The sequence below is a fragment of the Nicotiana tabacum genome, chromosome 7 (genome assembly GCF_000715075.1).
Source record: "Nicotiana tabacum cultivar K326 chromosome 7, ASM71507v2, whole genome shotgun sequence".
Classification (NCBI taxonomy): Eukaryota; Viridiplantae; Streptophyta; class Magnoliopsida; order Solanales; family Solanaceae; genus Nicotiana; species Nicotiana tabacum.
The window spans coordinates 58910889-59055067 of NC_134086.1; the positions used below are offsets into that span (position 1 = coordinate 58910889).

At 38.6% G+C, this 144179-nt stretch overlaps 3 protein-coding genes and 3 long non-coding RNA genes across 6 annotated transcripts; 4 read left to right on the forward strand and 2 right to left on the reverse strand.

The window, feature by feature from the left end:
* The first annotated feature begins 1459 nt into the window (after nt 1-1459).
* LOC107811437 (protein trichome birefringence-like 10) lies at nt 1460-5285 on the forward strand. The gene is made up of 4 exons (XM_016636363.2): nt 1460-2196; nt 3087-3476; nt 3668-3826; nt 4521-5285. The coding sequence occupies exons 1-4, from the start codon at nt 1748-1750 to the stop codon at nt 4891-4893; spliced, it is 1371 nt and encodes a 456-aa protein (XP_016491849.1). The 5' UTR covers nt 1460-1747; the 3' UTR covers nt 4894-5285.
* An 18355-nt stretch (nt 5286-23640) lies between these two features.
* Nucleotides 23641-31683, forward strand: LOC107811436 (NEDD8-activating enzyme E1 catalytic subunit). The gene is made up of 9 exons (XM_075257241.1): nt 23641-23852; nt 23958-24121; nt 25456-25658; nt 28057-28289; nt 28372-28434; nt 28539-28595; nt 28797-28918; nt 29483-29600; nt 31173-31683. The coding sequence occupies exons 1-9, from the start codon at nt 23754-23756 to the stop codon at nt 31458-31460; spliced, it is 1347 nt and encodes a 448-aa protein (XP_075113342.1). The 5' UTR covers nt 23641-23753; the 3' UTR covers nt 31461-31683.
* Nucleotides 31684-49121: 17438 nt separating this feature from the next.
* LOC142182695 (uncharacterized) lies at nt 49122-52131 on the forward strand. Its single transcript, XR_012711653.1, has 2 exons — nt 49122-50399; nt 51745-52131. It is a non-coding gene; the product is annotated as an uncharacterized LOC142182695 (long non-coding RNA).
* Nucleotides 52132-54905: 2774 nt separating this feature from the next.
* Nucleotides 54906-56754, reverse strand: LOC107771765 (uncharacterized). Its single transcript, XR_001644878.2, has 2 exons — nt 56338-56754; nt 54906-56173 (listed from the first exon to the last, which is right to left on the reverse strand). It is a non-coding gene; the product is annotated as an uncharacterized LOC107771765 (long non-coding RNA).
* Nucleotides 56755-96621: 39867 nt separating this feature from the next.
* Nucleotides 96622-99421, reverse strand: LOC107832604 (uncharacterized). The gene is made up of 2 exons (XR_001658609.2): nt 99008-99421; nt 96622-98843 (listed from the first exon to the last, which is right to left on the reverse strand). It is a non-coding gene; the product is annotated as an uncharacterized LOC107832604 (long non-coding RNA).
* A 42100-nt stretch (nt 99422-141521) lies between these two features.
* Nucleotides 141522-142696, forward strand: LOC142162105 (putative F-box/kelch-repeat protein At1g15680). Its single transcript, XM_075218416.1, has 2 exons — nt 141522-142130; nt 142223-142696. The coding sequence occupies exons 1-2, from the start codon at nt 141522-141524 to the stop codon at nt 142694-142696; spliced, it is 1083 nt and encodes a 360-aa protein (XP_075074517.1).
* Nucleotides 142697-144179: the final 1483 nt, after the last annotated feature.

The following is a 144179-nucleotide window of genomic DNA, read 5'->3' on the forward strand; positions in this document are numbered from 1 at the left end:
ATATTAATCGTAAAAACTCTAATTGTTGCAACAATATTTTCACTATTATTTTAAGAAATATTTATTTATGTATAAAGTATTTATTGTCCGAATTGTCAGCATTAATATAACCTCATTGTCAACATTAATATAACCTCATTATATATATATATTACTATTTAATTATTTTTCCTACCATAATTGAATTATACACAAAATTTAATTAAAGGTACCTATAGTAATGTATATTGTTCACAAATAAGGTCAGATACAAAGCTTGTACTAAATAAAAAATTATTATTTCAACTTAAAATTAATGTGTAAGATACAAAATAAAAATTTAATTAATTCTTTCTCAAAAAAGATACCTACCATAACTGAATTATACACAAAATTTTAATTAAAGATACATACAGTAATGTATATTGCACCTAAATAAGGTTAGACACAAAGTTTGTACTAAATAAAGAATTACTATTTCAACTTAAAATTAATGTGTAAGATACAAAACGAAAATTTAATTGATTCTTTCTCAAAAAAGGATACCTACCATAACTGAATTATGCATAAAATTTTAATTAAAGATACCTATAGTAATGTATATTGTACCAAAATGAGGTCAGTTACAAAACTTGATCAATTATTAAAATTCGTCCCTACCATAATTTATTTCATCCCTACCATAATTATACAAAAAAATATTAACTAAATTATACTACTAATAGCGATTTGTATTATAATTAAAAAATAATTCTTATTGAATTACTACTTCCATTAATTATGTTTTCATTTATAATTCAAATTTTTAATGTTGTCTTAAAATTGTCAAGTGACTTTTTTTTAGCTTGCCACTTGACTTAACCTCATGCTTCACTACTCTCCTATTAATATAATATATAGATTCTACCAAATATTCGAGATCACAAAGATTGTCTAAATCTAGATTTTATTCTTTCTAATAGAAAGGTAACTTTTATATATATTGAAGTCCCTCTTTGTGTAACAATACTTACTTTGCTAAACTCATGTCCTTTCCCTTGAAAACTAGTACTCCCAATTTTCAAAATAGAAAAAATATTTTACCAGAATTAAGGTAAAAAATTATTACATCAAATAATTTAACTTTAGTAGTAAAAAATTAGAGTAAAAAATAATAGTATTACTTATATGCATGAAAAATAATTTATTTTTTATTCATTGATTATGTGTAAACACAAGTAAACTTTTTTACCGGCTAAAATGTAGGAAATTTCTCCCTTTTCTCTTGCATTTATTTCTTCAAGAATGTGTTTGGACAGAATTTGCCAGTTTCTGAATTTTTTAAAACAGTTAACAGGTAAAATTTGAAATAAGTTAAAAAATTCCATACCATAAATGCAGTATTATTATTTTAAGATCCTTATTACTAGATTTGAAATTTAACCCTTCATTACTAGTGCCACCCCTTACAAATACAAACTACACTCATCACTTCCCCTTTCACCCAACTCTTTTCCCCTTTTCTCCATTTTCATTCTTCCATGTTTAATACCTTGCTTTCTCCACGCCCATCTCTTTTCTAACTAATCTTTACTAAAAAAACACCAAACTTAATAATTCTTGTGTTACTCTTTTAGCAAGTAAAGAACCAAGATAAAAGAACAATGATTCGAACAAACTTGTTATGATTATTTCCCCTTCATTCTTGCTTGAACCCCACAACTCTTCTTTGCTTTACTAATTTTTTTTTAATTATAAAGTTTGTATTTTTATCAAGAAATTCACAACAATGGCTGAAACCCCATCTCAGAAAGAGTATGAAAAAGTTACTTTCTTGATTGTTGTTAAGAAAATGAAGAGATTCAGGCTTTTTGAGCCCTCTTTGAGCATTCTTGGATTCTTCTTAGTTATATGCCTTGTTTTGTGCTTTGCCTTGTTGGATTACAGAAGTGTGGCTAAAGTCTTGAAATTTTCTGCAGAGTCTCAGAGGTTTTTATGGTTGAGGTTTAATAGGCCTAATAATAATATTGCTGAGAGTAAAAGAGTTGATTTTTTGAGTGAAAATGGTAGTGTTTGTAATGTGTTTGATGGTGATTGGGTTTGGGATGACAGTTATCCTTTGTATAATTCTAGAGATTGTAAATTCTTAGATGAAGGTTTCAGGTGCACTGAAAATGGAAGGCCTGATTTGTTCTATACAAAATGGAGATGGCAGCCTAAACATTGCAATTTGCCCAGGTTTTTTTATCCAAAGTTTGCATTTTTAATTTACATTTTACCCTAATTTTGTGAAAGTTAGCGTATCTTGAATTCTGTTTGTGAAATAGTGTTTGTATTTTGAGTTTATTTTTATTTGCTATATTTTGGAAAAAAACTAGCATTGGACATGTCAATTTGGGCTGCTTTCTGGTGACACATGTTTTTGATGAAATTTGTATTTGTAAAATTGTCCCTTCTTTTAGCTTTGTGTATGTGTATTATTTTTAGCATTTATAATGGCATAAATCCACACGACTTAACAATATAACATTATGTGAAAATGACATGATTGTGATTTCTAGACAGCATTTCTCAACTCTTGTAATTGCCCTAGAATGACTTTTCTTAATCAAAGGGGTAGTGTTAAACTTGTTCAACCAAAAAGTCACAGAAACAGAGATTATCACTTGGTCTTAAAAGTCACAATTCAACCAAAGAAATTAGAGATTTACTTTTTCAATCCATGTTTATGAACAACACTAAAAGATATTGGATTATATTATGAAGTTGTTAAGTTTTCAAGTGTTTTGGTCCAAGAAATTATTTCGTTAATATGATTTATTCAGATCTCTTCTAGTTTCAATTTGGATTACTGGAAATAAGAGAAAAGGATTTCGTTTGCTTAATTTGCAGGAAACTTTTGAATGCTGCATTTAACTTATGCTTTGATAAGTTTGAATGCTCTATTTAACTATTTTATTGTTTTCTTGGAGAAGTACATTTCTTGATTTATTTCTGGCACGTCTTTCTAGATGTGATCCTGATATTTCTTTTTTCTTATTTATTTATGCATAGATATTATCACTTGGTCTTAAAGTCACAATTCAATCAAGGAAATTAGAGATTTACCTTTTCAATCCTTGAAACAGATTTAATCCCAGGACCATGCTAGAGAAACTGCGGAATAAACGTATAGTGTTTGCTGGAGACTCAATTGGGAGAAACCAGTGGGAGTCTTTGCTTTGCATCCTTTCTTCAGCTATAGTCAACAAGGACACAATCTATGAAGTAAATGGCAGTCCTATCACAAAACACAAAGGGTTTTTGGTCTTCAAGTTTGCTGATTACAATTGCACTGTGGAATACTATAGGGCTCCGTTTCTTGTGCTGCAGAGCCGACCTCCTGCTGGATCCCCGGCCAATATAAGAACAACTCTAAAGTTAGATAAAATGGATTGGAACTCTTTAAAATGGAGGGATGCAGATATCATTGTTTTCAATACTGGGCACTGGTGGAACTATGAGAAGACCATAAGAGGGTACCTCTCTCCACTTAGAAGAACTCCTGTTTTCCCTTTCGATCGTCTTATGCTTCTCAATATGAACTGTTAATGTTGTTAGTATAGAGCCATTCTGAAACTAAGCAGTGTCTTTGATGTGGACATTGTCTTCATCGTTTGTGATATTGTGCTATCTTATGTGTTAAACTGCAATATGAAAATGTTTTCAGGGGTTGTTACTTCCAAGAGGGCTCAGAGGTGAAGATGGATATGAGAGTGGATACTGCCTATGAGAGGTCTTTGCAAACGGTGTTAGACTGGGTAAATCGTGAAGTAAACTCCAATAAAACCCAGGTCTACTTTAGAACGTATGCCCCGGTACATTTCAGGTTGGTTCCAAGCTTCTTTGTCCTTGCTAATTTGTTCTTTAGACCTATAATTGTTAAACACTTTGCACCTCTACTCACCTTGCAGTCATGACATTACCTGGTTAGTGATCTTAAGCTTTACTATACCCTCATGTTGACAAACCCGGAGTTTGTGCTACTTGAGGATCATAAGACACGAATATGCCCTCAATAGAATGGACTTATACATGTAACATCTATGGTCGAGTGACTTGGCACTGGAGTTGGCTATTGGTCAGAGCACTTTCTGACAGATTGTTCTATACTTCAAAGCATAAGCAGAAATACCAATTTTTTGTGCGCTCTAGAGCTTTCTTTAGTGCTCCAAAGGGCATGAACCCTGTTTCTGTTCATTAGTCGAATACGCTGACCTTTCAACAGATAGTCTTCTTTTTTACCCTATATTAATTTCTATATTAAAAAACACAGTCTTCTTTTATGTTGTTTCCTGAGTGGTTGTCTTTTTTTTTTTTTTTTTTTTTTTTTTTATAGTTCCTTTTTCCCCTTCATTTTTCTTATATGTGGGCACCTGTTTTTAGGCAGGGGGTTCTGTAGGAAGAAAAAAAAAAACTTCTGCTCCCTCACCTAGTTGTTAACCTTGATGATATGATCATTTCCGTTTGTTTTGGTGATAGCCTGTGGTTATTGACAAAGCTATATATTGCGTGATTTGCAGAGGTGGAGACTGGAGAACCGGGGGAAGCTGTCACCTGGAGGCACTTCCAGATTTAGGCTCTTCATTGGTGCCACCCCACACATGGGCTCGATACAGTATATTTCGTGATGTAATGTCAACTCGCTCAAACACATCAAATCTAGGAGCATTACATGTTCTAAACGTAACACATCTGACCTCCAGAAGAAAAGATGGACATTCATCTATGTACTATTTGGGTCCTGAGGTAGGCCCCGCGCCTATCAATAGGCAAGATTGCAGCCACTGGTGCCTGCCGGGAGTCCCAGATACATGGAATGAGCTACTCTATGCCCTATTTATGAAGCGCGAAGCAACTCAAACTTGGAATACCTCAACCATCCAGGTACAATGATCGGAGGTTGCTGCTAAGAGATGTAAATGTACTATATGTATACTCTCAACATAGGACTAAGATGTGTCAAATATAAGGATGCTTGTCCGATAAAATACAGTATCGAGGAGATACAAAAAATTAGCAGACACAGAGGAGGCAAGGCAAGAACCCGTCTCATGGCTGTTTCAAGACTTGCTTCTATGTAGAGTGTATTTGGGGCAAGTTGTAAACAGGGTCATAGAATAAAATAGATATAACCTCATAGATAGGAGTATTCCAAATGTAGTGATTATCATGCTTTTAGTGCATCAAATGTAGAGATATCAAGTTTTGGTTACAACTTGTAGCTGGACAAAGAAAAGAATATAAGTTGAAATAGTTCTGTCAATTAAACTATTCTGTCTGTCTTCTTTGATTGCATTGATACATAGATGATGCAACTAAACTTACCCTGCATATCCAGATTTCAAAAATGAAGCAATTCTACTCCTTCAATATCTAAGTACTAACTCTTTTGGTTTTGGGTCTATCCTTAATGTTAGAATTAGAATTGTCCATAAATTTTCCAATATTAACTTCAAAAACAGAAGGCAAAACTCTAGTTATTTCTTCTCATCTATCTATCTATGCTTTGGTGGAAAAAGTTACTTCGTAATTGTGTTGCGGAAAGACAGCAGGTACCTTGTGGAATTAGTCCTGCGGCAACCCAAAAACCACGTTTTTTAAGAATTTTTTTGACAAAAGGTAGTAATTTACTTCAAATTTTCAATAAACTGAATTTGGGTTTCTAAAAGGGAGAGCTAAAAGCACAAACAAAGCTCAAGCCATATTAATTCCCCTTTCCAATATATCAATTGTGATTGAATAGGAGTGCTTCAAGTTAACATGGGATGATGTACGTAGGTATTTTAAAGTTATAATCATTTATGTTTATACTTTTTTCTATCTTATGTATGAGAAATGAATTTTGGCATAATATTCGATGTTCCAATCAAACAACAAATCTATCTTCTTTTATAGTCTATGCACGCCGTCAAGCTATTAATTAGACAATGTTTTTAAGCCTATGATGCTCAACCATATTCTTGTGAAAGTAATAAATTTTCAATGATTACCATACATTTAATCTTTTGGCTTAATTTTATCTTACAAAATTTAGTATATTCCCCCCTTTTGATACACCAGTAAAACTTCGATTTGGACACCTTCAAACCTATTAATCCTAAAAGAAACTAACTATGAGGGCGTTTGGACATAAGAATGGTAAAATTCCAAAAAAAGGTGGAAAAAAAATTCAAGTGAAAATGGTATTTGAAATTTAGTGGGCGTTTGGACATAAGAATTGTAAAATTCCAAAACAGGGTGAAAAATATTTTTGTATACGGTAGAAATCGGGATTACCTGATTTCGTGGGCTCGAGGGTCACTTCAAGATCGAAATAGACCAGGAGCGAGCCCGATGGGAGGTTTCGAAGATCAAAGTGTCCGATGAACACCAAAGGCTAACTTTACTTCGAGCAAATCATCACTCGACTATAAAGCCTAAGGGCTATTTTTATTTCGAGTTCGAGCAAGTACTCGCTCGACTACTAAGCCCCAGGGCTACCCGAATTTGAGAAAATCCTCACCTGGGGACTATCTATAAAGCCTAAGGGCTATTTTCATTTCGAGTTCGAGCAAGTACTCACTCGACTACTAAGCCCAAGGGCTACCCGAGTTCGAGAAAATTCTCACTCGGGGACTATCTATGAAGCCTAAGGGCTAACTCTACTTCGAGTTCGAGCAAGTCCTCGCTCGATCATAAAAACCCAAGGGCTATCTTAACCCAAGTTCGAGCAAACCCTTACTCGGGGATTATCCATAAAACCCAAGGGCTAACTTTACTGGGAGTTCGAGCAAATCCTCACTCGACTATAAAGCCTAATGGCTGTTTTCATTTTAAGTTCGAGCAAGTACTCACTCAACTACTAAACCCAAAGGCTACCCGAGTTCGAGAAAATTCTCACTCGGGGACTATCTTTCGAACCTAAAGGCCACCTCATCTCAAGTTCGAGCATGTCCTCACTTGGCCGTAAGGTCTAAGGTCTATTTTCATTTCAAGATCGAGCGTGCACTTACTCAACTATCAAGCCCAAGGGCTACCTTACCTCATCAATTGTTAAACCTAAGAGCTACTCAAACTCAAGTTCGAATGGTCACTCGGGGACCATTGATCAGAAACGTTCGAGGGCAGAACTTATTGTCGGTCATCACCATCTCAAACTTTAGACATTCAAAAGGAATTTTATGATAAGGCGCTTTGACCCGCACAAAAGGGTAACAGATTCAGAAGCCATGGAAGGAAACAGGCTTTGTATAAACCTTTTTACAAGATATATAGGTCACGATCAAGAGTTCCTTGCAAGGGTCGATCAGCCTCAAAAGCAAAAAAATTACTAAGAGCACAAAACCTAAGCAACATGGTCCTTATCGGCAGAAGTGTCTTCGCCCTCAGAACTTTCCCTGCTGCCGGACTCGCTAAAATTTCTCGGAGTTTTCCTCGGGAAAGGTCAACTTCCAAGCTTTCGTTTCCTCAGTCGCTTACGTTACGATGATGATGTCGTGGCAAATCGGGGTAAATATCAAGGACTCAATTCGTTTCTTGTCGTTAATCTAAGAAATACGGGGACTATCTGTATACGATAGAAATCAGGGCTACCCGATTTTGTGGGCTCGAGGGTCACTTCAAGAACGAGATCGAAATAGACCAGGATCGAGACCGATGGGAGGCTTCAAAGATCAAAGTGTCCGATGAACATCGAGGCCGAACGTGACTGGCCTCGAGATAATGCCATTATGAGTTTGTTATAGAAGGACAAGATTCCTACCACGTACCCAAGATCGTGGCGTAAATTCCGGAATAGATTTGTACGAATTAGTACAATCCGTACTAGGCGGTTATACAGTTGTCCCAATAAGATTCCTTACTGTAAATAGAAATGTACCTTGTTTAGGGTTCCCCTATTATATAAAGGGGACCCCAATCATTTGCAAAGAATATACTATCCTACTTTTCTCGCTCATTGTTCATCAGAACTGTCCTTTAGCTCTATTGCTTACTTTACTGTTCTTGCTTTATTGTTCTTGCCTTATTGTCCTTATCCCATCTCGAGGTCACTGTGCTCGAGGTCGATATTACTTAAGTAACACTGGTTTGATTCACTTATTTCTCTCATTTATACTTTATACTTCTTGATTATTAATTGGTATTGAACTGAGTCACGTATCTTTAAAACCACAAATCAAATTTAATTGTTACTTGTTATAAAATAATAAAAGAATAAGAGTATTGCAGAGCAAAGTAGAGAGAGGAAATTCTTATTGATATGAGATGATTTACATCGGAATAGAACCCTCTATTTATAGGGAGAGAGTGACTTAGCCACCAAGTAATAAACCCTAGAATCTCTCTAAATATAGACATTCACCATAAATAGAATTCTATTTATAACACTCCTCCTTGAATGTCTATTCAACAGATAATGTGCCTCGTTAAAACTTTAACTAAAATAAAACCCAGTGGAAAAAAATTCTAGTAAAGGAAAAAGAGTACACATATCTAATAATACGCCTTTTGGTTGCCTCGTTAAAAACCTTGCAAGGAAAACTCAGTGGGACAAAACATTGTAAGGGAAAAAGAGTGTAACGCACATTAACTCCCCCTGATGAGAGCATCAATTCACATCTTTAAACATCTGCATTCCAATCTTGTGCACCATCATCAAAAGATCTTTGGTAGAAGCTAAGATGTATTGTCTTTATATGATCTTGTTAGAATCGTCAGTTCAATATCTTCACATAGAGGTGAAAACTCTTGCTATCATATTATCATGCTTAATTTTTTTAAGATAAGAAAGGAGACAATAAGCCCAATAGTTATAGCAAGATACATTTGTGCACAAATTGCACTGAGGAAGTGGTACCTCAAGATCAAGAATTGTTGATGTTTCAAACAACTTAAATCCTTCATGGATTGTCATATAAGTTAAGTCATATAAGCCATATAACAAACTTTAGATGCATATCAAGTTTTTATGTCATGCTAGACATATAAGATATCGAAAACTGATTGCACATACCATTGACTTTATACTTTCAAGTATTTGAACAACATAGACAAAATTATATGTCTTTCATATGAAACCAATTCTATTCGAATTGTGTCTCTTCCATTTGGCCAATATTTTTGTGTCTGTAGGCGACAGACTTAAGATCCTCATCTATATTTAGCGCTATCATAGATGTTGTCGACGAACATTTTATATCGATTCCAACATTTTTTCATAAAGACATAACATAGAGATCTCTTCATTCATATATTCAGGTACCTGAATCTCTCATGAGATTTTATGAAGTGTTATGTCGTGTGATCTTCTAGATCACTTGCCTCCTTATTATGATCACTTTGATCATTTGCTCATCTTATTTATCAAGAAGTTTTATTTGAAACCAATTAGTATATACGCTTTAAGCGTACCATAGACTTTGTCCTTCTAGGACTTAATAGGAGCATTTGTAATGAGAATATAGTTACTTTCTTTAGACCAGCAAATGCGTTTGGCATGCTTTGCAATATATTGCAAATGAATTATCCTTTTATGAACTTCAAGTTCATATTATTTTATTCGAGGATCTAGATATACACATGATAATTCATTCCACGTAACTTTTTCTCAACTGTTTATCACGTCTCCCCCTCATGTTAGAAAAACTAACTTGTTTCCTCAACTTTGAGAACCCATCTTTGTGCGTTATGGTGTTAATCAATATACACTACACATCAATAATAATAAGATGGAATTATTTGATTCCTGACCCTGAACCATTTGTGAGGGGAAAATGTAATATACTTTCGTATATAACCTATATCAAACTGATACATATAACTTTGTTCTCATAAGCAATAGTTTAGCTATTAAGTGGAGACACTCAATAAATTATTTTGTTAAACTGGTTGTGATGTAAACCAACTTATCAAGATGAACTTCTTGAATAGAAAATCTGGAAATTATGCTCGAAATTAAACTATTGAGCAAGTTACCTCGCAAAATACCATGTTGCGAGTTAATAATAATTGCACATGTAACCATCTCATAGATGCATCTTATGTGGTATACATGGAAGGTGAATGGACCCATATTCACTTTTGATATTTCCAGCATTCATGGGATTCAATCCCAATTTTAGTTGGTCTACTAATTAATAAGAACAAGCAATGTAAGAGAATTCGTAAAGAACTTTCTAGTTCTTTAATGTTTACCCATGTGAATTTTTTATTATTTTTGCACGCCATACTTAAATTGATATGGCTAACCCAAATGCCAACTGAATAAATTATCAATATTAATAAACTTCAAATTTACACCATGACGTGTGCAATTATTAATAAACACCAAGTTTATTATGATATGAGTTTTTATATCAATAAACTTCTACTTTATTATGGCATTCTTTTATTTGTATAGTACAAACTAGAGAATAAAGCGGGTAACTTTTCACATACATATTACCCCGCTACAAGTTGTAGTAGTAGAAGATATTAAACCTTTCCTTTATTTATAGTCTCAGTATGACCAACCGCTTTCGCGAATACTTTAGAAACTAAATAAGTTTCTTTGAGACTTACTACAACACAATATCTTATTGATAATCAATTTTATTTCTCCAAAATAGTGGTAATTGGCTCTTCCAGAGCTCTCAATTAATTTTGTACTACCATATATTTATCAACATCCATATGGTCATATATCTCTTTCAAGGAGAAAGTTATACCATTATGGTCATGTTCAAAATTATATGCAAGATATGTTTCTTGCATTATTGTTGCCCTTTAATAATCACATTGCAAAAATATTTTGGCATACAATAGGTACGTGACCAATGACCATTCATGCCATAATAATGATATTATTTTATTTTATCATCTCAAACCTCCTTCTAGAGGTGAGTGTGGTATATTCACTACCACTGACACGTTCATATTCTTTGAAGAATGAATATGTATTCATAAATCAGATGTTGTCACATTCACATCATGAATGGACCATAACCATCTATATGTGCTTTATAAAATCTCATGTCAAATCAATGACAAATATTTTGTGAAAGATTATTTTGAGAATCCTTATTATTCCCATTATCACAATGATGAAGATTATAATTTCGTCTATTGCCACGTCCACATCCATTGATACCTTCACGGTAATAATTTTGTCTTCTTTCAGACTTATCACATATTGCTATCACATTCTCTTAAGGGAATGAGAATGGAGCAAATTCAATGGGACGGATTTTTAATTCTTTGCTCACAATCATACATGAATTTGATCATGGCAAGGCATAGAAATTTTACCACTTTGGGTGGTTATAATTTCTTTCAAACTCCATTAGAGTTACAATCAAAATTTATCGTCTTTGTTTGTATTTAAAATCAATTGTAGAATGTCAAGAATTTGAAAGAGAAAAGTAAAATGCTTACCTTAAATCCAAAATTTAATCACGAAGAAAGTTCATGGAACAATTGACAATCATTATGCTCAATCCCAAAGCTTCTACTCAATTGGTTAGAGTCTCGTGCTGATAACGTGTTATAAAATAATAAAAGAAGAAGAGTATTGTAGAGCAAAGTAGAGAGAGGAAATTCTTATTGATATGGGATGATTTACATCGGAATAGAACTCTCTATTTATAGGGAGAGAGTGACTTAGCCACCAAGTAATAAACCCTAGAATCTCTCTAAATATAGACATTCACCATAAATAGAATTATATTTATAAAATTACTCGTATTTTTGAGGTAAACAATTTTCAAGTGAAAATGATATTTGAAATTAATTTTGGGTTATTTTTGAAGTTTGTGAGCGATTTGAGTGAAAATTTTGAAAAACAGCTTTTTGAAATTTTTCAAAATATATGTTCAAGTGAAAATTGAAAATTTTATGAACAAACGCTGATTTCAGAAAAAAGTAAAATTTTTTGGGAAAAAGGAAAATAATTTCTTATGTCCAAACGGGCTCAGACTTCTTTGTGATTATCAAACCACCAATTTATTTTATAACCATTATAATTATGATTGTCAACATTATTATTATTATAACTAATTTTAGAGTACGTGCTTTGTGCGTGTAACCTATCTCAATAAATTATATATTTTTTATAGTAAAAATTATATTTGAGTTACAAAAATAAAAGATTACCAAAAAAAAATTCTTGGAAATGATTATTATTGATTCTATTTAGCCAATTCCACACCATAGAAGTTTTCAATCATGCATCTCAATTACTGTATTCAACTTAATATTTCTCCCAATTTTATAATTTTATTACTTCAATTTCACAAGTTTTCATATTATTTTTGTTTCAACAATAACATATAACCTTTGGAGATTTAAGAGTTAACTAAAAATATTGAAAAGTTATATATTCTCAAGTTTATTCTAGAAGACACAAGTTAACTAACATAAGGGGTCCATTCAAAATATTTTTTTTTCTTAATCAATAAAAATATTGTAGAAATTATTCCGATAGATTTAAAAGAAATTACTATCGCAAAATAATATCTATTAATCTACTTTCTTTTGGGAGAGCTTCCTTTCTCCATCCATAACCATGCATCTAGATTCTATATCTGAATGCATCAAATGCTATCTTTTATATTTACCAAATTTTATGGACATCAAATGTTGCCATTTACCAGCTCCAGGTAGGGCTGCTCGGTGGGCCGGGCCTGAACCGGACCGGACCGGGCCCGCGGTCCTAACGGGCCTGGTGGGCCTGGTGGGCCGGTCCTGGGTGGGCCGGTCTTGGTGGGCCTCCTGAGCCCGTCACGGGCTGGTCTTCAAGGTTGAGCCCACGAGCCCGGGACCGTTTAGCCCGGGACCGGCAGGCGGGCCTGGGCCGGTCCTGGCGGGCCTGGCGGGCCCAACGGCTATTTTTTTTTTTAAAAAAAATTAAAATTAAAATTCTCCAACTACCATATTTAAAATCTAGCCGTTTGGGCTGAAAATATGACCGTTTTTAAGTTTAAAAAAGGCCATTTGGCCCCCAAACTTTATTTTAACCCCAAACTTTATATAATTACACTTTTCCCCATTTCTCAACTATAAATACCCCCTCATTCTTTCATTTTTATTCACCAATTCATCAATATCTCTCAATATCTCTCAATCTCTCTCAATCTCTCTACTACAATTACTTAATTTATTGTTGAAATTTCGTGAAAAATTGTGAAGTTGTTGAATTGAAGTTTTCAAGTGTTCAACGATTTTCAATTTTCAAGAAGTTGTTCGGCAATCCGGTAAACTCGTTTCAACTCTTACGTTTTTAGAATATATTTTTGTGTGGTTTAGTTTGCATAATTATAATTAATATGGCATTTACTTTGAAAAAAATGTTTGGTAAAGGAAAAGATAAAACCGGTGAAAGTAGTGGCCAACCAACTACCCTTCCCCCGGCTCCCCGACCTAGAAAAGATAAGCAAGTTGAAAGTAGTCGCCAACCTAGACGTCCTCCTCCTTCCGTAATTCTTGATAGTGATCACCCTTGTTTTCAATTTACCGATAGTGAATTTTATCATAATGTTGCACCAGGTGATAGATTAGATGATGAAATTATGAATGCTCTTTATCCTAATGAAACCATCTTAGAAAATAATGAGGAAAATGAGGATGATGATGAAACCCAAGCACCGGATTTAGATGATACACCTACTAGTCCTCTTAATAACCCAAGTGATGCACCGGTCGACCCACCTGTAGAAACTCCTACTTTTAATAGAGAACCTGCTAAACGCCTAGAAACATCATTAGTTTGGAATTTTTTTACTCAAGTAAGAGAAAAAAATAAGGCTAAGTGTAAAACTTGTGGGAAATTAATGTCGCATAGATATACTGGAGACCGTAGCGGCACAGGTAGTTTGACTAGGCACATAAAAACACACCCTAGAGATAAGGCTAGATTTTTTCAAATGAAAGCGCAGCTAGAGGGGACAAGTGTAGATTCTGCGGTTAACCCTAGTACAGGTTCAAATCTAGTTCAACCAGGAATTAACACTGTCACCGGAGGTATTTTATATTACGATCCAAATAGAGATCGTGAAGAATTAGCAAAGATGATTACTGTTATGTGCTTACCTTATACTTTTGCTTCTAATCCTAATTGGGTTCATTATATTAGAAGAGTGTTTAATCCTACTTATAAAGGTTGGCCTCGCGCAACAGTTAAGAGTGATATTTATAAATTCAAACATGAATATGAATAATATTTGCGGTATTTATTTACTCATATACCTAATCGGATTTCTATTACTACTGATATTGGTAGAAGTGGTAATGATTGTGATTACCTAACTGTTACAAGTCATTGGATAGATGAGGAATGGATAATGCAAAAACGCATAATTGCATATAGAATAATTAATTCGCGTCACACAGGTAAGTTTATAGCTAACACTGTTGCAGATATTTGTAGATATTTTTGCTTTAGCGATAAAATAATGGCAATTTCAATGGATAATGCTTCTAGTAACACCAGTGCTATAGGCATGCTTACAACAACACTAAATCCTGCATTTACTAATATTTTCCATGTTAGATATATTTGTCATATTTATCATTTAATTGTCGGTGATGGTATGCGAATATTAAACATAGAAATTGAAAAGGTTAGAATGGCTCTTAATTGGCTTTTTTATTCAAACCGTAGAAGTAAACTTAGAGAGTATTTTAAAAAATGTGATGAATATGGCCTTAGAGAAAGAAAGGTTCCTAAACCTTGCCCGACTAGATGGAATTGTATGTACGAAAGTTTAGTAGTAGCATATGAATATAGAAACCCAATTAATGCAACGTTTAATTCTCGGGTAGGTGGTGAGGATGATGATGAAATGCTTACCACTCAAGATTGGACTAATGTTAAAATTCTTTTAGATTTTTTAGAACATTTTCAAATTGCTACAAATGCATTTTCTGGGCAATATTATCCTACTATTTCAAACTGTTTAGTTTATATTGCAGCACTATCTGATTTGTTTGTTGAATTTAGTGAGGGTGGGGATATTTATGAACTTGCTATAAATGAAATGAAACAAAAGTTTAAAAAATATTTTTTTCCTATCCCTCCTATTTATGGTCTTGCTGCAATGCTAAATCCTACAATGAAATTGGGAGGTCCTCATTTTTGGTATTCAAATATTTATAAGGCTTTAGATCTTTCAAATGAGGAAATTGCGACACTTGCAGATGCAAAAGCTTCAATTAAGATTAACGCTCAAACAGTTTATAATGCTTATCAACTTGCCTTAGAGCATGCTAGGCCAACTATTCCAACCCCTACTTCGTCTAGCTCACAATCCTCTAAAAGAGTTGCGGGCTTAAAAGCTCTTAAATCTTGGACGGAGTTCAGGGGGTCTCAAGGTGAAAATTATGATGAAACTTCACATCTAAATGAGCTTCAAGTTTATTTGTCTCAGGAACTTGAAAAGGAGAATCCAGACGGCTCTTTTGATCTTTTGGAATGGTGGAAGGCAAGGGAAAAACATTTTCCTGTTCTTGCAAGGATGGCTCGGGATATTTTATCAATTCAAGCTTCAACTGTTGCATCAGAGAGCGCTTTCAGTCAAGCAAGACTGCAAATAGGTGATCATAGAGCGTCTATGAGGGATAGCTTGGAAAAATCAGTATTGTTTAGAGATTGGATCCGCTCGGAAAGAAGAAACTTTGGAATTGCAGAAGCAAAACCGGCGATAGATGAAGCTTATGAAGAAATGATAGCGGAACTTGCGGAGGATTCGGCTTCGCCCGGAAGTGGTGATGAACAAGCTTCTTTTCCACCACCACCAACGCAACCTCCTCCGAACCTTGAAGGATTTATGAGATTTGTTAGAGATAATACATAGAATAATATGTAACTTGTATTTTGGCACATCTTCCTTAGTTTTTTTTCCTTCTAATGGTGGTATTAGTACCTTGTTGTGCTCATTCCATTGGGGGAAGGATGACTAAGAAAGATATGCCATTTTTTGGTAATAAAATTTATTGCTTCTACCCATGAGCTTCTTTTCGCAATATTTCTTTGTCTATACTTAGAATTGTTTATAAGCTACAATATATACATAATATACAATATATATACTACAAGAAAATATATAAGAGAATATATATACATAAGATACAATATATATACTACAAGACAATATATTATGCTACAATATATACATAATATACAATATATATACTACAAGAAAATATATAAGAGAATATATATACATAAGATACAATATAATATACTACAAGAAAATATATTATGCGAAAATATATACATAATATAACAAGACAATATATTATGCTACAATATATACATAATATACAATATATATACTACAAGAAAATATATAAGAGAATATATATACATAAGATACAATATAATATACTACAAGAAAATATATAAGAGAATATATATACATAAGATACAATATATATACTACAAGACAATATATTATGCTACAATATATACATAATATACAATATATATACTACAAGAAAATATATAAGAGAATATATATACATAAGATACAATATAATATACTACAAGAAAATATATTATGCGAATATATATACATAAGATACAATATATATACTACAAGAAAATATATTATGCGAATATATATACATAAGATACAATATAATATACTACAAGAAAATATATTATGCGAATATATATACATAATATACAATATATATACTACAAGAAAATATATTATGCGAACATATATACATAAGATACAATATATATACTACAAGAAAATATATTATGCGAATATATATACATAAGATACAATACATATACTAAAAGAAAATATATAAGAGAATATATATACATAAGATACAATATAATATACTACAAGAAAATATATTATGCATGACAATTTAGTGTTTTACTATTGTTTTGTTATTTTCTTTTTCGTCAAGCACTTTAATAATTAGATATACATATATACTACATATATATTTTTAATATAGCCATGATACTACAAGAATTTGTCTTAAAAAAAAAAAAAAGCCCGCTAGGCCCGCGAAGCCCACGAGCCCGGCACGTTAAGCACAAGACCATGTGGGCTTAGGCCCGTCACGGGCCGGTTCCACCCATTGAGCCCACAAAGACCGGGACCGCCAGGCCCGGGACCGCCAGAGCCCAGGACCACGAAGCCCGGGACCGCGAGGCCCGGCCCATTAGGCCCACTAAGGCCCGGGCCCGGGACAAAATACAGCATTAGCTCCAGGTTGTCATCGCTTGATCACTTCCTTTTTTTTTTTTACTAAGTGAATGCTTAGGGACCTTAGTGCACGATCTTAGTTATTTTTCCTCGACTTTGATCTTAACACTTAAAGTCTGTCTGCACAAATAATCTAGGCTTGTATTCAGAGTTTTCCTAGGGTTGGTAAGGCGAAATGAGGCTACCCTATTGTCCATAGCCGTGCATTTGTCCTTCATGCCAGCTAGCATAATATAAAAAATAAATTTCTATGCATTTTCTAACAATCGCTTATAGCTTCTTACATATTAAACTAAAATAAATATAAAAATATACAGATCGACTCATGAAAGTAGAAGATAATAAAATTTATTGTATATGTTTATGCCCATATAACGAATAACAAAAATAAAGGAATACAATAAAATAATACTACATTCTTTATTTTAATTTTAGCTACATAGTAAATAGAATAGAAAATGATATATGGAGACTTTTTGTTCAAGTAACTCGATATGGGTGTACAATTTTTTTATGCACAACCAAATAACAAAGAGAGCCATAGACCTTAATCTAGAATTTAAATATATTATGAAAAAACTTTCATGCTCAACGTTATACTTTTAAAAGGAGTTGATGAAAAATATATAATATAAAATATAAGACTTTAATATTATGAATATGAAATTAAAGAGATGCAAGAATAATTTTTCCCAAAAGTAAAAAACATAAGATACTAACATTTTAAAATAAGAAAGAATTTTATATAAGGAATTTTTTTTATTGATTTTAAAGTCCTAAGCATTAGGACTTTTTACCTAGCTCAATAAGAAAATATAATTAAAATTTTAATTGATTTAAAATGCTAGATATTAGAAAAGTTAATTAAATTACAACTTTGTCTAATGTAAAACCTATTTTTAAAGGATAAAAAAGGCAAACGATATCGCTAAAGGCCTTCGTGATGAAAAATATATAATACAAAATATAAGACTTTAATATTATGAATATGAAATTAAAGAGATGCAAGAATAATTTTCCCTAAAAGTAAAAAACATAAGATATTAACACTTTAAATAAGAAAGAATTTATATAAGGAAAATAATTTATTGATTTTAAAGTCCTAAACATTAGGACTTTTTACCTAGCTCAAGAAGAAAACATTTAATAATCAAAATGTTAATTGATTTAAAATGCTAGAATTAGGAAAGTTAATTAAATTACAACTTTGTCTAATGTGAAACCTATTTTTAAAGAATAAAAAGGGCAAATAACATTTCGGTAATGACCTTCGTGCTTTTAATATAGTATAAATATTATATATTATTATTATTACTATTATTCCATTTCTATCTTTCTATATGACATATTATAAGGAGTCAACAATATTTTGTATGACATTTCAATTATTTTAACATATCTTAGTTTTTAAAAAAGGAACAAGTTAAAATAAGTTTTATAAATTTCTACTAATGAAAATATCTTTTTTTTAAGTATGTCCTTTGTTAGCGGAAACGTAAAAGAAAGAACACAAGATTTAACGTGGTTCGGATCAAAATAATCCTACGTCCACCAGAGAACAATTGCCCTTTTAATATTAACAAAGGAAGGGGAGATTTCCCAATTACACTTAAGAGAATTTCTCTCTTAACTCTCTACTCACTACAATGTATTGTATTATTTTGGGATGATTTCTACAAGTGAAGGAGTGCATCTATTTATAGAGGTAAAGACCTCCTCTTGATGTCATTGGTGACATCAAACTACCTCCTCTTGATGTCATGGGTGACATCAAAGGAGGAAGCTTCCTCCTAGCATCCACACCAACTCTTTCCACCAACTCTTCCAATTGGCATGCCATTGTTGACTAAACATAAACCAACATTTTCAGCATGCCATTGTTAACTAAACATAAACCAACATTTTCAATCTCCACCTTGGTTTGCGTTTTGAGCGTGTGAACAACTCTGGCCAAAACTTCTAAGTTTACTGGGCAACCCCGTTGTAAGAAACAAGAAGAATCAAACCATTGTTGAACATACCACCTCCACCTAGCAACTGTTCTCTTCGGAGTTGCATCAGTTGATGTACACCCCCGCCAAGTCCTTGCAGCGTGCAAACTTAGCGAGCGGGACTATCTTGGTCAACATGTCTGCAGCATTATCGTCTGTGATAACCTTCACGACCTTGATAGTTCCCTCATCAATAACATCTCGAATAAAATGAAATCTGACATCAATGTGTTTAGTGCGCTCATGAAATCTCTGATTTTTCATTAGATGAATAGCACTCTGACTATCACATCTAAGAGTTGATTCCAGCTGAACCAAACTCAATTCCGCTACTAAACTTTTCAACCAGATAGCTTCATTTACCGCCTCCGCTGCTGCCATGTATTCTGCTTCTGTCGTAGACAGAGCGACAATCGACTGCAAAGTCGACTTCCAACTGACGGCACTGCCAACGAGGGTAAAGATGTATCCAGTTGTGGACCTTCTTCTGTCAAGATCTCCTGCATAGTCAGAATCCACATAACCGAGAATTGAAATACCTGTACCACTTTTTCGAAAGGTAAGACCAATACCAGAAGCTCCTTTGAGATATCTCAATATCCACTTGACAGCTTTCCAATGCCTCTTTCCTGGGTTGGACATGTATCTACTTACCACACTTACAGATTGAGCAATATCTGGATATGTGCTAATGGTGTACTTACAGGCTTGCACGTTTGCATATTGAATCTCTCGAGAACCCTTTCAATATACCTCTTCTGAGAAAGATGTACAACATCGTCTTCTCTTGAAATCTCCATACCAAGGATTTTCTTTGCATCTCCTAAATCCTTCATGTCAAATTCCTTACTCAATAGTTTCTTCAAAGCATTTATCTCTGTAATGTTGTTAGCAGCAATAAGCATATCATTAACATACAACAGTAAATAAATCATTGAGTTACCAGACATCTTCTTGTGATACACACAACTATCAAATGCACTCCTTGAGAATTCATGTGTAGTCATGAATGCATCAAACCTCTTGTACCACTGTCTAGGGGATTGCTTCAAACCATACAAAGACTTCTTTAGTTGGCATACATGATCTTTTTTTCCCTCAGCTAGGAAACCTTCAGGTTGATCCATATAGATTGTCTCTTCTAGATCACCGTGTAAGAAAGCAGTTTTGACATCAAGCTGTTGAAGCTCCAAGTCAAATTGTGCAACCATTGCTAGTAGCACGCGAATTGAGCTATGCTTCACGACCGGAGAGAAAATCTCATTGTAGTCAATTCCCTCCTTTTGGCTGAAACCTTTTGCAACCAATCTCGCCTTGAACCTAGCATCTTCCACTTCAGGAATTCCCTCTTTCTTTCGGTAGACCCACTTGCATCCAACTGTCCTCTTCCCTTTTGTCTTTTCACTAAGACCCATGTCTGATTCTTGTGAAGAGACTCCATCTCTTCAGTCATGGCTAACCGCCATTGTGCGGCATCCTTGCAAGAAGTTGCTTCAATATACGAGGAGGGCTCCAGATCTTTAATCTCTTCTTGTGCAGCTACGAACGCATATGCAATCAAGTTTGCTTGATTTATAAGGCGTTCCGGTTCTCGTGTCTGCCTCTTCTCCCTCCCCTTCGCAATTGTGTATGGTTCATTGACAGCAAGTTCTTCAACGCCTACATCTTCTGACTCATCTTTAACCTGAGTCTCTTGATCCTTTTCCTTGGAAAGCTCCACCGGAAGCTCCACCTGCTCGTTGTTCTTGTTTCCTGAAAACTCCACGGAAACTTTACGGGATCAAGTATAGAGGATTCATCGAAGGTGACATCTCTACTAACTATAAATTTGAGTAAAGACAAACACCAAAGTTTGTACCCTTTTACTCCATCCACATACCCTACGAATATGGCCTTCTTAGCCCTTGGTTCAAGCTTTCCTTCATTAACGTGTTAATAAGCTGGACACCCAAATACTCGTAAGTATGAATAGTTAGAGGGTTCACCTGACCATACCTCATTCGGAGTCTTAAAGTCAATTGCCGATGCTGGAGATCGATTGACAATATGAGCAGCAGTGTGAACTGCTTCAGCCCAAAATACTTTGGACATTTTGGCTTGTAGGAGCATACAACGAGCCTTTTCAAGAAGAGTTCTGTTCATTCTCTCGGCAACTCCATTCTGCTGTGGGGTATGCCTGACAGTCCTATGTCTTGAGATCCCATGAACCTTGCAGAATTCATTAAACTCTTCATTGCAAAACTCCAAGCCATTGTCTGTGCGAAGATACTTGATTTTCCGCTCCATTTGATTTTCAACCAAAATCTTCCACTCTTTAAATGCTTCAAAAGCATCACTTTTTGCCTTCAAAAAATACACCCAAACCTTTCGTGAGAAATCATCAATAAAAATGAGAAGATACCTCTTTCCGCCCTTCGATGGAAGTTTAGAAGGACCCCATAAATCTGAATGGATGTAGTCTAGCACTCCTCTTGTCTTGTGTTTGCCAGTGCTGAAGCTGACCTTCTTCTGCTTCCCTAGAACGCAGTGCTCACAGAAGTCAAGCGTGCTGATCTTCTCGCCTTCCAAAAGTTTACGATTGCTCAACATCTCCAGTCCACGTGTGCTCATATGACCCAGTCTCATGTGTCATAGTCTTGCCTTGTCATCATTAGATAACTGCACTGTAGATGCATTTGAAGAGCCAACAATGGTGCTTCCGGCCAATGTGTAAAGGCCGTTCTCCAGCTTGCCTTTCAGCATGACTAAAGAACCTTTAGTCACCTTCATAGTTCCTGCTTCGCTCATGTACCTGTAGCCTTGTTCATCCAGAGTACCCAAGGAGATCAAATTCTTCTTCAGATCAGGAACATGACGGACTTGTGTAATAGTCCTCACGATTCCATCATGGCAGCGAACCCGAACTGAGCCAATGCCAACTATTGCACAAGTTGCATTATTGCCCATTACTACGGTTCCTCCACTTTTCTCGTAGCTGCTAAACCAGTTTTTTCGGAACGTCATATGCAGAGTACAAGCAGAGTCTAACACCCATTTGTTTTCATAACTACTATTATTATTACACGATGTTGTTAGTACATAATCATTATCAAAATTATGTACCTGTTCAACTGTAGATGCACTCGCCTTTTCCTTGGACTTTGACATTGGGCAATCTCGTTCAAAGTGCCCCTTCTTGCCACAACCCCAACACTCTGTATTCTTCTTGTTCACACGAGACTTTGATCTGTGCTTTGATTTGGTCTTTCCCTGTTGGCTAGTCCGGCCTCTTACAAAGAGGCCACTTGCCTGGTCATCTCTATCTCCTTCAATGTGCCTCCGCACATCACTAGAGTTAAGTGCCTGCCGCACTTGCTCAAGCTTGATAGGCTCCTTGCTATACATCATTGAATTCTCAATATCACGATATCCTGAAGTTAATGAAAATAGCAAAGCACATGCAAGCGTCTCCTCCTCCCTTTTAATTCCTGCAATCTGTAAGTCCATGACAAGTTTATTAAACGCATCTAAATGATCTTGTAACGAAGTACCTGACCCCATCTTAAATGTGTGAAGACGCCGTTGTAACAACATTCTTGTTGTCACTGATCGGTCTTGGTATAGCCCTTCTAGCTTTTCCCACAACTGTTTGGCCGTCTCTTCGGTACCCGTACTCACTTCACAAAGCACGTTAGGTGCAAGGGATAGTTGGATTGCACTCAATGCATCCCCTTCAATCTTCTCCTTGTCGGGAGCTGATATATCCGTAGGATACTTTCCGTCACTAGCATGGATTGAACCTTCCCTCCGCAGTAACGCCATCATCTGGATCTTCCAGATATTGAAGTTGTTGCGTCCATTGAATCTATCAATTTCAAACTTCATGGAACTCATATTTGCTTGTTCTTTCTCCTTGGATTGTTAAAGAATCCTGTCGCTCTGATACCAATTGTTAGCGGAAACGTAAAAGAAAGAACACAAGATTTAACGTGGTTCGGATCAAAATAATCCTACGTCCACCAGAGAACAATTGCCCTTTTAATATTAACAAAGGAAGGAGAGATTTCCCAATTACACTTAAGAGAATTTCTCTCTTAACTCTCTACTCACTACAATGTATTGTATTATTTTGGGATGATTTCTACAAGTGAAGGAGTGCATCTATTTATAGAGGTAAAGACCTCCTCTTGATGTCATTGGTGACATCAAACTACCTCCTCTTGATGTCATGAGTAACATCAAAGGAGGAAGCTTCCTCCTAGCATCCACACCAACTCTTTCCACCAACTCTTCCAATTGGCATGCCATTGTTGACTAAACATAAACCAACATTTTCAGCATGCCATAGTTAACTAAACATAAACCAACATTTTCATCCTTTTTATGGTTTAAGCCTCATATTTCTAATTTTTTGCATAAGTTGAACGAACCCTCTATTTTTTTGTTTTGTTTAGGAAATACAACAAATTTCTTCCTATATTTTTTGTCGACAAGTGCATCATCTGCTTGGAATAAGGGGGAAGTGCGAGCATAAACAGCTGCGTAAAGTGGAAGCTAGTAGGTCCAACATAAACGTGAACTTCTCCCTTTCGCTGCCCCAATGGCGGATTCGACATCACAAAGCAGATCAAGGGACCTCGACAAGCTCCTTCTCCGCCCCGGAAATCTCGTTGGGCCGACCTTCGAGGCCGGTACGGAGGTAAAATCCCCCCATCCAAAACCCTACTCCTTTTTATTTTTTTAAGACGATCATGTTGCAGCTAATCTACGAATATAATTCTGATTGCTTGTATTCTTTTAACAGTTGAGAGATGATTTAAAGGAGTATGTAAGAGTGTTAGTGATAGGTGCTGGTGGATTAGGTTGCGAATTGCTTAAGGATTTGGCTTTCTCAGGATTTCGTAACCTCGAGGTCATTGATATGGACCGAATTGAAGTTACCAATCTTAATCGCCAGTTTCTCTTCAGGTGCCGTAATATTTTTCGTTTTTAAACTATGCAATTCGACATTTTTGTTGAATTTGAAATGTGTGTATTATTGAAGTGGTTTGTATTGACTGATTTTTGGTCTCATGTTTTTTCCTGATAGCAATTTCCTTTTCCTATGCAAGTATAGCTAAAAAAAGTACATTGTGAAAGCAAAAGAAACAAAGGCGATACAAACTAGTTGGAATTATAAGTATGAGATTTTTGAAACAATCTAGTTTTAGATAATCTGTAGTTTACTTTAAAGAACACATTATGTAGTAGCCCAAGGGCTTAGTTCAAGTGGCAAAGGTTGAGGGACTTGTGACTTAGATCACAAGTTTTTATTTTTATTTTCTAATAACCGTGGTGTCCGAGCTTGTGCGCAACTTGATTAAATCCACGGGATACTTGCTACCTTCCACTAGCAACAGATATCAGATAACTCTATCCACCGAGGCTTGGACAGATTAGAAGAAATCACCTAGTGTTTTTGTATCTGCTGGGATTTGAACTTGAGACCTCAAATTCTCAACCCATTTCATTGATTACTAGGCCGCACCCTTGGGTGCATTAGTTCAGGTGGCGGAGGTTGAAGGACTTGTGACTTAGAGTGACTTAGATCACAAGTTCTAGCCCTGCACCATGAGATTACATCTATGAAGTAGATATCCTACCTGACGAACATAAAGTATCCTCCACTGAACTACCCCTCAAAGTAAGTTTGGAATTTAATATAAAAGAGTAGAGGGGCAAGCCCATTATCCCCAAGTTTTGAAAGCTGCGGTTGGTCCTCAGAGTTGACCCAGACGAATTTCTAAGTCTTTATAGAATAGAGGAATACATTGTAAAGTAGTGTAATAAAGTTACCAATCTCAATTGCTAACTTTTATTCAGGTGCGGAGTATATTTTGAGTTGCATCATTTTCTGAATTTACGCAATTCAAACTTATGGTTAAATTCTTGTTGTGTACATTGTTTGAAATTGTAATTTTTAGTCACTTCTTCAAAAAGGCACTTTAGGGTTACAAAACCCAAGATGAAGTGAATGGTGTGGGATGGTGCACAGAGCATTTTCATTCGTGTAGCTGTTATTTTCGAGGAGGATAATGTCCTTCTCCCTGTTTATGAAAGGAGGGTTTATCCTTCTTCCATTTTGTAGTTTCTAATGTATGGTTATAGCTATGTACAAGTATATGATCCTTGAGTCTACTTTCACTTTGGATTTAGGGTATAGATGTATCCCCTTAGCGTTTTGCTTGCAGGAACAATTTCTTTTAGAAATTTTAGCAACAATATGTTTATTAGTATTTCTTCTTATAGTTCTTCCTATGTAGACTTGAAGATGTAGGGAAACCAAAGGCAGAAGTTGCTGCTAAAAAAGTGATGGAGAGAGTCAATGGTGTAGATATCAAGCCACATTTCTGTCGGATTGAGGACAAACCAATAAGCTTCTACAGTGATTTCCAAATTATTGTTCTTGGTCTTGATTCTGTCGAAGCTCGAAGCTATATAAATTCTGTAGCTTGCGGCTTTCTAGGTTTGTCTTTTCTACTTATGCTTTTCAAACAAGTTGCATGGGCTGTTCAAATTATTTTCTGAGTAGTTTACTTGAATGCTTCCGCGTTGTGCCCATTCTTTTTTTAATTACTTAGGAGAACAAAAGTTTCTGATTGAGTAGTAGGGTACTAGTTTTTTTCTGTTTGATTGTCCAACCACTCATCCCCTCTTCCGTCATCTTGTTGCTGATCTTGAAACAATGTCTGGGTGAATGGGAAGGTTGTAAGTGATACTTCTTTGTAAAATGCAAAACCACCTTTTTTCTTTCTTTGATGAATAAAATGGAGAGCCATTCTTTTTACCGTGGAACATCAGATCCTTAGGCTTCTAGCTAGACGTGTTCTAGATGAATCAAGATTGGGCCCAGATCAACAATGAGACAAATATAAATCCATTTCTATTTTCCTGTTACCATTTATGGCACATGCTTCCTTTGTTTAACTACTTGGCTGCTTTATCTTATCTCTATTGTTCCTTGAGCGGAGGGTCTATCGGAAACGGCCTCTCTATCTTTATAAGGTAGGGGTTAGGTCTGCGTATACACTACCCTCCCTAGACCCCATTTATGGGATTACACTGGCTTTGTTGGTGTTGTTGCATGTATGACACATACTTATTGAAACCAGTTTCTATAACTTCTATAAGAGGCCAAAATTGAAGTAAGAAAAGGAGATAAATGCAAAGTAACAGATATTAGATTCTAGTCTGAAGATAGAGTAGTTTGACTTGGATATTTGTCCAAGCATCAAGATGTAAAAATGAAATATATGAGATCCCGCATGCTTGGATTTGCACAAATCTTCCATCATATGTTGCTCATATTTGTATATCTGTATCATCAACTAGACATATAAGAGTGTTCAACTTTGAAGATAACGTGCAAATACTGAAATAAATAACATACTAAACAGTTTTCAATGGAAAAAACCAAGTGTACATACATGAGAGAAAAAAATATGCATCATTTAATGTTCTTCTTTGGCTTACCCCAACTTGTTTGGGACTGAGGTGTAGTTGTATTTAATGTTCTTCTTTCACGGTTGTTTCTTATTTACTCTTTTGTTGTTTGCATTTGACTTACACTGACTAAAGAGCAAATGGGGACTATTACTTTTACTTATACAGTGAGAGTACTGATGTGATATACTTAGTTTTATCAAATAATCCTTGGGGAAGGGGGACCTTTATCAAAACCCTCAAATGAAAGTGAGATGATATTTTAGTCCTGAAAACCTTAATGTGGTTAAACTAAGGGGCTGTTATATTAGGATTTTATCGTTTATAACGTGTCCGGATTTTGCGAATTGCTTCTCGTTGTTTATGTGTGTATGTATTAGATAACTGACAGCTAACTAACAGATATGAACCTCATTACTGATGACCTAACATAATTAAATAAACTAAAAGGAGCCTTAGCATTAGAAAAGAACTAGTATATAATCTTTTCCACATCACTACTAATCAATCTCTCGTGTAAGTGTTTGATTAATTAAATTTTGTACAAAATATGACCAATAAAAAATTTGCATAAAACACGAGAAGTAATCTGATCATAAGGAGGAGAAAAGTGATATTATGATGTTATGATTAAATCGGTGCAACTAAAATATGGAACTGCAACCTATCTCGACTCCTATGCGGTTTGGATTGGCCCTTCCCATTTGCGTAACTGGCCTGTGACTGTCCAAGAGTGGTCTTTAGTCTCAGGGCCAGATTGGCCCATACCAACCTGTGACCCCTCCAAAACCCAAGACGTCTAGCCCCAAAGATAAACAGGAATATCATTGACATCAAGGTTCCCTTGTTATAAGTTGAAGACCATTAACTGTTACACCAACCAATTTGTTAGTCAAACTGCTCCTATTTTTAATACACATTTTAATTTTGTGGTACAAAATTGATTCACAAATTCAATGATGATATTAAAATTGACAATCTTATAGAACTATGGATGTATTTGAACTTCTGAGTGCTATCAGTTTATTTGATTTTGAAATATAACTTTGAAATTCTCTTCCAATTTTGGGGAGATGCAAACTGAGAGGGAATGGATTTTTTTTTTCCAATTTACTCCACTTTTGCAAGCTTGAACCAGCCCTTCTTGGAGCAGCCCTTTTATTCTATAGGAAAACCAAATTGATTAAACAGACATGAATTAAGAAGATACCAAAGTAAGGAGGGAGTGATGGATCTGATTGAATAAATTTTAAATAAAGATTTTCAACTAACTAGGCATTTTCAGAAGCCAAAGTGTGGGTTGAAGCTCCTTCAGACCATGGGGAAATGTGTCTCATGCTCCTGGCTAGTTTTCATACTTAGCGGAAGGAGGTCGGTGAAAGTGCACTAGATTTAGCTCATCCATCTGACATTATGTGTAGAGTACGATTCTGATGATAACCCACGAGAAGAGACAATTAAGCCTATGGTTGATGGTGGGACTGAAGGATTCAAGGGCCACGCAAGGATTATAATGCCAGGTGTTACCCCCTGCTTTGAGTGTACAATATGGCTCTTTCCTCCACAAGTGAAGTTTCCATTATGTACTCTTGCTGAAACTCCAAGAACTGCTGCTCACTGCATTGAGTATGCACATCTAATCAAATGGGATGAGGTAAGTATTGAACTTCCCAGCCCTTGGTTTTCCATGCTTCTAGACCAACTGCACTGTTTTTCACCCCAGAAGTTTTATGCAGGTTCATAGTGGCAAAACATTTGATCCAGATGATCCTGAACACATGCAATGGGTGTATTCAGAGGTTGATTTATGCTCTTTGCTTTCTCCATTCTTAGTACTTGGACGTATGCTACATTTCTCATGTTTCCTTTCTCAATCCTCGACTTCTCTGATCATGTGCTGTAGGCTGTTAAGAGAGCAGAGCTCTTTGGAATTCCGGGAGTTACCTATTCTTTGACCCAGGTATGCTCATGGTATGGAAGTTTCAGCCTTCTGTAGACAACTAGACATCCTCCTATAGATATGGCCAAACTTAAAGTACTTATTTCATTATGCATTGAGGTGAGAACCTATTCTACTCCAGCCATATTAGGCTGGTATAGTGGTTTTGTGCAGTCATGTGTTCTCACTTCATATTGAATAATCTTTCATTATTGCTTACAGGGTGTTGTTAAAAATATCATTCCTGCTATAGCATCCACCAATGCTATAATTTCTGCTGCCTGTGCTTTGGAGACCTTAAAGCTTGTCTCCGGATGCAGCAAAACTCTATCAAATTACTTGACGTAAGTCTGTTTAAATCCTAATTTACTTAGCTCCGCCACTGTTGCAGGTTGTGTCTTATGAATCAATTGTCTTATCGTCAGCATTTGCACTTTAATTTGATAACATCTTGAAGGTTAATCTTTCCTTATGGCTTCTTCAAAAGAAATGCAGTTATGTACTTGTGATTCATTTGAAATTAAGAACTAAGTTATCCTGAAGCAGTAGAAGTCTAGTTTCCTTTCTTCTCTGTTAATGTCTTGTATCTTGCTTTCTGTTTGATAAATGAGTTCTTTACTTTGTTTATGCCTGTAACATTATGTTAGGATTTTTTACCCTAATTTGTGTTCCATGGTTCTCCCCTTGCAACAGCTCATCTGCGTTCCTCCTCCTCCTCCTCTTCTTCTTCTTCTTCTTCTCTCACTCTCTCTCTCTCTCTCTCTCTCTCTCTCTCTCTCTCTCTCTCTCTCTCTCTCTCTCTCTCTCTCTCTCTCTCTCTCGCATTATCATTACTCACGAATTGAATTTCCCTTTAAAACATTTGGCCAAGCTCTGTTGACTTATGCGGAATTCTGTACCTGTTGAAGGTACAATGGAGTTGAAGGTCTGCACACCAAAGTGACCGAGTTTGTGAGGGACAAAGAGTGTCTTGTTTGTGGTCCTGGCGTTCTCATTGAGCTGGAAGCTTCAGTTACTTTGAAAAAGGTTCTTGTTCTTTTTATTTCTCAGCTCTTTAAGATTACTAATCATTCACAAGATTGTTCAGTAAAACACTAAGAAACCTCCTCAGTAACTTTTTGATATATCGTTTCTCAAAAGCAGCTAAATAGAGTGCTTCCTAATCTACATTCAGAAAAAATAAACCAGCTGAATTGGGGAAGAACGTCCCAGTATTGAACTTGTCAACTTATCGTGCATGTTTCAACGTGTCCTTGATATGACTGTTCTTTTGAGGCTTGAGAATAGAAGTCAGCTGAAATACTGGAGTTAGTAGTATAAAAAAAGAGAACAGAATTCGGCTGAAATACTGGATTTAGTATGTTGGCCACCTAACTATATTAGGTCACTCCTGATAATGATCATGAGTGGTGTTACTGCTGTCTCTACAGGCAAAGGAGTGTCAAGACCAGATAAGATTCATGAAGCGGAGTAGTAGGAACTAGGAACAAGCAAGAAATCCTAAGGTCCCTAGAACCTGTTGAAAGAAAAGGGAAGAACTTGTCATGAAAGTTTGAAAATGTCTGAAAGCCAATGTATACAGCCTCAAAGACAGAAAATTGGTAATCCTAATTATGAAAATATTTCGTGTCTTAACCACCCAATATAATATTATTAAATCCATCTAAAGAAGGATAATTGTAAAAGGAAAATAAAGCAGAAAATGGAACTTATGAGATAACTTGGCAACTGCAGCAATTACATTAAACAATAATCTAAGTATGGCACCCTCAAAACAAGAATCTCTCGTACAGCAGATAAGTTGAAGTTCCATTTTTTTGAGAATGTTAACAGTTGTATTAAAAACACAGCACAAAGGCTGTGCTGGGAAGTGGTAACCATTTACAGATTCCAGATAGTAATCAAAAAACCTATCTTTGCTCCTTACAAGGATTCTATGATGTCTAAAATGGATTCTTCATCATTTACATAGTTTTCTTTATACCAAAAATGAAAAAGCAGAATACAATTCGTTGGAAGTTCCATTTAGATGCTTCAATGTTCTTTGTGCTGTTCATAGCCAATGTTCATAGTAACTTCCTGGTATGGATTGCTTGTAGTAAAAGTTGGAATGATCACATAGGACCTTATCATACTCTTGGTTGGATAAAAGCTTTAATTAAACCCTCTTTGGAACAATTGGATAAGCATAAGAGAGGAGAGACCTTTTTTTTTGGGGTGGGTGGGGGGTGGGGGGTGGGTGTTAATATTTATGTTTCTGTCGGAGTTCATTACTCCCACTGATTTGCCCTTTATGATGTCTGGAAGATCTGTGACTGCAGCATCTCATTCACATAGTTTCTCTGTGTTGAAAGCTGGAAATTGCTAAAGAACTTTCGGAATTACTCTCTCTGATACATTGAGTTATCTGCCATAAAAATCTCATGGGAAGATACCTATATTGAAGACCATATAATTTGATGCGCTAACTTCCTGTCAATTTCGCCTTATTGTTTGAGCATGTTAGATATTCCACCACGACAAAAGGGTAATAAATGGATTGGTTGGTGATACAAGTAATAATGTTTGAGCTTTCGTCTCCTTTCTGGTGTTGTGCAGTTCATTGGTCTGCTAGAAGATCACCCTAAGCTACTATTAACTAGAGTAAGTGTGACGTATCGAGGGAAGAATCTGTACATGCAAGCACCTCCAGTACTGGAAGAGATGACTCGATCGAATTTGGATTTACCATTGTTTGAGCTTATGAGCAAATCTCCAAGGGACATTGTTCATGTTACTGGTGCAGCCGGAAAAGGAGATACAAAGCAATCATGTTCCAGGAAATTACGTGTTGTTTTCAAGGGAATTGATGGAGTTACAGATATGGACATGGCTGGTGGGGCTTAATTTTCAGTTATCCATTAGCCTTTTACTTGTTCCTGGTAAGCCTACTTTTAGGAGCATAGCTTCTTTTCTCCTCTAATTTTTCTCTAGTTCAATGCATGAGCAAAATGCAGTAACTGACGAGGTTGATAGGGAATACCTCCATTTTTGTAACTCTTTCTTATCATGTGGACGTAAAACTTGGTGAAGTATCACCAACATGTGAAATGAAATGAGAGAGTTCTACACTTCGTAATCTTTACTTGAAATTTGTCAAAATACTTGAAGGTCAGATCAATCTGATAGTAATTTTCTTCATTCCTTCTCAAAATTATCTGCTATAGACGCAAACATGTATAGGAAACTATGTAGGTAAAGAAATCACAAGTTGAATGGAGAAAACTTTGCTGCTATTGCAGTACTTGATGCTGGTTAACTGTTTAATCCTAAAGCCGTGATTATCTTAGTACAACTTTTATATGCTGGGTGGGTGGTCTATAGATTGATGAGGCACAGGCACGTTCTCTATGCTTGTTAATTGGTCGTTTTTTCGTTTCATTTCTACGTTTGGGTATATAGCGTAAATATCCTCCTTTATACATATAGTCGAAAGACTGAGTTGAGCTGCAGACCCTCTTTGTACATACTTTTGACAGCCTCAGCTAAGGCTGTATTGTGGTCCGGGCCCGGGCCAAACGGGCATGTGCTTTGTGGGCCGGGCTTTGGTGGTCCCGGGCCAAGCGGGCCAAATGAGTGGAACCGGCCCACTGCGGTCCTAAGCCCACATGGTCCTGGGCTAAATGGGCCGGACCTGCGGGCCTTTTCGTTCTGGGCTATTTTTTTTAAATCTAAGGCAATTTCTTGTAAACTATATATGTATATACTAATATAAATTGCTTATATATAGCTATATAAATATATATAGTATGTATATATAATTATATATATATATGTATGTGTATATATATATATATATATATATATATATCTAATACATATAAACTATATATATAGTTCAAATTAAAGTTTACATTTAATACTCGGTATCAAAGCTGCAAATTAAAGTTTACATTTGTAGATATAGTATATATAATATATATAAGCAATATATATAGTTCAAATTAAAGCTTACATTTAATACTCGGTATCAAAGCTGCGAAATTAAAGTTTACATTTAATACTTCAAATTAAAGTTCAATACATTCAACATAATACTTCAAATTAATCTAACAAACTAGAATATTTAGCATAATACGTCTAATAATTTTAAAAGAACACAAATTATCTCAAATCAACTTAAAATCTTAAATACGAATGTCTGGAGAACGCGCAAGACAACTCTTTATATGCCTTCTTAAAGAGTCTGTGCCCTCCTTTCGACGACGAGTGTAGACTCGACCACAGTTCTTGCACTTTATTATGTAAACTTCTTCATTTTCTTCTACCACATTAAAGTGTTCCAAAACAAATGGGTGCAATCTAGAATCACCGGACATGATTTAACTTGAATTAAGAAATGTGAGATGAGTGAAGACTTGAAGATTTGAATACTTCAGTTTGAGAAATGAGAGAGATTGATGAATTTGTGAGTAAAAATGAAAGAATGAGGGGTATTTATAGTTGATAATAGGGAAAAAGTGTAATTATAAAAAGTTTGGGGTTAAAACAAAGTTTGGGAGCCAAATGACTATTTTTGAAAGTGCCAAACGGCTAAAGGTGCAGTCCAACGGCTACATCTTAAATATTTGACCGCTGTCCCTTTTTATTTTTTTTTTTAAAATTAGCCGTTGGGCCTGTTTGGCCCGGTTGAACCGGCCCAGGAACGGTCACGCTATGGTAAGGACCGGCCCGCTATGGACTTTTGCACCATTAGAGACCGGCTCGTTTGACACGCGGTCCCGGGCTGAGCCCGGCCCATAATACACCCTTAGCCTCAGCTTTAAAAAATAATACTCCGTACTAGTAATGATGATCATGAGCTGCTCCGACTCCTATCTTATCGATTCATAGAAGTGATAAATGAGTTGTCATAAAAAGGGGGAGGACCAAGCTGTTGACCTTGGACAGGTATAATTGGACGTTAATGAAATATAGCAGTCGCAGATGCAGAGAATGGGCGTTTTTTCAATCTTGGTAGAAATATTGCCAAGTAGTACTTTATCCACCACTCAACTAACTTATCCAAAATTCAAGTCCGATACGTCCTCTCCTCCCCCTCCCCCCCCCCCCCAGCTCGAAAAGGAAGGAGACATTTGGAAGGGTTGTGGTGATCAATGTTTTAAAAAGGTGGGGCGTGAGGCGAGACATTTTACCTCTGACGAGGCGAGGCGTAAGCCTTGAGACATGGGGCGTAAGTCCCACATATCTTTAAATTTTACTAATTTCAAAAATTTTAAGATAATATAAAATAAAAATAATTATAAAAATTACATTAAAATCACAAAATTATAACAAATAATCTATTTAAAATATTCATAGATTATAATTCAACTATGAATAATACAAAAAGTATGACATATATCATAATATGCAAAGTAGCTGCAACATCGCTACAACTCAAACATCAAAAGTGCATATTCGATGCGAAATCTTATATGTATCTCTTAAGGAGTAATGAATCTTAAAAGAATTTCGATATTATAATTTGATTTTTTTTAAAATACTCCTTTTATTTAATATGCTTTCTATTTGAAAGAGAATTTATATAAAATATTATTCAAAATTTAAATATGATTCTCTAGCATCATTTATTTTTAAGTTTCAACAAGTTAATAAAGTGACACATAATTCACCATACTATCATGATAACTAATTATTTGTAAATAGTTACTAGCTACTACTGAGCTATTAAATTAATAAGTATTGTATTTCGTAAACATGAAAAATAATATTTAGGAAAATAATTATAAAAAAGTTATGGATTAATATAATAAAGACATAACAAAAGTGAATAAATAAATACTTTTAAATGAATGCTTTATTTAAAATTTACTATCATAACAATCTTAGTGGATAACGTGCAATAAATTTTATTTTAATTATGACATGCAATACTCTCAAATTAATGATTTATGATTAAAAAAAGTAACTTTGAATAGACGATTTATTAAGAAAATTTGAGGATTTACAAGGTTAGTTAGACACAATTGCATAAAGTTCTATTAGGCGAGCCCAATACGTAAGGCGTTGGGCGTGTCGGGGGCGTAAGCCCCGACAGCCGAGGCGTAAGTCTCACGAAACTAAGCCCCACACATAAGCTCAAGGGCGTTTTACGAGTGCCCTAATTTTGCTTTTTAAAACAGAGGTGGTGATAAGTATGTGATCTTGCAATTGTCTCCGGTCAAACATTCTAATCCGACAAATCTGAAAAAGAAATTGATCTAAAAATGGATTTCGAGATCTGTTCTACTTTAATGTTTCTTTCTTGCAATGTTACTTGTCATAAAGACAAAACATGGTTTCGCAGATACAGCAGACAGTGATACTAAAACCTCTCAGAACCATAAGCTTCTTGCTCCCACAAAAGGGTGGGGTCCTTATTGCTCTTTAGCCAGCGAATCTTGTGGTATGGAGGTCACACACACTCATAATTCACTAGTTTTTTTGTTGTATACATAACTATATGACGAACCTTAAAGAAACGAGTTATCTGTCACATTATTGAAAATCATAAAGAAGATTCAGACAGACAGAATTAATTTGTTAAAATTAAGATTAAGATATACATATAGTTCAACTTTACCGTTTGCAATCCATAGGTAAGTGGAAGATCAGCTTCCACTCCACTAAGGACCCTGCTTTCCAAGGTTTTTGAGCGCTCGAGGAGGTGCATTTATTACCAATGTAGTGGGCAATTTTCAGCTCATGACTAGCTTTTAGGATTGCGTCAGGCAGGGGCTAAGCCACACTTTGCTTGGGTGGTCAATTGACTGTCCTTTGTCGGAAAATTGCATTGCGTATTGTATTGGAAAAAAATCGAATTTACATTGTAGGTGACGTAGCATGACACGTGGACTTGTCAAATGGTCAAAACATAATAAATAGCCAAGAGGCATGAGTGACAACAAATAAGGGAAAAAGAAAGCAACATTGGTGCGGACCGTTACTAAAATAGGTACAAGTCTCGTACCTATCCAAGTCATCTAAAGACCGAAAATCGGAAGAAGTTGAAGATACGAATCTGATGACGTAAAAGAGTTTAAATATAGCATTAAATATCAAATACGTTAGAATATTTGTTTTAAAAAGAAATGATTGTGTAACGTTTCTTTTAATGTCATTTATTGCTCATAATTGCCTCATTAAGACAAAGACATTACTTCTTCTCCTAGGATTAGCTATAAAAGGAGAAGAACTCACCATCTGTAAGGATACGAAATATTATTGGGATCTTACTGAAATACAAAACTATTTACTGCTTTACCATCATTCTCAAAAGTATTTTCTTTTCGTCTCCTGATTATCAGTAACCCGAATTTCTTTTTAGCCTTGACCAAAGACTCAGATTTTTGGTTAAACAAATTGGTTCCGTTACCGGGAATATGATAATCTTTTCTTTTAAGCTATATCTTGTCCATTGTCGTCACCATGTCAAACAACAACACCGACAATAACAGTAATAACACATTGGGAAACCATGAAAATCAAATCCATCAAAATCAAGGTGACGTGGTTCCCTCCCCTCCATATTCACCACGTCAATCTCGTGAAGACACTCCTGTTACTGAATCCCGTGCTGATCAACAAGAACAATCTGAACACTTTGAAGGAGTTACAACTGAAGCTTTACAAAAGCTAATTGATGCACAGGTCGGCAAAGCTCTTCAGGCACTTGTTAGTTTATTGCCTGCTGCACCACCCACACCAACTCCTAATAATAATACATTGGAGAATTCCCGTTCTGGTCTTGATAATTCTGGAAACGGAGCAACCCCCAAAGGACCACAGGAAGGGGGACCAGGTAATTCAAATAATTCATATTTGCAAAATTTAGTACTAACCTTGCAGAAACAGATTAAGGAACAAAATGAGCGTATTGAGCAAATCCCTGGAGTTCCGCCTGTAATAAAAGGAGTAGACATGGACAAATACTCACAACAACCATGGAAGCCAAGTGTTGCTCCCTTTCCAATTCCGAAAAAGTCCAAAATGCCTGACATCCCGAAATATGATGGTACTACAGACCCACGTGACCACGTGACTGCATTTACAACAGGCGTGAGAGGCAACGACTTGACCAAACAAGAAATTGAATCAGTACTGGTCAAGAAATTTGGAGAAACACTCACCAAGGGTGCATTAACCTGATATTCTCTTTTATCTGAAAATTCTATTAATTCTTTTGCTGAGCTTGCAGATTCTTTTATTAAAGCACATTCGGGAGCACAAAAGGTTGAGAAAAGAATGGAAGATATTTTCAAAATCAAACAAGGGGATTCAGAGTTGCTTAGAAATTTTGTTGATAGATTCCAGCGTGAAAGAATGACTCTACCTCGTGTGCCTGACAACTGGGCTGCAATAGCCTTTGCAAGTAATTTAAATGACAAAAGTTCTGAAGTCACGAGACGACTCAAAGAAAGCCTTCGAGAATTTCCTGCAACCACGTGGAATGATGTTTACAACAGGTATTGTACGAAGCTACGAATTGAAGAAGATACCGTACCTAAGTTTCATCATGAAGAAAGGGGTGGTCCCCGAAGATCAGAAACCGAAAAAAGATCAGGTAAAAATAGGTACGATCCATATATGGGACCTGCAGGAAAAGACCCACGGTCGAAACAAGATAGCCAGCAATATGATCAAAAATCGAGGAACATGGACTCTGGTTCTTCTTCAAAGTTCAGGAATGATCGCAACAGACAAGAATCACGAGATGATGACAGAAGTTTAAAGGCACGATTCGGCGGATATAATTTTAATGTCTCTACCTACGAGCTCGTAGCTATTTTAAGAAGCATGGGAGATAAGGTACGGTGGCCAAAAGAGATGCGGTCAAATCCAAATAGACGCAATCCAGATCATTGGTGCGAATTTCACAATGATCACGAGCACAAAACTTCAGAATGTAGATTCTTGCAGAGTGAAGTGGATCATCTATTGAAGCAAGGGTACCTCACTGAGTTATTTAGCGAGAAAGGAAAACAAGCTTATATGAAAAACATGCAAGAGCCACCACAACCTCCTTCACCCAAGAGGACAGTGAATGTGATAAGTGGGGGAGAAGATATTCACGACATAACCTACACAGCCTCCAACAAGGTTTCTAAGGTAACAATTACACATGGGAAACGGGTGCGGCAGGTCCTAGAAAATGAAAGTATTTTGTTCGATGACGCAGATACCAAAGGAGTGACAACTCCACATAATGACGCACTGGTAATATCTTTACTTGTACATGATACTAATGTAAAACGAGTTTTGATTGGTCCAGGAAGTTCTGTAAATATTATACTACTAAGGGTATTATGTGAAATGCAAGCTGAAGACAAAATGATACCCAAGGTGCACACCTTGTCAGGCTTCGACAATTCAAGTGTGGTAACAAAAGGAGAGGTAATTCTAACAACTTTTGCTACGGGTGTTGTTAAAGAAACTAAATTTCAGGTAGTTGATATGGAAATGGCTTACAATATGATCATGGGGAGACCATGAATACACGATATGGATGCTGTCCCATCAACTCTACATCAAGTTATTAAATTCCCATCACCATGGGGAATTTGCCAAATTCGTGGGGATCAGCAGATGGCTAGAAGTGTCAACACTGTAACAAGTACGAGCACCGTAAATAAAGAAAAATAGCAATTACAGGAAACAGTTGAAGGTAAAAAAGATCAAACTTCAGCTGAACAAGAAAAGACAGATTTGGACTCAAGGCCTGACATAATTCAGGAACCTGAAGAAAATGAAAGCATCAAAACGAGAATTGAAGAGCTCGAGGCAGTGATATTATTTGAGCAATGGCCTGAACGGAAGGTATGATAATCATGCGAGGTATGATAATCGAATTTTTAAAAGCTAACTTAGATTGCTTTGCTTGGTCCCACACTGATATGACAGGGATACCACCGGATGTGATGACTCACAAACTCAATGAGGACCCTTCTTTCACACCAATAAAGCAAAAGAAAAGAAAGCAAGGTGCTTTCAAGAACCAGGTGATTCAGGATGAGGTCCAAAAATTATTAAAAATCGGATCGATCCGTGAGGTAAAGTATCCTAATTGGCTAGCTAACACGGTGGTCGTACCCAAGAAAAATGGTAAGTGACGCGTTTGTGTGGATTATACCGATCTAAACAAAGCCTGTCCAAAAGATTCCTTTCCTTTACCGCATATAGACCAACTAATTGATGCAACCGCAGGTCATGAACTTTTAAGTTTTTTAGATGCATACTCGGGATATAATCAAATTAAAATGGATCCTGGTGATGAAGAAAAAACTTCTTTCATCACAGACAAGGGGACTTACTGTTATAAAGTAATGCCCTTTGGTCTCAAAAATGCTGGGGCAACCTATCAAAGGTTGGTCACCAAAATGTTCCAAGAACATTTAGGGAAAACAATAGAGGTATATATAGACGATATGCTCGTCAAAACCCAGCGATCTCATGATCATATTTCTCATCTATCTGTTACATTTGAAATTTTGCGAAAATTTAATATGAAACTCAACCCAGAAAAATGTGCATTTGGAGTTGCATCAGGTAAGTTTTTGGGTTTTCTTGTTTCTAACCGTGGTATTGAAGTGAATCCTTCTCAGATCAAAGCAATAGAAGAAATCCCTGATATCCTTACTAATAAAAAGGAAGTACAAAGATTAACATGAAGAATTGCAGCTTTGGGGAGATTTATTTCCAAATCCTCAGAAAGGTGTTTTAAGTTTTTCTCTGCACTCAAAAAGCAAGATCATTTTGAATGGAATGAAGATTGTCAACAAGCCCTTAGAAATTTGAAAGCTTATTTGTCAAAACCACCGTTGTTGGCAAAACCAAAGGTGGGGAAAAAACTTCTCATCTATCTAGCCGTATCTGAAGTCGCGGTGAGTGCTGTTTTAGTCCGCGAGGACCAAGGTAAACAATTTCCTATTTATTATGTAAGTAAGTCCTTATTGGATGCTGAGACACGATACCCACAGTTAGAAAAATTAGCATTAGCTTTGATCATGCCATCTAGAAAATTAAGACCTTATTTTCAATGTCATCCCATTAATGTAGTTACTGCTTTTCCGCTTCGAAATATTTTGCATAAACACGAACTTTCAGGAAGATTAGCAAAATGGGCTATAGAACTAAGTGAATATGAAGTTGTTTATCAATCCAGGACCGCTATAAAATCTCAAGTACTAGCTGATTTCGTGGCTGATTTTAGCCAGGGGATGCATTTAGAAGCAGAAAAAGAATTACTAGTTTTTAATGGTGCAAACCCGTGGACTTGGGTTTTATTCACTGATGGTTCATCTAATGTAAAAGGGGCAGGCCTAGGGATAGTCCTCGTACCACCTGCGGGTGAGACTATTAGACAGGCTATAAAATGTCATTCTATAACTAACAATGAAGCAGAGTATGAGGCTGTAATTGCAGGTTTAGAATTGGCACGAGAACTCGGCATAACACAGATTATAATCAAGAGTGATTCTCAACTCGTGGTCAATCAAATGCTGGGGACTTATACAGCCAGAGAGACGCGAATGCAAGAATACCTCGCAAAGGTACGAGAGTTAATAAAACAATTCCACACTTGGAAAGTAGTGCAGATCCCAAGAGACGAGAATGTAGAGGCAGATGCTTTAGCAAATCTCGCATCTGCAGCAGACGTAGCAAACGATACAAATGCTTCAGTCATACATTTATTTCATTCCGTTCTCGAATATGATAAAAACGAGGTAAATTTTAATCATTTAACATGGGATTGGAGAAACGAAATTGTTGCCTTTTTACAGCACGGTACCGTGCCTAATGACAAAGGAAAGGCTCACGCACTTCGCAAAAAAGCTGCTCGATATTGTTTATATCAAGGAAATCTTTATCGAAAGATGTTCGGTGGACCACTAGCAAGGTGTCTCGGACCCTCTCAAACAGAATATGTGATGAGAGAAGTGCACGAAGGACATTGTGGGAATCACGCAGGGGGACGGTCACTGGTAAGAACATTAATTCGCACAGGATATTATTGGCCTAAGATGGAAGAAGAAGCAACCAGTTTCGTGTCCAAATGTGATAAATGTCAAAGGTACGACAACAATATGCACAGACCAGCTGAGTTACTACATCCTGTTATAGCCCCGTGGCCCTTTATGAAATGGGGAATGGATATCTTAGGTCCACTTCTACAAGCAAAAGGTCAGGTAAAGTTTCTACTTGTACTTACAGATTATTTCACTAAATGGGTAGAAGCAGGGGCATTTAAACATGTATGAGAGAAGGAAGTTAAAGACTTCATATGACGAAATATAATATGCCGCTTTGGAGCACCAAAGGAGATCGTGTGTGACAATGGACCACAATTCATTGGAGCTCAAATCACAGAATTTCTTCGAAGTTGGCAGATAAAAAGGATAACGTCTACGCCATACCATCCAGTAGGTAATGGACAAGCGGAATCTACTAACAAAGTCATTATCAACAACTTGAAGAAGAGGTTACAGGATTCAAAAGGTAATTGGCCTGAGGTGTTACCTGGAGTATTATGGGCTTATCGTACAACGACCAAAACAGGCACTGGAGAAACACCATTTTCAATGGTTTATGGTGCGGAAGCCTTAATTCCAGTTGAAATAGGTGAGCCAAGCACACGGTACGATCAAGCAACGGAGGAATCTAATGATGAAGAGATGCGGGTCAACCTTGATTTACTTGAAGGAAGAAGAGAAGCTGCATTGATAAGGATGGCAGCACAAAAGCAAGTAATTGAACGATATTACAATAGGAAAGCACGCCTCAGATTTTTCAAAATTGGGGACTTCGTGCTTAAAAAGGTGTTCCAATCTGCAAAGGCTGCTAACTCAGGAAAGCTAAGTCCAACATGGGAAGGACCGTACAAAGTCCGTGACATTGCGGGAAAAGGAGCATACCAGTTGGAGACAATGGACGACAAAGTTTTACCCTCACATTGGAATGCCGTCCACTTAAAAAGATATTACTTTTGAGAAAGTACCTACGGTCAGGTATCACCATGTTAAAATTTCTCTCTTGGATTATTAATGTTTTACTAACGATTTTAGATGCTAGGCAAAACACCCTAACTCGTGCCAAATGATGAGTCACAACCTGCAAGGCAAAATGGAGTATTCTTAAATTCCCAGCCCAGGGTTACAATTAATCTGATGGAAATACACACGAGTTAGGCAGTCTTCATCTATAATCGCACCTACGAGTCCCGTATATCTTTCTGTTTCAGGAAAAGGGCCAAAGTAAAAGAAATAAACAAGTGCTCGAGGCTTCATACTTCACCGCTCAAACACTTGGGGGACTACATATTGTACACAGATACGTGTAGAAGTGCAGATACGAATATCGAACAAAAGTCGGCCACAAAGAGACAAGTGTTGAGAAAAAGTTACGAAGTCTTCAGCATTCATGAGAACAACAAAGTCATCTCTCAAAACTCATAAACAAAGTCACCTCTCAAACCCTTCTTAATATATAAAGATAGGGTCATGACTATGTACTGAAACAGGTTATGAAGAAAAATCTTGTTTATTCTATGTTATGTACAAATCTGTTACAAAAAAAAAAACAGTTACGAGAAAGTTGTAGATGTATTGTAATACATGTAATAGTCAAACACTTGTTAAAGTTCATGAATAGAAACTTGCCAAAGTTGTTTCATACAAAACGTGTGTATTCCTATTTCTTTCATCGTATTATAAACACCATTATGAAGTTGAGACGTCTTCTTCATTAAGTGTCGATAAAATAAAAGGGCCCTCTTTTATAAGCCTCATGTTGATAATCCATGAGAAGAATCATAAAGAATTTTAAAAGAATAAAAATGCTAAGCTATTCTATAAGTCCTAGATAAATGGGCAAGGATAAAATATACGGAAGTACCAATAAAAACTTCTTAATATAAAAGACTAAGTACAAATTTAGTCAGCAAAATATTTGTTTTTTACAAATGCCCCATTATGATAACTGGGGACTTCGTCAAAAGATCCCTTAAAGTTGCCAAGGGATAACACCACCAATTAATAAAAACAAAAACAACAATTTCATTTTCAGCTAGTCACTGAAGGGGTTGGAACATCAGAAGTTGCAATTTCATTTTCAAGAGCAATTTTAATTGGGCTTGGAATATTGAAATCACCGAGGGGAGCAAGAATCACAGGAGCTTCAGCTTTCATGGAATGTGTCACAGAAGTTTCACCCTCGGGAGCCGGAATTGCAACCTCAATTGCTGCAGTAGCCACTTCTTCATTTAAAAGCTCTTCCGTTCCAGGAGCTTCAAGTGCAGGAGAAGGAGTATCAACAGGCTGTTGACTTTTCTAGATAGTGTCTAAGACTTTGGCTAATTCAGATTGCAAATCGAAGCTTTCCTGAGCAGCTTCCATCAGAGCATTACGGCGAGATTTCAGGAAAGCCCAACTCACCTCTATGTTGAAGTTCTCCTCCAGAAGTCCATACTCCCTTTCCCACATAGCAAGATCATTCTTCAATATTTGATGTTCAGCTAAATGGGAATCAAAGGAAGCTTCAAGGGAGTCATGAGAGCTCTTCAAAGCTCGAATCTCGTCAGAGGAGGTATGTAAGTCAGCTTGAGCTTGAGTCAAGCTTTGCACTAATTCTCCTGCATATTCTTCTTTCTTGGCTAAAAGTGCCTTAAGCTCCCTGACTTCTTCACTAGCCTTTGATAATTGTTCTGACATTGAGCACTCCAAAAGCTCTTTATCTCTTTTAAATTGGCTTGAAGAAGCCTTGACAGTCGCTAGTTCAGAAGTCAAACCACGCTTTTGCTGCTCCAGGAGATTTCTACTTTCTTGCAACTCCTCTATGGTCCCCTGAGCATTCTCAAACTGTTCTTTCCAATTAGTTGCTTCAAGCTGGGCTCCCCTGGCTATTTCCTCGGCCTTATGGATGGATTTTTCAGACTCACGGGTTTTTCTTTCCAGAAGGGAAATTCTTCCCATCAATTCGGTACCAATAAGGTTAGCCTACAGAGACAACTCATAGAAATGAGGATTTGTAGATCGAAAATAAAAAACTTGTTGGTAAAGGAAAAATACCTTCAAAGTAGAATGAACTATGTCATTCATCAGAGTCAGGCAGCTGTGGCTTTCCATCTTCTTCTTCTCAATATCACCGATTAGAGGCTCGAGCCAAACATCAACACTACCAGTCTTTCTCAAAAGGCTATGGTTGGCAGGAACTTCAAGAGTAACACTTCTCATAGCCATGGTTCTACTGCTAGAACCCGCCTCTGTATGCTGAACGAAGGGAGGAGGAGCCATGGAAGGAGGATTAATAGAAAAGGAAAACACAGCAACAAGAGCCATAAGAGTCAAAGAAGGGATGGAAGGAGAAGATGAAGAAACTGACACAGGAACGGAAGCAGGTGCAGTTGAAACTGGCAAAGGAATGGAGGAAATAGGAACGAATGAGGAGAGAGGAGCTTCATCAAAAACAGGGCTGGGCTCGCCACTCTCAAAACCACTATCAAAAAGACGCTGAGTTAATTCATTAGTATCTTTTGGCACGGTGTCCTCGTCAAAATGAATCAAAACAGGCTTGGTGGACGAAGTTTGAGCAGGGGTATCCTCAATTTCATCACTATTAATGACTCGTCTCCTAACTCTTGGCCTGGCAATTAAAGAGGTATCTTCCTCTTCCTCATTCTCAGAACTTTCTCCTATAGCTTTCCTTTTGGGAAGTGAAGCTCGAGCTTTGTTCAAATCAAGTGCAGCATTAGCAGACATGCGAATGGCCATAGCTACTTTAGCTGTCATTCCTCTAATACCAAATCCTGATCAAAAGAAGGATACATAATCAACATTGAGAAAAAGGTGCTTGGCATGTAAAAAAAAACGTGTAAAAAGGGACATACCATGTGTTTTCACCTTCCAGCCATGTAAAGAAGAAATTGATTTCCAAGTTCTTTGATCCTTAAGAGCAATCTTCAAAATTGAATCTACCCAACCACGGAAGTTAGGAATAAGTTCCACATCTCCCATGGTTGCTACAAAAAACCAAAAAAAGACGAAGTGAGAAAAAGAATCAGAATTCTCAAAAATAGGTGCGATAAATAAAAGGAAACTTACGTGCAAAATTCCACTTCTCAGGGAAGGGAATATTTGTTTCACCAAGCAAGTCCACCGTACGTACAACAACGTAACGGGTGTACCATCCACGATCCCTGTCATCTTCAGGGTTTACCAAAACCTTTTTGCTTCTTGCAGTTAAGGTAAAAACCCCATGGCGCATTAAATTGGGATGGTATAAATGAATAAGGTGAGAAAGGGTGAAGTCGACATTGGCTTTGGCAGATAAGTATCTCAGACAAGCCACTGCTCTCCACAATAGGGGACCGACTTGGGCCAAACAAATTTTAAAGAAACGATAAAAGTTAATAGTGACTGGGTCTACCGGAGGATTAAACCCCAAAGTAAATGGGTAAGTATAAACGAAAGAATAACCATTTCTAAAGGAAGAAATTCTTTGATTTGGGGAAGGAATTGACATTCGTAGAGTATTGCTCCAGTTACAATCCCTTCTGATGGTAGGGATTGTAAGCTCGGTTACTAATGAAGGATAAATGTCAGCTTTTTCTAAATTTGCAATTTGCCTTTGAAGAGACGTTCTATCACTCCCAAAAGACAAATCACTGGGAACAATTTCATCGACTAAAGGTTCTTGAGAAGAATCAAGGATTTCTTTACCTTTAGAAGAAGGGGTCTTCGGAATAGAACTCCCGATATTAGGAGAAGAAGAAGCAGGACCAGATAAACCATCACGAGCGGACCCTAGGCCCAAGCTCCGAAGCCTACCTCCTCTGCCTCTCCTATGTCTTGTAGGGGCATTGGGGAAGTGATCAAGAATTGGAACTTTTCTAGGGTTAGGGTTTGGAGATGACATTGTTGAAGAAGGATGTACTAAAAGGGAGAGAAAATACAAGTAAGAAATTGCTTGTTGAAGATCTATGAAGAAGAAGGTAAATGAAAGAGGGTTAAAAATGCTTATAATGACAACCGTCAAATTTAGAAGTGCAATGAAGGAAAGCCTATAATAAAGGCAACTATCATTTCGTGAATAGTGTGAATGAAGAAATCTCGAAAAAAGGGGGTAGAATTGCAGAATCGATCAGAAGGTGACACGTATGTAAAGCATTAAATGGAAGGGACAATTGAAGCGTCAGTATTTGTCATAATATTAATTACGGCAAAAATTCCCTTTTTATGAAAATCCACTTCCCAATTATTTACTTGATAAATAAATGGAAAGTGGGGGGGACTATCTGTATTGGGAAAAAACTGAATTTACATTGTAGGTGACGTGACATGACACGTGGACTGGTCAAACGGTCAAAACACAATAAATAGCCAAGAGGCACGGGTGACAACAGATAAGGGAAAAAGAAAGCAACATTGGTGCGGACCGTTACTAAAATAGATACGAGTCTCGTACCTATCCAAGTCATCTAAAGACCGAAGATCGGAAGAAGTTGAAGATACGAATTTGATGACGTAAAAGAGTTTAAATATAACATTAAATATCAAATACGTTAGAATATTTGTTTTAAAAAGAAATGATTGTGTAACGTTTCTTTTAATGTCATTTATTGCTCATAATTGCCTCATTAAGACAAAGGCATTACCTCTTCTCCTAGGATTAGCTATAAAAGGAGAAGAACTCACCATCTGTAAGGATACGAAATATTATTGGGATCTTACTGAAATACAAAACTATTTACTGCTTTACCATCATTCTCAAAAGTATTTTGTTTTCGTCTCCTGATTATCAGTAACCCGAATTTCTTTTTAGCCTTGACCAAAGACTCAGATTTTTGGTTAAACACGTATATAAGTAATATATATGGTTTTAGAGGTACATAGCATATATTGAACACCCTTTGTTGGAATTTTTTTTACTTATTTCAAGTTTGAACACCTTCGAGGAAATTTCTGGCTTCGCCACTAAGTTGATCTTTCTTTTCATGGTAGTAGAGCTAAGGTCAGTCTTATCCTTGGTTTATCAAATATTAGGTCCCATATTATATTTGTTTATGCTTGACATATCATTAGTCTTAAGCGTGCAGCATTGTGAAGTACAAATTCCAACATCAATTAAAGGATCTGAACAGTCTGGTGTCTCTGGAGTCTTGATGTATTATAGTATACATTACATGTGAGAGATTGGAAGACTGAGCTAGCTGGACTATGATAGAAATCATGATGTTGCATAGAGCTTTCCATGTTGCCCTCTCATTAAATTCTAAAGCTAATTGTTGATAGCTGCTGAGGGGAGCTATTAAAGTTGATAATATCTCCAACGTAACTAGCATTTTGATAAACTTTAGTAAGATTAGTACATAAAATTAGTGTAGGTAGAGAGAGGGATCTCGTCAAGTAAAGAAGGATTCAAAATTTAAAATTACTATAATCATAGAGGGTGCGATTTACGTTTTTAATATCTTGATCTCTCAATCAAATTGAACTGTCGTTGTGAAATGAAGAGCTAGTCAACATAGGATTTCGACATTTGATTTAATATTTTTCCATTTTCTTTACCAATTTAAAGTTTGTATACGACATTCTTGAGATTAATGTTTGTAACTTTTGAAGCAACTCGAAAGTATTTGTTTAAATTTGTTTTTAGTTACGGTTACTTAACAAATATCTTAGATATATAACTTTTTATAACCGCGGTGTCTCAATCAATTTGCACTACCTCGACAATTTGTGCTTACCATTTTTTTCGATTGATTTCCTTCATATTTTATTTCGCTTGGAAATACTATGTGAAAAGCAGTTCTTTTCTTTTCTTTTATTCCTCAGCAAAATTCAGGTTCCCAGCTGGCTCCATCTATTATTTGATTTTAATACTAGTACATTTTATTCTAACTAAAGTTGGGATATATGATGCAACTGGTTTTTGTATGGCAATAAGTCTAGTCAATTATTCTCCTTCCCTTTAAGGAATCGCAATATGGACCTCAGGACACTTGCGCACACAAAGGCATGTCTTCAATGTTAGAATATCTATTCTAAATATAATTTCCTTTGCCGTGAAACACTCGGTAATTTATATTAATTCTTGAAAAAAGTAGGAGTATTTTTTTTGGATTTAAGTTATAATTAATGACATTTTTTAACACTATTACTGTAATTTAATCGATTATATATAGTAGATTGCTTATCATTTATTATAGGTAATCAATAAATATTTATAAAATAGAGTTACTAGCAAGGAGTATCTTCTAAATTATTTGATTGTCCAGATAATTTTTACACCATTAATGTATAGTTCTTAAACTCTTTTTTTCTTAAAGCTAAAGTTATTATAGGTATACCAAGTTTGTATTGTGCTGCCTCTATTTTTTTCCAAATTAAAAACCCTGTTAGTCTTCTAAATTAGTTTCTTTACGTATTTTAAAAGCTACTATATAGAAGTAGCAAACACTAGTAGGAGAGAATCATGTAAATGTACGAAAAGACTTTTTATATCGAATGCACTTGTCATTACTATTTTTGTATAATTTAGGGTAATGTTAAGTGGTGAAATGTTACAGTAATAAATAGCAAAAAAAAAAAAAAGTAATAAGAATTTTTTTTTCTAGAAAACTTTGTTATATGATGGAAGGAACACAGTATACGAAAGATCAGTTCGACAATCTTAAATTTTACTAATAAGCTCTAGTCATTGGCGAAACTAGAATTTTTTTGAAGGGTATTCAAACTTGAAATAAGTAAAAAAGCAAATCTAACAAAGGGTGTTCAATATATGTTATGTACCTCTAAACTGAATATTTTACTTATATACGCAGTGTAATTTTCGGACAAAAGGTGGTCAATTGACCACCGTAACTTAAGTGAGGCTTCGCCCCTGGCTCTAGTACGGGCAGTGGCGAAGCCACGTAGAGATAAGGGTGGTCAACTGACCACCCTTTGCCGAAAAATTGTACTGTGTATATAGGTAAAATATTACGTTTTAGAGGTATATAACATGTATTGAACACCCTTTGCCGGAATTTTTTTTACTTCTTTTAAATTTGAACACCCTTGAAAAAATTCCTAGCTTCGCCACTGAGTACGGGCCGGGTTAATTACAAAAAATAATGTCATTAATTTGATTAGCTACAAAATATCACTTATTATATTTTCCAAATTATACTTTTGGTCAAATTGTTTTCTGGATCGCGTTTATGGAATTTAATATGCATCTCTTAGGACTTGTATGATCCCTCCTGTAGCGTACCAGATTATTTAGATGCTTACGTTGGAATGACTACTCTTCACAGTTTTTGACTTTTACATAGTAATATAATTGTAAGATTTATCGTTTTTTTTTACACAGACGTACTATTCACTTCAAACAATGGAAAGAAACAAAAGATATAATCTAAATTCTTGAGTTGTTGAACATAGTCCAATTACAGTTTGAAAAATGTTACAAAATCGTTCAGCTTCTCATACTTTTGGAGAATATATATATCGAAGAGAAAAGATTATATGTGGAGTAAACAACGAAGAGATTGCCAATTGCGACTAAACAAGATAATTACCTCTTCACTAATGTACTTATGTTATATATTTCATCGTCAGCTGAGAAATTGTAAAATAATACTTAATTTTTTTTCAACCAAGCATAGATATGTGATAAGTAGTCATTCTTATAAGTGACAATAATTTAACTTTCTTCATTGTCTAGTCTAGTGTGACGTACAAAGCCAAATGACTTCAGCTATTTCCATCTTATAGTACACTTGCAACCATAGGAATTTGATGCAAGTTGGGGCTTTGCAGTGTAAGATGAAGTTAACCATAACTAGTGGATGAAAATAGAGGAGCCTTTGAGGGTAGTGGATGATTCAAAATTTAAATTTAATAAGTCTTCGACCTTTAGGTTTTTATCACTAATTTCATTATATTTTTGAAATTATATATTAAATTTTTTATTTCGTATCAAAAATATTGAGGCCCAAAGCGTGGGCTGTTGCTGTTGTGCAGATTTTTCAATCCTCATCTCTTTTTTCCTTTTGTCACTCTCTTTCTCATCTGGATAATATCATAACAATTTAATTTTTTTACTACCATTGTTTCTCTTATGTTGGTTATCTTTACTATTTTTGCTGTCAATAGTTTTCTTTTCTTCAAGTATTTTCATTATAGCTTTTTTACTCTTGTATTTTTCCATACTTATTTTGATAACAATTTTTTTGAGCTAGAGATATATCAGAAATAATCCGCCCACTTATAGTATCACACTGGTATGTATTGTTGTATACTAATAATTTAAAAGAGTTGTTATATTATCAATGTACTTAAACTTATTGTAACATGTGATTTGTCATATATTTTTAAAATCACTAATTTTATTTATTATGAACAATTATCTATAATTCCTTTTTAGATGATCTGTGTTAAAGTTATTCTAGAGAAACAAAGTTAAAATCTACATTACAGTTTGTTGATATCCTTTTGTGGGTCTTGCACAGATTAACTTAGCTGTCATTCTTGACCCTACCATCCCACATGTATACTCCTTTTTTTGATCCCACTCTTTGCTTTATTTCCCCCTATTTATATTACACTATATCCCTCCTACTTATAAAGAAACAAAAGGAGAATTTCTTTTTTTTTTTTTTTTTTTTTTTTGTAGTTCTATTCTTCTGTTGTAAAGTTGTCAATGGAAGTAGATCAAGATGATTTGTTTTTTGCAGATTTGAGCAAGCAAATCTCTCTTTTAATAATGGATGATGATGAAGATGAAAACGCTTCAGCTAATTATCGCCCCTCAGCTGACTCTCTTCAGGTACCATATATATATATATGTTTCCCCACACTTTCAATTCTCAAACTACCAGTCTTTTTTCTTGTTCAAGTAGTCTTTCTTCCCCCCCCCCCCTTATTATTATTTTAGTTATTTTGGACTCCCAACTTGTTTAGGACTGAAGCTGTATTGTTGTTTATCCTTGTCTAATTCATAAATCGGGTCGATCAGAAAGACCTTATTTCACAGCGCTATAACATTCTTAAGAATTTTATGTTATAATACAATGGTAAACGTAGTAACTCATGTTCCCCTTCAATTTTTCTTTCAAATTTATCTACTGACAATATAATTTTTTTACTGTTAAGTCAACTTTACATGTTATAATAAGTAACCTATTTAATTTACAAATCTCATTTTTATTAAGGATTATATGTAAATGTAATTTCTTTATACTAGACTATATAAGTTAAATTCTTTTTATTTTCTTGTCCATTTTTCCATCCCATAGTTCTCTCTTTTCTTTTTAATTTTTTGTGGGGCATTAGTTTAAGTGCAGAGATCCCTAGAATATGAATACTAGTACTCCCTCTCTTTAAAAAATAATGAACCTTTTACTATTTTGGGAGTTAAACAAGATTTCTTGATCGTATATTTGTAAATAATTTTTAAATATTTTAGATTGTTAACTATTATAACTTATAATATTTTTTAATATAGTTTCTAAATATATAAATTTTATCTCAAAAAATATTAAGAATATATATCATAATTCACATAAAATATTAGTTAATGTGACCCGTATTCCAAAAAGATTCAAACAAATTGAGATGGAGGAAGTATTTTTCATTATCTTAAAAAGTTATATTTTAAAAGATTGGAGTAATAAGTTTCGTGGAAGCATGATAATATTCTTTTTCCTTTTTTTCTTTGTAGGGGATGGGGGGTGGGGGTGGGGGGATGGGGGGTGGAACTGACAATAGACCAAAATATTATCAAAGGGAGATATAAAAATATATTCTAAAAAAAGATAAAATTAGGGAAAGTAAACAACTTTTATACTTCTATAACTACTATAATCATCTCTTTTGTTTCATTAATATATTTTGTTAATTGTCTTCTGTTTAAAATATGGGTAGTGATAAATTTTACAGCGTGAATCTTTTTTATTTTTTAAAATGGAATTTATAGCATGACAAAGTGCAGACATGGCTATTGGCAAATCATGATATGTTGACCCATAACTAATAACTTGATCTTCCGACTTAGTAACTTTATTTATTGTTAAAATGAATGAAGTCAATGACCATAGTGAAATTAATCCTTATATCTCAAATTTCAGCTTTATTAAACTTGTTGTTTTGTCTTTGTCTTTGAAAATTTTCAGGTATTTTCACAAGTAATCCATCCAGCTATAAGAACACCATATGTAAATGAGCAGAATAGTAGAAGAGCAAGCAAAGGAACTGGAGTTTTCATCCCTCGTTCTTCACAACCAAGAAGAAAAAACAGACATTTTTCGTCAAACACCAAGATCCAAGGACATACCGAAAGAGAACTTAATCAAGTCACTTATAACAATAGCCTACCTCATTATAATTCACTAAATCCTAGAAAGTTTTCTTAAATCGTGTTTAAGTTTCAAGAATTTACATTATAACTAAATAAGTTAACTACAAGTAACTTAATTTTTTTGGGGTTTATTATGTACAGAGGGATATCCTTCTTTTAATTTGTAGTAGTATGTTTTAGAGAGCTTCGGCCCAAGGCAAAAGTGCCTCTCTTTGTTAGTGGGAGTTGATATTTGTTTCTAAGTTTGATATTGTGCAAGCTTCTCATGGTTGATTAAATACAATTGTTTCTGTTGTTTTACGTACTCATTTACTTTAGAGTATGACTATGGCTCTGTATGTCATGTTAAAGCAGTAATAACATTTCTTAAAAGGTAAACTTTTTTATTCGAAAAATTGAGATCAAAATGAGTAGGGGTGGGCATTCAGGCCGTTCGGATTGAATATGAGAATTTCGGTTTGAATTTTCAATTTTCGGATCGAAGAAATGACAATCCCAATCCAATCCAAATAAGTTCGGATTGGGTCAGATTTTTTAAGTTCGGTTTTGATTAATTGGTTGGGATATTATGGATTTTCGATTTTGAGCCTATAAGTTGAGATGTCGTGGTGCATGTTATTTGCAGACGACATTGTTTTGATTAACGAGACGCGAGACGGTGTTAACGCGAGGTTAGAGGTATGGAGACAGACCCTGGAGTCTAAAAGTTTCAAGTTGAACAGAACCAAAATAAAATACTTGGAGTATAAATTTAGTGGTGCTACTCATGGAGTGGAAGGAGAGGCGAGGTTGGATTCACAAGTCATTCCTAGGAGGAGAAGTTTTAAGCACCTTGGGTCTATTATACAAGGGGTGGGAGATTGATAAAGATGTCACATATCGTATTAGGGCGGGATGAATGAAATGTAGACTTGCTTCCGGTGTTTTGTATGACAAAAAGGTACCACCAAAACTTAAAGGTATGTTTTATAGAGCGGTGGTCAAACCGTTTATGTTGTATGGGGCTGAGTGTTGGCAAGTCAAGAGCTCCCACGTCCAAAAGATGAAGGTAGCAGAGATGAGGATGTTGAGATGGATGTGCAGACACACCAGATTAGATAGGATTAGGAATGAAGTTATTCGGACAAGGTGGGTGTGGCCCCCTATTGAGGACAAGATGTGGGACACACAACTTAGATAGTTTGGACATGTGAGAAGGAGAAGCACATACACCCCGGTAAGGAGGTGTGAGAGGTTGACATTGGATGGCCTTAAGAGAGGTAGAAGTAGGCTGAAGAAGAGTTGGGGTGATGTGATTACGCATGACATGACAGCTACAACTGACCGAGGACATGACCCTAGATAGGAAAGTGTGGATATCGAGAATTAGAATAGTAGGTTAGGTAGTCTAGATTATTTATATCGGTAGTGTTAGTACGTACTCTCGCATTTGGTTAGTATTATGTTTCTTTGAATACCTGCCGTTAGGGGTGTTCATGGTTCGGTTTGGATCGGTTTTTCCTAAAAAGAAACCAAACCAAGTAAGTCAGTTTTTCAAATATTAGAACCAAACCAAACCAATTAAGTCGGTTTTTCTCGATTCGGTTTATGTCGGTTTTTTGGTTTTTTCGGTTATTTATTGGTTTTTTCTTAAATATAAGACATACACTACCAAACATATATTCCGGCGACCACATTTTCAATGTAACACTATCAAATCAATTACCCTTTGAGAAATCTATTATTTACCAAAATATATTGATGATAATTGAATTAAATAGTGATGAATGATTTAAGGACTCAATTAAAATATATTATTTTTAATACGAAATGGATTCTTACACTAAACAAATGAAAACTACCAATCAAACTAGAATGTAAAGGTAAAGAACTATATTAAAAGTGCAAACTATTAGCATTTGCTATAAATTTTTTGAAATTGTGTATAACAATATACATATATATATATATAGGTGTAATAATAAATTTGAAATAACTACTCATATATTCGGTTTGGTTCGGTTTTTTTCTGATTAAAACCAAAACCAAACCAAATTTGATCGGTTTTTAAAATTCAAAACCAAACCAAAAAGTAACAGTTTTTTTGGTCGGTTTGGTTTTCGGTTTGGTTCGGTTTTTCCGATTTTTATGAACACCCCTACTTGCCTTTTTTTTCGTATTTTTTTTTGCATTTCGATCATCTTATTATCTTGTTATGTATGCTGCTTTTATATGATTTCCGGTGTTGTCGTGTCTTGTTTTCTTGTTATTATTGTGGTACCTATGCTTTCCTGAGCCGAGGGTCTATTGGAAATAGCATCTCCACCTCCATAAGGTAGGGGTAAGGTCTACGTACACACTTCCCTCCCCAGACCCTACTATGTGGGATTATACTTGATATATTGTTGTTGTAGCGTATAAGTTGAGATGTTTCTACTTTTTACAAAAATGAACATCCAAATGAAGTACTCATGTTAATTTGCCTGAAAAATTCTACATTCTTGCCGCATTCTTTCAAATATAATATTCAAGTAATGAAATTATTATTAAAAAAATACAACAGAGACATTAATATGGCCGATAAGAAGTACATAGCAATAGTAAAATCATGTCCAGATAGAAAATATTTTGACAGTAGTTTAGTAATTAATATTGAATATGTCACCCCTCCTTTTTCACTACCTCCCGAGAAGGGTATAGATAAGGGAGTTTTTTCCAACTTAAAGTGACAATCGAAACGGGTTTATTTTTATTAAAAATTCAGAGTCGCCACTTGGGATAATTTTATGGTGTCCCAAGTCACTGGTTCAAATCCCAAATCAAGGAAAAGATTGACTCTGTTTTACAGTCCACGAACACAGAAATCCGGGTAAAGAATTCTGTTAACCCGGGAGAAGGTGTTAGGCATTCCCGGATTCCGTGATTTTAGCACGGTCGCTCAACTGTTATAATTGGCCTATTATCTGATTTTAATAGATGTTTTAACCTATGATGCAATTTTAGCTTTATAATCGCTTTTAGACATTTTTAAAGAAAGATTTGCAACGTCATTTAAAATATGTCTTGAACCACATCACATAAATGCACCCGTAGTCCGCAACACCTTTTATATAACATTGTTGAGTTTTGGATTTGGGTCACATAAATGCGCACCCGAGTTTAGGAAAGTAATTTTAAAATAGCGCGCCTAAAAAACCTATGCACTTTCAACTTTGCGAGGGCCATGGAAAATTCAACTAAATAGCACGCCTCGATTTTTAAGGATTCCAGCAAAATTATTTAAACGAGGGCCATGCAATTGTCATTTTTGTTTGGCACGGCGCACCTCAGTATATTCTGATCAAGAGGTTTCTAAATTAAATTATGAGGGTCATGCTATTTGTATTGTCTAATATAGCACACCTCCAATCATTTGTGTTTTTGTTTTATTTCCAATCCCACTCAAAAATTCCATAGACCCAAGCTTATCTTTTGATTCAGAATTTTACACCCATTACTAATTCTTAATCCCAGAACTCTATTTCCATTTTAAAAATCCTTGAGTTCAGTGCCTGTTTTGATTTTTATTTTTCAATTCTTTCTAACAACAAAGCCAATGCCGCTAACAAGAAATCATCGTCCATATAAACAAAAGCAAAACTAGATTTCATATCCACACTATCAACCTTGCCATATCTTTTGAAAAGCCTTTCCTTGGCTTATGCATCCAAATTTGCAGTACATGTCAATAAGCGAGAAAATCAAAAAGGCATTGGATATATTTCCAATTTTAATCACTTGCGCATGGGATACTTCTTTGGTCAAGCACAACGAAAATACCTCTTAGAACAACCAAAATAACGATTTTAGAGTATGAATGGCATGCTAGATAGTACAGCTAATAGTGCTAATTATGCTCTCGAGGAGAAAAACTTATCTAAGAAACCATGGAAACATACAGTGGCATGTAACTCCTTAAACATTCAGATAATTTGTCTTTCACTTGGCAATCTAAGAAAATCGAAAGATCTTCACAATTTGGTTACATATATAAATCAGTTGAAGGAAAGCAAATTAACAATGCTGAAAATCCCATTTCTCCAAAAATTGTGAAGTATCGAACTCTGTCTCATCCTTAAGATCGACTCGGAATCGTATTTACCAAAAATGAAGATTTTAAATATAACTTCCTAATAACGTTTCAATTCATATGAAGCCGAATCTTAACATTAAAGGGCCAGGATATGAAGATAGCTCAAACAGCAAAACCTAGTTAGATAAGGAATCTGCCACGACAAACTTGAATTAACCTTTCGAACACCGTTAGCATTTACAATATTTCGAAAACAGGCAACTCATTCAACGTTGTTCACAAATGAAATCAGAAAAGCGGCAAATCAAGAAACTTCTCATTAAAACAGATCTTACAATAGCTTGAAAGAGAACGTACCTAATTACGCAAGGACGAGATTTAGAAGACAAAGAAGCCAAATAACGATTGAAACAAAAAATTGGAGCTCAGCTAGCAACGTGGGAGCAACATCAACCAAACAACTCCCCTTTTCGAGTTATACCCAAACCCAAAACCCAGCTAAACACTCCAATTTCGAGCTTTTCGAGTGATGAAAAAGTTCTTTGAAGGTTCAGCTCTCCAATTGAATTTTTAAGCTACTGTCAATTCTCAACAACTTTTCGTTACTGTATTTTTTGAGAGAAATGCAGTGTAATATGAAGAGAGATTTGTGTGCTCAAGAGAAAAGCAAAAGAAGCGGTTGAGTTTTTCATTTTGATGAGGAAGAAGATCAAGCTCCAAAGGAGTCCTTCTGCGCCGTTCCTCTATATGCGTCCCTCTCTCATTTTTTTTAGCTCCCCTCCAAATAATGTGTATTTAGGGTATATAGAGGGGAAGGGTTAATGGGTCAATGATCTGGGCTGGGTAGGTATAAGGTAATTGGGCCATTGAGTTTAATTGACTTGGGCTATGAGAATTAAAACGAAGCAATCCAAAATCTGATTTCTCTACTTCTTTTCTTTTTAATTTTACTTTCTTTTTCTAATTTCTTTTAAGTAAAAATTAAAAATGACACCCAAATTAATTCCTATTATTTTATCAAATTAAATTAACTAACTCCAAATAACAATTATCACAAATAATTAAGAACCAAATTAAAGAAAAATTAAAATTAAAAGTGCAAAATAACTATTTTTATGATTTTTCCAATTCTTATAAAATAAATAATTTACTACTTAATTTAAAAATGCAAAGTTAAATCCTAAATGCAAATGCAACATATTTTTGTATTTTTTATTAATTAAATAAAATAAACATGCACAGACAAATGCAAATAATTGATAGAAAATGCCACAAAAATCCACAAAATTGCAAACAATGGAAAACAATTATTTTGTTTTGAATTTGTGGGAGTAATTTATATAGAGCAAAAATCACGTGCTCACATCTGCCCCTCTTTGCTCGGAAACACGAAGACTTTTCGTGCAAAGATAAAGTGAGTGGATACGAGCAATTTTTGCCCGTTTGAATACTCCGTGGGAAGCATTTTTTTAAGATTTGACCGCACCCTGCTTCCGAGGTTGCCTACATATCCCTGACTATAAAGGAATCAGGTCAGTGTAGTTCGGAAAGTTTTGGTAGCTGGGACTACCATGAAGCGGTGATTTCACTGTTGTTGTTGCTGCTGCTACTGCTTAATGACCCCTTATTACACCATGACAAAATAAAAAGAAGCTAGACTAAACTATGATCTATGAATTACAAAATCCCTATCTATATCTTCAAACTTGATCTTGTGATTCTTGTTGCCTTGTTGACTTGCATTCTCCCGGTGAAGTCCCTCTGTTGCCGACTTGAATTGTAATCTGAGATGCTTTTGCTTTTCAGCTGGATGCCTGATTGCCAAAACTTGAACTGTATTCCCGTGCTCTCTAGGTGGACACCTGACTGCTGAACTTGAACTGTATTCCCGTGCTCTCCAGGTGGGCGCCTGATTGCTGAACTTGAATTGCATTCCCGTACTCTCCAGGTGGGCGCCTGACTGATGAACTTGAATTGTATTCCCGTGCTCTCCAGGTGGGTGCCTGATTGCTGAACTTAAATTATATTCCCTTGATCTCTAGGTGGGCGCCTGATTGCTGAACTTGAACTGTATTCCCGTGCTCTCCAGGTGGGTGCGTGATTGCTGAACTTGAACTGTATTCCCATGCTCTCCAGGTGGGCACCTGACTGCTGAACTTGAACTATATTCCCGTGCTCTCCAGGTGGGCGCCTGATTGCTGAACTTGAACTGTATTCCCGTGCTCTCTAGGGGGCGCCTGATTGCCGCACTTGAACTGTATTCCCGTGCTTTCCAGGTGAGCGCTTGATTGATGAATATGAATTGTATTCCCGTTCTCTCCAGGTGGGCGCCTGATTGCTGAACTTGAATTGTATTCCCGTGCTCTCCAGGTGGGCGCTTGATTGCTGAACTCGAACTGCTTCTCCCTGTTCTCCAAGTGGGTGCCTGATTTCAACAAAAATAGACAAAAAAAGAAAATTTTCTGCCCCAGTTTGGTAGCTGGGTACATCTGTGAGTGTTAAACTGAATCATGTTACCAAACATTATCAAGAATTTAAAAGCTAGATCCCGTTATCCAGGAGGGTCTTGACAACTCCTATTTAAATGACAATTTTAAAGCTAAATTATGTCTTCTGAAGGTATGTCTTATGCTAAGTCTTGTTATCCAAGCAAGTTTTAAAACTACATTCCATTATCCAGGAGGGTCCTGAAAACTCCTAATTGAATCCTATCTTAAACATGCAAACTTTGAAGCCAACTTATATTCCTTTGGGGTACATTTATGCTAGATTATGCTACTCATGATTGTTTTGAATTTTAAACTAGGTCCCATTTTCCAAGAGGGTCCTAAAAATTTACGGTCAAACCTATCTGGTGCTTGCTTTTCCTTACAGAGGGTTTCTCCGAAACAAACAAAATTTTCTGCCCCTGTTTCAATCAAAGAAAAATCTTGTCAGTTTAAAATGTGGTAGTTGGTTTGTGGCCTTGACTTTGAGGGCGATTGCTCCTCCATTTTCCATGATAACTTTGACTTCCACTCGAAGACCTTGCTAACCACTTTTTCTGTCATCCTTATCACAGAAAATACCTCTTCTCCGTTCAGACCCAATACCCTCTATCTGTTGCATTGCTCATGAACAGACATTTACCAAACCTTTGTGTCTCACATGAATCCAAAAGCATGTCAATTGCCACCCACTCAGTGCATATGCTGTTCTTTCTTAACTTAAACCACTGGCCTTGGCCTTGAGGTCTATTGCTCCTTCACTTGCCATGATAACTTTGATTTCTGCTTGGAAGACCTTGCTTGTCACTGGTTAACCACTTTCTTTGTCAATCTTATCACAGAAAATACCTTTGATCCGTTCACCCTACACCCTCCATTTGTTGCATTGTTCATGAATTGATATATACCAAACCTTTGTATTTCACATAAATCCCAAAGCATATTGATTGTTACCAACTTAGTGCACGCGTTGTTCTTTCCTAACTTATGCCACTTTGATGTGCTGGCCAGATCCCGTTTTGTGCAATTGGAAAGCTGGTGGCAAATTTTGAAGTCATTTCTCACTTATTTTGACCAAACAGACTCAGGAAGAGGAAGTAACCAAGACAAAAGGAACAGAGTAAAGGACAAAGGAAAGAGATGATTCCTAACAAGAAAACTATAAAATAGAAACCTATCAGATGTGGATACCCACTCTAATGACTATGACATACACCTGTGGCCTATTCTGTTGAGCAAGTCTGATGTTCAACTCCTGTTATATGATAAGTTAGGATTTGAACGTGTTTATGCCCCTTCTTGCCTATGCTTTGAATATAAATTGCTACAAAATAGTCCTAAAATTCTCACAAGTTGTGCTTGATTGCAGGTTTGATCGACAAAGTGACGAAATGTCAAAGATCGGCTCAAAAAGGAGTGAAACCTGCTCAAGTATCAAAGACCAAGAGAATTGAAGAAGAAAGGGCCTAGTGTGGACCGCACAACAGTGACCGCGGCCGCACTAGGAGGTTCAGAGATATGACTGTAGACACCAGATTTTTGACCCTCCCCGAGAATTTTCACATTTTTAGCGTGAATATGTGAAATTGGGTCTAGTATAGCTATTTTAACTATTTTTACTTTATTTCGTTGCAAAAAGAAAAATTACAAAAAATATATATATAAATTTTAGTTTATGTATCTCTCATAAACTTGAAAAAATACAAAAATTGCACTTTATTTTTGTACTTTATATAATTTCGAAAATTACAAAAAAATATAATTCTATTAAGGTTTTGTAGTCATTTTAATTTGGAAAAAATGCAAAAATATTACTTTATATTTTATCTTTATATAAAAAAACGAAAATTACAAAAAATAGTTTTATTAATATTTTGTAGCTATTTTAAATCTTGAAAAATATACTTAAAGAGATATAGTTTTGTTTAAATATTAGTCTTATTTTTGTTAGTTATTTTGCTTACATAGGACTAGTTGAGCAACGTCGTGTTCCTATTTCTCGGGTCCGGGCAAAAGAATAATATTCGGATTCAAACTACCCGGTTTTAGGCCTAATTTTCGGACCTAGCCCATAATAAACCGAGTCCATGAGACATGGGGAACCTCACCACGCGTGGGGGACACAAGTCTCGAACCCCACCACGCGTGGGGCTCATTTTTCTGGGCAAAACCATTACAAATGCACGGGCAGGAGTTTTGAAAAGGGGGGGGGGGACCTTTGAAATTCTTGGAACGAAAGACTTGGAATTTTTTTTGGAAACGAACAGTTTTTGAAAAGAAGAGGCACTGTGCACGTTCCTTCTTCCTCACCAAAAACCAACGAAAAACCCTAGCAAACTACCATCCGCAACCACCACCCCCCCTCGTCGGAGCTCCAGCTCCAGTCCGTCGCCTTCCCCGTCGTCACCACTCCAAGCTTCCCCTACTCTGGACCTCCATAGCTGCTTCTTCCTCACCAAGGAAAACCCTACTGAAGGAGAAAACCCTCACATGCATCACAACCCCCCGCCGCTACCAGCTCCCTCCACCTCCGTCAATTGTTCAAACGACAAACCACCATTCCCTCCGTCACCTTCCCAAACAGACCCTTACGTCGCCAAAAACCAAACCGCCTGAAGAGGAAGACACCATCGTCTTCTTCTTCAACTCACCAAACGACCCACTGCCGCTGCCCAACCAGCAAACACCCGTCACCAGCTTCCCCCCGTCGTAACTAAAACCAGTCGCGACAATAACGACCATCGCCTTCTTCCTCCATTAAATCCGACGAACACTACTGCTTCGTCTTCGTTGTCACTGCCCCCATTTCCCCATCGCCTATAACCACCGGCAGTCCTCCATTACTATTTTATCGACCATCACCAAACGACCCCCTCCTGCTGCAGCTCCACGTACCAGGTGTGGCGCCGGAAAAATACAGCAGCAACCAAACAATCCTTGGTTGTTGACAGTTGTGGGTCCGAGCTTTCTATTTCCATCGAGGTCATCTTTGGTTCATCGAGGTCCGGTACGTCGAGGTGTTTGTCCGAGGTTCCGTCGTTGTTCCTCGTCCAGTGAGGTCTAGCTTGAATTCCGTCGGGGTCGTGTTTGTCGTCCTGAGTTTGCCGAGGTTCAAAGGTTAGTAAACCTCAAGTATTAGATAAGGAAATGCTACGTTAAATGTTCGAAGATGCAATATAAAAATTGGCATGATAATTCTCTGCCCATATTACACTGTATGCGTTTTGCTTCATTTTTATGTTATGTTATTCTTGTTTATTTGATGTCATTTAATTAAGTTGGATTAGTTGTTCTATGACACAAGTTTGATGTTAATCGGTTCGCCCTTCCTTTTGCTTAGGTCCTTCGGACAAAATTAGTATTAGTACATGCTGTTACTACTCCCGAAACCTTCATTCGCTAAACTCCTTTTATTAAACTTCTAACAAGTTATGAGACTCTGGTCGTAAAGAAGCTGTAAGGTTTAGTATGGTTAAAGGCATAAAATAGCATCCTTTTAAAAAAAAAATTAAAATAAAAAATAAATAAATAAATAAATAAAAAGAAAAACGAGACAAGCTTCGCCAAAAAATAAAAATGTACAGATTGCGGAGCCCTCACAAAAATATATGCATTAAATACTTAGATTCCGGGTCGGGCCGTTTAGCGAATTTCACGGTCCTACCCCAAAATAATAATGCGCTAATTGCTTCAGGCGCGCCTTTAATAATTTAATTTTCCTAAACTCGGGTGCACATTTATGTGACCCAAATCTAAATCTCAACGGAATCGAAATGTGTCTCTAATCACGGGTATATTGATTATGGCGTGGCCCGAGATGCATTTCCATGACATTGTAAATTCCTTTTAATAATAAATGAGACGAGCCTCGACAAACAAAAATGTAGAAGCTGCGGGGCCCTCTAAATGTATATATATTAAAAATACTTAGAATCCGGGACACGCCGTTTAGCAAATTTTACGGCCTTTCCCAAAATAACAATACGTTAGTTGCTTTAGGCGCGTCTTAATAATTTATTTTTCTTAATTCGGGTGCACATTTATGTGACCCAAATCTAAATCTCAACGGAGTCGAGATATGTCAATAACCACGGGTGCATTGATGTAACGTGGTTCGAGATATATTTTCACGACGTTGCAATTCTCGTAAAAAATAATAATAAAAGCGGTCAAGAGTTTAAAACTTGCACATAGGTTTAACATGTACAAAATCAGATAATCAAGCCAAATATAACAGTTGAGCGACCGTGCTAGAACCACGGAACTCGGGAATGCCTAACACCTTCTCCCGGGTTAACAGAATTCCTTATCCGGATTTCTGGTATGCAGACTATAATATAGAGTCATTCTTTTCCTCGATTCGGGATTAAAATTGGTGACTTGGGACACCCTAAATCTCCCAAGTGGCGACTCTGAAATAAATAAACCAATCCCGTTTCGATTGTCCTTTAATTGGAAAAAACTCCCTTGTACCCTCGCGGGTGCGGAAAAAGGAGCTGTGACAGCTCTGGCGACTCCACTGGGGATAAACACCCAGAACCACTGGTTCAGGGTTAGAAATTCGAGCTTAGATAAATTGTTATATTTGGCTTTATCTGATTTTTACATGTTTTGAGCCTAATGTGCTAAATGCTGCTTTTACCGCTTTGATATTATATGAACTGTATATAAATTGTGCCGAAACCTTTCTCTTCTTACCTCCGGGGATGTGCTTACGGTTGAGACTCCCTATTCTGTTAGTGTCATATCCTAAATAAAAGAGGCTCGGAAAGTTTCTAAGCCGGCTGGCCTTTTGGTTCCCGGAAAGGAGCTCCTTCCTCAGCTCGAGTTGTCCGCTCGGGTACACTGTCTAGAACACCGACCCAGGTTTTGAACATAGAATAACATGACTTCATGCCGGATCCCTAGTAGGAACGCTTATTTGCATCACGTTGCATTTGACTTAGGGGACTCAACACAGGGGTTGAGTCCGTCTAGGACTAGCGACCTGATATGAAAAGGCCATCCTGATGCATCCTATTTGTTTTCCGTGCATTTATTTGTCTCGTGCCCGCATGCTGACCGGTGTTTGAATATTACGAATATTGTGAAATTGAAAAAAGGGAAATAGCGGTTAAGGAATTGATTGTTTATTTTTGAAAAAAACCCAATACCCAAATACTGTCAAAACTCTGCCGAAATTTTGAGAAAATGAAAAAAAACGTCTTATTAGTTTGTTTTATTAAAAGCAAAGGAAAAATAGAAAAAAGAATCGTTGTTCTGTTTTGTTTTTCAGAAAAAATATAGAAATATATAGTTTGTCTTCTTATAAAAATAAAAATCAAAAAGAGTCTTATTTTTAAAATGGTTTTTTTTTTATGAAAATTCAAATAATAATAATAATAAAAAAAAGAGTCTTTCATTATTTGTCACAAATATATACATGTATATATATATATATATATATATATATATATATATATATCCAAAAGTTTTTATTTCCAAAAAATATATATATGTCTTTATTTGTTGCAAAAATATTTGTCTTGCCAAAAGTCTATAAAAGTTTTTAGACTCCCAATTTTCAAAAACAAAAAAAAAAAATCCAAAAATATTTTCCATTATTAACTTCTTTAGAAAGTCTTTTAAGTATTTTTTTTTAAAAAAAATGTATAATAAGAAGAAAAAAAAAATCCGAAAATATTTTGATTCTTCTTTCAAAATTGAAAAGAAAATTCAAAATTCAAAAAAAAAAAACATTTTTAGAAGCACTTCTTTTATTAAAGGTAAAATTCAGAAAAATATTTTCTTCTTCCTTTAGAATGAGAAAAAAAACAAATGGAAATGAGAAAAAAATATCTTAGAAGTCTTTCTGTTAAGAAAGGGAAAATCAATCAAAAATCCAAAAAAAAAACAATTTAAAAAAAAGTAAATCAATCAAAAATCCAAAAAAATAAAATACTTCCTTTCTCCTTTTAAAGTAGTTCTTTCACAAATTCAAAAAAAAAGGAGAAGTTAGTTCATCTACTTATTCTTGATTACCCGAACTACGCGGGTTTGATTCTCACCGGATGTGAGATACGTAGGCAACCCTCATCGGGTCCAACCCCACCTTTTGCTAAAAAGCCAAAAACAAATATAAAAAAAAAAACAAAAAAAAAACATGTCAAAGATTTTTAATTTTGTCGTAAATAAGTCTAGTGATGTAACTTCCCCCTTTTACAAAAAAATAGCAAAAACAAATATGTCAAATTTTAATTGTCATAAAGAAGTCGGGTGCCGCTGTTTTATCAAGACATAGCCGAATGTTCCCGAAAGGGACGCCGGAAGGCTGACTTTGCATAAACAGCCACCTTTGGGTCATTTTTATGACTTGGTCCAGTTGACCCACACAGCCTTAAAAATCTTCGTCCCCGAGGCATTGAAAGACCGTGTTTGCAATGTTGAATTTTCTATTTTTGAAAAATAATAAAAGAGTCATAAACAAGTCCGGGTGATGCCGCTTATGTCAAAAATAGCCAAATGTTCCCGAAAGAAACTCCGGAAGGCTGCCTTGGTACAGACGGCCACCTCGTTTTTTTTCTCACACAACCTTAAAAATCTTCGTTCATGAAGTGCTGAGAGGTCGTGTTCAGAAATCCTTTTGAGAAAAATCGCATATATTTTTGTTTTTATCAGAATAAGTTTTGTTTGTTAAAATCTTATTAATAAATGTGCAGAATGAGCACGACTCCAAATGAACCCTTTTTAATCATGAATAAAATCCCCCTCCAATTGCGGCTCTGGTGGAATGATTTAGGCAAAGAAGGGCATGACGAAATCAAGAAGTATCTGAAAGGCCTCACGAGTTTGTTGGATATCAGGCCACGGGGAGATATCATAAGGGCACTAGTCCCCCACTGGGATCCTGCGCACAATGTCTTCTATTTCTCGGACTTTGAACTTACCCCAACTTTAGAAGAAATAGCAGGGTATATCGACAGCGCTGAGACTCCTTTGAGGCACAAATATCTGATTGCTCCAAGAGCTGTAGCAATACACCGGTTTCTGGACTCCTTAAAGATAGTCAGAACAATTCATAACCCTGACTTGGCGAAAGGTTTTTGCAGCATGAGTTTCATATATCAAAGATATGGTCACATAGGAGGATTCGACAAGCCAGAAAACCAGTTGTGCAGCAAAAGTAATCGTCAAAAGTGGGAAGAACATAGACGGATTGCTTTCATGATAACTTTCTTAGGACTCTTAGTATTCCCAAGAAAAGACGGGAATATTGACATAAAGATAGCAGGGGTCGTCAGTACGTTGCTCACACAGAGAGATAGTACGTTGGCGCCCATGATAGTATCTGATATGTTCCGGGCTCTCACGTCTTGCAAAGCCGGAGAAAGCTTTTTCGAGGGTTGCAATTTGTTGTTGCAAATGTGGATGACCGAACACCTATGTCACCGAGCCCAGTTTCTGAGCCATGGATCCGCTGAAAAGACCTGCATAGAGGAGTTCTATACCAGAGTTAATGAGACCTACCTACCTGAAGGAGTCACAGCATGGACCTCATATTTCCGTACCCTCGACGCCAGTCAAATACAGTGGGCGCTAGGATGGTTACCGATCGACGAAGTCATATACATGCCAGCAGCCAGGCCCCATTTTCTCTTAATGAGACTTAAGAGCATTCAACCATACGCGCCGCATCGGGTTTTAAGGCAACTTGGGAGGTGTCAGATAGTGCCGAAAGACGAGGATCTAAGCACCCAGGTGATTGAGATCAGTCCCGACGGCCAGTTTCCTGAAGCAAGGGTTCGCCAAATTTGGAGCCAATGTCAATACTTAGAAGCAAATACTTGTGTAATGAATCGGGCAAAAGGGGAAGTTTCGCCCGGGTATCAGGCCTGGTACAAAGGGGAGACATCATCTGGAAGGCCGACCTGCAAGAATTTGCCAAATCTTCACAGGAGCAGTGGGGCTGGTTGGCCAAAGAGCGGGAATATCTTGCCGAAACAGGCAAACTGAAGCAACAAGTTCAGGATATGAAGTTTGAATGACAATTACAGTCTGCTGCCCACAAGGGAGAAAAGAACAGATTAATCAGAGAAGGCGAGATCCTCAAAGCTCAGATCCGGAAGATGAAAAAGGAGGCTGATAACCAGCTGAGAAGCCGGGCGGATAAAAGATTGATAGCGGGGTTAAAGGATCAGGTTGCGGAATGCCAGGAAGATTTGGAAAGAGTCAAGGCTAGCACAACAAGATTGCGGACCAAGTGGGAAAAGGGTACAATGGCCCGGAGGCAGCGCCTGCAACAAGTCATAAGGGATTATGAACTGAGCATCAGGACATTAAGGGAAACGAATTCAAGCAAACACGAGATGCCCAAGCCGACAGAAGGCGATGTTACGATGCAATGACCATAATGGAAAGACAAATGGAGATGTTCCAGGATCAACTTGCCAACAATGCGCAAACACTAGGATTGAAGAACCGACAGATAAGGCAGTTGTTCACAGAAAGGGACAACATTCGAGGAAGGATCGACGAGATTGGGCATTACATCTACATGAGATGCCTGGCATGCGAGCAAATGCCTCGGAAGACCCTCCTTGCTTCCATCATGGGTTGCGTCCACCGAATCATGAATGAGTTGAAAAGCCTGCAGAGGGACCTCACACCAAGGGCCGCGGAAAGGCCGAATGATGCCTCGCGGTCCCCTAAGTTGGAAAATTAATCTTTGGTTGAGTCTTGTTTATTTGGCTTTGTTGCTTTTTCATATGTTGTTTTCTTTTCTTTTAGTCAAAACGGGTTAAGAACTGTGGAGTCTGTACTATTGCTATTCCTTGTTTGAAGTAATTTGTAATAGCAAAATTTTGAGAATGAATTTAATGATTTCACAAGAATTTTGTGTTTCTTTACTTTAAGGCAGAACTACGCCTGGTCTGATTCGCGCGGGGACGTGATACGTAGGCAATCCCCATAAGATTCGACCGCTTTTAATAAAGAAAGAAAAGAAAATACAAAAATAAAATAAAAAAAACAGAAAAGGGGATAAATGAGCAAACCGGGATGACGCCTGTTGTTTGAAGCGAAGCATGTAGAAACGGTTAACTGCCTAGGAGCATTGCACCCTCTATGTGTTGAGATTAAATCCGTTAAACTCTAACGCTAACAAAGTTTGTTGTTGTCTGATCAAGACAGTTAGTTGTTAAAGAATTCTGGCAACACACCCTTACCAAACCAGATCCAAAGGACCGGTAGCAATAAGCATGACTACTTCAGAGAATAGTAACGATGAAGAAAGGCCGATGAGCCAGTTGTTAAAAGAAGCGATGTAAAAGATTGAAAGGATGGGACTAGAGATGAATGCAATGCAGCTAGCTTTAGTCAAAGCACAAAAGAGTCCTGAGCCACTGGGGCGCATGCCGGAATACCCTCATTCCGGCCCTTCCACAAGCCTCCCGAATCCCCGTTATCATCAAGAAAGAAGCCCTCATGATTCCCAAGCTCCACCACCCCATCAACCTCTCCCAACACCAAATATTCCCACTTTTGTGGGACCCCCATCAGCCACCTTGCAAAGAACGACCAGTGAGCCATTGTTTCAGGCCCACGATACGCAGTACTACCCCCTGAGCCTACATTCCATGCCCCCGAGCCCCAGGCCTACAATCCACACTTGGAGGTACCGACAGAGATTGAAAAGCCGGTTAAAGCCCCTGAACAGGATGAGGTATTGAGAAAGTTCAAAAGCCTGGAGCAGTCCTTCAGGAACCTGCACGGTTTGGGCAACCAAGTCAGCGTAGCTTACAAAGATCTATGCCCTTTCCCGGACGTCCAACTCCCGGCTGGATTCAAGATGCCTAAGTTTGATTTATATGAAGGGCACGGCGATCCCATGGCATATTTGTGGGGATTCTGTAGCAAAATGAGAGGGGCAGGCGGCAAAGATGAGCTGCTGATAGCTTATTTCGGCCAAAGTCTGAGCGAATCTGCACTAGAATGGTATACCAGGCAGGATTCCAGTAGGTGGTACACTTGGGATGATCTGGCGCAGGCTTTCGCAGGTCATTTCCAGTACAATCTCGAGATAGTCCCTGACCGTCTCACGTTGTTGAGGACTGGGAAGAAACCCGGGGAAAGTTTTCGCGAGTTCGGTTTCCACTGGAGAGAGCAAGCGGCCAGAGTCGATCCTCCCATGAGAGAGGGAGAGATGGTGGACTATTTCTTACAAACATTGGATCCAACCTACTTTGGTCACTTGGTGACAACGGTTGGAAAATCCTTCAACGAGGTGGTCAAGATAGGGGTCATGATAGAAGAGGGTCTGAGGTCTGACAAAATCCTGAACTACTCGGCACTCAAGGCAACGACCCAGGCTATTCAGAACGGCACGGGAGGTGCGCTGAGAAGAAAGAAAGAAGAAGTTGCCTCGATCGAGGCAGGTAGTTGGTCCGGATCTGGCAGGCCACACTACAACCAACCCAGACCTCACAGGACAAACTACCCATACAACCCACCACATCACTACTATCCCCCCAAGAACCGCATTTCACCGTCCATCAAGCCCAGACATACACCCAACCTCCGGTGCGCCCACAATGGCGTGCGCCGGCTCCCCACACTACATACCCAGCTCCACATAATACCTACCCACCACCACAAAATACTTACCCTCCACCCAGAGCACACAGGAACCCTCCAGGGACAGGTTTTCGAGGGAGTCAAGCGGCTAAAAATAATAGGCTACAGAAACATAGAGCCTTTACTGAGCTGGGAGAGTCCTATACCGCCGTATTCCACAAGTTGAAATGATTGGGTTTGGTAAGTCCTGTCGAACCCAGAGAGCAAAACCCCCCGCCTCAAAATATGAACAGGACGATAAGTTGTGAATATTGCTCAGGGATGCTGGGACATGAAACTGAAAAATGTTGGAGATTGAAGCAGGCGATACAAGACCTCATTGATACTAACAAAATTGAGGTCCAGACACCGGAGGTTCCCAACATCAACCAGAACCCACTGCCAGCACACCACGAGACTCACATGATTGAGTTGGTGTATGAGGGAGGAGAGTTGAGAAAACCCTCACATACAGTGATGATGATTCAAGCTGCCCCGAAAGAAGTATCAACCAGTGGGGGAACGAGGGTACAGTCGCAGAGGGAAGGCATCAAGCCAGTAGTGATATTGGGGAAGAGCCCGTCCGCCATAACAAGCAAACCCGAGCCAAACAAGTTGGTAATATTAGGGACTCCGCCCACACCTACGGTTGCATTGAAGGGGGTATACAGAGAATTGGTCACTATAAAGCCTGTAGTCCAGCTGCCAATGATTGATATCAAGGCTGTGCCTTGGAAATACGAGAAGGCAGTAGTGATGTATAAAGGAAAACAAGTGGAGGAAGTTAGTTGTGAAGCACAAGGGCTGACTCGATCAGGTCGGTGTTTTGCTCCGGCGGAGCTGAGAAGAACCAACCCGGCTGCAACCAAGAAACCTGTATCCGAAGAAGAGGCTGAGGAGTTCCTGAGAAAGATGAAGGTACAGGACTACTCCGTGGTCGAACAGCTGAGGAAGACACCGGCCCAGATCTCGCTGCTGTCATTACTGATCCATTCTCAGGAGCATCGTCGGGCCCTGATGAAGATATTGAACGAAGCTCATGTGCCCAACAAGATTTCTGTAAACCACCTGGAAACCATTGCCAACAAGATTTTCGAGGTGAACAAGGTAACATTCTCAGATGATGACCTGCCGATGGAAGGTACAGAGCATAATAAAGCTCTCTACCTAACTGTCAAATGTGAAAACTCGGTAGTTACTCGGGCATTGGTGGATAACGGTTCAAGTGCCAATATCTGCCCATTATCCACTCTGAACCAGTTAAAGGTCGATCACGGAAGAATCCGCAAGAATAGCATCTGCGTCCGAGGATTCGACGGAAATGGAACAACCACTGTAGGGGATGTTGTACTTGAATTGACCATCGGTCCAGTCCTGTTCACCATGGAGTTCCAGGTGTTAGATGCCACAGTATCTTATAACCTTCTGTTAGGACGACCATGGATTCATGCAGCCAAAGCAGTGCCCTCCACCCTACATCAGATGGTGAAGTTTGAGTGGGAAAGACAAGATGTCGTGCTACACGGCGAGGACACGTCGTTCACCATGGGTGGCGCCATTGTACCTTTCATAGAGACCGATGATGACAAAGGTCCTTGGGTCTACCAGATTTTCGATACGGTCTCGGCAAACAAAATTTCTGAAGGAGAAATCATCCCGCACCCTAGGGTAGCTGCCGTGACAGTAATGATAGTCTCGGAAATGCTGGGTTATGGATTTGTGCCGGGAAAGGGCCTGGGAGTCAAGCTTCAGGGAATTGTCCAACCTGTCTCCCTGCCTAAAAATCTGGAAACTTTCGGATTGGAGTTCAAACCAACCGCAGCAGATAGGAAGCAAGCGCGAAAAATGAAGAAGAGGGTTTGGTTTCTGCCCAAGCCGGTGCCACGTCTCTCAAGGTCTTTTGTCAGAGCAAGTGCCAAGGGGTCACCGGTCCCAAAGATTCTAGGACCATTGATTGGTATGGATGGGGACCTGAATTAGAGTTTCGAGAGGCTATTCGCTGATATCAGTATGGTAGAAGCTGGAGAAGGTTCCAGCAGAGCAGAGATATAGTTTGTGGGGCCTAAGGCCAAAACCAACAACTGGACGGTTACTCCTCTTCCTGTCTGAGGGGAGTGTTGGTAGTAGGCTTTGATTTATGTTTTGTTTGTTTTGTTTTGTTCGGATTATTCCAGGGTGTAATCCAAATTTTACTTTTGTTTTGTAAAAGTGTGAACCCTTTTATCCCGCAAGTTTAATAAAGTTCTCTTCTTTTGCCCATTTTAATTTTGTTTTGTTCTTTTTCTTTCTGAACAGTTCTCTTTTTACTGGTTCTAATGACATGGCATGCACAGCGGATCGTCGACCTAGTCTAATAAATCAATCTGAATCCGACTTAATGACACAAGAGGTCGTTTGCGACGATGAATCTGAATATGACGAAGATAAAGCCTTCGAAGAGATAAACCGAGAACTGCGCCAATTTGAAGAAAAACCCAAACCTAACCTAAATGACACCGAGGCTATGAATCTAGGGGACGCTGATAATGTCCGAGAAACCAAAATCAGCATCCATATTGAGCCGAATGTCAGGGAAGAATTGATCAAAACCCTCATGGAATTCAAAGATGTTTTTGCATGGTCATATGATGATATGCCAGGATTAATCACCAATTTAGTGGTTCACAAATTGCCCACTGACCCGGCATACCCTCCGGTCAAGCAAAATCTAAGGAAATTTAAAACAGAAATGAGTGTAAAGATCAAAGAAGAGGTGATTAAGCAGTTGCAAGCGAAGGTCATTCGGGTAACTCGATATCCCGAGTGGTTGGCCAATGTGGTACCAGTTCCAAAGAAGGACGAGAAAATCAGGGTGTGCGTCGACTACCGCAACCTCAACAAAGCCAGTCCCAAGGACAACTTTCCATTACCCAACATCTATATCTTGATCGATAATTGCGCTGGGCGCGAGATCGGATCATTTGTGGATTGCTATGCGGGTTATCATCAGATCCTAATGGACGAAGAAGATGCGGAAAAGACAGCATTTATCACGCCATGGGGAACTTACTGCTATCGGGTAATGCCATTCGGACTGAAGAATGTTGGGGCAACGTACATGCGAGCAATGACTGTTGTGTTTCATGACATGATACACAAAGAAATTGAGGTGTACGTCGATGATGTGATCATAAAGTCTTGGCGTCAGGAAGACCATGTAGCAGACCCTAAGGAGATTCTTCCAAAGACTCCGAAGGTATGATATCAAGCTTAACCCGGCCAAATGAGCATTCGGGTTCCATCAGGAAAGTTGTTAGGATTCATCGCCAGTCGACGGGGGATTGAGTTAGACCCATCCAAAATCGAATCCATCCGAGATCTGCCACCGCCAAAGAACAAAACTGAGGTAATGAGTTTGCTGGGTAGACTCAATTACATCAGTAGGTTCATCGCTCAACTCACGGCGACTTGTTCGCCCATATTTCGGTTGCTGAGAAAAGATGCTGCGGTAAGTTGGAAGGCAGAGTGTCAAGGGGCTTTCGACCAAATCAAAGGGTATATGTCTAATCCACCCGTATTGGTCCCGCCTCAGCCAGGGAAGCCTTTAATTCTTTATCTGACGGTCCTGGAAAATTCTTTTGGTTGTGTACTGGGGCAACATGATGACACAGGAAGGAAGGAGCAGGCCATCTACTATCTTAGCAAGAAATTCACAGTATATGAAGTCAAGTACACTCAACTCGAGAAAACATGTTGCGCCCTAACTTGGGTAGCTCAGAAGTTGAAACACTACCTGTCCTCGTACACTACATATCTAATATCCCGTTTGGACCCATTGAAGTATATCTTTCAGAAACCTATGCCCACATGGAGGTTGGCAAAATGGCAAATTCTGCTCACAGAGTTCGATATCGTCTATGTGACGAGGACAGCCATGAAAGCCCAGGCGCTGGCCGATCATTTGGCAGAGAATCCTGTTGATGAAAAATACGAGCCTTTAAGAACGTATTTCCCCGACGAAGAGGTAATGCATACAAATGAGCTGGAGTTACCCGAGGAACCGGGTTGGAAGCTTTTCTTTGATGGAGCTGCAAACGCGAAAGGGGTTGGAATAGGAGCAGTACTCATTTCTGAAACGGGATGCCATTATCCTATTATGGCTCAACTACGCTTCTATTGCACCAATAATATGGCCGAGTATGGAGCTTGCATTTTGGGTCTACGATTGGCTGCGGACATGGATGTCCAAGACGTCTTGGTCTTGGGAGACTCGGACCTCTTGGTACATCAGATTCAGGGTGAATAGGAAACACGGGACTTGAAACTCATACCTTATCGACAATGCTTTCACGATCTGAGCAAGCAATTTCGATCGGTAAAATTCAAACATATCCCGAGAATTCATAACGAGGTTGCGGATGCATTGGCCACCTTAGCATCAATGTTGCACCACCCTGACAAAATGTATGTTGATCCTCTGCACATCCAGGTCCGTGATCAGCATGCTTATTGCAACGCCGTAGAAGAGGAAGCAGATGGCGAGCCCTGGTTTCATGATATCAAAGAATACCTCAGAATGGGGATATATCCAGAACAGGCCACTGGAGACCAAAAAAGAGCCCTTCGGCGTTTGTCAAATGGCTTCTTCCTCAGCGCAGGAGTGCTATACAAAAGGACCCCAGATTTGGGATTGTTGAGATGTATAGATGCCGGTCAAGCCACGACGGTTATGGCAGAGGTACATGCTGGAGTTTGCGGGCCACATATGAGCGGATATGTATTGGCAAGGAAGATCCTTCGGGCAGGGTATTATTGGCTCACCATGGAACATGACTGTATCACTTTCGTGAGGAAATGCCATCAGTGTCAGATACATGGAGATCTGATTCATTCTCCACCAACAGAGTTACATACGATGTCAGCACCCTGGCCGTTTGTGGCATGGGGCATGGATGTCATTGGACCTATCGAGCCAGCAGCATCCAACGGTCATAGGTTCATTCTAGTAACCATTGATTACTTCACCAAATGGGTTGAGGCTAAAACCTTCAAGTCGGTAACTAAAAAGGCAGTGGTGGATTTTGTGCACTCCCATATCATCTGCAGATTTGGGATCCCAAAAGTAATCATTACGGATAACGGTGCGAATCTTAACAGCAGCCTGATGAGAGAGGTATGCCAACAATTCAAGATTACACACCGCAATTCCACCCCATATCGTCCCAAGGCGAATGGAGTGGTCGAAGCAACCAATAAGAACATCAAGAAGATACTGCGAAAGATGGTGGAAGGGTCCAGACAATGGCACGAGAGATTACCCTTTGCTTTGTTGGGTTACCGCACTACAGTACGGACTTCCATAGGTACAACTCCTTATTTGTTGGTGTACGGAACTGAGGCCGTAATACCGGCGGAGGTCGAAATTCCGTCCCTCCGGATTGTCGTTGAAGCCGAGATTGATGATGATGAATGGGTCAAAGCTCGATTGGAACAGTTGAGCTTGATAGACGAGAAAAGATTGGCAGCAGTGTGCCATGGTCAGCTGTATCAAAAAAGGATGGCGAGAACGTATAATAAGAAGGTACGCCCCAGGAAGTTTGAAGTAGGGCAGCAGGTATTGAAGAAGATCCTCCCACACCAGGTCGAGGCAAAAGGCAAGTTCGCCCCAAATTGGCAAGGGCCTTATATCGTGACCAGAGTATTGTCCAATGGAGCTTTATGTTTAACGGATATCGAGGGAAGATGTGTTGACATGGCTATGAATTCGGATGCAGTCAAGAGATATTATGCGTAATTTCTTTTGATTATGGCAGTTGTTGGTTCGTTTGTTTGTACTTGGTACTTATTGGATAATGAAATGACGGAGACAATTCTTTCTTCTATCCAAACACTTTTACCCTTGATTTCCCCTTTTGAGCTTTAAGTTATTCTTTCATACCCCTCTTTTGGAATCACTAACGGAAAAGATATGAAAAGAGAAAGAAGAAGAAGAGAAAATTTTAAGAGAAAATGAAAAAAAGAGAGAAAAAAAGAGAAGAAGAAAAAGAAAAAGAAGAAGATAAAAACCACAAAACAGCGGGAACTACGTTCGACCTGACTCCTCAAAAAGGATACGTAGGCGCCTCACGGCTCGGTCATAGTGTGCATAGTGTGCATAGTATACACAAGTACGCATAATAGGCATAGTGTGCGAACGCACATAGTTCAACATAGAGTAGAAATGAAATCCCCTAAGCAAGAAAGCTGGGGCAGAGATTATGTTTTAAAAGGTCCAACAAAAGGTTTGATTCCAAAAGTTGTAGATGATCACCCATCAAAGTTATTTCCTTTTTTCTTTTTGATAGCCTTTCTTTAGCCCCGCACCAAAACCAACATCGACGTCCAAAAGACCTCCCGATCAATATCCAAGAGGTGCCAAGTCAGGCAAATAAAGCCGAGAATAATACACTGATCCCCGGCGAAGAAGAAGATCATAAAATTGGAAATGAACTGATAGTCCAAAGGAACCTCCAAAGAAAGGATCATATCAACGACACTCCAACTCTCCGGTGAAGAAATAAAATGAGAGAGTCTTGGCGGTGAAAACCTTCGCAGGCACCACAAGGCGACGAAAGATGAGAGATATAAGAAACAAGAGAGTCTTATCGGTGAAAACCTTCACAGGCACCGTAAGGCGACGAGAGCTGAGAGAAAAGAGAGAGTCTCATTAGTGAAAACCCCTCGAAGGGCACTATGAGGCGACAAGATGGATCAGCGAAAAGGTCCGCGTTCACAAAGGAATGGACACCCATTTATCCCCAACAAGTAAGGTCATCAGACAAGTTGATTGATACAAATAGACTGGGTCGGGAATCTATGGTGCACGTCATGATCACAAGGACCAGTCCTGTTGACCAGATAAGTTTTTCTCTTTTCCTTTTTCCACCAAGTATTGGTTCAGAAAGATTTTCTTCTTATCTCTATTTCTTTCGTTTTTTCTTTCTAAGAATTCATGTTGAAAGAGATTTTTCAAAGTTTACTACCAGTCCAAAGTGGTCAGACGCCACAAGAAAGGGAAATCAATCCAGTGCAAGATATCCCCAGGAAATGCAATTCTATGCCTCACAATTCCGGGGGAAGTGAACTCCTGAAGGGGGGTAATTTCGGGATTAAAAGCAGACTCCCACGGCATGTCCTAAAAAGAGAAGCAGAAAGGGGGTTAAATGGAAAAACCACCCCAGCAAGCGACGTCGTCCACCAACCAGTTATTGGTGCATAGAGCAAGGGAAAGAAAAGGAAGAAATCATCCCCCAACGAAAAGATCATCGTTGCCCCACCATGATTAAAACGAATTAAGTCTTTCTGTCTGCCGCAGGAAAATAAAGGTCGATGAAGGCAGAGGAACGCGATACCAAAAAGGTCTCCAAAACAGGGGCAGGAAATTTTCTGCCATTGTCAAAAATTTTCTCGGAGGAACGGGGAAACAAAATCAAATCTGTCTTAGTTTAAATAGGCGCCCACCTGTATAACAAGAGGAATAATTTTCAGTCTTAGTTTAAATAGGCGCCCACCTGTATAACGAGAGGAATAAATTTCATGTCTTAGTTTAAATAGGCGCCCACCTGTATAACGAGAGGAATAATTTTCAGTCTTAGTTTAAATAGGCGCCCACCTGTATAACGAGAGGAATAATTTTCAGTCTTAGTTTAAATAGGCGCCCACCTGTATAACGAGAGGAATAATTTTCAGTCTTAGTTTAAATAGGCGCCCACCTGTATAACGAGAGGAATAATTTTCAGTCTTAGTTTAAATAGGCGCCCACCTGTATAACGAGAGGAATAATTTTCATGTCTTAGTTTAAATAGGCGCCCACCTGTATAACGAGAGGAATAAATTTCATGTCTTAGTTTAAATAGGCGCCCACCTGTATAACGAGAGGAATAATTTTCAGTCTTAGTTTAAATAGGCGCCCACCTGTATAACGAGAGGAATAAATTTCATGTCTTAGTTTAAATAGGCGCCCACCTGTATAACGAGAGGAATAATTTTCAGTCTTAGTTTAAATAGGCGCCCACCTGTATAACGAGAGGAATAATTTTCATGTCTTAGTTTAAATAGGCGCCCACCTGTATAACGAGAGGAATAAATTTCATGTCTTAGTTTAAATAGGCGCCCACCTGTATAACGAGAGGAATAATTTTCAGTCTTAGTTTAAATAGGCGCCCACCTGTATAACGAGAGGAATAAATTTCATGTCTTAGTTTAAATAGGCGCCCACCTGTATAACGAGAGGAATAATTTTCAGTCTTAGTTTAAATAGGCGCCCACCTGTATAACGAGAGGAATAATTTTCAGTCTTAGTTTAAATAGGCGCCCACCTGTATAACGAGAGGAATAATTTTCAGTCTTAGTTTAAATAGGCGCCCACCTGTATAACGAGAGGAATAATTTTCAGTCTTAGTTTAAATAGGCGCCCACCTGTATAACGAGAGGAATAATTTTCATGTCTTAGTTTAAATAGGCGCCCACCTGTATAACGAGAGGAATAATTTTCAGTCTTAGTTTAAATAGGCGCCCACCTGTATAACGAGAGGAATAATTTTCAGTCTTAGTTTAAATAGGCGCCCACCTGTATAACGAGAGGAATAATTTTCAGTCTTAGTTTAAATAGGCGCCCACCTGTATAACGAGAGGAATAATTTTCAGTTTAGTTTAAATAGGCGCCCACCTGTATAACAAGAGGAATAATTTTCAGTCTTAGTTTAAATAGGCGCCCACCTGTATAACGAGAGGAATAATTTTCAGTTTAGTTTAAATAGGCGCCTACCTGTACAACGAGAGGAATAATTTTCATGTCTTAGTTTAAATAGGCGCCCACTTGTATAACGAAAGGAATAATTTTCATGTCTTAGTTTAAATAGGCGTCCACCTGTATAACGAGAGGAATAAATTTCATGTCTTAGTTTAAATAGGCGCCCACCTGTATAACGAGAGGAATAATTTTCAGTCTTAGTTTAAATAGGCGCCCACCTGTATAACGAGAGGAATAAATTTCATGTCTTAGTTTAAATAGGCGCCCACCTGTATAACGAGAGGAATAATTTTCAGTCTTAGTTTAAATAGGCGCCCACCTGTATAACGAGAGGAATAATTTTCAGTCTTAGTTTAAATAGGCGCCCACCTGTATAACGAGAGGAATAATTTTCAGTCTTAGTTTAAATAGGCGCCCACCTGTATAACGAGAGGAATAATTTTCAGTCTTAGTTTAAATAGGCGCCCACCTGTATAACGAGAGGAATAATTTTCATGTCTTAGTTTAAATAGGCGCCCACCTGTATAACGAGAGGAATAAATTTCATGTCTTAGTTTAAATAGGCGCCCACCTGTATAACGAGAGGAATAATTTTCATGTCTTAGTTTAAATAGGCGCCCACCTGTATAACGAGAGGAATAATTTTCAGTCTTAGTTTAAATAGGCGCCCACCTGTATAACGAGAGGAATAAATTTCATGTCTTAGTTTAAATAGGCGCCCACCTGTATAACGAGAGGAATAATTTTCAGTCTTAGTTTAAATAGGCGCCCACCTGTATAACGAGAGGAATAATTTTCATGTCTTAGTTTAAATAGGCGCCCACCTGTATAACGAGAGGAATAAATTTCATGTCTTAGTTTAAATAGGCGCCCACCTGTATAACGAGAGGAATAATTTTCAGTCTTAGTTTAAATAGGCGCCCACCTGTATAACGAGAGGAATAAATTTCATGTCTTAGTTTAAATAGGCGCCCACCTGTATAACGAGAGGAATAATTTTCAGTCTTAGTTTAAATAGGCGCCCACCTGTATAACGAGAGGAATAATTTTCAGTCTTAGTTTAAATAGGCGCCCACCTGTATAACGAGAGGAATAATTTTCAGTCTTAGTTTAAATAGGCGCCCACCTGTATAACGAGAGGAATAATTTTCAGTCTTAGTTTAAATAGGCGCCCACCTGTATAACGAGAGGAATAATTTTCATGTCTTAGTTTAAATAGGCGCCCACCTGTATAACGAGAGGAATAATTTTCAGTCTTAATTTAAATAGGCGCCCACCTGTATAACGAGAGGAATAATTTTCAGTCTTAGTTTAAATAGGCGCCCACCTGTATAACAAGAGGAATAATTTTCAGTCTTAGTTTAAATAGGCGCCCACCTGTATAACGAGAGGAATAATTTTCAGTTTAGTTTAAATAGGCGCCTACCTGTACAACGAGAGGAATAATTTTCATGTCTTAGTTTAAATAGGCGCCCACTTGTATAACGAAAGGAATAATTTTCATGTCTTAGTTTAAATAGGCGTCCACCTGTATAACGAGAGGAATAAATTTCATGTCTTAGTTTAAATAGGCGCCCACCTGTATAACAAGAGGAATAATTTTCAGTCTTAGTTTAAATAGGCGCCCACCTGTATAACGAGAGGAATAAATTTCATGTCTTAGTTTAAATAGGCGCCCACCTGTATAACGAGAGGAATAATTTTCAGTCTTAGTTTAAATAGGCGCCCACCTGTATAACGAGAGGAATAATTTTCAGTCTTAGTTTAAATAGGCGCCCACCTGTATAACGAGAGGAATAATTTTCATGTCTTAGTTTAAATAGGCGCCCACCTGTATAACGAGAGGAATAATTTTCAGTCTTAGTTTAAATAGGCGCCCACCTGTATAACGAGAGGAATAAATTTCATGTCTTAGTTTAAATAGGCGCCCACCTGTATAACGAGATGAATATTTTCATGTCTTAGTTTAAATAGGCGCCCACCTGTATAACGAGAGGAATAATTTTCATGTCTTAGTTTAAATAGGAGTCCACCTGTATAACGAGAGGAATATTTTTTAGTTTAAATATTTCAGGTTTTGAGAGCAGTAACCCCACCGGAAGGTAGAAGGTTACAACAGGAATATCCAGCAGGAAACGATAAAAATCCCCAGCACCGGGAAGCAGAAGGCGGCAAACTCAGGCACACGAGTCAAAAGGACGCGTTTTGAAAGAAGCAGCTTGTGAACATTGAGTCATGCCCAGCATGGCAAATCTGATGAAGAGAGCCATACCGCCAAAGGAACCATTGAAAGGCTTGATGAAGAAGGCCGTGTCCCCAGCGGTTCAAGCAAAATGAAAACTGGTACTCTGAGGAGCAAAAGGCCCGTACCATCCCTCAAGTTCACAAAATAAAAGCATCGGAGGAAAACGCAAGCCGACAAAGAAGAAATCAGGCGTCCACCTGGAGAACAAGGACAAAGAAAGGAAGTAATCATGCGTCCACCTGGAGAACAAGGACAAAGAAAAGAAGTAATCAGGCGTCCACCTGGAGAACAAGGACAAAGAAAAGAAGTAATCAGGCGTCCACCTGGAGAACAAGGACAAAGAAAAGAAGTAATCAGGCGTCCACCTGGAGAACAAGGACAAAGAAAAAAGAAATCAGGCGTCCACCTGGAGAACAAGGACAAAGGAAGGAAGAAATCAGGCGTCCACCTGGAGAACAAGGATAAAGAAAAGAAATAGAAATCAGGCACCCACCTGGAGAATAAGGGAATACAATTGAAGTATTGAAGCCAAAAGCCCGCTCATATGAGAAAGGAGCAAACTTAGAATCAATAAAGCAGAGGAATACAACAGGAATCCCCCGCAGGAAACAATAAAGATCCCCAGCACCGGGAAGCAGAAGGCTACAATAAAAATCCCCAGCATTCAACCAAGTTATAAATAGCAGAAGCTCGCCTCAAGAAAGCGAGTCAACAGGCTGAGATGGTCAACAAAAGCTGGTCACAAAAACAAAAACAAAAAAAAAAACAAGAAAAGAAAAAAAGAGGAAAAAACGAATCCAAAGCACGGAAGTGGAGAACAAATATGGTCTGTTCAAGAACTAGCACCTACAACTAGCAAGTAGCAAGGTTCAAATCCAAAGTCTGTATGAAGCACCATTCAAGACTCAAGATCAAGTTTCAGAAGACTTAAAGATAGGAATCCTTGTAACTAGTAGCTGATAGGCTTAGTTAGTCTTTTTCAGTTTTCATTTTTTATGTAATGACCGGACCACGGACCGGAACCTCAACGGAACGGCACCTCGATCGGCTCTACACCTCGGTACACTTAACCATCTCTCTCATTTCCGAACTACACGTGGCCTGATTCCTGTATAACCAAGGATATGTAGGCAGCTCAGATACCAGGGCTCGGTCACATCCCCTTCCTTTCCGTAGTGTAGTCCCTCCAAGTAATGGTCGGGTCAAAAACATGTCTAGTCGTTCTTTGTCGGAAAACTCTTCGTGTTTCCAGTCAAAGAGGGGCAGCTGTAGACACCGGATTTTTGACCCTCCCCGAGAATTTTCACATTTTTAGCGTGAATATGTGAAATTGGGTCTAGTATAGCTATTTTAACTATTTTTACTTTATTTCGTTGCAAAAAGAAAAATTACAAAATATATATATATAAATTTTAGTTTATGTATCTCTCATAAACTTGAAAAAATACAAAAATTGCACTTTATTTTTGTACTTTATATAATTTCGAAAATTACAAAAAAATATAATTCTATTAAGGTTTGTAGTCATTTTAATTTGGAAAAAATGCAAAAATATTACTTTATATTTTATCTTTATATAAAAAAACAAAAATTACAAAAAATAGTTTTATTAATATTTTGTAGCTATTTTAAATCTTGAAAAATATACTTAAAGAGATATAGTTTTGTTTAAATATTAGTCTTATTTTTGTTAGTTATTTTGCTTACATAAGACTAGTTGAGCAACGTCGTGTTCCTATTCTCGGGTCCGGGCAAAAGAATAATATTCGGATTCAAACTACCCAGTTTTAGGCCTAATTTTCGGACCTAGCCCATAATAAACCGAGTCCATGAGACATGGGGAACCTCACCACGCGTGGGGGACACAAGTCTCGAACCCCACCACGCGTGGGGCTCATTTTTCTGGGCAAAACCATTACAAATGCACGGGCAGGACTTTTGAAAAGGGGGGGGGACCTTTGAAATTCTTGGAACGAAAGACTTGGAATTTTTTTTGGAAACCAACAGTTTTTGAAAAGAAGAGGCACTGTGCACGTTCCTTCTTCCTCACCAAAAACCAACGAAAAACCCTAGCAAACTACCATCCGCAACCACCACCCCCCCTTGTCGGAGCTCCAGCTCCAGTCCGTCGCCTTCCCCGTCGTCACCACTCCGAGCTTCCCTTACTCCGGACCTCCATAACTGCTTCTTCCTCACCAAGGAAAACCCTACTGAAGGAGAAAACCCTCACCTGCGTCACAACCCCCCGCCGCTACCAGCTCCCTCCACCTCCGTCAACTGTTCAAACGACAAACCACCATTCCCTCCGTCACCTTCCCAAACAGACCCTTACGTCGCCAAAAACCAAACCGCCTGAAGAGGAAGACACCATCGTCTTCTTCTTCATCTCACCAAACGACCCACTGCCGCTGCCCAACCAGCAAACACCCGTCACCAGCTTCCCCCCGTCGTAACTAAAACCAGTCGCGACAATAACGACCATCGCCTTCTTCCTCCATTAAATCCGACGAACACTACTGCTTCGTCTTCGTTGTCACTGCCCCCATTTCCCCATCGCCTATAACCACCGGCAGTCCTCCATTACTATTTTATCGACCATCACCAAACGACCCCCTCCTGCTGCAGCTCCACGTACCAGGTGTGGCGCCGGAAAAATACAGCAGCAACCAAACAATCCTTGGTTGTTGACAGTTGTGTGTCCGAGCTTTCTATTTCCATCGAGGTCGTCTTTGGTTCATCGAGGTCCGGTACGTCGAGGTGTTTGTCCGAGGTTCCGTCGTTGTTCCTCGTCCAGTGAGGTCTAGCTTGAATTCCGTCGGGGTCGTGTTTGTCGTCCTGAGTTTGCCGAGGTTCAAAGGTTAGTAAACCTCAAGTATTAGATAAGGAAATGCTACGTTAAATGTTCGAAGATGCAATATAAAAATTGGCATGATAATTCTCTGCCCATATTACACTGTATGCGTTTTGCTTCATTTTTATGTTATGTTATTCTTGTTTATTTGATGTCATTTAATTAAGTTGGATTAGTTGTTCTATGACACAAGTTTGATGTTAATCGGTTCGCCCTTCCTTTTGCTTAGGTCCTTCGGACAAAATTAGTATTAGTACATGCTGTTACTACTCCCGAAACCTTCATTCGCTAAACTCCTTTTATTAAACTTCTAACAAGTTATGAGACTCTGGTCGTAAAGAAGCTGTAAGGTTTAGTATGGTTAAAGGCATAAAATAGCATCCTTTTTTTAAAAAAAAAATAATAAATAAATAAATAAATAAATAAATAAAAAGAAAAACGAGACAAGCTTCGCCAAAAAATAAAAATGTACAGATTGCGGAGCCCTCACAAAAATATATGCATTAAATACTTAGATTCCGGGTCGGGCCGTTTAGCGAATTTCACGGCCCTACCCCAAAATAATAATGCGCTAGTTGCTTCAGGCGCGCCTTTAATAATTTAATTTTCCTAAACTCGGGTGCACATTTATGTGACCCAAATCTAAATCTCAACGGAATCGAAATGTGTCTCTAATCACGGGTATATTGATTATGGCGTGGCCCGAGATGCATTTCCATGACATTGTAAATTCCTTTTAATAATAAATGAGACGAGCCTCGACAAACAAAAATGTAGAAGCTGCGGGGCCCTCTAAATGTATATATATTAAAAATACTTAGAATCCGGGACATGCCGTTTAGTAAATTTTACGGCCTTTCCCAAAATAACAATACGTTAGTTGCTTTAGGCGCGTCTTAATAATTTATTTTCTTAATTCGGGTGCACATTTATGTGACCCAAATCTAAATCTCAATGGAGTCGAGATATGTCAATAACCACGGGTGCATTGATGTAACGTGGTTCGAGATATATTTTCACGACGTTGCAATTCTCGTAAAAAATAATAATAAAAGCGGTCAAGAGTTTAAAACTTGCACATAGGTGTAACATGTACAAAATCAGATAATCAAGCCAAATATAACAGTTGAGCGACCGTGCTAGAACCACGGAACTCGGGAATGCCTAACACCTTCTCCCGGGTTAATAGAATTCCTTATCCGGATTTCTGGTACGCAGACTATAATATAGAGTCATTCTTTTCCTCGATTCGGGATTAAAATTGGTGACTTGGGACACCCTAAATCTCCCAAGTGGCGACTCTGAAATAAATAAACCAATCCCCTTTCGATTGTCCTTTAATTGGAAAAAACTCCCTTGTACCCTCGCGGGTGCGGAAAAAGGAGGCGTGACAATGACATATTCATGCTTAAAGTCACGCGGCCGCGGTAGGATTTTGTGGTCCGCGGTGAAGCTTTGCGGCCGCACTCCTACTTTGTGCGGTCTGCGTTCATAAGGTTCAGAGAGTTGGACAGGGGGACAAAACTATGCCACGCGGTCTGCGTCCTGTTTGTGCGGACCATGCCATACCTTCTACGCGGCCGTGCTGCATTTTCACGCGGTCCACATCCTCCAGTTCAGAGAGCTTAAAGTTGAAGTCAAAAGAGCTAGTGCCGCCGCGGTTGCTTTGTGCGGCCCGCACTAACCACACAGGGGTATTTTTGTCCAGTTTGTCCAGTCCACTATAAATAGAACATTTTACCATTTTTAGGTGAAGTTTTTGTATTAAAAAAAAATGCAGCTGAGCTCGTGAGACCGATATTGTAGCTATTTTTGTCACTTTTGCTTCCCATTAACAATATATTATTGTAGTTTCTTCTTAATAATTAATTAATATGTTTAGTTCCTCATCTATTTCTTCAGTTTCTTCTTTAATTATGTGTAGCTAAACCCATTAGCTAAGGTTGTGGCTCAACCCTAGTGTGGGTAATTGATGGGTGTTGCCATCTAGGGTTAGATTGATATTGGGTGTTTTCTATTTGGATTGATTTTATGTTTTTTTTTTCAAGAATTGGTGGTTGCAAACACTGATTCAAGCTTAGTGGGTTTAACTCTTCTTGAAAGAGAGAGTCTATGACCCCAAAATTGACCCAACAAGGAATTGGGATGCACCCATGAGAAATGGTAGTCCCAATTAACGGGTTAAATCTCGAGAGAGTAATCACCCTACTTGAACCCTAGTTGATTGGTCTCATTGGCCTACCCAATTGATCTCGAGAGAGTCAATTGGGAAAAATCACTCTCTCTACCGAGAGGTGTGAAAATGGGTGTAATTGTGCAACGGTTACAACATAATCCCCAAATATGTCAATCTATCCTTAGTAATATCAACCCGTCAATTAGCCACCTAGGTGATGCTACGACCCTAGTGCTCTTCTTCCCATTAATTATAACTTAGCAATATTCTCTTAGCATAATTTAGCGTTAATCCTTAGTTTTACAATAGTAGTTATAAATACAAAAACTCAAAAAATGTTTGAAGTGACATTAGAAGCACAACCGCAACTCTAGGCTAGACAGAAAATACAACTCCACTACTAGCTCCCTGTGGAAATTTGGTCCCGGGCCTCTATTCGGGTAAAAGCTATTGCGACCCGCTCTTCCAACCATAGCGTAGTGTCGAGTCGGCAGCAATCACTTTTTGGCGCCATTGCCGGGGAGCCTACGGTGTTGACTATATGTTTAGTTAGTTTTGTGTTTTGCTTCTCCTGCTTTCTTGTTTACTAATTTTGTTTGTGTCAATCAATCAGGTACAATGGATCTTAATGCAAATGACCCTCTCGGCAATGTGATAGCGGGGGAGGAGGTAGAGAATCTAGAACAAGATGAGGTCTTACCTAAAGTTCCACGGAGAGGCCGAAATGCCAATGTAAATGCAAATGAACAACAATATTCCAGACCCTCCTCCGGCACCGCCGAGAGTGGCTCCCAGAGTTTTACCAAATCAAGGATACGCCAGTGCTATTGTTCCTCCCCGAATCCGGGCGGGCAACTTTCAAATCACAAATGTTATGTTGACCTTGCTCGATCAAAGAGGTTATTTCATGGGTGCCTCCGATCAAAATTCCTACAAGCACTTGAAGGGGTTCGTGGATACATGCTGGGGTAGCAAGAAGACAAACGTGTCCGAGGATGCGTTGAGATTGAGGCTTTTCCCGTTCTCTCTTTAGGGTAAAGCATTGGATTGGTTAGAAAGGCTCCCCAATCATTCTATTACAACATGGGATGAATTGTCGGACAAATTTATTGCCAAGTTCTTTTCTCCAAGTCATATGGCATCTCTTCGGGATGAAATTCTAGCTTTCAAACAAGAGCCAACGGAACCTTTGCACGGGATATGGGAAATATATAGAACAATGGTGGAAGAGTGCCCTAATAACGATATGACCGAAGCTATGATTCAACAAACCTTTAATCGGGGCATCAACACCACGAATCAATGCATTGTGAACCAATTGGCCGGAGGGAACTTTATGTAACTTTCTTACCAAGAGGCATGTGATGTACTTAATGAAATGGTCGATACCTCTTCGGCATGGTAAAGCCGAGCAAATGTGCCCCAAGGTGACCCCACGGTCATCCATTTGCACAAGGAATTGCACGATCATGGCCAAGCCATCACGAGCTTACAACAACTATGAATCAATTAGCAACGGCGCAATTGCAACAAGTCCAAAACCCACGCCAAGTCAATGCAATGGAAGGTGTTTCTATGTTGAAAAGGAGGCAAAGAGGACAACAACCTCAAGGTAATTTTGAACAATATGACACAACAATGATGGTGGTGGTTATTCAAATGAGTGCTATGATGATCAAAGCGAAGAGGTCCAATATGTCAATAACTACCAAGGGAATAAAGGCAACTCTTTGAATCAACAATGGCGTCCTTAAGGAAATTGGGGCAATCAACAATAAGGCAGAGGTAATTGGAATAACAACAATCAACAACAAGGCGGAGGTAATTGGAATAACAACAACCAAAACAACAATTAGGGTAATCAAAGCAACCAAGGGAATTGGAATGGTAATAACAATAATTGGGGCAACAACAACAATCAAGGAGGGTGGAACAATAGCGGGAACCAAGGCAACCGGGGGCAAGGCTTTCAAAGGCCCCCCATGTACCAACAACGGAACAATCCACCCCCTTTCCTTCTCTGAGTTCATCCAGAAGTGATATGGGGAGAATTGAAAGCATGTTCGAGCAAATGATGAAAAAGAACCAAGATTTCGAGGCCCAATTAGCTTCGCATAACACATCTATCCGGAACTTGGAGGTGCAATTAGGCCAAATCTCTCAAGCATTGAGTACTCGTCCCAAGGGTGCTCTTCCAAGTGATACGGTGGTGAATCCGAAGGGTGGGAATAATAATCATGTGATGGCGGTTACAACAAGAAGTTGGAGAGGCGGTGATGTGAATGCCTCAATGCAAAAGCAAGTTATGGATGAAGATGTTGAGTTGCGGGATGATGATGTACCGTTGATTGTTGAAGATGTGGTTAATCAAAATGTGAACAATGATGTGCGGATTGATATTGATAATGAAACCGAGGTAGAGACTCAAGATGCCGTGAACCCATCTAGGGAACACAAGATTGACATGCCCGAGCCGGTTGTACAAAAGACCAAGGCACCTTTTCCTCGGCCACCTCCACCTTATCCTCAACGTTTAGAAAAGAAAAAGAGTGACAATCAATTCAAAAAATTCATTGACATGATGAAGAGCCTTACAATCAATGTCCCTTTGGTTGAGGCACATGAGCAAATGCCAAGGTATGCGAAGTTCCTGAAAGATTTGGTTACAAAGAAGAGGTCAATGGAGTGTGAAACAATTAAGATGACTCATCAAGTGAGTGCCATAGTGCATTCAATGACACCCAAGCTTGAGGATCCCAGAGCTTTTACTATCCCTTGTACTATCGGAAGTGCGGATTTTTCTAAGGCCCTTTGTGACTTGGGGGCTAGTATTAATTTGATGCCGTACTTGGTCTTCAAGACTTCGGTAATTGGGCAATCTCGACCTACCTCAATGAGACTTCAAATGGCGGATCGATCGATGAAGCGACCCTTGGGCATAATTGATGATGTTCTTGTCTGTGTGGATAAATTCATATTGCTGGCCGACTTTGTCATATTAGATTGTGAGGTGGACTTTGAAGTGCCGATTATTCTTGGGAGACCTTTCCTAGCTACGGGGAAGGCATTGGTTGATGTTAAAGTGGGTGAGTTGACTTTTTGAGTGAGGGATGATAAGGTGATATTCCATGTTTGCAAATCAATGAGACAACCCAATAGCACGAAGGTGTGTTCATTTGTGGACATTGTCACAACTGTGATAGTAGATTACACAAGTTCCATGATCAATGTTGAAGATCCTCTTGAGGCCTTGCTTCTTAATATGGATGTCAATGATGATCTAGTAGAGTGGAGTGCGTGAATGCATTGCATGGTATGGATTCATATTCTTATGAGCCTAGAAGGCTATCTTTAGATCTTGAAAACCGCAAAACTCCACCAACTAAGCCATCGATTGAGGAGCCACCAGTGCTGGAGTTGAAGCCACTTCTTCCACACCCCAGGTATGAATTCTTGGGTTCAAATTCTACTTTACCTATTATTCTTTCTTCTTGCCTTACTAACATGCAGGTTGAGGCCACCTTGGCTGTTCTTCAAAAGCGAAAAAGGGCAATCAGATGGACTCTAGCTGATTTCGGGGTATAAGCCCCGCCTTTTGCATGCATAAAATCATATTAGAGGAGGATGCGAGGCCTTCACTTGAGCATCAAAGAAGACTAAATGAGGCTATGCAAGAAGTAGTAAAGAAAGAGGTTAGAAAAATGGCTTGACGCTAGTGTGGTTTATCCCATTTCTGACAGTTCATGGACTTCTTCGTTGCAATGTGTACCGAAGAAAGGTGGAATAACTGTGGTGACCAATGAGAACAATGAGCTTATTCCGACTCGGACAGTGACGAGTTGTAGAGTTTGTATGGATTACCGGAAGCTTAACAAGGTAACTAGAAAAGATCATTTCTCGTTGTCGTTCCTTGACCAAATGCTTGATCGTCTTGCGGGCCGGGCTTTCTACTATTTTTTGGATGGTTACTCAGGGTACAATCAAATTCTCATTGCCCCGGAGGACTAAGAGAAGGCGACCTTTACATGTCCTTATGGCACATTCGCTTTCTCGAGGATGCCATTTGGATTGTGTAATGCTCCGGCGACCTTCCAACGTTTCATGATGTCTATTTTCACTGACATGGTGGAGGATATCTTGGAGGTCTTCATGGATGATTTCAGCGTAGTTGGGGATTCTTTTGAGGAATGCTTGGTAAACTTGGATAGAGTGTTGGCTCGGTGTGAAGATACCAACCTTGTTCTAAATTGGGAAAAGTGCCATTTTATGGTAGAAGAAGGTATAGTGTTGGGTCACAAGATCTCGAAGTGAGGAATTGAAGTTGATAAGGCCAAGATCGAGGTTATTTCAAGGCTTCCTCCCCTACTTCTGTCAAAGGGGTGAGGAGTTTTCTTGGGCACACGAGTTTCTACTGGAGGTTCATCAAAGAGTTTTCTAAGGTAGTTAACCCATTGTGCAAGTTACTAGAGAAAGATGCCAAGTTTGTTTTCGATGAGAAGTGCATGAAGGCTTTTGAGCTCCTTAAACAAAAGTTGACAACTACCCCCATCATCACTACACCAAATTGGAGCTTACCATTTGAGCTCATGTGCGATGCTAGTGACATTGCGGTGGAGGCGGTTTTAGGCCAAAGGATCAACAAGATGTTCCATCCGGTGTACTACTCAAGCAAGACCATGAATGAGGCTCAAAGGAACTACACAGTCACCGAAAAGGAGTTATTGGCTATTGTTTTTGCTATGGAAAAGTTCCGTCCTTACCTTATGGGGGCCAAAGTTATTGTGCACACCGACCATGCCGCCCTTAGGTATTTGATGACCAAGAAAGATTCAAAGGCAAGATTGATGAGATGGGTTCTTCTTCTTCAAGAGTTTGATTTAGAAATTGTTGACCGGAAGGGTAGTGAGAATCAAGTGGCGGACCACTTGTCCCGTTTGGAGGAGGAGGGGAGGCCTTGTGATGGCCTTGAGATCAATAATACATTTCCCGATAAGCAACTCCTTGCGGTGTCAATGAGTGGAATGCCGTGGTTCGCCGATGTTGCAAATTATCTTGTTACCAGAATCATCCCGTATGAGCTCTCTTCTAACCAAAGGAAGAAGCTCAAGCGGGATAGCTTGGATTTTTATTGGGACAAGCCCTATTTGCTTAAGATTTGCACCGATGGTGTGATTCGACGATGTGTCCCAGAGGAGGAGCAATTGAGTATTTTGGAGGCTTGCCATTCCTCACCCTATGGTGGCCATCATGGCGGGGCGAGAACGGCTTCTAAAGTGCTTAGTTGCGGATTTTATTGGCCTACCTTGTTTAAAGATGCCGGTGATGTGGTCGAAAGATGTGATGAATGCCAACGAGCCGGCGGAATTTCATAAAGGGATGAGATGCCCCTCAATACGATTCTCGAGGTAGATATTTTTGATGTTTGGGACATCAACTTCATAGGTCCTTTTGTGAGCTCTTGTGGAAACACTTACATTCTTGTGGCAATAGATTATGTCTCTAAGTGGGTTGAAGCTGTGGCTTTGCCCAACAATGAAGCCCGGAGTGTTGTGGTATTTCTTAAAAAGAGTATCTTCACGAGGTTTGGCACTCCCCGTGCTATCATTAGTGACGGGGGATCTCACTTTTGCAACAAGGCTTTTGATTCATTGCTTGCCAAATACAGAGTTAATCACAAAGTGACCACCCCCTATCATCCTCAAGCTAGCGGTCAAGTGGAAGTCTTCAACCGAGAAATTAAGAGTATCTTGTCTAAAACTGTCAATGCTAATAGGACCGATTGGTCGAAAAAATTGGATGATGCTCTTTGGGCCTATCAGACAGCTTATTGGTATGTCTCCATACAGGTTGGTGTTTGGGAAAGCTTGCCATCTTCCGGTGGAATTGGAGCACAAGGCTATGTGGGCCTTGAGGAAGTTGAACTTAGAATGGAATGTTGCTGCAAATCTGAGGTTGAACAACTTAATGAGCTCGATGAGTTTAGATTCCATGCATATTCCAGCTCTCCTTGTACAAGGACAAAATAAAGTACCTTCATGACAAATATGCTCGGGGCAAGGAGTTCAAAGTTGGGGATATGGTTCTCTTGTTTAATTCCCGATTACGTCTGTTTCCGGGTAAGCTCAAGTCAAAGTGGAGTGGGCCATGTGAAGTTGCGTTCATGACCCCGTTTGGTGCTCTTGATCTAAAAAACAAAAATTGTGAAGTCTTCAGAGTTAATGGCCACCGGGTCAAACATTATCTTGAAAATTTCGATGGCAGCCACGTAGCGGCGCTTCTTCATCTAAAGTGATGTGGTGGTAACATGCGTTGTGCTGCGACGTTAAATCAGGCGCTTCTTGGGAGGAAACCCATGTTTGTGATTTTCTCTTTCTCTTTGATTTTCTTTGTAGCTTAGGATTTTGAGCTAATTGTTTGTGAGATGTTGCAGGGATTGTGTTGAAGCAGTGCAAAACAAAGTATGAAAATTGCATAGTCTCAAAAGTGCAAAATTGCCAGTGCAGCCGCGGTGCACTTTGTGCGGTCCGCACCGATATGAGTTTAGAAGGGGACTCTCTGAAGTTCTTCACCGCGGCCGCAGTCAAGTTAGTGCGGTCCGCGGAGGACTTACGCGGCCACGTTCCACTTTTGTGCGGTCCACGTAGGGTGCTTACTGAAGGGTCACACAAATAAACCCAGCGCATCCACGGATAAGCTTCGCGGCCACACTCTTGCTTTGTGTGGTCCGCGTTCATAAGGTTCAGAGAGTTGGACAAGGGACCAAAACCATGCCACGCTGTCCGCGCCAGACCCTCTACGCGGCCGCGCTGCATTTTCATGCGGTCCGCGTCCTCCAGTTCAGAGAGCTTAAAGTTGAAGTCAAAAGAGCCAGTGCGGCCGCGATTGCTTTTGTGCGGCCCGCACTGACCCCGCAGGGGTATTTTTTCCAGTTTTTCTAGTCCACTATAAATAGGACATTTTACCATTTTTAGGTGAAGTTTTTGTATTCACGAACGACTATTGTCAATTTGGGAAAACTTGCCTTTAGCTTCAATCCGATGCTGCATGGTGCATTTCAATAGGGTTTCTTTATGTTCTATCTGCCCCAGTTTCACACAATTCGGGCTTGAAGTGATCTCAAAATGCCTTTACTTTTTTCCCTCAAATGTCCCTACATCTTCAACATTGTTTCATTGCTTCGTGATTAAACTGACTTTTAAAATCAGGCTGAGAATTACACGTGCATGTTATGTCACTAGAGTCAACTGGAAAAGAACTATAAAAAGAAAAGAGAACTAAACGAAAATGACTAGAAATCACAGAAAATAGAAAATTGCATTAGACAGATGGTGAAAGGGTTTGGACAACAAAACAAACAAACTAAACTGGGGTTACAAACCTAGAACAAACCTAGACAACACTAAACGAGCTGCTACGACTAAACAACTAGGCAAAATAAAAGGATAGAAGGGTTAGAGTCACAAGACAATATCCGGATTACAAACCTGGAAATAACCCGGAAAATAGAAATGACAACAAAATAAACCACCAAAACTCCTCCCTGGCTAACCAAGAAAAGAGCGTCTTTCCAATCACCAAACTTATCTTCTTAGCCACTGACTTCAGCATTAACAATACTAGGACCTTCACGAGTCTCCATCACATTGTTCTTAACAAATTGCTTTTGGGTTCCCTGTGCTTGCTCGTTCTTAGGATCAACCTCTGATAGCACTGAAAGATTCGTAGCGCATGGACCTCTGAGGATCTCAGAAGAATTCTCATATTCCTTTTCAAAATAAATCATACCCACCATATGCGTCTCATTACGCACAGGCGATGGCCCTTGGCTAGTGTCTGCTGCATCTGGATTTTGCACGACAATGTCACCTGCATCAATAAGCTTCTGAATTGCTTTCTTCAGATACCAACACTTCTCTATATCATGCCCTGGGGCATCTGAGCAATATGCGCACCTTTGAGAAAAATCAAACTTCTTTGGAAGAGAGTTTGACATTTTTATCTGAATCGGCTTCAACATGTCCAATTTTCTTAGCCTCTGGAACAGACTGGCATATGACTCTCCCAATGGAGTGAAGGTTTTCTTTCTCTGCAACCTCTCATTCTTAAATGCTTGATTGGGCCGAAAACCTGATCCAGGAGGGTTTCAGTAGGCTCGTAGGGGCGGGTAAGACATTTGGGGAAGTGGCGTGGGCCATCGTGGGACTTGTGGGTGTGGAGCATATGGTGGTGCATTGTGGACAGGGTACTAGGAAAGCGATGTATGACTTTGGGAGTTCTGTGGAGAGAAGTAGCATTGGGGAGGGTCATCTGGTGCATAAGGATATCCATGGGGACAATGTCGAGGTTGGAAGTGTTGAGCAGGAAGGCCCATCAGATCATCTTTTCTATTTCTCTTTCTTCCACCCAAACTTACTGGGATATTTTGAATGTCTTTCGAACAACTCATGATTTTGCCTGACTGGATTCCCTCTTCTACTAGCTCCCCTATTTTTAACACATCATTGAAAGGCTTTCCCAAGGCCGGGATTAAATGACTGAAGTAGGTGGGCCTCTGGGCTTGTAGGAAAAGCTCAACCATTTCTTCTTCACCAATCGGGGTATTGACTCGAGCAGATTTCTCCCTCCATCTGAGCCCAAACTCCCTAAAGCTTTCCTCCGGCTTCTTTTCCATTTTAGATAGGGAAGAGCGGCCTGGGGTAACACCTGATCTATATTGAAAGCACCGAACAAAATCTTGAGCCATGTCACCCAATGTAGGTCACTTACCAACATCTTGACGATTATGCCATTCCAAATCTACCCCAGTCAGGCTCTCACTGAAATACGCCATCAACAAATCATCTTTCTCGCCAACACTTCTCATTTCACTGCAATAATCCCTCAAATGGGATACCGGATCTCCACACCCATTATACAAGTTAAACTTTAGTACTTTAAACCCCGCAGGCAGACGAACGTCAGGGGGCATAAACAATTATTTGTAAGACATGCTACCTTGGTCTCCCATTCCTTGCTTGTTCTTTAAGGACTGTTCTATGCCTTTCAGCCTCCTAGGTATCCCATCTTGCCCTTTTCTTCCTGTGAACTTTTCATTTTCAACATGAGGCTCATCCCGCGGGCCCTGTTTGTATGAGTTGGGAACTTTGTGGGCGACCTCTGAGGGGTAATGTTGGGCATTATGAGCTTTGAGTGGGTGTTCATTGTCGGGTATAGTGGATGTGACAGGAGGGCACTTTTGGGAAAAGGTAGTTGGAGACGAGTGATGAAGCTACTAGGGTGGTTGGGAAAGCTGTGAAAAGCGGGTGGATCTAGAGAGTATGGAGGATCATATGACATTGGGTCCGGAGTTTGGGTAAGGGCAACATCTAGGAAGCTAGGTGGTGGCGGGGGTGGTGCCTTCCCAGTCATCCAAGCCTGATACATGTCCGCCATGTGTTGTCTTAACATCTTTACCTCTTCAACCAACCCATTGTCCTGTTCAAACAACTGCTTCCGGGCACCGGTATCAACCAACTCAGTTTTGTTGTTGTCTGCCATTGCCTTTTGACTTTATGTTGTAGAGAAGAGTTACCACTTTTAAAACCACAAACCAACCACCCTTTTGCTATGAATATAATAAAATGAAGCCATCACGTTAGCGTTAGGGTATTTAACATAAGATAATCTCACTTTATGTGCAATGCACCTACCCACAGTTATCGGTTCTAAAATGACTTCAAGGGTACGAAGATCAGTTGGCATCATTCCAATTTATTCATTTCAATCCTCTCTTTTCTTTGCTTTTCTAGCACTTGCTTGATCATTTTCCTTCCTCTTTTTCTAATTTCACTCTTTTCTTTCTTTCATTTCTCACATCCCACAATTTCATCTTTTTTTTTTCTCTTTTTTTCCATTTTCCTTTTTTTCTTTTCTTTTAACAGTAAAAAAAGTTATTCGATCGAACCCTATGTAGGTTGCCTACGTATCATGACGCCGCATGAATCAGATCTTTGCATAGTTCTGGAAGAACGGGAATAAAGTAAACAAACTAACGTTCTTTTTTCTTTTCTCTTTTTTTTTTTGGACTATTCTTATAAGAAAAGAGGAATAAAAGAAGCAAATCTTTTTTTTTGAATTTTCTAGACTTAATGTTCTATAACCTATTGCAAACTCAAGCTTAACGAGCATTTATTTTTTGCTTTTTTTTCTTTTTTGAAACAAACACTCTATGAGAAATTATTTAGGAAAAATCCTAGAAGAGAAAAAAAATATTTTTTGATTCTTTTTTTTAGGAAGAAGATCGAAAGAATAAACCACAGAAAAATATTTTGAATTTTCATTTGATATCCTGATGCAGGATTTTGAAACAAGCAATGAAAAAGATAAAACAACATGTTTTTGGATTTCAATTTGATTGCCTAAAGGAAGAAACTTTAAACAAAAGATAAAGTATGTTCTTTTTTCTTCTATGTACAATATCCTAAAGTTCTTGGGAAAATAAAAGAATATTTTTTTAATTTTTCATTAATTTCCCAAAGAAGAACCTCAAAAGAAAATCGTTTTGGATTTTTGAGATTAATGCCTTAAAAGACTTTTAAAAAGGTACTAAAAGGATTTTTTTGAATTTTTGTCCTAATATTGTAAAGAGAATATAAAAATAATTTTTATTTAAGTCCTAGATATTAATTGCGTAAAGGAAAAACCACATCGAAAATACTTTTTTTTTCATTCCTACAATTAATATTCTAAAGAAAATTCCTAACGGAAATATAAAACGCAATTTTTTTTTGGATTTTTGATTCATTACACACCCTTTCAAATGCAAAATAGAAAGTACAATAATAATAATAAAACTCGACATTACTATACAAAACTAAAAGGAAAAAGACGACATAAAATAAAAAAAAATAAAAAACAGACTCAAAACATAAAAAGAAAAGAAAATCTTCTTTTAATCCACTCCTGAATGAGCGATCCTGACTAGATGTCCTGGTGCTCTGTCATGCTCAAACTCCGATAAGTAAATCCATGTTTGTATGAGAAAATTAAAACCAAATAGGTTAAAGACCTAGAGCGCTATGTGAGACAATAACCCTTCCTGTTGGAAACATGCAAGACATGATTTACGCTATTTTTGCAAAATGACTTATTTGGCCAAAAGATGGCTAGAAGTGCAAAATTTGGCTAAGACCCCGCAAAGCCAAGAACCTAAGATTTACTAGGAAGACCGGACCCTATGTGGGTTGCCTACGTATCACGCCCCGAAAGACGAGAATCAGGTATGCATAGTTCGGGCAGATTGGATACGGGCGAGAATTAAAAAATAACTAATTTAGAGAAAACATATTTTTTTTTTTTGTCTTTTTTTTTTTAAAAAATGGTGAGACATGTAACTTTTTTTTTGATTTTTTGATTTACGGAAAATGAAGAAAAAATGCAAAATCTCTTTTTTTTTTTTTTTTGAATTTTCAAGCTCTTTTTTTAACAAGAATGTGACAGAAAACATAATTGGGCCCACTCGCTTTATCTTCACACTTCAACCTATTTTTCTTTTTCTTTTCCTTTTTCATTTGCCCTCAACTATCATTGGTCTGCCAAATGACCCTTTTACCCTTGAAGGAATGCAACATGTAACACATAGGATGCATCAAAATGGTCTATTATTTTTGGGTACACCTGTCCTAGACGGACCCAACCCCTATGTTGAGTCCCCAAAGTCAGATGCACGTGATGCAAACAAGCGTTCCTACTAGGTATCCGACATGAGGCTGAGTTATTCTAGGTTCAAAACCTGGGTATGTGTTATAGACTGTGTATCCGAGCGGACAACTCGAGCCGAGGAAGGGGCTACGTACCGGGAACAAAAAGGCCATCCGGCTTAGTAACTTGTCCGAGCCTCTTTCTTATTTCAAGGTGTGACACTAACAGAATAAGGAGTCTCTACCAGCGAGCACATCCCCAAAGATGGGAAGAGAAGGGTTTCGTAGCAGTTTATATACAGTTCAGATAATATAAAAGCGGTAAAAGCATCATATAACACATTAGGCCCAAACATGTAATCAGATAAAAGATAAATCCAAACACAACAATTCATCTAAACTCGAATTCTGAACCCTAAACCAGAGATTCTGGGTTCGATCCCCAGCAGAGTCGCCCGAGCTGTCACACCTCCTTTTTCACTACCCCCCGAGAAGGGTATAGATAAGGGAGTTTTTTCCAACTTAAAGTGACAATCGAAACAGGATTATTTTTATTAAAAATTTAGAGTCGCCACTTGGGATAATTTTATGGTGTCCCAAGTCACCGTTTCAAATCCCGAATCAAGGAAAAGATTGACTCTGTTTTACAGTCCGCGAATACAGAAATCCGGGTAAGGAATTCTGCTAATCCGGGAGAAGGTGTTAGGCATTTCCGGATTCCGTAGTTTTAGCACGGTCGCTCAACTATTATAATTGGCCTATTATATGATTTTAATACATGTTTTAACCTATGGTGCAAGTTTAGCTTTATAACCGCTTTTAGCCATTTTTAAAGAAAGATTTGCAACGTCATTTAAAATATGCCTTGAACCACGTCACATAAATGCACCCGCAGTATGCAACACATTTTATATAACATTGTTGAGTTTTGGATTTGGGTCACATAAATGCGCACCCGAGTTTAGGAAAGTAATTTTAAAATAGCGCGCCTAAAGCAACTACGCACTTTCAACTTTGCGAGGGCCATGGAAAATTTAACTAAATAGCACGCCTCGATTTCTAAGGATTCAAGAAAAATTAATTAAACGAGGGCCATGCAATTGTCATTTTTGTTTGGCACGACGCACCTCGGTTATTCTAATCAAGAGGTTTCTAAATTAAATTACGAGGGCCATACTATTTGTATTGTCTAATATAGCACACCTCCAATATACTTGTGTTTTTTTTATTTCCAATCCCACTCAAAAATTCCAAAGACCCAAGCTTATCTTTTGATTCAGAATTTCACACCCATTACTAATTCTTAAATCCTAGAACTCTAATTCCATTTTAAAAATCCTTGAGTTCAGTGCCTATTTTGATTTTTATTTTTCAATTCTTTCTAGCAACAAAGCCAATGCCGCTAACAAGAAATCATCGTCCATATAAACAAAAGCAAAACTAGATTTCATATCCACCCTATCAACCTTGCCATATCTTTTGAAAAGCCTTTCCTTGGCTTATGCATCCAAATTTGTAGTGCATGTCAATAAGCGAGGAAATCAAAAAGGCATTGGATATATTTCCAATTTTAATCACTTGTGCATGGGATACTTCTTTGGTCATGCACAACAAAAATACCTCTTAGAACAACCAAAATGACGATTTTAGAGTATGAATGGCATGCTTGATAGTACAACTAATAGTGCTAAATTATGCTCTCGAGGAGAAAAACGTATCTTAGAAACCATGGAAACAGACAGTGGCATGTAACTCCTTAAACATTCGGATAATTTGTCTTTCACTTGGCAATCTAAGAAAATCGAAAAATCTTCACAATTTGGTTACATATATAAATCAGTTGAAGGAAAGCAAACTAACAATGCTGAAAATCCCATTTCTCCAAAAATTGTGAAGTATCGAACTCTGTCTCATCCTTAAGATCGGCTCGGAATCGTATTTGCCAAAAATGAAAATTTCATATATAAATTCCTATTAACTTTTCAATTCACATGAAGCAGAATCTTAACATTAAAGGGCCGGAATATGAAGACAGCTCAAACAGCAAAACCCAGTTAGATAAGGAATCTGCCACGACAAACTTGAATTAACCTTTCGAACACCGTTAGCATTTACAATATTTCGAAAACAGACAACTCATTCAACGTTGTTCACAAATGAAATCAGAAAAGCGACAAATCAAGGAACTTCTCATTAAAACAGATCTTACAATAGCTTGAAAGAGAACATACCTAATTACGCAAGGATGAGATTTAGAAGACAAAGAAGCCAAATAACGATTGAAACAAAAAATTGGAGCTCAGCTAGCAACGTGGGAGCAACAACAACAAAACAACTCCCCTTTTCGAGTTATATCCAAACCCAAAACCCAGCTAAACACTCCAATTTCGAGCTTTTCGAGTGATGAAAAAGTTCTTTGAAGGCTCAGATCTCCAATTGAATTTTTAAGCTACTTTCAATTCTCAACAGCTTTTCATTACTGTATTTTTTGAGAGAAATGCAGTGTAATATGAAGAGAGATTTGTGTTCTCGAGAGAAAAGCAAAAGAAGCGGTTGAGTTTTTCGTTTTGATGAGGAAGAAGATCAAGCTCCAAAGGAGTCTTTCTGCGCCGTTCCTCTATATGCGTCCCTCTCTCATTTTTTTTAGCTCCCCTCCAGATAATGTGTATTTAGGGTATATAGAGGGGAAGGGTTAATGGGTTAATGGTCTGGGCTGGGTAGGTATAAGGTAATTGGGCCATTTGGTTTAATTGACTTGGGCTATGAGAATTAAAATGAAGCAGCCCAAAATCTGATTTCTCTACTTCTTTTCTTTTTAATATTTCTTTCTTTTTCTAATTTCTTTTAAGTAAAAATTAAAAATGACACCCAAATTAATTCCTAATCAAATTGTTTTATCAAATTAAATTAACTAACTCCAAATAACAATTACCACAAATAATTAAGAACCAAATTAAAGAAAAATTAAAATTAAAAGTGCAAAATAACTATTTTTGTGATTTTTCCAATTCTTATAAAATAACTAATTACTACTTAATTCAAAAATGCAAAGTTAAATCCTAAATGCAAATGCAACATATTTTTGTATTTTTCATTATTTAAATAAAATAAACATGCACAGAGAAATGCAAACAATTGGTAGAAAATGCCACAAAAATCCACAAAATTGCAAATAATGGAAAAAAATTTATTTTGTTTTGAATTTGTGGGAGTAATTCATATAGGGCAAAAATCACGTGCTCACAGAATATATGAGATAATATCTAATGGGTAAGATATTGAACTTATTATTATTGGCATATGGATAATGGACTATCTATAAAGCATAAAATTTCGAATTTTCGGACATCCAAATATCCGATGTACCAAATCCAATATCAAATTTGAAATCCAACAATTTTAAAAATTAAATCCAAAATCCAATTCGTAATCCGAAAATCCAAACCAAAAAATCAATAAATTCGAATTTCGGATTTGCCCAAACCATGACCACCCCTAAAAATGAGTATTGTCTTCTATTTTGGTTCTTTCTTTATTCTCCCTTCCCCCTAGTGTATTGGGGAAAATCGAGTTAACATTTGGGATTAATTATGTGCCTGATATGTCAAGACTCGTGGATCAATAAAAGAGTGACAGCTGACAAAGAGTACACAAAGAGACGCGAGCCTTAATAGGTACGTGCAAAAGTTCAAGAAAACAAGAAAGAACGGTTACTTGGACCTCTTGATAATCTGAAGAGACATCGATGAAATGAACCAAGATAGCAAAAAAGTACAGATACGTATTATCTGCAATTAATGAGCATAAATGATGAGGAACGTTATAGAATCTTCACGAAACAGTTACAATTGCCAATTATAACATTTCATTAATGCCATTAATTGCTCATAATAGCTTTATTATGAGAAGAAAGAAATATAGTACTTAGAAATAGCTATAAAAGGAGAGAAATAACATTTTGGACACTGATTATTATTGGAATATATTGATTTACATTGCTTTATTTTGCTTATTCGGCTACTTCTCAATTCAATTTTCCTTTTTCATTACATAATTATTTTTTTATTTGATTATCAGTAACCCGAGTTCTTTTAAAATTAAGCTTTGACCGAAATTTCTATTTTCTGGTTAAACACCTAGTCCAAACCTACCAAGGAATGAGGAGAACTATTGCCGGGCTTCAACAGTTAGGTTCATAGTTATGTACAAGGGTAAGATTTAGCATCCATCATAATTTTTTTGTGAAATAACAATTAGATAAGACGATCTTGACTGTTGTAGAGTGAAGTTGGTATTGAATGGAGAATAAGAAAAATAGTCATGGAGCGTAGAAGGAGTCAATTGTGTGAATATTGGTTCTTTCTTGTTGGCATTTCTGTCACGTTGAAATAACTTAATTTTACTTTGATAAACAGCTAAAAAGGAATATTTTTCGGTGTACTTTCATCTCATACTTGTATGAATGTGGGAGGTTACATGAGTTTTTATAATGAATTATGCTCATTAAGTGCATTCTTATGTATAGGAGCAAGTTGGACGAAAGGTGAGCAAAAGAAGTTGATTCGGAACCAAAAGGCAAAAGAAGAACTTCGCTCGTTTACTTTCGCATGCACACAAGAGTGTGAACGAGCTAGATGAGGGGAGCTTGAAAAAAATAGAGAATTATGGTAAAAAGGCATGGATGTGCACGGGAGACCTAGAAGGAAAAGAAAAAAAAGAAGTACTTGTCACGCCTCCTTTTTACAACCCGAGGGGATGTATATAAGAGAATTTTTCCAATTAAAGTGACATTAATCGATTTATTTAATCTTTTAGAGTCGCCACTTGGAATAGTTTATTTTGGTGTCCCAAGTCACCGGTTTATTTTAAATCCCAATTCGAGAAAATTTTCGACTTTATTTAAAAGTCCGCGAATCAGAAATTCTAGATAAGGATTTCTGTTAACCCGGGAGAAAGTGTTAGGCATTCCCAGGTTCCGTAGTTCTAGCACGGTCGCTTAAACTATTAATAATTGACCTATTATCTGATTTACTACATGTTTTTAAACTATTGTGCATTTTTAAACTTATAACCACTTTTAATTATTTTTATGGAATATTTCTGGAACAAGTTACGATTGTCGTACACTTGTTTATTTGATACACATCGCGAATCATATCATGGGAATCGTACCCACGATCTACAATATGTTTAATTTATTAACGTTATTAGAGGTTGTGGCCGGGTCACATAAATGTACCCCCGAATTTGGAAATTAGGTATCACAACTACATCATGGGAACCGTACCCGTAGCGATGATGATTTTATTTTAAAAGCGCCTAAAGCAAATTACGAGTGTTCAAAGTGTTTTCTACACTAATTTATAAAATTAATATGAGGGCCATAGATTAGGTGATTCAATTATGAATGACACGCCTCGATTCATTTTTTAAAGATTTGTACTCAATTAAGGCAAACTAACGGGTGCACCTATTTAAAACTACTTTGAACTTAATAAAAAGCTATTAGTTATAAACATATTTGGGGTTATATATATTGGACCTTTAATCATTTTTGGGTAAAGGGTTTGGGCCAACAGGAACCCATTGGTTGTTTGGTCAAGGGAAAATTAACATTGAAGCTGCATTTGGGCTCAAAATTTGGCCCAGAAGTGAGGAAACTTATGGGCCTTTCCAGGTCCGATTGTAAAACCAAATCTGGCCCATATTGGATTTATATCAGGCGGGCGCAGATGCTGATATCTACTGACTGGGCCTATCTACCTTCACGTTTAAGCTAAAACTTACATAATACATGTTTGTCAAAAATCTAGTCACTTTTAAGTAGAAAAATCAGAATCTGAAATCAAAATACAACTCCAGTTTGAAGATTAATTGCACTATTATGATTTGCAAAGAAACATAAAGGCAGTTATTTATACTGGAATTCACAAGAGAAAATTTATAACTAAGCCAAGCTATTTGGGTTTAATTCCCAGGCCCAATTTCCTAGGCCCAGACTTGTCAAGATTGGTTTTTCGCAAGTCTAGCCCAACTTTAGTCGCAGAAACAGGCCTTTTAGCTTTGGAGGTTTGGCCCATAGCCTTGGTCATTGCATCACTTATGCTTACGAAAATATCACAACAAAATAATTACACTCCTAACAGCAGTTGATTTAATCTTAGTACATAAGATTAGAACCTCACTCATTACAGTACTCCAGATGAAAATAAAGCTTTCCGAAATCAGAAATATTACATTATAACCTATTAAATACATGAACTACTACACTAGCCGCTAATCTATTACTACTCCCATGTAATTGATGGCCTAATGAACACCTGCCTTTTTTGGACATGATTTATCCATTGAAAGCTTGGTCTCTTACATGAAGAACACTAGATTCAGCATGCCAAACAGTAGAATTTAGACTCTTAGCGTTTGAACCTGCTGATTTGGCCAACTAGTGGCCAAATCCACGGGTATTAGCTCATGGTTAGAAAACAAACCCCAAATGACCTCAAATAAACACCAATTCATTCAATAACAGAAGAAGAAGGAGAAGAAATGACTTTAAACAACTAACACTCAGAATCAGAAGAACACTTAACTAAAGAAACATCTTTAAACCAAGCTACTTTCAGGAAGGAACTACAAACATCAATGTGTTAATCAAACTACTCCTACCAGATGATTCAAGCTCAAACTCATATAACAAAAGACTGATTAGATCCCTATCTATGTAATCAACCAAAACATAAAAAATACTCATTTATCACATGTAATTATGTAGTTTTAATTTTATATCATTTTTAACAGACATTACATGAAGAAAAGTTGGGTTTAGTACCTCGAACAAAAACAACAAAAAACCAGCAACTAACAGATGCACAAGCTGATTGAAACTTAAAAAAAATGGAGCAGCAACAGAACCCAAACAACAGCAGTAAACCCTAGAGAAACAAGAAATCCTCAGATTCAATCCATTTTAACTTGTGACAACCAGAAAATCCCACAAAGTTCTTTAAGTTGTCTTTCGCTAAAATCAGAGAAGGAATCAACTCCTAAGAACACATCAGCCGAACTTTTAGAGAGTATTTTTTAGGATTTTGAAAATCTGAATGTGTGTTTGTGAATGAGTGAAGAAAATGTACCATATATAGGCACAAAAATGCCATGTGCTGAAAGAATAAAGGAATCATTCCATCAGCCACAAAAGGCACATTTTAATAGAATTGGACAACTGGCTGTCCCTAATTGGTTTTAGTATTTTTGTACTAACCAAATGAGGCTAGCTGCCCCCTATTCTAGAACCTTCTAGCATGGTCTTTATCCTATTTCAGATTTATTCACCCCTCTCATGACCCCTTAAGTTTTCTTTTGTTCAAATAAACCCTTACAAGTGTATAATGATGCACAGATCAAACAAACATGGACTAGGTCGGCAACTAACAAAAACAAAGACCAAAACAATAATCAAGTAATAAAGAAAAAATGCAATTGAATCCTACAGCAAAAAACCTAGACTAAACTAATTAGTAAATAAAGGTGTTTATCTAATTGAACCTAAACAAAATAGATTTAAACGACTAATGCACCTACATAGTACTCAAACCATAATTATAATGGAACTTCAAAGATAAACTAGAAATTATCCTAAAACAAGTACTGAACACAAGATAGAAACATGAAAAAAAAAACAGAATCATTTCATGTGTCAACCTAAAGATGAACCCTAATTAAACTAAATCATATGCAATTGAAGATAAATTTCAAACACTGAGATTTTATCATGCTTCAGTTATTCTAATAAAAAAAATGCCAGTAATCAATCCAACAATCAAAGAAGAAAAAGAAAAAAAAATCTAAATCATGCGTCCAGACAAGAAAACTGAATATGCAAAGGAAAAGAAACAACAAACAAAAACAAACATGAGAGTGAAAAGAATTACCTAAATTCATTTTATGAGACCGGACCAGCTACAAATTTTGACCAAGTTTCCACAAGGTAACATGAACTTGAACTAACATTAGTCGATTGTTCTTTAATCGACTGTTCTCAACAAAAATAGTCGACTAATGAAAGTTTGGGGTTCAAACAACCAAACATTGACCGAAAATCAGAAGAGGAAAAAAGCTAGGGTTCAGGGGATCCTAGATTTGAGATTCGAAGAAAGTGGCAGAGATTTTTGGGAATTTTACTGTAGTTTAGGATTCAAAGGGGTGTGAGGAGTGTGTGGTGTGATTTTGGGGCGATTTGGGTAACCTATGGTTAGATTTCAACCTTAAAATTTGAGCAGTTGGATGAAGATTTGAGGGAAATGGTTTGGAAATTTGGAAAGGGGAGGGAAAGGCAATTACAGGGTGTTAATTTGGTGGAGTTTGGGGTGTCGCTGTCGCCGTGGAGCAATTTCTGGTGGCGGAATACGGCGGAGGCGGCGTGGGATATAAGAGCGGCTAGGGTTTGGTTCATTTAGAGATGGAGAAGGTGAAATGAAAGGGGTTAGATTGGGGGGGGGGGGGTCTTGGTAGGACAATATTATAGTAACTGGCTAATCAGTTCCCAGCCATTAGATCCACGATGATCAACAACTGGGATGGATCAATACATGAAACATGGTCGTTTTGTAGGATAGGGATTGGACCGGGTAGGCTTGGGTTTTTGGGATGGGTTTAAGACGGATTTGGGTTAAAATTGGCCCAATTTCTAAATTAAATTTCTTCCTTTCTTCAATTTCTTTCCTTATTTTCCCCTTTTCTCTCTCTCTTTTTTCTTTTTCTTTAATTAAAAATCCTAAATCAAATTCTTAAATTAATCTAAATTATAAATTTAAGCTAATTATCCAATTATAATATTTATAACAAAGTTGATCCTAAATAAAAATAAAATTACTAATTTAAAATTAAAAGCTAAAATGTAAAAATGAGCCATTTTTTGTGATTTTCAATTTAATAAAGCAATTAATTAACTAATTAATCCTAAAAATAGGAAAACAAAATCTAAAATGCAATGCATGATGTTTTTGACATTTTTGGGGCATTTGCATGATTTTTTTTTTATAAAAATTAGATGTGCACAAAAATGCAAACAATTAACAAAATCCTACAAAAAATCCTATAAAATGACAAATAATTGGGAAAAATCTATTTCTTTGATTTTATAGGAGTATTTTGAATAGGGCAAAAATCACATGCTCACAGTACTTCGTTCGTTCACTCTCGCGTGTGCGCGAGAGAGTGAACGGGCTGACTTGAAAAGTATGTTCCAAAGTTGGCTTGTATTATTTCGCCCCATGCTAACCCTATCCCATATCAATAGTCTTTAAACTCACTTTTGAGAGGGGGAATTCGACCAAAGGAGGAGATTCGACCTAAGGAGGATAATTCAACCTAAAGAGGGGGATCCAATCTAAGGAGGCAAGAACACGCAAGGAGCAAGATGTATAATTCTCCTACGAGTTATTCACTTTCTTCTTCCTATTTGTATTATTGGTTATGAATTTCGGTATTGTAGTTTTACATACTTTTATGAGTCGCTAATTCTGTTATCTAGGATTTTGATGGAGCCTTTTGTAGAATGAATTTTTGATACGTTTTCATATAATTGAGTCTTTGAATTTTCTATTTATTCAACTACGTACTTATTTTAGTTAATTGAAGAGCTCTCAATTAAATGTGCCTATTTATTATGTATTTCTTGAAAAAGAGTACATATTTAGGTGGTTGTTGAACAATGTCACTCCTAATGTATATGAGAGATCAGTACGGCGAGTTTAAATGCGGGTATAGGCATATAAATTTTATTAAAATTAAATCCATAAAATAATTTGGACTATATTTTAATTTCAAGATATGTTGGTTGAAATAAATATTATGGGCTAATATAATTGAATTAATTATTTAAGTCCAATAATATTGACTAGACTAGCCCATTTAATTGTGCTACAAATGATGAGCCCACTTCATTAAGCCCAATATGTCGTCTTCCTAGAGGCCCAGTTTGGTGACACGTGTCAAATGACATGACACACCAAGTCAAGCGGAAGAGCCAATAGGATCATGCCATGCGTCAAAATGACAAGTCATGCTAAGTTAAATTAAAAGGCCAATGAAGCCACGCCACGTGTGCAAGTGACACGTTCTGGCCAATCGAATGTGGCCTTGTCACTCTTCAATCTGTTGGTCGGAAAGAGTTTGTTATTATCATAACTCTTTCCACCCACAACTATAAATAGGGGTCTTCATAACCCAGAGAAGGGACTGAAGCTAGAACAAGAAGCAAGAAAGAGCTCGTGGATCAAACAATGGAAATTCCTACACAAGTTTCAAGCTTCAAGCAATCAAGTTCAAGCTTCAAGTAATCAAGTTAAAGCTCAAGAACAAAGAACAAATCAAGTTCAAGCTCAAGAACGAAGAACAATCAAGGTTAAAAAAATACAAGTTCAAATCAAAGTTTGTGCTAGTTGAATTCAAGATCATCGTTCGTGGAAACAACTACATATTCAAGATCAATTTCTAAGGCCCTTGAATTTATTTACTATTGAAAAAAAGAATCAGAGGATTCAAAGAGATTGTAACACTCAAACTACTTGAAATAAAATACTAAGATTGTTGCAATATTTTTCAGTCTGGATCTTATTTTCTCGAGGCAAATTTATTGTCTACAAACTCTAGCATGCCCAGTGGGATGATCTCTACCTCTCATCTCTTCTTTTTCAAGTTCAAGAACAAGATCTAAAAATTCGACTATGGAAGAACAACTTACAAATTTGACCAAAGATCTTGAGAAGTTGACCAAGTATATGGAGGATCGAGATACTCTCCTGGAAAAGTTAGCAAGTGAGATCGAGAGCTTAGCAGAAGCAAAATCAATTCAAGCACCTATGGAGCTTTCCGAAGATAAAATAGGGGGAGAATCCGCTGCGAGGCAAACGATCATGGTCAAAGAGATCCAAGTTTCTTCAGAAGGTCTAATTCATGTTGATCAATTGAAGGACTTCATCATGGGGAAAATTGAAGATAAAATTGATCCTCCGATTAAATCTTCCATTGCATATGCAAAGTCATATACATAATAGATTGATAACTTGAGGATGCCTACGGGATATCAACCTCCAAAGATTCAACAATTTTATGGAAAAGGAAATCCCAAGCAACATGTGGCATATTTCATCGAGACATGCAACAACGCTGGGACTTATGGTGATCATCTTGTCAAATAGTTTGTTCGTTCTCTTAAAGGTAATGCATTCGATTGGTACACAAATCTTGAACCTGGTTCTATCGATAGTTGGGAGCAGTTGGAGCAAGAGTTTCTCAATCATTTCTATAGCACAAGACGCATCGTAAGCATGATCGAACTTACAAACACTCATCAAGGACAGGATGAGCCGGTTATTGACTTCATCAACCGCTGAAGGAGCTTAAGCCTCAACTATAAAGATCACCTTAGCGAGACTTCTGGCATCGAAATATGCATTCAAGGCATGTATTAGAGTCTTTGCTCTATCTTACAAGACATAAAGCCCAAAACATTTGAAGAACTAGCAACTCGTGCACATGATATAGAATTGAGTATGGCTGCAAGTGGAGATCAAAGGTTTCCTGGCTTTGAGCCTCATGATGAAATAGAAGTAGAGGATGCTGAGAATGGGGGCAAGTATTCATCCGAAAATGAAGCTGAAGAGTCCAAGAATGTTGCAACGCTCCTTAATGCACGAGCCTAAACTGCAAGTTATAATGCTCCTCAATGCACGAGCCTAAACTGCAAGTTATAATGCTTCTTGGTAGATGAGTATATATTGTATGTACCGAAGGTCCCCATTTTTGAACTAAATCTTTAAGACGTAAAGCTCTTCAAATTCGAGCAAAGTGTTCAAGTTTTAAAATTCTTCAAATACGAGAAAAGTCTCAAGTCGAAAGCTCTTCAAAGTCGAGCAAAGACTTCAAGTTGCAAAGCTTTTTAAATTCAAGCCAAACCTCAAGACGTAAAGCTTTTCAAATTCGAGCAAAGTGTTCAAGTTGTAAATGTCACGACCTGGATTTCTCACCTTCGGGAGTCATGATGGCGCCTACTAGTGAAAGCTAGGCAATCCAATCATTCCAAATATTTACCCTTTCCACTTTTACTCCTTTAACGATTATGAATTAGCATTACATAAACAATGGAATTAAATAAGCGGAAGAGTGAAATGTAATAATTTAAATATTATCAATGCAAATCCTTAAACATATACTACCCAGACCTGGTGTCACAATTTCACAGACTATCTAAGAGTACTACAAATAAGGGTCCGAAAGATAAATACAACGCTGTCTCTGAAATACATAAAAGAAACAGAAGGGAAAAATAGAAGGAGACGCTAGGGCCTGCGGACGCCTACAGGACTACCTCGGGCCGCCTGAATGGACTGAAGGCAGCAACCTCACTGCAACCTCACTGAAGGCAGCAACCTCACAGAGTGTAGTATCAGCACAACCGACCCCATGTGCTGGCAAGTGCCTAGCCTAACCTCGGCGAAGTAGTGACGAGGCTAGGACCAGACTACCAAATAAACCTGTGCAGTTAAATCACATACAGTAGAAAAATAAAAGCAGATATTTACAGTTAAAGATGGGAGGGGGAAAACATACTATAGGGAGTATCAGATAACAGCAGAATAACAAAAGAGCAATGTAAAGAAAAAGCCATAATTCAATTGCTAACAAGAATAAGGGAAACAAACACAATATTCACTTTCATTTCTTTCTTGTCAAGGCATGCAACCCGATCCCATTTCACATATTACTGTTGCGGTGTGCAACCCAATCCCATTTCACATATTAACGTTGCGCTGTGCAACTCGATCCCATTTCACATATTACTGTTGCGGCGTGCAACCCATCCTATTTCAATTCAACATCAATCATAAAAGAATCCCGGCAAGGGAACAAACATATAACAACAACATCCCGGCAAGGGAGACAATATCATAAACAATAACATCCCGACAAGGGAACCAACAATGATAATCATCATAATAAGCATGAATAAATCACAACCGAGTCACAACAATTACAAAACGAGACATACAGGCATGCTTGACACCGACGTATAGATACTCGTCACCATGCCTATACGTCGTACTCCACAATTAACACATAGCAAATAAGACACAACTCCTAATCCCTCAAGCTAATGTTAGACCAAACACTTACCTCGATGCCACGAACGCAATTCAAGCCTCAACTACTGCTTTACCTCTTGGTTCCACTTCCAATTCGCTTATATATAGTCACAATTTACTTATTAATATTAGTAAATGCTAAATAAGTCAATTAAAATGCATGAAAATAGGTTTTCCAATGTTTTTCCTAAAGAGCCAAAAATATACCCCGGGCCCGCTTGGTCCAAACCCGAAATTTGGCCCAAAACCTGATTACTCATTCACCCCCGAGCCCAGATATATAGTTGGTTTTGTAATGCGACCTCATTTTGAGGTCTAAATCTTCAAATTTCAATATTCTTAAGTTTTATCCAAAATTCCTAATTCCACCATGAAAACCCTAGATTCTAGGATGAAATCTTGTAAAAAGAAGTTAAGGAATGAAAGAAATAAGTTAAAAATAACTTACTAATGTTCTCGGGAAGAAAGAGTGTTTGAAAAATCGCCTCTTATGTTTCAGGGTTTTGAAAATTGAAAAATAGCTGAAGAGTCCCGTTCATATACTCCTCTCAGACCCTCACCATGGACCGCATAAAAAGGGCCCGACCGCGGAGCTCCACCGCGGACCGCGAGATATTGAGCGTGTCCGCAAAGGCTCAGCCTTGCTCACCACTGATCGCATAAATCCCACCGCGGACCGCGGAGCTTGGTTTCAAAGACCTGTAATTTTCTCTGAACCTGCAACTGTCATGTTCTAAGTCTAAATGCATTCCAAGGCCTATCCAAAACTTACATGAGCCCTCGGGGCTCCAAACTAATCATGCACGCAAGTCTAAAAATATCATACGGACTTGCTCGTGCGATCAAATCATCAAAATAACATCAACAACTACGGATTCAACCTTAATTTCATAAAATTACTCAAACACATTGAAATTTCCATTTTCTTTCAACTATAGGTCCATTTTATACTGAACCACTTTCGATTCTTACCAAATTCCACATAAGAAACTTAATTATTATTTTAAACTTGTACCGGGATCCGGAACCAGGATATGGGCCCGATAACACCAAGAATTTCATCAATTCATTTCTAAAAACCTTTATATTTCCCAAAAGACAATTTTTCTTTAAAAAATTCATTTCTAGGGCTTGAGACCTCGGAATTCGATTCCGGGCATATGTCTAAGTCCCAAATTTTACTACGGACCCTACGAGACCATCGGATCACGAGTCCGGGTCTGTTTACCAAGAATGTAGACTAAAGCTAATTTTATTCAATTTTTAAAAGCCAATTTCTTTATTTCACTTAGTTTTCACATAAAAGCTTTTTGAAAATGCGCCCGGACTGTGCATGTAAATTGAGGGGAGACAGAAAGAGGGTTTTAAGGCCTCGGGACATTGAATTTGCTTGCAACACAAGTGATGATACATTCTCCACCTCTAAAACAACCGTTCGTCCTCGAACGGACATAGAAAAGAAGTACCTGAGTCGGAGAAAAGATGGGAATATCGGCTCCACATATCGGACTCGAACTCCCATGTCGCTGCCTCAATAGGCTGACCTCTCCACTGAACACGAAAAGAAGGGAAACTCTTCAATCCCAACTGATGAACCTGCCGGTCTAGAATAGCTACCGGCTCCTCCTCATAGGACAAGTCCTTGTCTAACTGGACAGTGCTGAATTCTAACACGTGGTATGGATCGCCGTGATACTTCCGAAGCATGGACACATGAACACTGGATGTACGGCTGATAAGCTCGGCTGAAACGCAAGTCTGTAAGCCACCTCTCCCACTCGATCGAGAATCTCAAACGAGCCAATGAATCTAGGGCTAAGCTTGCCCCTCTTCCCAAATCTCATCATGCCCTTCATAGGAGACAGCCGAAGCAACACCCGCTCGCCGATCATGAATGTCACATCACAAAACTTACGGTCGGCATAACTCTTTTGCCTGGACTGAGTTATACGAAGCCTATCCTAAATGACCCTAACCTTGTCCAAGGCCTCTTGTACTAGATTCGTACCCAACAATCGAGCCTCTCCCGGCTCAAACCATCCAACCGACGACCGACACCGCCTACCATATAAAGCCTCATAAGGAGCCATTTGGATGCTCGACTGGTAGCTGTTGTTGTAGGCAAACTCCGCTAAAGGCAAAAATTGATCCCACGAGCCTCTAAATCAATGGCACAAGCTCGGAGCATATCCTCCAAAATCTGAATAGTACGCTCGGACTGGCCGTCCGTCTGAGGATGAAATGCTGTGCTCAACTCGACCCGTATGCCCAACTCAGGCTAAACTGCTCTCCTGAAATGTGAGGTAAACTGCGTACCTCGGTCCGAAATGATAGACACGGGAACACCTTGAAGACGAACAATCTCCTAGATATAGATCTCAGCTAACTTCTCGGGAGAATAGAAGACTACCACATGAATGAAATGATACGCTCAAACTATGGGAGTCCAATAACGAAGTTCATAGTGATACGCTCCCACTTCCACTCAGGAATCTCAATATTCTGGAACAAACCACCAAGTCTCTGATGCTCGTACTTTACCTGCTAACAATTCAAGTGCCGAGCCACATATGCAACAATATCTTTCTTCATCCTCCTCCACCAATAATTCTACCGCAAATCCTGATACATCTTAGCGGTGCCCGGATGAATAGAGTATCGGGAACTATGGGCCTCCTCTAAAATCAACTCTCGAAGTCTATCCACATTAGGCACACAAACTCGACCCTGCAGCCTCAAAACTCCATCATCTCCTAATGTAACCTGCTTGGCACCATCGTACTGCACCGTGTCTCTGAGGACACACAAATGAGGATCATCATGCTGCCGATCTCGGATACGCTCCAATAAAGAAGAACGAGCGACTGTGCAAGCTAACACATGGCTGGGCTCAGAAACATCCAACCTTACGAACTGATTGGCCAAAGAATGAACATCCAAAGCAAGCGGCCTCTCACTGACCGGAATATAAGCAAGACTTCCCATACTGACTGACTTTCTACTCAAAGCATCAGCCACTACATTGGCCTTCCCCAGATGATATAATATGGTGATATTATAGTCTTTAAATAGGTCCAACCACCTTCTCTGCCTCAAATTTAGCGCTTTCTGCTTGAACAAATACTGCAGACTCTTGTGATTCGTGAACACCTCATATGCCACACCATACAGATAATGCCTCCAAATCTTCAACGCGTGAACAATGGCTGCTAACTTCAAATCATGAACTGGATAATTCTTCTCATGAATCTTCAACTATCGCGAATTATAAGCAATGACCTTGCCATCCTGCATCAACACTACACCAAGTCCAATACGATATGCATCACAATAAACTGTATATGGCCCTGAACATGTGGGCAAAACCAACACCAACGCCGTAGTCAAAGCTGTCTTGAGCCTCTGAAAGCTCGCCTCACACTCGTACGACCACCTGAACTGGGCACTCTTCTGGGTCAACCTGGTCATCGTGGCTGCAATAAATGAAAACCTCTCCACAAACCAACGGTAATATCCTGCCAAACCCAAGAAACTCCGGATCTCTGTAGCTAATGTGGGTTTAGGCCAGTTCTTGACTACCTCTATCTTCTTCGAATCTACCTGAATACCCTTTGCTGATACAACATGACCCAAGAATGCAACTGAACTCAACCAGAACTCACACTTCGAAAACTTAACATACAACTTACTATCTCTCAAAGTCTAAAGAACCACTCTCACATGCTGCTCATGCTCCTCCCGGCTGCGAGAATAGATCAAAATATCATCAATGAAGAATATCACGAACGAATCCAAGTAAGGCTTGAACACTCGGTTCATCAAATCCATAAATGTTGTTGGGGCATTTGTCAACCCAAATGACATCACCAAGAACTCATAATGCCCGTACCAAATGCAGAAAGCTGTCTTAGGGACATCGGATGCCTAATCCTCAACTGGTGGTAGCCAGATCTCAAGTCAATCTTCGAAAATACCTTGGCTCCCTGAAGTTGATCAAACAAATCATCAATCCTCGGCAATGGATACTTATTCTTGATTGTAACATTGCTCAACTGCCGATAATTTATACACATTCTCATCGATCCGTCCTTCTTCTTAACAAATAACACCGGCGCACCCCAAGGCGAGACACTAGGTCTAATAAAGCCTTTATCAAGCAAGTATTGCAACTGCTCCTTCATTTGTTTCAACTCAGGCGGGGCCATACGATACGACGAGATAAAAATGGGCTGGTTGCCCAGAGCCAAATCAATACAAAAGTCAATATCCCTGTCGGGTGGCATGCCCGACAGGTCTGAAGGAAACACATCAGGAAACTCATGAATGATAGGCACATAATCCATAGAAGGAACCTCAGCACTAGAATCACGAACAAACGCCAAATAGGCTAAACACCCCTTCTCGACCATTCGCCGAGCCTTCATATATGAGATAACACTACGGGTAGAATGACCAGGAGTCCCTCTCTACTCTAAATGAGGCAACCCTGGCAAGGCTAAGGTCATAATCTTGGCATGATAGTCCAAGATAGCGTGGTAAGATGATAACCAGTCTATCCCCAATATGGCATCAAAATCAACCATATCCAAAAGTAACAAGTCTACGTGGGTCTCAAGACCCCCAATCACCACTATACAAGAACGATGGACACAATCTACCACAATAGAATCACCTACCGGTGTAGACACATATACATGAGCACTCAAAGAATCACTAGGCATGACCAAATACAATGCAAAATAAGATGACACATAGGAGTATGTATACCCTGGATCAAATAGTACTGAAGCATCCTTACTACAAACCAGAACAGTACCTGTGATAACTGCATCGGAAGCCTCAGCCTCAGGCTTGGCAGGAAGAGCATAACATCGGGCCTGGGCCCCACCACTCTGAACTACATCTCTGGGACATCCTCCTGCTGGCTGGCCTCCACCTCTACCGGCCTGAGCTCCACCTCTAATACCTCTACCTCCACTCTAGCACCTTTACCTCCACCTCTAGCTGGCTGAGCGGGCGGTGGAACACTTGGTGCCTGAACCATGGCACGTGAACCCTGGTGCTGAGAACTGCTTAGTGCTCGAGGGCAAAATCTAGCAATATGACTCGTGTCGCCATAAGTAAAACAAGCCCTCGGCTACTGGGGCTGATGACCCTTAAAACTTTAAAGCGGAGGTGCACTAATAGGAGCTGGCGATGCACTATAGGACTGCTGATCAAAATACTACATATGAGAACCACGGCCACCTAGGGCACCGTGAGAAGCCTGAAGTGCTGAATAAAATGGCCTGGGAGGAGGGCCCCTACCAAAAGAATTCCTTCCCCCAGATGAGGCACCACTGAACCTACCAGAATGACGAGGTCTCTTGTCAGACCCCTGATCCCTGACCACTCCACTACGATAGAACCATCTTAACTCTCCTAGCCACGTTGGCCGCATCCTGAAAAGAAATCTCGCTCCCCGTCTCCTTAGCTATCTACAATCGAATAGGCTGAACGAGTCCCTCAATGAACCTCCTCCTCCCCCTCTCTCTCAGTGGGAAGTATAAGAAGAGCATGACGTGCCAAGTTAATAAATCTAGTCTCGTACTGAGTAACTGTCATGGAACCCTACTGGAGACGCTCAATCTGCCTTCGATAGTTTTCCCTCTGAGTGATAGGTAGAAACTTCTCCAGAAATAGCTGAGAAAACTGATCCCAAGTCAAAGCTGGTGACCCAGCTGGTCTAGCCACACAATAATCTCTCCACCAAGTCTTGGCGGATCCAGACAAGCGAAAAGCAGCAAAGCTGACCCCATTGGTCTCCACTATCCCCATGTTCCTGAGAACCTCATGACAACTGTCTAAATAATCCTGGGGATTCTCAGAAGATGCACCGTTGTAAGTGGTAGTGAAGAGCTTGGTAAACCTATCCAATCTCCATAAGGCATCAACAGACATAGTTGGCCCCTCTCCGGTCTGTGCTACAATACCAGGATGACCTACCCCAACTGGCTGAGCTGCTGGAGTCTAAAACTGGGGAACCATCTGCTCTGGAGTGCAAGTAGCAGGAGTCTGGGCTCCTCCTCCAGCCTGAGAGACGCTTGATGCTACAAGAAGCAAGCCTGCCTAGGTGAAACTCTCCATAAGGCCCACTAGACGGACCAGAGCATCCTGAAGTACCGGGGTGGCAATGAATCCCTTTGGGACCTGAGCTGGTCTACTAGAACTGACGGGGCTGGAACCTCCTCGTCAAAATCAACCTGGGGCTCCGTCGCTGGTTCTGCTGCTCGAGCTCTAGGCTGAGCTCTGCCTCTACCTCGGGCCCTAGCACGACCTCTGCCTCTACCCCTCACAGGAGCTGCTATTGGGGGCTCGGGCTGCTGGTCAGCTGATGAAGCGGTACGTGTTCTCACCATATGCGAGAGAACAAAGTAGAAGTTCAATTAGCATTGAGAAATCAAGTCGTACGACATGAAGGAATAAATGTGAACTTTTTCCTAACTCTGTAGCCTCTGAGGGATAAATACAGACGTCTCCATACCGATCCCTCAGACTCTACTAAGCTTGTCCATGAATTGTGAGACCTAAGTAACCTAGAGCTCTGATACCAACTTGTCACAACCCAGATTTACCACCTTTGGGAGTCGTGATAGCGCCTACTAGTGAAAGCTAGGCAAACCAATCATTCCAAATATTTACCTTTTCCATTTTTATTCCTTTAACGGTTTTGAATTAGCATTACATAAATAGTGGAATTAAATAAGAGGAAGAACGAAATGTAACAATTTAAATATTATCGATGCAAATCCTTAAACATATACTACCCAAAACTGGTGTCACAATTTCACAGACTATCTAAGAGTACTACAAATAAGGGTCTGAAAGATAAATACAACGCTGTCTCTAAAATACATAAAAGAAGTAGAAGGGAAAAATAGAAGGAGACGCCAGGGGCTGTGGATGCCTACAGGACACTACCTCAGGTTGCCTGAATGGATTGAAGGCAGCAACCTCACTACGGTTCAAAAGCTGCAACACCGGGTCTGCACACAGTGCAGAGTATAGTATCAGCACAACCGACCCCATGTGCTGGTAAGTGCCTAGCCTAACCTCAGCGAAGTAACGAGGTTAGGACCAGACTACCAAATAAACCTGTGCAGTTAAATCATATAAAACGGAAAAATAAAAGCAGATATTTACAGTTAAAGATGGGAGGGGGAAAGCATATTGTGGGGAGTATCAGATAACAACAGAATACCAAAAGAGCAATGTAAAGAAAAAGCCATAATTCAATTGCTAACAAGAATAAGGGAAACAAACACAATATTCACTTTCATTTCTTTCTTGTCGTGGCGTGCAACTCGATCTCATTTCACATATTACCATTGCGGCGTGCAACCCGATACCATTTCACATATTACCATTTCAGCGTGCACCCGATCCCATTTCAATTTAACATTAATCATAAAAGAATTCCGGCAAGGGAACATGAGTATAACAACAACATCCTGACAAGGGAGACAATATCATAAACAATAACATCCGACAAGGGAACCAACAATGATAATCATCATATTAAGCATGAATAAATCACAATTGAGTCACAACAATTACAATTAAGTCATCAATAACACGGACGTATAGATACTCGTCACCATGCCTATACGTCGTACTCCACAATTAACACATAGCAAATAAGACACAACTCCTAATCCCTCAAGCTAAGGTTAGATCAAACACTTACCTCGATGCCACGAATGCAATTCAAGCCTCAACTACCGCTTTACCTCTTGGTTCCACTTCCAATTTACTTATATCTAGTCACAATTTACTTAATAATATTAGTAAATGCTAAATAAGTCAATTCTAATGCATGAAAAATAGGGTTTCCAACGTTTTCCCCAGAGAGCCAAAAATCGACCCCGGGCCCGCTTGGTCCAAACTCGATATTTAGACCAAAACCCAATTACCCATTCACCCCCGATCCCAGATATATAATTGGTTTTGGAATCCGACCTCAATTTGAGGTCTAAATCCCCAAATTTCAATATTCTTAGGTTTTACCCAAAATTTCCAATTCCACCATGAAAACCCTAGATTCTAGGATGAAATCTTGTAAAAAGAAGTTAAGGAGTGAAGGAAATAAGTTAAAAATCACTTACTAGTGTTTTGGGGAAGAAAGAGTGTTTGAAAAATCGCCTCTTATGTTTCAGGGTTTTGAAAATTAAAAAATAGCTGAACAGTCCCGTTTATATACTCCTCTCAGACCTTCACCGCAGACCGCGAGATATCGAGCACGGCCGCGAAGACTCAGCCTTGCTCACCGCTGACCGCATAAATCCTACGGCGGTCGCGAAGCTCCTACCACGGTCGCGAGACACCACCGCGGACCGCAGAGCTTGGTTTTAGAGACCTGTAATTTTATTTGAACCTGCAACTATCATGTTCTAAGTCTAAATGCACTCCGAGGCCTATCCAAAACTCACCCGAGCCCTCGGGCTCCAAACTAATCATGCACGCAAGTCTAAAAATATTATACTGACTTGCTCGTACGATCAAATCATCAAAATAACATCAACAACTACGGATTCAACCTCAATTTCATAAAATTACTCAAACACATTGAAATTTCCATTTTCTCTCAACTATAGGTCTGTTTTATACCAAACCACTTCCGATTCTTACCAAATTCCATAGAAGCAACTTAATTATTGTTTCAAACTTGTATCGAGCTCCGGAACCGGGATACGGGAACGATAACATCAAGAATTTCATCAATTCACTTCTGAAAACCTTTATATTTTTCAAAAAATAATTTTTCTTTAAAAAATTTATTTCTAGGGCTTGGGACCTCGGAATTCGATTCTGGTCATATGCCCAAGTCCCAAATTTTACTACGGATCCTACGAGACCGTCGGATCACGGGTTTGGGTCCGTTTACCAAGAATGTTGACCAAAGACAACTTTATTCTATTTTTAAAATCTAATTTCTTTATTTCACTTAGTTTTCATATAAAAGCTTTTCGGAAACGCGCCCGGACTGCGCAGAAGGGAGACAGAAAGAGAGTTTTAAGGCCTCAGGACACTTAATTTGCTTGTAACACAAGTGATGATGACCTTTTGGGTCATCACAGGAAAGCTCTTCAAATTCAAACAAAGTGTTCAAGTTGCAAAACTCCTCAAATTCGAGCAAAGACTCAAGTTGAAAACTCTTCAAAGTCGAGAAAAGACTTCAAGTTGCAAAGCTTTTTAAATTCGAGCCAAACTTCAAGTTGTAAAGCTCTTGAAAATTGAGCAAGTCTTCAAGTTGTGAAGCATTTCGAAAAATAAGATAAATCTTCAAATTATTATGCTCATGTACACACGAGCCAAAACTGCATGTCATAAAGCTCTTCAAATTTGAGTAAAATCTTCAAGTTGCAAAACTCAAAACACAAGCTTAAATTACAAGTCGTTGTGCTCCTTGACGCAAGAGCATAAAATGTATATCACTCCTGGCCCACATGAGTCGAAACTATGTACGGCACGACAAAAAAATTGTCCGAAAGGTTGAAAACCTCGAAAGAGGCGACCTAGGCAAAAGCTAGGACAAAAAAATCACCCATTCTGAACTACTGTATGACTTGATCCTCTTCACCGAGGTACGTAGGCAGCTTAGAATTCATTTTAAGTTCAGTCGCATAAGTTCAAAATATAGATATTACCCCAATCGTTATTCGAAGGAAGATTGATGGAATATAATCCACTTGATTATAACGTAAAAATCAGGCTTACATGAACTTTGTGCCTTATCAAAGATTGGTGGTTCAATGGGAGAAAGCCTCCATAGCAAATTGGCATCTCCGATGGATGGATATAGACTTTTAGTAGAGGGCAAAATCATCAATTTGAAGTCCTCAAAATTGCCGGTCTTCAAGTTGAAACATATAAGCCCTCCAAATCTTCAAGTATGTCGCTCTTCAAGTTGAATTTTGCAAGTCCTCCAATCTTTAAGCTGGAGTATTCAATCCCTCCAAGTCTTCATGTCCGTCGGTCTTCAATTTGAAGTCCTCAAATTCGCTAGTCTTCAAGTTGGATTACTTAAGCCCTACAAGTCTTAAAGCCGAAGTCTTCAGGTCTGCTAATTTTTCAAGTTGAAGTTTAAAAGTCCATTGTTCTTCAAGTTGAAGCATCAAAGTCCACCAAATTTTTAAGTCTGTCAAATCTTCAAATTTGTTGGTCTTCAAGTTGAAATATGCAAAGTTCATCAAGTCTTCAAGTTGAAGTTTTATAATTTTTCAATCTTAAGGTGGACGTTGAAGTCCCTTTGCACCTTAAGTTGACCTTTTCGTAGGTTTTCCCTTAACAGAACTATAATTTTCCAATCTTAAGGTGGATGTTTAAGTCCCTTTGCACCTTAAGTTGGCCTCTTCATGGATTTGATCCTTCTATATATTGTCATGGATTTGATACTTCTATATGCTATCATGGATTTGTCCTTCCATATATGCTGTCATGGATTTGTCCTTCCATATAATGTTAAAGATTTGCCATTCTATTTTTTGCCACAAATTGTTCCTTCTATGTGCGTCTAACCTTGTTGATGAAGATATCTCCATTGCCTACAACAACAAAAAAGAAGACAACAAAAAAAAAAAAATACAAATACAAGAAAGATAGTTTACCTACCAAGGCATGTTAGATTTGAAAATTGAGTTTAAAGTATTGCCTAGAATAATATGACATGATTCGGGACATAATTTTTGGTGAGAGAGAAGCTCTCTAAGTCTAGTGTCAATCAATTAAAACGATTTTCAATTCCTACATCCAACATCGAGATACAAAGGTTTCGGTGAAGCCGCGATAATCTGAAATTATTGGCGTGTTAAAATATAAAGCCGACTTCAAAAAACCATCTAGAATGATCCTAAAAGTGCTTAATTCTGAATTTCAGACAGGTTGTAAATCTTGAACTCTAGTTTTTGATAAATTAAACGGATTGCAATTCTGATACTCCTAGCTGGAGATACATTATTTTTCGCTGGAAGTACACGAGTTTGAAAGTTTACTACAACTAGGTTGCATTTTGAGAATTTTCTGTTTCCAGCACAAAAAGAGTTCTGCTATGAAATTCATAAGTGATGCAGCACTATGAGTACACTTTCTAACGGGACAAACGGATGGCAATTTGGAGTCTCCTAGCTCAAGATATGAATTTTTCGACAGAAGCGTGCAAAGCTGAAAGGCAGCAAGGCAAATGTCTAGACTAAGTTCAAGAAATTACTACAGCCATTGAGGAAGGAAATTTGCCAAGAAATTTTTAGGCCTTGCAGATATCTGAATTCTCTTTCCGGTGGTGCTAATGATTTGCAAATTTGATTCTCGTAGCTCAAGAAATAATTTTGTCAGCAAGAGCACACAAAGTTGGATTGCAAGTGCAGCAGACATCAGGAGCAATTTCAAAATATTATTGCAGCCAATTTGAAAGGAATCCTGCTATGAAATATTTAGGTGTTATAAGTATCGGAGTTTTCTTTCCAATGGCACCAACGGCTTGCGATTCCAACACCCATAGCTCGAGATGTGAATTTTTCTACAAAAGTGCGCAAAGCTGAATAGCAAGTTCGGCGAACAGATGAGTCAAGTTCAGAAAATTGCTGCGGACAATCTGCTTGAAATCCTTCCACGATATTTTGACCATTTTCTTATCTCTGAGTCTTCTTTCCAGTGGCATAGACGGCTTACGATTTGGACATCCCTAGCTTGAGATGTAATGCGGCCTTTCAAGTTGTGATTCTTTGAAAGCAGGAAGCTCGAGATTCCAACACTCCTACATCAAGGAATGAATATTTTTGCAAAGGTGCGCCAAGTACTCGCCCGCCAAGGATGGAACCCCAGCTCCAAGCCTCTTTCTTGCCAAGCCGCAAGGTTGAGATGCGCCATGTTCTTGCTCGCAGGTTGTAAAGTGGGAATATGTCTTATCGATCAAGCTCGCTTAGGACTACTCTAAAATGTCTCTCGTCGAACCGCAAGAAGGGATGTACCAAGTTGCCGCTATACTGTCTTGAAAACCTACAAAAATAAGGAAAAAGATTTTGGAGCCCTCGGTGCCAATAACATGACGTTTTTGTGGATACGGTGCGAGTAGCATGATGATCAGCTCGATTAATGGATATCGGTGCCCATGGCACGAAGCTTTGTATCTACATGAACTACGCTTCAGTTTGACATAAAAAGACATCGGAAGTAGCATAGCAGTCTAGTTCAGCATGGCAAGTATCAGTGCCAATAACACGAAGCTTTAACTTGTGGCAAAATTTGGTCTTGGCAGCGATCTCCATTGCTCAAAGTTTGCAGATTTTGGCTTCTCATGCTGATGGGGTCCTTCAATATGGATTAATCCTGAACAAAGAAGTAATGCAAAAGCACACGTAAAAGCAAGTTAAACTCTGTAGCCAAAGATTGTTAGATCTAAAAAACAAGAAAAAGGAAAAAAGGTGAGCAAACTAAATAAATATTGTTCTGCCGAAATGAAAATATGTCAAGCTTGGTGGCTTTCAGTTCCTTGTTGCAAAAGCTTATAGAAGTTCTACTGATTTGTTATTCTGGACCCAAGGTTGAATGTTGATTGCATGCTTTGGTGAGTTATTGCTTATACGTTGTAACGCGGCAATGCTCATACCTCTTTTCGTATAAGACATGAGGTATATGCCCTTTTATAGGAGCTGCGCAAGAAGGAATTTGTATTCCAATAGGAGAAGAATTATCATCAAAGAAGAGTTTACATTTGAAAAGGAGTGTGCTGTTGGAATAAAACAAGAAACGAAAAATTTGCCGCTGTCAAAGTCCCAAAAAATATGTCCAACGACAATTTGAATTTGGCAAGCAATCCTACTGATGAAGGGGCACTTATATTGTTGAGAATTTAAAGTGGAATATTTTACTTATCCTATTACTACATGTCAACAGGAGATAAATATCAAATTTTCAGATGTGGCCCAAAGTGGATGCCAACGTGGTGTCAAAAGAAAATGTCCAATAAAATTTCAAATTAAGTTGGCTTACTGCCAATTGCGCGCTTTGAATTGAAGATCATATTTTTTTGGAGTATAAAACACCATATTCCAGGTTAAACTCGTCCAACAAAAGGTCCTTGCTTGGACGAAAAGTGTTAGCTCTGCTCGAAAAAATATGTTATATTTACTGGTACTTCAAGTGTTGTCTTCAAGCCTCAGTAAGCCACGTTACGACAAACCTTGAAGTATGAGACATTTTGTAGGCATATAAGTTTTATTCAAATTAAATTCATAAAATAATTTGGACTACATTTTAATTTCAAGATATATTGGTTGAAATAAATATTATGGGCTAATATAATTGAATTAATTCTTTAAGTCCAATAATATTGACTGGACTAGCCATTTAATTGGCTATAAATGATGAGCCCACTTCATTAAGCCCAATATGTCGTCTTCCTAGAGGCCCAGTTTGGTGTCACGTGTCAAATGACGTGGCACGCCAAGTCAAGCGGAAGAGCCAATAGGATCATGCCACGCGTCAAAATGACAAGGCATGCCAAGTCAAATTAAAAAGCCAATGAAGCCACGCGACGTGTGCAAGTGACACGTTCTGGCCAATCGAATGTAGCCTTGTCACTCTTCAATCTGATTGGTCGGAAAGAATTTGTTCTAATCTTAACTCTTCCCACCCACAACTATAAATAAGGGTCTTCATAACTCAGAAAAGGGACTAGAAGTTAGAACAAGAAGCAAGAAAGAGTTCGTGGATCAAACGCCGCAAATTCTTCCATAAGTTGCAAGCTTCAAGCAATCAAGTTCAAGTTCAAGCAATCAAGTTCAAGCTCAAAAATAAAGAACAAATCGAGTTCAAGCTCTAGAAAAAAGAACAAATCAAATTCAAGCTCAAGAACGAAGAACAAATCAAGGTTCGAGAAATACAAGTTCAAATCAAAGTTTGTGCTAATTCAAGATCATCGTTCGTGGCAATGACTACATATTCAAGATCAAGCTCAAAGGCCCTTGAATTTATTTACTATTGAAAAGAAGAATTAGAGGATTCATAGAGATTGTAACACTCAAACTACTTGAAATAAAATACTACGATTATTGCAATATTTTTCGGTCTGGATTTTATTTTCTCGACGCAAATTTATTATCTACTGGGGATTAGAGATAAAGAAACTTTGACATGATCATAGTGAGCAGTGAAAAAGTGCGAGCTAGCGTAATTCGAGAGAATATGACTAGTACATTATTGTAGTTGCTCGAGAGAGAATTACGATAAGTCGAGTGCTCACGATCAATAGAGAATAATTAGACAAAACTATAGAAGACGTAGGGGGAAAGATTCCGATACTTGGGGAAATCATAACTGTAGACCTCCTTAATCTTGTCTCCAACACTTAGTATCTTTAGTTGTTAATTTATTCCTTTAATTTATTCGTTAATTAGTTAGACATAGAAATCTTAATATTTCTAACTTAGGAATTATTCGAGTCTGTCTTCTTAGTGATAATGAACAATTGTAGCTAAATCTTAGTTCCATGTGAGATTCGATTCCGGACTGTTAGACCGGATTATATTTATAGCAATCGCTTATCCTTTTAGGACTAGAGTTGGGCGTGATTAAATTTTGACGCCGTTGCCGGGGAACTAATGGTGTAGTTGTAGCTGTATATATATTGCTAATTTCAAGTTTGAACTTTTATTTTAGTGTACTTTTTGATTTGAGAAACATACATCTTGGAATTATGGGAGTTAGGTGTTGGTAATTCTACTTTTAATCCTTATACATATTGCTAAGGAAACCACCCCTGGCAAAATTATCAAAATGCTCCTGAGAGCGAGTTATGTGCACCAACTCAATCTTATTTATGGAATATGTGTGATGTGTGTGTTGGTCAAGATGGTCACTTTCGTGATTGTGCTTATATTTCTTATCCTTCCCCAACCCCTTACTATAATGGTTCTACTTTTTCTTGTGAAGCTAATAGAAACAAATAACCCGGGGATGATAACTTGAGATAGATCAAGGATATGCTAAGGTACCTTGTGGAAAATAATAATAAGACACAACTGCAGACACATATTCAAGAGGCAACTTTCGCAACTTGGAGGTTCAAGTGAGTCAACTAGTTGAAACTTTTAATGCTCAACAAGTTAGTATTATGAATAGTGGTCAAGAGCAGTGTGCATTAGAGACATAAATTGAGGTGCCAATGGAAGAGTCCAGAGTAGAACACCAACATACTAACCAGTTTCAATTTGATGATGTCAATGTTAGAAGTGATACTAGAGTCAGAAAAGGATATTGGGGATACAAATTTAGTTGACTCTAGTCTAATTTGTTTCGAAGAGGTTGAAAGTCTTGAAGTTCAGGTATTTTAGCGTGTCAGACCTCAGTTCAAACACTTATCTATATTATGTTCGAATGATGAAATGAGAATTGATCTTTATTAATATAAAAAAGGAGTCAAGGGAAGAGGTAGATGAGTCTTATATTTTGAAATATTCAAGACTGTCTACGTAAGGTGACACTCCTCGGTCGAGAGCCAAAAGGTACATGAGAAATTATTTAATTTTTGGCTCACATGAATTTGTACCGCCCCAGAAGCTTAATCTTAAGCTTGAATTAAAACTTGAGGTTCAACTCATAAGCTCGAGGTGGAGGCAGAAAGCGGTTCAAGTCGTGTTGCGACGTTAAATCATGCGCTTGTTGGGAGGCAACCCAACTTTACTGCTTTCTTTTATGTTTATTTTTTTTAATTATTTATTTTGTGTTATCTTTGTTGTATCATTTTTGATATTTAGGAGCATGGGAAGCAAAACTATTGGAATGATACAACAACAAGCCAGATGGTTAGAACTAAGTGTGGGGTGCCCGCAAAGTCTGAGTACCCCATGAGCTGCTAGTGCTTCGGCCTTTGGCTTACTAGGGAGTTTCTTTTACCCTCTTGTTATTTATGGTGTGCATTAGAGACAATGCAAAATTTTAAGTGTGGGGTAAGAGAAGACTGTCTAGGTAATTTCTTGTGCCATGTTTATGTATGTTAAAAAAATAATAAAGTAGAAATAATCTCTCTTGATTTTTCTTATGGCGACGGTACTTTTCCAAGTGATGACTCTTTGAACCAGGAAATAGTTTTTTTAGGTAGAATTTTCAAAATATTTGGTCTTTTCCCGAAGATAGATTTCTTAGACCGTTTTCTCGAGGAAGTAAAGTCTAAAGAAAAATACAAAAAGATTTTCCTTTTTCTTTCTTTTGTAGAACTAATAATGAAATTGAAAAACTTGAGTATTTATGCTTTTTGATATGTTTTATGCCGGGACTTAGAGCTCTAACATTTGAGCTAATTATCTTTTTTGTGTTCTACGTAGCCACATGCCTTGAGAATTTATATGACTTTTCTTTGACGTTTAAGTTCATTTGTTGACTCATGTGATTACTTTCTATGTGTTGAGTTAATACGATGATTATGATTAGTTGTTTAATTTGAGTGTCAGGTCTGAACCGTACGGAGCGAATCATGTGCATTGCATGATGTGAGACTTGATTACATTCTGTGCTATCCTGTGTTAGTCTAGAACTTTCCCCGTGTGTCAGTCAAAGAGAAAGAAGTAAGCTTTGTGAGTCTATGAGATGATGTAGGCATTTTTTGATTGTCCATTGAGTTAGTATGCCACCATAAATAAAACAACAAATGACCAAATATACCTTTGTACTTTCAGAAATGGTTTAAGAATACCCCTCGTTATACTATTGGGCTATTTATGCCTCTACCGTTATACTTTGGAATAAAAATACTCTTACTTTGGAAGGAGTGCCACGTGGTAGCACCAGATCGAAATGACTCATTTCTTTTTTTGCCTTGATCCATTTAAAACCCATTTAAAAGTGGGGTGAAATTTGTTATTGTCCACAATCCTCAAGAACTGACCATGAAAGTCTACAAACTTAGTAACTTACCATGTCGTCTTTTAAAATCATATTCATCAAAACTGAGATGGGGATTCGTAGAGCATGCTTTAAGCCATGGCTTTGACAACACGCTGGTTTGAGCCGCGGTTTTAGTGGAGAGACGAGAGAGTATTTTATGGAGAATTTCTATTGATAATTCTGAAGTTCTATCCATGGTACTAGGTTCAAGATGCCACAAGAAGAGAATACATGAACCATTGGGAGGCTAGTTCACTGTTCATAATTATAGGTTCTCTTTAGTGTCCGATGACACGAGCCTTTGGAGTTTGGAGGAATTCTATTTACACCACAATTTGATCGAACATATGAGTACACTTCTTGGATTAAAGCTTTTTATTAGCAAAAAACCAGACGAAAATAGAATAATAGAAAGGGTGTTTACTGTCTGGCTTTTAGCTTGTTTTCTTCTTTCATTTTAAATGAATTGGGTAAAAAAAAAGAAATGAGTCATTTTAATCTGGTACTGCCACGTGGTATTCCATCCAAAATAAGGGTATTGTTGTTCCAAAGTGTGACAGCAGGGGCATAGATAGCCCAATAGTATAACGAAGGATATTCTTAAACCATTTTAGAAAGTACAGGGGTATATTTGACCCTTTGCCGTAAATAAAATTATCCTTAGATAGTCCATTTGAGCCTATAAACTTTTTCTTTGGCACTCACATTACAAGCCAATTCCCGTTTTGTTCTTAATCAGATCATTTTGAAACTTTACCTTCGAAAGCACTTAAGTCGCTAGAAGAGTAAGGTGAAAGTTGGGGTAACTTTTGAGTGGAACCACATAAAAGCCAAAAGGTTTACGTATGTTTTGAAAAATTATTAGCCAAGCAACTCAAGTTTGGAGGGTTTTGAAAAAAAAAAAAAGAAAATAAAAAATACACCTCCTATTCCACTTATCCGATCTAGTGAATGCGTAGTAGTGCTTAAAGAAGAAGGACCAAATTATATATAATTTCATGGCATTGCTTGAATTGGTCATGAAGAGTATATATTGGAAAGTTAAGTGTAGTGTATTAAAGTGCTTAAGAGGGTTAGTCACTACACCCAAATATATCCAACCCATCACTTAGCCTACATTACAACCTAGAAAGACCTAATAGATCCTAGACTTCGCAAGCTTAGATTAGTAGAGACATACATTACGGGCAAGCCTATGGTACGACCTCAGGATGCACATGAATTTCTTTATGAGAGTGAGTGAGTTCTTTTGTATACGACCAAAATTGGGGAGTTTGACTTTGGGGCTACTATGCCGCTCCACACCCAACCTCGAGAAGTCCGAAGCAGAACGTGAGGTACGACCTCGAGATGTGTCCCTCGAGGGAGCACATCTAAGGCCCACTATGGTTAATCTAGGGGCAGTACAATCGATGTTCGTCATGGGAAGGCGAGAAAGCTCCTAAATATACGTGTTTAGAGCTGACCGGGTCTGCAAGAATAGTACAAATCCGTACTAAGTCATTATACAGCTATACCAATAGCATTTCCTCGTTATTATTAGACATGTACTACGTTGGGATTCCCCCTCCTATAAAAAGGAGACCTTTATCATTTTGTAAGGTATTCAGATTATTACACAACATATTAAATACAATATAATATTCTCTGCTCTTTGCTAACATAATTGTTCTTCACATTTATTGCTTATTCTTTCTTTGTTCATTTGTTGTTCATTTATTGTTCTTCATTTATTTCTCATTATTAACCGCGAAAGGCCATCTTTGATGCCCTCATTGTCATTGATTCTTCATCAATTGTTCATTGCTATTAGCCCCACATAGACCTCGAGGCCCTGCTCCAGCCAGCTCGAGGCTCAGCCTTGTGACCCTATTGGTTTCCATTTCTTATTTTCTTTACTTACACTTAGCATCTACTGCATAACAACTAGCATTAAAATAGATCATGTATTTTTAAAACCACAAAATCATATATAATTGTAGTTACCATTTTCAAGGTAAACAGTTTGGCGCCCACCGTGGGGCTAAGGATAATAGTGATTGTTTTGGTGCCAGTTTCCTGATAATACACGTTGCTCTTCACACTTTTTCTTGTCAATGATTCTTTAATTTAAGGCTTAATCATGTCTAGCACACAAAATGCACCTCTTCACGAAGTGAAGAACTTGGAGAAAATAGCGACATAGGGCTGGGTGTACCACATGTAAACCCTGAGGGAGTACCAAACATGGAGCCAGTTGATGTAAGCTCCCTTAACGTTCTAAACACGGAAGCAGGCGCAGACCCCGTAAGGAACAGACACAAGGAAGACCAGGCTGGAGGCCAAGAAGCACGAGAAGTGGAAGAAGGAGGAGTCAGCCTCCAAATCATTTTTGAAATGTTGCAAGCACAACATGTGGCTATTGCTCAGATGCAAAGTCAACAAAAAACCCCAAGCACAGTCGTACTGGAAATGGCTCCTCGAGTCGAGCAGGTACCGGAGAGATTGAGCAACAACGGGTCAGCAACAGACTCCGCTATTATGAAGATGCTCGAGGATCTCACCCAAAGAATTGAATCAGGAGAAAAGAAGATAGAAGATAATGATAAAAGAGTAGAGACTTATAACTCGAGGGTCGATCAGATCCCCGGGGCACCCCCGATTCTGAAGGGTATAGATTCAAAGAAGTTCGTGCAAAGTCCATTCCCATCAAGTGCGGCTCCGAAGCCCATCTCGAAAAAATTTAGAATGCCTGATGTCCTGAAGTATAACGGGACTACAGACCCCAATGAGCACATTACCGCTTGTACTTGTGCTGTAAAAGAGAACGACTTGAAGGACAACGAAATTGAGTCCGTCTTATTGAAAAAATTTGGAGAAACACTGTCAAAATGGGGCTATGATGTGGAATCATAACCTACCCCCAAATTCAATTGATTCATTAGTCATGTTGGTAGACTCTTTTGTGAGGGCGCACACTGGTGCCATCAAGGTCTCCACCAGGAAGTCCGATGTCTTCAAAATCAAACAAAGAGAAAACGAGATGCTAAGGGAATTTGTATCTCGCTTTCAGATGGAGAAAATGGAATTACCACCGGTCTCCGGTGACTAGGCAGTACAGGCTTTCACTCAAGGCTTGATTGAGCAAATCTCGGTGGCCTCAAAGCAGCTAAAACAAAATTTGATTAAATATCCCGCTGCGACCTGAGCGGATGTGCATAATATGTATCAATCAAAGATCAGGGTCGAAGACGATTAATTAGGCGCCCCCTCGGGCTCAGTATATCCTGACAGGCTCTTAACGAAGGAACAAAGGCTTATAGAAAGGGAGTCGAGGCCAAGCAAGTAAAGATACGAGCCATATGTGGAAGATCGAAAAAACGCCCTAAGGCGTAATATACCTTGAGGTGATCGAAGGACAGACGAGGTTAAAACTCTCAGTGACTCATGAGTAAAGCCGGGTTTGATAGGCAAACTAGGCCGGTAGAGGCGCCCCGGCTATCTGAGTATAACTTCAACGTCGATATCTCGGACATCATATCGGCCATAGGTAAAATCAAAGATACTAGGTGGCCAAAACCTATACTGTCAGACCCTTCACAGAGAAACCCTAACTTCGTAAGCAAATATCACGAAACTCATGGTTATAGAACCGAGGATTGCAGACAGCTTCGAGAAGAGGTAGCCCGACTGATCAACGAAGGGTACCTTTGAGAGTGCCTCAACAACCGAGATAAAAATCAATTTCGGGAAAGAGAGGCTAACGAAAAGAGTGAACCGGAAGAACCACAGCATGTCATCCACATGATCGTCATAGGGGCTTACGCCCCACAGGGATCGGTTGTCAAGTGAACGAAAATTTCCATCACCAGGGAAAAGCGAATTCAAAGTCACGCACCAGAGGACACTCTCACATTCAGCGAAGAGGACATCGAGACCTTGTCTCAGCCTTATAATGACGCACTGGTAATTTATTTTCTTTTGAATAAGTTTCAAATTAAACGTGTGCTCGTAGATCCAGGTAGCAAGGCTAACATAGTTAGGTCGAGGGTGGTGGAGTAGCTCAGGCTGCTCGACCAGATCGTACCCGCCTCTCGAGTCCTCAATGGATTCAACATGGCAAACGAGACAACCAAAGGAGAGGTCATCCTCCCGGTTAACGTGGCCGGTGCAATCCAAGATACCAAGTTTCATGTCATCGAAGGTGACATGAGATACAATGCCTTAGTTGGAGGGCCGTGGATACACAATATGAGGGCAGTGCCTTCAATCCTTCATCAAATGAAGAAGTTTCCAACCAAGGATGGAGTAAAAGTAGTAGGGGAGCAACATGCAGCAAGAGAGATGTTCGCGGTGCACGACGTAGCACCGGCATGTATGACCCCTACATCGAAGAAGCCAAAAGACAAGCAAACAGCTAAATAGCAACCACAACCTACGTTCTTCGCTCCACCCAAATGAGTGAATAAAGGACTGTACCGCATCCTCGGGGCAAGCAATTAAAACGGATCGGGGCCCTAACACTATCAATGTTAAGGTACAACCTTCTCCCTTTTCATTTATGTTTTGTACTAACTTATTGCAGGTGTCCGATTACGAGGAATCGAAGCACCCTCCAGCTCGAAAGCATTGGGTTTTAAAGCATGTGTTGCGCTCTTTTTCCCTCAGACCGGGTTTTATCCCAAACAGGTTTTTCTGGCGAGGTTTTTAGCGAGGCAACATCCATATGCTACCTAAGGGGAACTCACCAAATATTCGAGGCTTCTCTTCGATCAACCTCAAATACTGGGGGCATCACCCTGGGGGGTCACCTCTTCTAAGAAATTGAACTATTCCTAGGAGAACCTCGACAGGAGAATGTTGTATTAGGACAAACGGTCAAATGAACCGTGTCTATGTAGAATAATCGAGTCTCCAAAAGCAAAAAATATGTACGCATATATCAAGTAATTGAGGAAGCCCCTTTGCTTACTAAAACACTTTGTGCCTCGAAGAAGCCCACTACTTTCTCATAAGATGGCTCGAGGGCCAAAAGCGAACTCTCGAACACTCTGGGACTGTCATCGACAGTCAGCCCATCGAGCCATCGAAAACGCGAATTCGTAAGACCTCGATCAGGCAACTTCGAGCTCGTAAGCCCTCAGTGAGGCAACACCAAATCTGTAAGACCTCAACGAGGCATGCCAAAACTTATAAGACCTTAAAAAGGCATAACCCATATATTAAGACCAAGGCTATATATCGAACTTGTAAGACCTCTAAAAAGGCATGCCCTCAATATAGACGCCGAGGTCATCTCACTCGGGAACTATTGAACACGCTCGTATCAAAAGGCTCTGGCTAAATTAACACGACTCGGAGACGTCCGACTGCCGCCATAAAACTAAAGACCTCCAAATACTTCAAAAACACTTCGAAAAAAACCAGTTAATCAGGCTACCCCTGGCATAAGCAAAGGAGCTTCGATCATATCAGATCCAAACAATGAAAAGGCTTCGAAAAACTCAGCCTTCAGCAAAAGGCTTCGAAAAATCTGCCTTCAAGAGAACCTTCCGAGGTACTCAATTATCGCCACATATCGACTCATAATCCAGGTTCTTATTTGAACCGTCGAAGAGTCGGACGAACACAAAACATGACAAGGCATAATCAAAACTTCAAAAGTCTTCAGCCGAAATGGGGAAAACTACAACCATATTAAAGGTCGCATCACCCGAATCTAAAAAGTGCCTAAGGGCCAATGCGTAAAAGTCTAAGGGCCAGCTTAAAGTGCCTAAGGTCCAATGCGTAAGAGCCTAAGGGCCAGCCTAAAGAGCCTAAGGGGCAATACGTAAGAGCCTAAGGGCCAATATGTTGAAAACCTAAGGGTCAATGAGCCTAAGTCAAAACTTGATTCGAGGACCAAGCCTTGAACGGTCAACTATTATCAATTACTCATCAAGCATAACCTAAGGGTTCCTATCTTAAAAGTCCAACATATCGGACTAATTGTCGACAAGCATCAATGCTAGAAACATAAACAAAGACACAAGCTAGTGGAAATTCATATGAAGGGAAAACCAAATGTTTCCTTTTTTATTATTATGAATAATGGTACAAAAATACATTTACAACACCCTTACAGACAGCCCTATACAAAGAACAAGAAAGAAAAACCTAGTCTACCCTCAGGAACTTAGCCTTTCCCCCTCGGGGACTATGTCACCATCGGCTCAATCGGGACCAACTCCCTCACTGGCCCCCTCCTCGTTGTCTTTAGCATTAAAAATGATTAACTGGGCGTCGAACTCATCCACCTTGGCCTACTCTATCTCCTCCGAGATATTGAAGCCCCTACCATGAATCTCCTCGAGAGTTTCCCTTCGGGATTTGCGTCGGGCATATTCATTGCTTCTATTCTCTCAATCGGAAGCCCCCATCAACTTCTTATGAGCCTTAGTAGCATCTTTAAGATAGATGGCCACCTTCTTATCGGCCTTTGCTCGGACCTCGTCGGCTTCGGCTCGAGCGTCCACGATTTCGGCTTTCATCTTCAAAAGATCTATCTCAAGCTTAGTAATTCTGCTCGCTTGTACTGAGTCACCTTCTCGAGCATTACAAAGCTATATATCGAGGGTGGAGGCCTTAGCCAAAGCATTCCTTTTGGCCGCAACATGAACATATATCTGTGCCTTCAAATCATTGCATTCAGAATTGACCTGGCTGACTTCACCTCGAAGGCGCTCCAGCGTCTCCGTCTTTTTATGCAACTGGATACTGAAGCATTAGTTTCCAAAAATGGGAGAAGAAGCCTATATTCCCTCAAAATAGAAGTTACCTGTTTCTCAAGGTTGCCTTTATAATCTCGGCTTTGGTCCAACTCCGATCGAAGATGTATCAGCTCTCTCATCTTCTTATCACAAAGAAGCCTGAGAGATCTCTCCCCATTCAAAGCTTGACGCAACTTAGCCTCACAACGAAGAAGCTCAGACTTGAGCTTATCAAAGGCCTATGAGAAAGAAAAGTTCAGTTAAAAAGGAGAAAATATGAAGATTGAAAAAGTTATAATAACTTCAAAACTCACCATAGAGTAGAGCCGCTGAGCTTCCTCAAAGATCAACTTCGCATCTACTGGCTCGGTCTCATCGGCCCCGGTAGGGTAACCCGAGGTGCTCTAACTTGGAGGAGATACGCCGAAGCCCATTCCTCTCGGAGTACTTCCCGACGTCCGAGAACAAGCTGCCAAATCAGGTAATGAAGGACTTCCACCTTTCCTCGCTTGTGGAATCTCTCCCTCAAGACTAGGCGCCTCGAGCCCAACAGGCTCAATAGTTTCAGGAGGCCTCCTGGTTCGGGCCTTCAATATAGAGTCATCCTCTCTGAGTGCATTGATGTCCATAGAGCGATCGATAAAAATGAAGCCTTCGTCCACGGTCCTCATCATCCTAGGACCTTTTTATTTTATTATCTTTCTCTGTCTCAGAAATCGAAGGTCCTTCCTCCTCCTCAAAAGGGGACGGTCTTACCTTAGAAAATTCACCAATGTCTACAACTAAGGAATTAGTGCAAAAGAAAGGGAAAGTACTCCTCAAGAAAGAGACTACATAGCGCGTACCATGGTGCTTAGACTCCCATTTTCCCTTCGACAAATCTCGCCAATTGCGCTCATCATAAGTCGAAGAGGCCGCCAGTTTGTAGGCACATCCCGTAAGATCGGGGAACTCATTTGGCATCCACGGGATCGCTGCAGAAAAGGAAAGAAAATGCCCTTACGGAGTCTAGCTCCACCGAGAATAAAAATAATAGAATAAAATGCATCACTTACGCTTGAAGTTCTATTTCTCATAAAACAGCAGGAACTCCGTAGGAATAATATCGACAGACTTCACTCGAAAAAACCGACTCAACCATCCTCGATCCATGTCCTCCTCATCACTAGAGATAAAGGACCTGGTGGATCGGCGTCGTAGTGTAATTAGACCTCAATAATGTAAAGGCCGATATAACATGAGGGGATGGCTAAGAGTGAACTCGAGCTCGGCCTTTTCAGCAAAAATTCTCATCATCAGCACAATCTGCCAGAAAGACGGATGGATCTGAGCCAAATTAACTCGATGTTTTTGACAGAATTCGAGCACGAGTTGGTCAAGAGGACCCAACATAAACGGGTACGTGTACATGTTCAGGAACCCCTCTACATGGGCCATGATATCCTCTTCTTGGGAGGGTACCTGCAGCCTCACCTTTTCTCCCCATCCGCAGTCTCTCCTTACAATATCGAGGTGTCCCTCTTCTATTGATCGAATGAACCTCGATGCATGCTCCCGATGACCTAGAGCGTCGAGAGGTTTCTCTATCATAAAATCTCTCTTCGAGATGAAACAGTTCGAAGTTAGCTCAACCAACGCCAGTGGTGTACCACCGCCCGGGGGGAAAGCAGAGGTAGGACTTCCCTCTTCCTGGTGAGCAGATTTGGGCATGGTAGCCATAGCTCCTTCAACACAAGAAAGAGAAGATGAAAACTCAGGGGAAAGCTTTGACTGGATGCGGCACTAGAACTAGTGCAAAAAAGGAATTTTACAAAAGAAGGTAGTTTCACAAAGCGACAGAACCTTCAAAGAAGGGAAAACAACTATATATAGAAGAGCGGCGACTATTCATTAACTTTGATAGCCAATTAACTCTCACGATGCAATCATGACTTTTTGGGAAATGTACTTACGGGGCCATTTCGGTAATTTCACTATCATGTCACGTGAATAACATTGCAACCCCGCGTTCGAGGCATTGTAGAGTCAAATCGAGCCCTTACCAACCCGACCTGGGGAAGGTATGCAATCAAAACCAGAGCGACCCGGTCTAAAGGGTCTCTACTACTTCGAAACCGAGCTCGAAGAAGTTAAATCCAAGTTCGAAGCTTGACTTCGGCATGAACATTGAAAGGCAAAACTTTGAAACATTAAATGTGAAAGTCCTTTGTATTCCAAAAATATATTTACATAGGCGCATTTACAAAACTCCTATGCAAAGTCCATGTATAAAGTAAGAAGAAATAAAAGGAACAAAGATGGCTTAGTCTTCATCTTCGCCACTCGCCGAGCCCTCGTTCGAAGAAGTCGGAGCTGCTGACCCCTCTTCCAGGGCCTTCGCTTCTTCAATCTCAGTGGAGAGATCAAAACTCTTGGCATGCACTTCCTTAAAGCCCTTTCTCCGAGCCCCTAACCGAGCATGTACAAGGGCGCGAGCCAGTTTGAGCTTGGCCTCTTCAGATATCTCCCTGGCTTGAGTATTTGCTGCAACAGCATATTTCTGATACGAGGATAAGAGTGCATTGGCTTCAGACTTAGCCACGGATAACGCATCAGCCAACTCGGCATGAAGCACCTGAAATTTATAAGCCTCCTCCTTAGCACCTTGAAGAAGACCTTGGGTCGAGGTCAACTCCCCTCGGAGAGTATCCCTTTCCATGTTCGTGCTATCCTTGTACCGCTTCAGCTCGAGTATCTTGGCATCTTTGGCCGCAATCTATTCCTGAAGCTGCTCCGCTAGGGCATCCTTTAGCCTGATCTGCAAATGCGAGCCAAGATAATAAACACCAAGTTGCAAAAACAACAAGCAAGCTCATGAATACCGAACTACCTGCTCAATGAAGTTTGTCCACTCTTGGAGCATTTCTCCGAGTTCGCTCGAAGGCTATTCAGTTCCTCGTCCATTCGGGCATATAGAGTCCTTAGCTCTTTCGACTCCGTGGCAAACTTCTCGAACTCCTCCTCACTATGAGTTAGTTCAGCTCTTAACTTGGAGAAGGCCTGGTCATACAGCATCGTGACCTATAGCACGAAGGAAAGAAGTTAGACAAATAAAGATCAAAACTCAAGGCATAAAGGTTATGTCAAAATCACCTATTTTTGGAGTTTCGCAGCCTCCCCGAGAAAGACTGGGGCATCGAGATCATCATCCTCTTCAACGCCGACAATGAAATCTCCAAACATCTCATCCTCCCCCCGGGATGCCCCTACATCGGTAGTCTCCATGTTCTGGTCATCCCGTATATGCCCTGGGGAAAACGACAGGCTTGATTGAAGACCGCCTATGACGTCAACCTCTATCGAGGCTTCTTCTTGCCCTGGAAGGGCCTCAGGGTCGGATCCTCCAAATGCGCCAAACAAGTGTTCATCAGTACAAGTTGTATCCTATTCAGTGATCAGCTCGGGGACTACACCTAAACCCTCTTCGAGGGGTTGCTCAATATGGGGTGGGACCGCACCGGCCTCCTCTGACTCCACAGTTTTCTGACCGACAACCGTCGAAGCATCAGTTCTTCGTCTTGCCCTATATATCAGTGGGCAGCCATCATCATCTTCAGCACGAAGACTTTCAGCTGCTGCCGAAGTTAAGACCGTTGCATAGGTCCTGGGCTTTTGAGCCTTAGTTCTCTTTGGTCTCGGGGACTCCGCCAGCTTCTCCTTGTTTCTCTTTCCATCTTTGATGGGCCTTTAGGTCTCCTCATCGCCAGGAGGAGGGGGTCTTATTGAAACGGCTTCCCCGAGGCATGCACAAGCGTAAAATGTCAAACATACTGCCAAAAAAACCGTTCATAAGGGATTTGGAAGTGATAATGGTGAGGGCGTACCATGATTTTTGGCCTCCCATCGAGTTTTGGCCAGATCGCGCCAAACACGCTTGTCATATGGAGAGACAGAATCTAAAAGTCTAACCCAGCCCGGAAGATCGTTGACTGCACCGGGGAACCACACGGTGGCTAAAGAAACCAGAGAAAAATCAAATTAAACAACAAATGAGTTAGTTCAAAAAAAGACAAAAGGACATTCAGATGATAAAACATGCTCGGTGTAACAACACTTACGCATATTCCATTCCTTGGGGAATGGCATCTTTTCGGCAAGAATGAGATCTGAAGTTCTGACCCGAACGAAGTGGTTCATCCACTCCCGGTCTTTATCTTTATCGGTATTGGCGAAACAAGCTTTGGCAGACCGATGCCTCAGTTTGACTAGGCCCCCTCGATAGAGGCAATGAAAATACAATCTAATCAGGTGATCGAGGGTGAAAGACATCCCCTCGACCATGTTTGAGAAATGTCTAAGCAAATAGATGATTCTTCAAAAAGAATGATAAATCTGACCAAGCGTCACTCGATATTCTCGGCAAAAATTGAGGATCACCGGGTCTATCGATGGAGAAGAAGAACTTACAGGACCCAAGGTAAAGGGATACGTATACACACTGAGAAAACCAGGTTTGTGTGTAGTTATATCCTCTTCCGGAGAAGGGATCTCTACTTATACCACCTTTCCCCAGTGGCAATCTAGTTTTACCTTCTTTATGTCAGTTATTAGACTAACATACTAAGACATGGGTTCACAGCGGCCCAATATCGAAGAAGGTTTATCAATTTTGAAGTCGGAGGTTGTCTCGAAGGTCCCAGGAACACACTCCCCGACACTGGGGGGCACTACCTTTTTGCTTTTAGACGATCGTGACGAAGAAGGGGCTTCCCCTTTTTGTGGTATTGTTTTAGAAGTTTTTGCCATGGTTGTAACAAAAGTTTCAAAGCAGGGTGACAAAGAATTGAACACGGAAGAAGAGTGAAGGCAGGAAATTGTTAATGAAGATTTGAAAATCTGAAGATTTTGCAAAGGTTTGAAAGATAGAGAATTGGAGTATTTATAAGTTACTAGGGGGAGTTAAAAGGCGACCAATAGCGGTTCGTGGGCTTTTCGAGAACCGTGTTTGATAAAACCCCTGTACAACTTTTCTGTCACGCCAATTAATGATCTCACATGGTTTACGTCATTATGGGGGCATCAAAGAGGGAAGAACTCAAGATCATTTCTTATCATTTCATTCTAAGAAACACGGGGACTATCTGTATCCGGCCAAAATTGGGGAGTTCGACTTTGTGGCTACTATGCCGCTCCACGCCCAACCTCGAGAAGTCTAAAGCAGAACGTGAGGTACGACCCCATGATGTGTCCCTCGAGGGAGCACATCAAAGGCCCACTATGGTTGATATCGGGGAAGTACAATCGATGATCGTCATGAGAAGGCGGGAAAGCTCCTAAATATACGTGTTTAGAGCTGGTCGGGTCTGCAAGAATAGTACAAATCCGTACTAAGTCGTTGTACAGTTGTACTAATATCATTTCCTCGTTATTATTAGACATGTATATGTTGAGATTTCCCCCTCCTATATAAAGGAGACCTTTGTCATTTTGTAAGGGATTCGGATTATTACACAACATATTGAATACAATACAACATTCTGTGCTCTTTGCTAACATATTTGTTCTTCACATTTATTGCTTATTATTTCATTGTTCATTTATTGTTCTTCATTTATTGCTTATTATTAACCATGAAAGGCCATCTTTGAGGCCCTCATTATCATTGATTCTTCATCAATTGTTCATTGCTATTAGCTTCACCTAGACCTCGAGGCCCTGCTCCAGCCAGATCGAGGCCTAGCCTTGTGACCCTATTAGTTTGCATTTCTTATTTTCCTTACTTACACTTAGCATCTACTGCATAACAACTAGTATTAAAATAGATCACGTATTTTTAGAACCACAAAATAATATATAATTGTAATTACCATTTTCAAGGTAAATATCTTTCTATTTTTAAGTCCTTATTATACTTAAATGCATATTTGAGTGTGTGGACTAATTTCTCTCCTTGATTGTGGTGAGAACATGTTATTTACAAAGGATTGGTAAAGTCCAGGCATTTTGAGTTGACACAAGAAGTGAGTCATAGCAGGTAATGTATTGGAGCCATCTTTTGAGGTTAGAATGTTAGAAGAAGTCACACAAATATTTTTAATAATCTTGGCATGGGTCTAATTTTGAAGAAAGATGTCACTAGTTTTTATGTTGAGTTCTAAGTCTTGATATAAACCAATGTCATTGGTGTGATGCTTGAGTAATTTTTGTTGAAATGTGTTTCTTGCTATTGTGCTTAATTTTGAATGTTGCTCGAGGACGGGCAAGAGTTTAAGTGTGGGGTGTTGATAAATGGCTAAAAATGCTTATTTTTCTGTGTACTTTCATCTCTTAACTTTTGTGAATATTGGAGGTTACATGAGTTTTGGTAATGAATTATGCTCATTACGTGCATTCTTATGTGTAGGAGCAAGTTGGACGAAAGGTGAGCAGAAGAAGTTGATTCGGGACCAAAAGACAAAAAAAGAACTTTACTCATTCACTCTCGCGTGCACACAAGAGTGTGAACGAGCTAGATGAAGGGAGCTTGGAAAAAATGGAAAATTATGGCAAAAAGACATGGATGTACACGAGAGACCTAGAAGAAAAAGAAAAAGAGAAGTACTTCGCTCGTTCACTCTCGCGTGCGCACGAGAGAGTGAACGAGTTGACCTGAAAAGTCTGTTCCAAAGTTGGCTTGTATTATTTCGCCCCATACTAATCCCATCCCATATAAATAGTCTTTAAACTCGCTTTTGAGAGGGGAATTCGACCAAAAGAGGAGATTCAACCTAAGGAGGAGAATTTCACCTATGGAGGGGGATTCGATCTAAGGAGGCAAAAACACGCAAGGAGCAAGGCGGATAATTCTCCTACAAGTTATTCACTTTCTTCTTCCTATTTCTATTATTGGTTATGAATTTGTATTGTAGTTTTACATACTTTTATGAGTAGCTAATTCTGTTATCTAGTTTTTTGATGAAACTTTTTGTAGGATGAATTCTTTATATGTTTTGATATAATTGAGTCTTTGAAATTTTTATTTATTCAACTACGTGCTTATTTTAGTTAATTGAAGAGTTATTAATTAACGATGCCTATTTTATTATGTATTGCTTGAAAAAGATTACATATTTAGGTGATTGTTGAACAACGTCACTCCTAACGTATATGACAGATCATACGACGGGTTTAAAAGCGAGATTAGAGATAACAAAGCTTTGACATGATCATAGTGAGCAGTGAAAAAGTGCGAGCTAGCGTAATTCAAAAGAATATGACTAATACATTATTGTAGTTGCTCGAGAAAGAATTACGATAAGTCGAGTGTTCACGATTAGTAGAGAATAGTTAGACAAAATTATAGAAGACGTAGCAGGAAAGATTCTGACAATTGGGGAAATCATAACTCTAGACCCCCTTAATCTTGTCTCCAATCCTTAGTATCTTTAGTTGTTAATTAACTCCTTTAATTTATTAGTTAATTAATTAGACATAAGAATCTTAATATTTCTAACTTAGGAATTATTCGAGCTTGTCTTCTTAGTGATAATGAACAGTTGTAGCTAAACCTTAGTTCCTGCATGAGATTCGACTCCGGATTCTTAGACCGGATTATATTTGCAGCGACTGCTTATCCTTTTTAGGACTAGAGTTGGGCGTGATCAAACTCGTATAATAATAGAGTCTTTAATTTTGTTATATTAAAGAAGTTAAATTTTACTCAATATAAGTTAAAGTAACAAAACTTTACTCACTATAATAATAAAATTATTATTATAGTATTAATAAACAGATCTTGCTGTTATAATGTGAAGTTTAGTGACTTAACTATTATAGTACATTCAGTGTGACCTAAAAAAGAATTGTGATTTTAAGTCCCTATCTAAAACTCAAAAGTAAATCCTCGTACTACTTATTTTCTAGATATGTAGTTGAAGAGAAAGACGCAACTCACTTCCCCAGTTCCCTCTTTGAAACAGTGATACGAGGAAAGAGGAATGCCTAGGATGTTGTCGAATTTCACACTGCCTTGCCATGCCCTCGATGACGAGCAAACTGAAACAAAGGTATTACTATTGACTCCCCATGAACTATCACTTAATAATTTGGACAATCTGCTTGACGAATTGTTGATTGAAATTATTGTTAGGCTACCAAGTAAAGATGCTATTCGATGTAAGACTGTTTGTAAGCGTTGGTGTTCTCTAATCTCAGTCAGTATTTTGGACCATCACCATCTTGTTTTCAAACGTTGTCAGTGGTGCATCACCATTGAACATTGTTTCCCACGCCAACAATCCCGTGGCTTCATTGACTTAAGCTTTTTGCCTTTTCCCAAATCGGACATGCTCCTGCTCGTAACGTCTGCTGATTTAATGTTGTGTTGTCAAGACAATAAAGACCTGTCTTGTTCCATCAACTTTTATGTTGTCAATATGCTAACAGAGCAGTGGATTGCTCTCCCCCCTGCCCCTCCTGGTCTTTTAGTGGATTCGACCGTCACTGGCTTTATATGTAAACCTGACTATAAAAGTAATCCTAATACTAGTTTTAGGTTCAGGATAGTCCGGATTCCTGATGGTAATAGCAAAACACCTAGTTTTGAGGTAAAGATTCAGGTGTTTTCGTCCGAAAATGTGAATGGAAGTGGTTCAATGTTTCATCACCCTGTATGTTGAAACATCGTGGATTTAGACAGATTCTTGTTTACAAAGGATTACTTCATTGGCTAAATGGTGATGGTATATTCGTGTATGATCCATTCTGTGATCCCCAAAGATTCTCTCGTGTAAATGATCTCCCGGATAAATTAAGTGGCACGGATTGTTATGGAGTATCCGAAGACCACCTATGCGTCGCGCGATTAACTGGTAAACATGATCCTGACAGAAGAAAAAACCCTTCAGTAAGTGTATGGGAACTTGAGAACTACAACATGGGTCGTTGGTGTTTGCGTCACAAGATATATCTCAGGCAGCTTTCCTTTATAGGGACTTCACTGGAGATGTATTATTGGAATATTCGATCCCTAAATTGCCATGTCCGAATACTAACTTTCCATCCAGCTGATGGGAATATTCTGTATTTAGCAATTGGATTTCATACAATCCGTTGCGATATGAAAAAGGAAGTAGTCTTGGATTGCACCAAGGAAGATCCCCATATTCTATGAACTATGAGTTTGCTGCCTTCCTTTGAACTTGTCATCACTCGATCCGGACCAACACCACTGCCTTTACTTCCACACTTTTCAGAGCCCGACATGCAAGAGTAAATCATCCTCTTCATTAATTTACAAGTGTCATGTCTAAGATATTGCTACTTACTGTGTTTCCTAGTTTATTTTTTATTTTTTTGTCAAATCTGTTCTGTTTGTAGAATCCTCTTGGAAATATTTCATTGTGCACATTTTATCTAATTAGGTTGAGCATTTATTTTCATGGATGTTCTGCAATACTGCCTTAACTCCTAAAGTAGTCTTACTGACTTGGTTAATGATGATGAAATCAAAGTATTCATGTTTTGATTGTTTTGTTGCATCTGTAATTTCTCATGATGCGCTTCTATATCATTATCCTTATCTGCTTTATATTTATTGCTTGCATGTTTCTTTTGTTGCTCCAACGAGACAAGAAAAGGCAACGAAACAAAGACTTATTGAGGTTGAAGTCTATAACACATGTAATAATGCATCAAAACCATCCCAACAATTAACAAATAGAACCACCATCACCACCTTAGCTAGAGTAGCCTAAGACACAAATATAGCAAGTATTTGCTCTAAAGTTAACATCATTACCCTTCAATGGCAAGAGCTGATTCCAACTCCCAATGACTAGTATGAGCCTTGAGTATGATTCTCTTCTTCCACCCTACTCAATTTACCTTACCTATCAAAACAGTTGAGTTTTGAATACTTCTATGCCGTTTGATATAATTTAGGAAGTGATTGCCTGTGTTGACCTGGATTGGCACTATTCTTGTAGTTTCGTATCCCTGGATCACTGTTATTACTCGTTGTATTATTTGCTTTCATTGTCTTATTACCTTGTTGTTTCTATTATTTCTCTAATCTCTATTGCTTCATTTTTTCCGTTCTTGAGCCGAGAGTTAGGAAACAACCTCTCTACCTTCATAAAGTAGGAGTAAGGTCTGTATATACACTACACTATCTTCCCCAGACTCCACTTGTGAAATTTTACTGGGTTAGTTTATTATTGTTGTTGATTGCCTGTGTTGACCCTCTGGACACATTGGACTTGTATGTTCTAAAGACGAACTATTATATTCATTAGGGGAAAAGGCCAAATTTACCCATGTACTATTGGAAATTAAATAGTCCACAATCTACATTTACCCTCTATTATACTTTTCGTCTAAATTTAGCCCTACCATTAGCAATATAATAAAAATACTCCTGTTTCTAACAGAAATTCACCGTGGCTATTCAAACCCCACATCGTCTTACATTTGGGTGAGGTGGCATGCCACCTCATTGCTCCAACCCTATTTTGCCTCTTCGCCCACCGCCCCAATCTCCTAACCCATCTACTCCTCCCCCTCGACCACCCTCACTAGTAAAGATTTCAATAAAGATTGCTGCACCGAAACTAGCTATTCTTCGACTATGGATGCCTAATGCATCATTAAACAAG

What these genes read in the sequence shown, in the direction of transcription:
- LOC107811437 (XM_016636363.2), top strand. Translation starts at nt 1,748, where the DNA reads ATGGCTGAAACCCCATCTCAGAAAGAGTATGAAAAAGTTACTTTCTTG. An exon ending in AAACATTGCAATTTGCCCAG is followed by an intron (nt 2,197 to 3,086) that starts GTTTTTTTATCC and finishes TCCTTGAAACAG; the next exon opens with ATTTAATCCCAGGACCATGC. An exon ending in TATGAGAAGACCATAAGAGG is followed by an intron (nt 3,477 to 3,667) that starts GTACCTCTCTCC and finishes AAATGTTTTCAG; the next exon opens with GGGTTGTTACTTCCAAGAGG.
- LOC107811436 (XM_075257241.1), top strand. Translation starts at nt 23,754, where the DNA reads ATGGCGGATTCGACATCACAAAGCAGATCAAGGGACCTCGACAAGCTC. An exon ending in CCTTCGAGGCCGGTACGGAG is followed by an intron (nt 23,853 to 23,957) that starts GTAAAATCCCCC and finishes TTCTTTTAACAG; the next exon opens with TTGAGAGATGATTTAAAGGA. An exon ending in CTTCAGTTACTTTGAAAAAG is followed by an intron (nt 29,601 to 31,172) that starts GTTCTTGTTCTT and finishes GGTGTTGTGCAG; the next exon opens with TTCATTGGTCTGCTAGAAGA.
- LOC142162105 (XM_075218416.1), top strand. Translation starts at nt 141,522, where the DNA reads ATGCCTAGGATGTTGTCGAATTTCACACTGCCTTGCCATGCCCTCGAT. An exon ending in GCAAAACACCTAGTTTTGAG is followed by an intron (nt 142,131 to 142,222) that starts GTAAAGATTCAG and finishes GGATTTAGACAG; the next exon opens with ATTCTTGTTTACAAAGGATT.